This window comes from Monodon monoceros, unplaced genomic scaffold (assembly GCF_005190385.1).
Source record: "Monodon monoceros isolate NGI ecotype Baffin Bay Population unplaced genomic scaffold, NGI_Narwhal_1 Super_Scaffold_21, whole genome shotgun sequence".
Taxonomy (NCBI): Eukaryota; Metazoa; Chordata; class Mammalia; order Artiodactyla; family Monodontidae; genus Monodon; species Monodon monoceros.
The window spans coordinates 4489518-4618734 of NW_021703778.1; the positions used below are offsets into that span (position 1 = coordinate 4489518).

Below are 129217 nucleotides of genomic sequence, written 5' to 3' on the forward strand. Positions count from 1 at the left end.
GATTAACCTAGAGTTAGTTTTAAGACCCAACTCAAATACCACCGCTTTTGAAAAGCCTTCCACGAGTCCCATGGGTGGTAGAATCCCCATCAGATGCACCTTGTGATACTCTTTTCCTACTTGTCCAATGGTGTGTTAATTCACATGTTTATCTCTTGTTTATGCCTCAGCTCACCCATTAATGGGGCACGGGTCTTAATCATTTTTATATTGCTAGCATTACACACTGTATCTGATAAGTAGTAAGGACACATCAACGGAAAATAGTGGCCACAAGCAGTGAGCAGTAATACAGCCTTTTTACTCCACTAGATATAAGATTATTAGCAGTCGAAAACAAAGAGGGGAATCTACTGATCAATGTAGTATCAGAGTATGTCTATGATTGAATGGACTTCCTACTGTTATGGACACAGGGCAGGAACTGGCAGTGGAAGATGCCAGCATAGGCAAGATACGAAAGTACAGAAGTGCACTTGAGTCCTCAAGGTGGGCAAAAGTCCCACCCTTTGGAAATACACCTCAAATCAATCCAGCGAGCAATTTTCCCTACAAGGTGTTAAAATGTAAGTCATCGAGGAATGAGAACACACTGTCCGGTTAATTTGTTAAGCTTACCTATCCAATATTGAGGAAAACCATTACTTTTCCAAATGGTTTAAATTGTTCAGTCGCTAATTACTCACAAAGCTACTGAAAGTCCGAGTAGCATACATGTGTGTGAAAAATATGGCTTTTCTTTATCTTCTTATGTCAACTTCAGTCTGACTCTGAGCCTCCACGTCGACTGGCTGCAGAGAAATTCTATCCTAAGCTGGGGCAGAAGTCCCAGGTCAAACACCCGGGAAACCCTCTAATCAGTGGTACACTCTGGTAATTGTTAAGAATCTTCTCATCCCGATTCCTGTGGTCTGCTTTTGTTCACTGCCTCTCCTGTTTCCATTCTGCATCTGGGACTCAGAATCTTTGCTGAGACTGAAGCCTCTCTGTCTCAGTTTGAGGCACTCCTCTGATGTCTTGTCACCCCAAGAGAGCAAATTCTCCCTTCCTTTGCCTTTTTGTCAACAGATTGAACGATGATCCCTACCCGCATTAAGGAGGGCAACCTGCTTAACTCAGCCTACAGATTCAAATGCTGATCTCATCCAGAAACATCTTCACAGACACACCCAGAATAACGTTGAACCGATTATTTGGGTACCCTGCGGCCCCGTCGAGGCATAATATAATAGTAACTACCATTTCGACATCTGCTAGTTTATTATTGAAACCCCCCTTCCTATTACGTTAGCACTTCTGGAAACTCAGCTTCTCTTGGGGGCTATGTAGCATTTCCCATGTGAACTTCTTTATACTTTAGCGTTTAAGAGAGTGTAAATCTCAATCTATTGAGGGCCTGAATAAAACAAAAAGGCAAAGGAAGGGAGAATTTGCTCTCTCTGTGTGACAATCTCTGAGCTGGGCCATTGGTTCTTAGATATCCTGAGGCTTGGCACGGTGGAATACGCTTGGTTGAAGACAGTCCAAAAGAACACAGTGGCTTGGATTCTCTGAAGATCCGCTTCAGGAAAGGCTCCCTGATACTGTCTGGCCTCCCCAGACTTGTATTCCTCGCTCCTCTCTGCCTGCATGGAAACCCCAGAGGATCGAGATTTTGCTGCTTGTCAAGGAAGAGACGTGGCTTTGTAACATGAGCCAGGAGGAAGAGAAACGAGCCCAGTGCCTCTACACATCTTGCAGATGAGCTCCGAGGAAAACAGCAGCTTCCCAGGCTCCAGTTGGCCAAGGCCTCTCGGGGGCTGTCCCAGGTTCTCTGTGGCTTGGCAGTGGAGTCCACATCAGCTGCTCAGGCTGAGGTCCCAAACTGGGTCTGCTTCCTTCATGCTCTGCAAGCTTGGCTTGGGTGTCCTCATTGGGTGGGGAGTGGCCCTGTGGATGGCCAAAGCAGGAGTCCCAGTTCCTGCTTTGTGACACACCCACCGTAGGTGCTTGAGACCAGCACAGGTGTATCTGGCCGGGCTGCAGTCCATATGGGGCGGTGGCTCACAGCACAGGTAGGGGGCTGGCGGGGTACGTAGGATATGGAAAAAGACTCCCAACAAAAGCAGTTCTCACGTAACCCATCTCTAGTTACAGCCTACCGACACATGGCAGCAAAGGCCCAGACAGAAGCCTGGACATGCCCAGAGAAAATTGCAACTTTTTATTATAAGACCCAAGATCAATAACACAAACACAGAGAGACTGTAGAGGTTTAGCCCATCTTGCAAGCTGGAGTTTCCTGGACGGAGTCAAACCTTGCCAGGCAAAGGGAACGTCATATGCAGAGAAGTAGGTCCCTGGAGACTATCAATCCCACACCCTCCTTTCTTCTTCATTGGATACGTCAAATTCCCCTCCTGTGTCCCCAGTTCAAGAGCCAGGGCCTTTGAGTTTTGGAATTAAGCCCCAGGGTGGCACATGGCAGTGAGCAGAACACATTCCAGGACAAGCTGGAATTCATTTGATAACCTGTCTCTGTGCCTGGCATTTCATAGGTACTTAATCAGTTTCCCTATTAGAGCCTTATTATTATTATTATTATTTCCTTTAGAGCCAAGTGTTACTCTGATTTCCAGAAAACTTGGGCAAAATAAGAGACAAAATCCTCTTTGAAAGATTTATGGCAATTCTTCTCAAAGAAGCAGACGAAGTTTCTTTCGCTCTTTCACTTCTCAAGAGAACAAAGCTGGATTACAGAGTTAAGATGGTCACGAGCATGAGAAGGTTTCCATTTACTTCCTTTTATAAGCTGAGCAAACTCTGACCCAAGGAAACTGACATTTCCATGAGGTGAGAGTCTTTATGGTGATAAACAATTCTCTGTTATCGCCAACAGTGTAGAGAAATGGTTCCTTCCACAAAGATCTAGGGTTCTGCCCAGGACAACATAATGTCTGGCTTTTCCCCTCCTTGAGTTTATGTTCTAAGACTGGATAAGAGGGACAAATTGTCAACTCACACATCTTCATTCATGGTGATTGTGAAGGGAATGTATAAACACTACAGCATTGGGAGAAGGTCTTAATCCATTGGGGCTTCTATAACAAGATATATGGTGGTTTATAAACAACAGAAATTTATTTCTCACCATTCTGGAGGCTGGGAAATCCAAGATCAAGGCACCAGCAGATTCAGTGTCCGCTGACAACCTGCTTCCTGGTTCATAGATGGCCATCTTCTCTCTGTGTCCTCACATAATGGAAGGGGCAGGAAGCTCTGTGGGGTCTCTTTTATTTTATTTTTTAATATTTATTTATTTACTTATTTATTTATTTTGGCTGCTTTGGGTCTTCATTGCTGCACACAGGCTTTCTCTAGTTGAGGCGAGCAGGGGCTACTCTTCCTTGCGGTGCGCAGGCTTCTCCTTGCGGTGGCTTCTCTTGTTGCGGAGCACGGGCTCTAGGTGCACAGGCTTCAGTAGTTGCAGCACACAGGCTCAGTAGTTGTGGCACACAGGCCCTAGAGCACACGGGCTTCAGTAGTTGTGGCTCGCAGGCTTAGTTGCTCCATGGCATGTGGGATCTTCCTGCACCAGGGATCAAACCTGTGTCCCCTGCATTGGCAGGCGGATTCTTAACCACTGCACTACCAGGGAAGTCCCTGTGGGGTCTCTTTTACAAGGGCATTAATCCCATTCATGGGGGTTCCACTCTCATGACCTAATCACCTCCCAAAGACCTCACCAATACCATCACCTTGGGGGTTAGGTCTCACATATGGATTTGGGGGGACACAAACATTCAAACAATAGCAGAGGATATAAGGGAGTTCAGAAAAGAAGTGAAGAAGTGGATTTTAGCACCTACAGTTCCTGATTAAGTAACAGAAAGAATAGAAAAACTGCAGCTTTCGTTAACTCCCATGCTGTTTGGCTATAAGGCTTTGACCTCACGGATTATGTGAGATTTCTAATAGCTTTGGGGAAAATGAAACCTCAAGGTAAAGTGATTCCAGAATAGAGTGCTCATCAAAATCACAGTCTGAGGGCATCAGAATCCCTTGGGATGCTTGTTGAAATGCAGATTCCAGGATTGGACCCAGGTCTACTTAATCAGAATTGCAAGCATGGGCCCAGAGGAATTGGTATTTTGAATAAGCTCTCCATGTGACTCTTATCCCCATCAAAGTTTGAGAACCCCTGCCAAAACTCCAAATCAGGACCAAGCCCAGGCAGTCTTGAACTTTCTTGCCCTTAAAACAAATTAAGTCAACAGAAAAGAGAACATGGTAGCTTCGTAGGTTTCTTGAAAATGAGGGAACTGTATGTACATGAGCTGTAACCAGACCCACAAGGAGAAAGGTTTTCTCAACCCGCCGAGCGAGTTGAATGAGATCAGTAGTTTTTGCCAAAACCTAATCCTGCAGACCTGCCATGAATAACTTTAATATTTTAAAGCCCTCACAGCATAGCCAGGATCCCCAACCAATTCAGAAAGCCTTTCCAATGTTAGTGTCACCTTTTGCTGAAAGAAGTTGCCTGTCAGGGGTCCCTTCTAAATGAAAAACATTATTTACAGAACGCTAAAGAAATTCTAATACCAAAATATGTGCTCCTGGTATGTTGTTGAGAGGTTTGGGCAACGTTTCTAGTAGAAGAAGTCTTCTAAAACATTTTTATGATAACATTTAAAATCCAAAACAATGTTTTAAGGAAATTGTCTTATTTGATAGTTGGAGACAATAAGAAAAACCAGAAGTATGAAGAAACAAATTATAATGTTACTATTTGGGGTCATACCTTCTCTTCGGTAACAAATTAAAAAGTAATTTAAAAAAATAAAATGATATTAAGGGTAGCTTTTCTACATCAGAAAATTCACCAACTGCTCTCCCATAACTGTGAGTCATACTACTGTATTCATGTTGTCAAGATTTTTGAATAAGGAATCCTGAATAATTAACCTTCTCAACAGTACTATTTAACATCATTTCTTCATCACCAAATTCATGGGAAGTTCTTATCTGTTTGCTCTGTTCTGTTTTGCTAGTCAAGCCAATGCCTGAGTACCACACCTAGATTCTAGTTTCATGGGTCTGGGGTGAGGTTCAGGTGATTACAATGTATAATCAGTGTTGAGACACCCGTTTATAGCCAATGCAATAGGTTTTCCTTAAGTCATTAGAAGATAACTTCTCAGCAATATAGGTGCTTTACATTCCCAATAATACAAAGGTTTCTAAATTCAGATAGGACTCTCCACCTCCAATTTTGTTATGGAGACAAGGCAATAATTGTTCTATGCATCCCACAGTTATATGACCTAAGTCTCAGGGGGGAGGTGGGTCTCTGAGCCTAATTCTTACCAAGTTTACTGGAGTAACTTAAAACTCCAAATTTGAGTGTCTCGGTAAAAAAGAGTGTTATTTCTGAGGGCCTCTCTAAATGAAGCCAAGTCACACATGCAGCTTTGATTTTGTGGGTTTTAAGGCAAAGAAGTAGTTAGACATGTCATCAGGTCAAGTGGGCAGAGCCTGACATGACATCAGGATGCTGTGAAAGCAGGTCAAGCAGAGGGAGGACCAAAGAGAAGATGACTTCCTGTCAGTAGCTGAGCCAGTTCCTAAACTCCAGCCCCTGCCCACATGCATCTCACTTTCCTCCCTAATGACAATGAGCTGCTTCTCATCTCAGTGGCTTTGCTCAAGTTCTTCCTCTCTCTGGCATCCATTCCTACCTTCCCTCCTTACCCCTCGAGATACTTTCTATCATCCCATCAGACTCTGCTCAGTTTCTACTCAGATGCCACCTCTCGGCAGCTGTTCCTGACACTCAGAGTGGTTCCATAGGGAAGCGAATAAAACTTAAGCTTTGGGGCCCCTCACTCGCATGGGTCCCTTCCTAACCCCTGGGAGGGGCCCCAGAAGTGCTTTCACGTGGTCATGTTTCTTAAATAAAATCTGCAGAAGTAAGGCGTTTTAACCATAATTGTTTCAGACTCTCCACTTCAACTACCCTTCTGTCAAACTTCCTCTTGTGTTAGGTCCTGTTAGAGCGACCATGAGAAATTTTGAGAATCAGGGTAACCCCAAATTCCTACTCCATGCCTCTCCCATCTGGGGTTAGCAGATGCAAACTATTATGTATAGAATGGATAAACAACAAGGTCCTACTGTATAGCACAGGGAACTGTATTCAATATTCTGTGATAAACCATCATGGAAAAGAATATAAAAAAAGAATGTAGATATATGTATAACTGAATCACTTTGCTGTACAGTAGAAATTAACACAACATTGTAAATCAACTATATTTCAATTAAAAAATAATTTTAAAAAGAGAGAATCATGGTAAATGGACATTGAATTTGGAATACATGCAGTTTAGGTTTAGTGGAATAATATGTTTACTAATAATATAACTAGTGGTATCAGTATAAGAACGGCATGTCAGTCGGGATTCAGAGAAATAGAACCAGTAGAAAATATTAACACAGTCAGATTGATGGTATGTAATTGATAGATAGATGATAGATAGATAGATCTATCTATAGATCTATAGATAGATAGATAGATAGATAGAAAGATAGATAGATAGTTAGAGGCAGGAAGATGCATATAGAGAAACTTCAAGAAATTGCTTTATGCAATTGTGCCAGACTGGCCCAGCAAGTTCAGAGGGCAGCCCATCAGAAAGGGAAGGTCAGGAGCAAGGTGAAACCTCATGGGCCAAAGCTGTTAGCTACAGCAGTAGTCTCTCCCGCCAAAAAAAAAAAAGCTTAAGCCCAATTTTAAGACCATTTAACTGATTAAGTCAGGCCCACCCAGAATAATCTCCCTAATTTAAAGTCAGTTGATTAGGGATTTTAATTCCTTCTGCAAAATCCTTTCCCAGAGCTCCTCGATTCATGTTTGATTAACTGAATACCGTAGTTCAGCCTAGTAAAATTGACGCACCAAAAAGTCACCTCACAAATAGCTTCTAGTAATATACCTAATCCACTGTACCAAATTATCCAGCCTTGACTGAAAGGTTGAGGACCAGGGTTTACACAGCAATATAAGTGTATGGTAATGTACATGGGGCCAAAGTAAGTTGCAATTAGAGGAGAAACAATGAAATACATGAAACCAGAAGCTATAGAAATTCTTTCAATTTCCAGAGTGTAAAAATGTAAGTAGAAATTTCAGTTATCATCAATGCCTAGTCAAAATGGAAGATCTAAGTAACATAGTATATACAATGATAAAAGAACTACACTTATTTTCTTTTTTGATAGGACTGTGATATTGGAGCTCTACCAAATATACGACTTGGAATATGTAACTAGGAAAACATTTTTGGAACATTTCAATGAAACAGCAAATTCTTCCATAGATACTGGCAGTCTGCAGATTTGGATGTATAGAAAATATACTTTATTTTGTCATTTTAAAATTTATTTATTAAATAATTAGGAGAAAGTGCAAGTAAATTAAAGGTAATATGAAATAAAGCAAAAACCTAGCCACAAAACCGATAGAAATTATTCTGAGATCAGGATAGAAACAGGAACAAGAGAATTTTCGGATAACTCCAAAAGGAAAGAAGAGCTAAATTTCAAGTTGAAGTAGGGAAGAGACTCATAGGTTTTATGGCAACTTAGTTAATGAAGGGAATGAAGAAAAGTGAATCATATGAACATATTAGAAAAAGATTTCAATTTTTACTGATTTGACACAAAATACCAACCTCACCAAAACAATCAAAACAATGCCATTAGAAAAACAATATCAACAAACTGATAGTGAGTATCATCAAATTCAAAGGTATCTGAGATTACTCATCACACAAAAAAGAAAAAAAACTCAAAATGAGTGCCCTGAAATTTAGCATATGAATATTTAGAAATATTAGAATATGAATATGTATATGAATGAAATTTAATAGAAATGTTCCTATATTTGACCATAATCCTAAAAATTTATATCATGTTATCAATAGCAAGTTGTATGGTTAAAAGAACCTTTTCTAAACTATCAAAGATTTTTAAAAATTCTGATCAATTGTACTAAAGACTGCATCATCTTTCTTTTCCCTTTATAAAAAAAAATTACAAAACCATTGCCATATAAAGTGGTGTGATGGTTAATTTTATGTGTCACCTTGGCTGGGCCCTGGTGGACTTTTAGTAAAGCAGATTACCCTCCATAGTGTGGATAAGCCTCATCTAATCAGCTGAAGGCCTGAAGAGAACAGAGAGCCAGAAGAATTCTGCTACCAGACTGCCTTTGGATTCAAACTGTAACTCTTCCCTGGGTCTTCAGCCTGCTGACCTCTCCTGTATATTTGGGACTTACCAAGCTCCACAGTTGCATGAGCCAATTCTTTAAATAAATCTATAGAGTATATAGGTAAGTAGATTAAAATATGATAGATGATAGATAGATAGATAGATAGATAGATGATAGATAGATGACAGATAGACACAGATAATTGATGGATAGATGTATAGAACCCTTTGGTTCCACTTCTCTGGAGAACCCTACAAATACAAGGGACAATCAAAAAAAGCATTATAGAAGTATGTTATGGGCTGAATTGTGCCCCCCCCCCAAATTCATATGTTGAAGCCCTAACACATAGAACCTCAGAATGTGACTGTATTCAGAGATAGTGTCTTTAAAGACTCCATTACGTTAAAAATGAGGTTTCGGAAGCTCATATAACTCAACATCAAAAAAACAAACCACCTGATTAAAAAAATGGGCAAAAGGCCTGAATAGACATTTTTCCAAAGAGGAAATACAGATGGCCAACAGGCATATGAAAAGATGTTCAGTGTTGCTTATCATCAGGGAAATGCAAATCAAAACCACAATGAGCTATCACCTCACACCTGTCCGAATGGCCACCATCAAAAAGAACACAAATAACAAACGTTGGAGAGGATGTGGAGAAAAGGGAATCCTTACACACTGTTGTTGGGAATGTAAACTGGTGCAGCCAGTGTGGAAAACAGTATGGAGGTTTCTCAAAAAACTGAAATAGAACTACCATATGACCCAGCAATTCCACTCCTGGGTATATATCCCAAAAAAGAGAGAAAACACTAATTCTAAAAGATACCTGCACCCCAATGTTCAAACCAGCATTGTTTACAATTGCCAAGATACAGAAGCAACCTAAGTGCCTGTCAACAGATGAATTCATAAAGAAGATGTGGTGTATATACACAATGGAATATTATTCAGCCATAAAAAAGAATGAAATTTTGCCATCTGCAACAACACAGATGGACTTGGAGGGCATTATTCTAAGTAATAAGTCAGACAGAGAAAGAAAAACACTGTATGGTATTACTTACCAGTGGAATCTAAAATATACAACAAACTAGTGAACATAACAAAAAGGAAGCAGACTCACAGATATCAAGAACAAACTAGTGGTTACAGGCTGCGGGGCAATATAAGGGTAGGGGATTAAGAGGTACAAACATTTAGGTATAAAATAAGCTACAGGGATATACTGTACAACATTGGGAATATAGCCAACATTTTATAACTATAAATGGAGTATAATTTTTAAAAATTGTGAATCACTATATTGAACACCTGTAATTTATATAATAGTGTACATCAAGTATATATCAATAAAAATTTCCCCCAAAATGATCTTTTGTGTCTGGATGTCCACTAGACTGTGCAGTTCTTGTGGACAAGCAATACTTCTCACCCATGTTTGAATCTCCAGGACCTAGCTCAATGCCTGGCATATGTATTAGGTGCTCATGGAATACTTCATGAACTAATGGGTAAATGTACAAACAGATGGCTGAGTGAACACTGAAAATGGGTGAAGCAAGATATTACCAGTCTCTTGAGATATCATCTTTAATTTTAGAGTTCAAGTTACAGACTATTCACATTGTTTTGAGTTCACCTGGGAAAAAAATATCCTTAAGAATCTTCTGGCTGCGGAATTCTGATGAAAACAAGTGCAAAGCCACTGAGGAGAGCACTTAAACATTTAATCCCCAGAAAGAATTTCCAGTTAAAAAACAAAAACAGGGGCTTCCCTGGTGGCGCAGTGCTGAAGAATCCGCCCGCCAATGCAGGGGACACACGTTCGAGCCCTGGTCCAGGAAGACCCCACATGCTGCAAAGCAACTAAGCTCATGCGCCACAACTACTGAGCCTGCGCTCTAGAGCCCGTGAGCCACAACTACTGAGCCCATGTGCCACAACTACTGAAGCCTGCACACCTAGAGCCCGTGCTCCACAACAAGAGAAGCCACTGCAAGGAGAAGCCCGCGCACCATAATGAAAGAGTAGCCCCCGCTCGCCGCAACTGGAGAAAGCCTAGTGCAGCAATGAAGACCCAACGCAGCCAAAAATAAATAAATAAAATAAATAAATTTATTTAAACAGAAACAAAAACAAATCAACTACAACAGCCAAAACCAAAAAGAAATGCAAAAAAGCAAACAAAACAAAAACTGCTCTTCTCTGCTTTATAAAACTTCCCCCCCTCCAAAAAAATGCTTATTAATATGTTACTACTTAATTTGGGTACATATATAGATACAGATGACTTATCTATTTGATTGTATGTCTGAGTGGATAATGTGAGGGTGTGAAGCATAAAACTCAGCACCCTGCCGAATACAGTTTCTTGAAAGGATAAGACATTTAAGTCTGAGATATATGTTGTTTGAAGTCCAAAATATTTTCTGCAAAAACGCAGCTCTGAGTTATGATGAAAATGACTTGTGTACAGAATTTGTACATCATGCCCACTCATACACTCCTCTTTCACAGTTCTAATTCTCTTCTGTATCTTTCTCTTGTATCTTAAAAGAAAAAAATATGTATATATGAAGACTTTTTTCATTATAATTAACCACATGCTCCTTTGACACCATAGCCATTGTTTCCACTGGAACTTCCTCTAATGGAATATGTTGTGTTCTTACCAGGAAAATAAAAGCAATTGGTTTTCTATTGTCTGAAGCATGAGAGTTGTTTGTTCTCAGCAAGCTTTCCCACAATTGCCCACCTCTCTCATCCTGTTTCTTTCTATCTGTCACCTATCTCAGGTGGGGTATTGCAAACCTCACCTTACCTCCTACACAGTACGCTACTTCTTAGTCCTTTTTGAATTACAGACTCTCTTGAAAATCTAGCTATTTTCTTCCCAGAAAAAAAAAAAGGCATAAACACAAATAGAGACATTTTGCATACAATTTGGGGGGCCTTCATAGACCCCTTAAGGAGGGGCCATCTAAGGAGTCCTGTTTAGGGACCTCAGGTAAGGAATTTCTGCCCGTGGGCAACCTCTTGGAAAAGGCAAGAATGAGCTGGGAGCGTAGTACCCGTGCAAGACGTGACATCTCCAATGTATTTCACAATGTACATAAAGCTTTATCTAAGGCAAAACTTTTTAAGCAAAAAGGAATTGTTAAAGTGAGAAAATGATATTAAAGACCTAATTCCCAATAACAGCACCTTTGATTGTTGAATTCTGAAATAAGTCAGTGTTATAGGGGAAAGATCCAGGGAAATTGACCAAGTCATTACAGTAAAAAATTCATTTTATGCACAGTGTTTTAACAATCTTTTTTTTTTTCCAAACAGATGAAGAGTTTAAAGAATTCCTCTACTAATAATATCATTTATTTTCAGAGTACAGTGAAGTGTAAAGTAAATGGATAAATAAATCTCAGTTAAAAGAAAATTTACACTTACCAAGATCACAAAAATACAAATCCATTAAAAATAGACCTTGTTTTGTTTTTTTTTTTTTTTTTTTTTTGCGGTACCCAGGCCTCTCACTGTTGTGGCCTCTCCTGTTGTGGAGCACAGGCTCCGGACACGCAGGCTCAGCGGCCATGGCTCACAGGCCCAGCCGCTCCGCAGCATGTGGGATCTTCCCAGACCGGGGCACGAACCCGTATCCTCTGCATCGGCAGGCGGACTCTCAACCACTGCGCCACCAGGGAAGCCCTAGACCTTGTTTTTGATGTCTATTTCACATTATCTAAATACATCCAGTTATGCAAATTTATATTTTTATTTCACATCTTTGCATTCTTGATATACATAAAACAGGACAAAGAACACATTTGCAATATTCAGCCTGGAAAATCCTGCTTGGGGCAAACAAGATTCTCAGCTGCCTTATTCTTTCCGCACATGTAAAAATATACTTCTAAATCATTGGGGTAAAAATCAAGATGGGTATAAGAAAAAAAGTGACTAAATTTTTGTGTCACCCGAGGTTATTTGTACTTGGCTTTTAAAATGGTTATCTAATTACTGAATAACTATTTAATGGGTAACAGTTCTTTAGGAGCTCCTTAAACGATTTCAAGAAGCTTAGCTGGTTGTTTCTGGGGTTCTTGTAATCTGTATGCAGTTGACACTAGCTACATACCAATGCTGTATATTCACCTAAGATCTTTTTAAACATAGTAGTCAATGTTACTATCCCTTTTTTGTGAAAATATCTTGCCAGGCTAGAAAATAAACAGTTATTTTTTCCATGAGGCAAAGGAAAATGACAGACCAGTGTAATACAGCACTAATTTGAAAGGAAATAATCACATTGAATGAAAGACTTTACCATTTTAGTTATAATCTTACGAAATTCAAATATACCTAAATCACACCATGATTCTAGATGACTGCGTGTTCATTCTGTTCAATGTTGCCCATGAGATCTTTTGTATCACTAGTTCCTGGACTCGATCCACTATTAAAATAGAGAGTGTTCTCAAAAGTGTCCTCTCGAGGGAAAGGCACACGTCTTTTCTTATAAAAGAAATACGCAGCGAAGCCAGCACCCGTTATAATCAGGAGGACCACTATGACTACCACTCCTGCCACGTTGGAAGATGGTTTGGAAGGGCCCATCTTCCTTGGGTCAGCTGTAAATAAATAAACATGTTAGGAAACAAGTTAAGGGGAGGCAGAGAGTAGAATGCTATGGAAACAATACAACTTTCTTCTTAGGAAAACTAAAATTCACAAATTTTCTTTCCAGTGACATTTGCCAAACAGAATGCAGGACATGAAAACAGAAGTCCATGTGATACAGAAGATTATTTTACATGTTAAGATGATTATGCAGTTGCAAGAATATTTCATGTATCTACGTAGCCCTGAACTGGTATAATATTTTATTTTATTTATTTTTTGTGTGTGTGTTCATGTGACCCTTGTTTTATTTAATAATGGCCCCAAAGCCCAAGAGTAGTGATGCTGGCAACTCCAATATGCCTAAGAGAAGCCATAAAGTGCTTCCTTTAGTGAAAAGGTAAAAGTTCTCAACGTAATAAGGAAAGAAAAAAAGTTTGCTGAGGTTGCTGAGATCTACAGTGGGAATGAATCTTCCATCTACGAAATTGTGAAACAGCAAGAAAGCTGTGCTAGTTTTACAGTTGCGCCTCAAACTGCAAAAGTTACGACCACGGTGCAATATTTTAAATTTTTAAAATATTTACACCTGTTTCAAAATAATTCGGAGAAAAAAGAAAGTGAGTGGTGGAAATGTGAACACATGAGTATTAGTTCACAGACAGCACTTATGAAGTTAATAAGGGGGCTTTAGGCAAGCTATAAATCTCACTTTGAGTTGTTTTAGCAGCAAACAACATGAGTGAAAGAGGATCAGTTCCTTATTCAAGCTGTCCATAAAATTAAAATTTAAAACATTGCTTAAAAAAAAAGAAAAGAAAAAAATCACAGGGATTTCTAAGAAATTTCCTCGGTGGGTTCTCATAGGGCAACCCTTGGTAACAGAGCAATCAATGTCCTCAGTAAGATCTGTGATGAAAACACCCACCTGACGCCAAGGCCTGCTCTCCTAGGGCATCCTTTAAGGAAGGTCGATGTCATAATGACAAAGGCTAGTATAGCTCAAGAAATTCGACTGAGAGTGTGGGGCGGATAGGAAGGGATTATTGTGGTTTTTAAAACAAACAAATGTGATTGATATATTGCTAATATGGAAATTAAAATTTCACAATGGTCTTACCTTTTGTTGTAATTAATGTATGAGTAGGTTCAGCATCAACAACTGTTTGTAAAATAAGAAAATCATTAAATACTGTTTGTAAAATAAGAAAATAATTAAATACTTATTAAAAACCCATAATAATTGCATGTAGATAGTGAGCATTATTTGGTTTACAAATACATCAAATCATCCATGTTGGATTGATGGTGATATATGATATAGATAGACAATAAATAGATGATAGATAGGTAGATAGATAGATAGATGGATGATTGACTGGTAGATAAAATCTGCATATTTATACAGATTGATCTATCTATCCATCCTATAACAGCATCCTATAGCTGCATGATGAGTTTGAATACATTGGAAGATCTGAAAATATGATCTCCCTGGTTGCATTTGAGCCACTGATACTCACCCTCAAAATATAGCCAATCTACTCATAAATAATGTATCCTAGGCTAGCAGTTTTGAAAATGGCTCACTGAAGCATAAGGTACTACAAGGCATTTGAATGAAAAATAAAATAAGATTCCAACATTGCACCAAAGGGTGTGGTATCTTAGAACAGAGCTTTCAAAGAATGAAGAACTACGCAATTCTAAAATAAAATAAAAATCTACTGGGGATGGAGTGTTAATTTATCCAACTCATTTATTTAAATCTCTTATCTAATTTATAATTTTGTCTCTTGGGAAAGATATTACATGAAGTAGAATAGCATAAAACATTATGGAAGTCCAGAGAGTATCACAGCATGGGCATATAATATTATTAATTCCCCCAGCCCCTGTCCTGACATGGTCTGTCATTCAATCTCCGAAGGAAACTTAATTGGTGTTACATGATTTATTCCTTAATAAATTCTCATTCCTCCTCACCGTCCACTTTGGTTTGGCCAGGGTAAGTATTTCACCCCTTCTTCTCGCACGCCACAGGCCTGGCTCTCCAAACTGCTCAGAACCTCGCAAATCCATATGCATGGATATCCCATTATAAATGTATTGATATACCAAAATCATTATGTCAGTTAAGCAGAAAGAGAGTGTTTTGTGCTCACTCAAAACTGCAGACAGCAACTGATCACCACGGCAGATTGGATTTCTCACTTATAAAGAGGGAGATGGACTTCCCTGGTGGCGCAGTGGTTGAGAGTCCACCTGCCAATGCAGGGGACACGGGTTCGTGTCCCGCTCTGGGAGGATCCCACATGCTGTGGAGCGGCTGGGCCCGTGAGCCATGGCCGCTGAGCTTGCGCGTCCGGAGCCTGTGCTCCGCAACGGGAGAGGCCACAACAGTGAGAGGTCCGCGTATCACAAAAAAAAAAAAACAAAAAAACAAACCAGGGAGAGGTTTCAAGGAACCTGTAATCGCATTATATTGATAATTACACACCTGATATCAATATTTGAAAGAGATGGGAGCCTGGAAACACACATACCATAGGACAAATTCTAACTTACATTTTGGTCTTTTACAAATGTATCCTTTGTAGGAAGAACAGTGAATATTACTCCAAAATCCAGAAGATGCATATAAAGCGACACAATCATTTCTTTCACCAGAGGGATCTCCTGTCTTCCAGTTGACAAAGGAGAGTGGGTTGTTGTTTATCCATAGCCACATTCCTGATTATCAGAGAAAGCCAATAAAAATAGAAGTTAAAAATAACTTGCCTTAAAATAAATTCAACTTATTCATGTAAAATTTCTAAGCATGTTATTTTATACTGCAATCAACAGCTGTTTACAACCAAACTTCACAGGCAAGATAATAGTAACTAGTTGTTACAGGGAAACTGAGAATGTGTTTCTCATGTAGTTTTAGTTGAAAATTTATTCCTAATTAGTATAAATATGTAAACTTAACCTCCCTTAATTGTTTTTTTCCTGGCAAAAGATGGAAAATATTTTTTAAAACTTCTTTAACTTAGCTACAGTAGATATTCTTTAATTAGCAACTTTCAAGATAGCCTAATATGTGAGTCGTTTAAATTTTCACTTCTTACCTCAAATGAAAATATGAGTTTGAATTTTCAAACTCTTCACAAATTAATCATTACTTAAGGCAAGACTTTCTAGGACTGAAAACTTGTTTTACCTACAACATTTTGAAATGTTTGTGATTCAATAATCATGCTGCAAAAATTACCTTCAACATTTCTATACAATCCTATCCAAAAGTTGGCTTTGCTTTGAAGTGGCTCAACTCGATATGACAGGAAACTCGATTCAGCAGCACTTTCAATGGTAACCAGAGAGGAACCTGCAGAGTACAAAAGAATAAATATGACGGCAGTATATTTAAGTAGTTGAAAATATTTTTATAATGATAGTATTGATATTAAGAGCAATAAAAAATCATCCCACTATCTCCACTTAAGGAGAAGAATTTCAAAGAGTGGCCATTTGGCTTCTAAGAATTTGTTTCCATTCTGAAAATATTATTTTTTTAAGCATCATTTGTGTACAAGCACTTAACGACTCACTGCAGGATATACAACGATGAGTAGGACATAGAACGTTTAAGAAGGTTATGGTTCAGTGGGTAGTAATGAGTTGAGAGTATAAAGAAATGTATTAGGAGGATATTTATTTTAGGGGAAGCAACTAAAAGGGAGCATGGAGGAGACAGAATTTAAGATACTAGGGAGCATAATATTTCAAGTAGAAAGGATAGAAAATAATTCCGGGAAGAGGAAGAATAAGAGAAAAGATGAAGAGAAAGGGAAGCATAGAGCTTCTTCATGAACAGAGATAGCTCACAGATGCATGGAATTCTTCATATTTGGTTTTTAGTAACAGGATTTGAAATAGATAGGTAGGTAGGTAGGTAGATAGATAGATAGATAGACAGATAAGGCAATTATTGGGGTAAATGAATAGTGTTAATAGATAGTTCAGTTTGGCTGGATGAATCTGGTCAATGGGTGAAAAAAGACTTGGGTTCGGTCTCACTGCAGATGGTAGGAGACTGGTATTTAGGGTAATGTGGTGATTACAAAACACAGTTTTTTTCGGGCAGCAGAATGATGCAATGCTCTCTAGGAGTATTAATCCAGCTGTTATGTATAGGACTGCACAAAAAGGAGAGAGGAAACAGAAAGACTGCTTAGATGACTATGGCATTGACAACCCAGTCAAAGACTGATTCAGAGCCAGCACTGTATTTTATAGTTAAATTACAGAATTTTAAATAATAACAACTTAAAATATAATTTAAGCAGTTTATGCCAGACATTTTGCTTTGCGCTTTATAAGCATGATGTCACTAAAATTTTACAACAATCTTATTACATTAGTACTACTTTTACTCCATTTTACAGATAAGGAACCTAAAGTCCAGAGGGTAAGTAATTTACCAAGATCCTAATGATAGAGGTGGGCAAAGTCATGGCATGATCCAGGCATCTGGACCTTGAGGACCTATACTTAACCATATGCTTGCACCCCATGTTACTGGGTCCTGGATTCTTCTCTTGATGACTGTTTTCATTGCATAATTTCATAATCCATTATTAAACATATTTCATTGACAATAGCCATTTCAATATATTTGTGACATATTTTGATGAATGCAAATCATTCATTAACAGGAAAATATAGTTATCTAAAGTTGAAAACGAAGTTTCTACACATTCACTGCAAGATTTTTTAAAAAAAATACTCAGCGGCATGAAAGAAAAACATTTTTTTAATTAAGAGAAAGCAGGTTTCAAGTGACATCATAAGGACTGGCAGAGTAAGTACCCCTGAAATTCCTCTCCTCTACAAAAGCAATAAGAACACTACCAAATTTTTCAAACTCAACTTTTCCAGAACCCTGAAAGTTAACCAGCAGCTTGTAACAATCCAGGAAGTATTTATTCAAGAAAATGCTTGACTCTCAGTAAGAAAAGTAAGCTACATGGTATTTTAACTTGTCCTAATCCCATAGCTTTATCCCTAGCTCTGTGACTGCGTTAAAAACCAACGGCCTCAAGATCACAGTGAAAACCAGAAGCCAGGAAGACACTGGGAAAGTCAGAATGGGATTGGGGTTCTTTCTAAGTCACATTGTCAAAGAATTTCCATTATTTGATCTCTCTGACATTTCCCTGGAAAACCTCACTTGCCTTGATTTGACCTGACTCAGAGCTCATCCAATATAAACAGCCTTTTCCTTGGGGGTATTTGTCAAAAACTAACAGTGGCAAGTACCTAATATCACAGCTGCCTGAAGCAGTGTGGGAAACAATTTTAGGTTAACAACAAGGTAACCAAAAAACTAAAAAGAAAAACTATGGAGTAAAATGTCCATAGGGAGCTTTAAGAAGCATTGACCTATTCCTGGGAGCCTAGAAGGCCACAGACACACATTGGGGTGTGTACACGCCCAGGACTATGTGCATGCCCATGAAAGATCTGAAAAGTCCCTACACTCTCACCCCTGGCTGACCCTGAGGGTCTGCACAAGCAGGAAGTGAAGGCTAAGGCAGAGTTTTTAATTGCCTATATGAGTGTTGAAGGCATGTCTTCAGACCGAGCCCTTCAGTAAAACCTGGGGAACTTTCTGGTTCTAGGCACTAAGGAAATACGTTCCCAATCATTAGCTGACCACTAAACTAAGTAGGCAAGAGACTTCAGTAACCGCACTTGAAAAAGAATACAAAACTTTACAGAATTCATGAGGGAAAGTTACTAAACAAGCAAATAACAACAAACAGCAACAAAAACAAACCTTGTGGAGTGGAAATAAACTTATTTCCAGAGTTAAATATTCATTTTTCAACAAGAAATTATAAGAAATGCAAAGAAACACGGAAGTATGACCCATACCAGCAAAAGAAGCAGTCAATACAAACTGTTCCTGAAACAGCCACACCTCTGACTTACTGGACAAAGACTTTTAAAATCAGCTATTTTAAAGATGCTTAAAGAACTAGAGGAAAAACTGTCTAAAGAACTAAAAGAAAGTATGAGACAATTGCTCACCAAATAGAGACTATTAATAAAAAGGTAGAAATTGTTTTTTAAGAAATAAAATTCTGGAGTTAAAAAGTATAATAATTGAAAGGAAAACTTCACTGGAGAGGCCTAACAGTGAGTTTGAATAAGCGAAAGAAATAATCAACAAACTTGAGATTATCCAGTCTGAATAATGAGGGAAAAAAAGAAGAAAAATTTACAGAGTCTCAAAGATATTTGGAACATCACCAGTCAAATCAAGATACACATAATGGGAGTCCTAGGAGAGGAATGAGATAAAGAGGCAGAAAGAATACTTGAAGAAATAATGGCCAATAGCTTCCCAATGTTGATGAAAAACATTAATGTAAACATGCGGGAAGCTCAACAACATCCAAGTAAGATAATCTCAAGAAGCTCCACATCACAATCAAACTATCCAAAGATAGAGAATCTTAAAAGTAATGAGAGAGAAGTGATTCATCATGTCCAAGAGATTCTCAATATAATTAACACTGCTTTCTCATCAGAAACCCCAGAGACCAGAAGGCAGTAGGATGACATATTCAAAAGGCTGAAAGAAAATGACTGTTGACCAACAATTTTCTGTCCAGCAAAACCGTCCTTCAAAAATAAAGGAAAAGTTGACATTCTTTTTTATTTTTAACATCTTTATTGGGGTATAAATGCTTTACAATGTTGTGTTCGTTTCTGCTGTACAACAAAGTGAATCAGCCATATGTATACATATATCCCCATATCCCCTCTCTCTTGAGCTTCCCTCCCACCTTCCCTATCCCATTCCTCTAGGTCATCACAAAGCACTGAGCTGATCATCCTGTGCTATGCAGCAGCTTCCCACTAGCCTTCCATTTTACATTTGGTAGTGTATGTATGTCAATGCTACTCTCTCACTTCATTCCTGCTTCCCCTCCCCCCCATTCCCTCAAGTCCATTCTCTACGTCTGCATCTTAATTCCTGCCCTGCCACTAGGTTCATCAGCACTGCTTTTTAAAATTCCATGTATATGTGTTCGCATACGGTATTTGTTTTTCTCCTTCTGACTTACTTCACTCTGTAGGACAGATTCTAGGTCCATCCATCTCACTACAAATAACTCAATTTCGTTCCTTTTTATGGCTGAGTAATATTCCATTGTATACATGTGCCACATCTTCTTTAAAGACATTCTTAGATAAACAAAAATGGAGAGAATTTGTCACTAGCAGATCTACTCTACAAGAAATACTAAAGAAAATCCTTCAGGCCAAAATAAAAAGATAGTTGACAACAACTTAAATCCACATGAAGAAATAAAGACCACCAGTAAAGGAAACTACATAGGTAAAAACAAAAGACAGTACGAATTTATTTCTTGTTTATACTTTTGTTTAATCTTATATGATTTAAGGACAACTGCATAAAACAATAATTATAAATCTGTGCTGATGGGCATACAATGTATAAAGATGTATTTATATGATAATAATAACACAAAGGACTGTAGAGGGAAAGGGGCTATATAAGAGCAAAATTTTGTACTCTATTGAAATTAAATTTATATTGATTTGAACTAGATTGTTGCATATTAAGATGTTATTTATCATCCCCAGGGCAACCACTAAGAAAATAACTAAACAACACATAGTAAAAAATATAACAAGGAAATTAAGATGGTACACTAGAGATTATCTATTTAATGTTAAAGCGGGTAGAAATGGATAAATAGAGGAACCAAAATACATAAGACAAATATAAAATAAATTAAAGGGCAGATATAAATCCTACCTTATCAGTAATTACATTAAATGTAAATGGATTAAGTACTCCAACCAAAAGACAGAGATTGGCAAAATGAATAAAAAATAAAAATAAATTTTAAAATAATACAACTATATTTTATCTACAAAACACACATTTGAGATTCAAAAACATAAACATGTTAAAAGTAAAAGCATGGAAAAAGATATTCCATGCAAATAGTAAATAAAGAAGAGCTGGAGTGGCTATACTGATACTAGACAAAAGACTTTTAGACAAAAATTGTTACTAGAGACAAATAAGGATGTTTTATAATGATTAAAGTTTGAATTCATCAAGAAGATATGACAAATATAGACATATATGCACTGAACAATAAAGCCTCGAAATACATGAAGCAAAAACTGACAAAGTAGACTTCTCCTGACTGAGAATTTAAAGTAAAAACTCATAGGGAGTTTTTAAACTCCCTGTGGCAACATATAAGTCTCCTGAAATTCCCTTCTCCCACATACACACCAGTGAACACCTACACATAGAGCAATTCTATCAGTAAAATCCAGAAACTCAGTGACTCCTACATATAGGGCAACTGAGAAAACACAAACATCTAAATGAGTAGGAAAGGCTGAGACACACTCTCTTCATAAACCCCACCCATGGCACAGTGCCGTATAATCAGGAGGGAGCCCCTAATTGCCAGCTTCTCCCTGAATAGAGAAGGGTTTCAACCATACATCTAGCACCCCAAATTTTTAGGCTCCTGTTCCTCTATTTGAAGGAATAGGCCCCCCAAATGCCTAGCTCTGGAAGCTAATGGGGTTTGCAGCCACGAGACCCATAGGACCACAGAAAATAAAGCAGTAGTTGTTAATGGGCACCAAACACTTGCCATGGCTATTCTCCCAGGGCTCAGCTAAGAGGGAACAGATAAAAATGCCCATCCCTCAGTCTTTCCCTAGAAGGAGACTGACTGCATACTTTACAACCTGCTGCCTGGGGGGGTCCAGCTGCTAATTTGCATTCAGCAAGGGGCTAGCTGTGATCCTCCTGGGGGAGCTGGTGGGCCCTTCTGCCACCTTCTTTCTCCAACTTGCTGCAATGATAAAATCAGGTCACCAACAGGTCTCTGGAAGGAGCTTAGACACACACCTGGCTTATATACTTTCCCAGGTGCCTGAGGGTCCAGATTCTAATCAGTCTGCTTTTATGTGCTAACTGTGATCCTCTCCTTTGGGATATCATCAGGTATTGGCACACCCTCAACCACTGGGAGCCACTAAAAACAAAGACAACAGCTTGTATAACCACAAAGTTTTGAGTGACAAACAGGAACTCGGGCTGGATTGACTGATGAGGTTCATCTCCCACACAAGACCACTCTCAAGACTGGGAGAGGTGTCTCTTTTATCTAATGTGCAGAAACCAACACAGAGAGTCAAGGAAAATAAAGCAAAAGCAAAATGTTTTCCAATCAAAAGAACAAGATACATCTCCAAATTGATATTAATAAAACAGAGACAAGTAATTTACCCAATAGAGAGTTCAGAATAACAGCTATAAAGATACTCAGTGAGGTCAGGAAAGTAATGCATGAGCAAAGTAAGAATTTCAACAAAGAGAGAGAAAATATTAAAACGTACCAAAGAGAAATCACAAAGCTGAAGAACACAATAACTTAAATGAAAAGTTCAGTAGAGGTGTTCAACAGCAGACTAGAAAACTGGAAGAAAGAAACAGTAAACTCAAAGAAAGGGCAGTCAAATATATCCTGAAGCAAAAAGAAAAAAAGAATCAAAAAGAGTCAAGCTAGCTTAAAGGACTTATGAGACAACAGCAAGAGGATCAATCTACACATTACAGGAATTCAAGGAGAAGAGAGAGATGGGGGCAGAAAGCTTATTCAAAGAACTAATGGCTGATAATTTCCCTAACCTTGGGGAAAGAAACAGACATCTAGATCCAGGAAGCATACATAAGGAGTACCAAATATAATGAATATAAAGAGACAAACACTGAGACACATTATATTAAATTGTCAAAAATTAAAGACAAAGAGAGATTCTTAAAAACAGCAAAAGAAAAGCAACTTGTTACATAAAAGGGAACCCTTGTAAGACAAAACAAATTTTTCAGGAGAAACTTTGCAGGCTGGAAGGGAGTGAGAAGACATATTTAAAGTGCTTAGAGATAAAAGCTTCCAGCCAAGAATACCCTACCTAGCAAAGCTGTCATTCAGAATTAAATGAGAGATAAAGAGTTTTCAAGACAAACAAAAGCTGAAAGAGCTCATCACCAATAGACCAGACATATAAGAAATGTCAAGGGGAATTCTTCAAGCTAAAATGAAAGGACACTAATTAGTAATATGAAAATGTTTGAAAATATAAAACTCAACAGTAAAGGTAAATGTATAGGAAAATCCAGAATATTCTGATACTATAATGGTGGTAAGTAAATCACCTAAAACTGTTGTATAAAGGTTAAAAGACAAAAGTATTAAAAATAACTATAGGGCTTCCCTGGTGGCGCAGTGGTTGAGAATCTGCCTGCTAATGCAGGGGACACAGGTTCGAGCCCTGGTCTGAGAGGATCCCACATGCCGCGGAGCAACTAGGCCCGTGAGCCACAACTACTGAGCCTGCGTGTCTGGAGCCTGTGCTCCGCAACAAGAGAGGCTGCAATAGTGAGAGGCCCACGCACCACGATGAAGAGTGGCCCCCGCTCACCACAACTAGAGAAAGCCCTCGCACAGAAACAAAGACCCAACACAGCAAAAATTAATTAATTAATTAATAAACTTCTACCCCCAACATCTTAAAAAAAATAATAACTATAAAGACAATAATTTGTTAATGTATACACAATGTAAAAAGATGTAAATTGTGACATCAAAAATATAAAAGGTCAGGGGAATGTAAAACTACAGACTGTTTGCATACATTCAAAGTTAAGTTGTTATCAGCTTTAAATACACTGTTATAACTCTAAGATGTTTCGTGTAATCCTCACAATAACCACACAATAAAACCTACAGTAGATGCACAAAATAAAAGGAAAAGAATCTAAGTAATACTACTGAGAAATCATCAAATCACAAAGGAAGTGAGCAGAGAGGGAGAAAGGAACAAAAGAAGGTCAGGACAGACAGAAAACAATTAACAAAATGGCAATATTAAGTGCATACCTACCAATAATTACTATAAATATAAATGGACTAAATTCTCCAATCGAAAAACATAGAGTGGCTTAATAGATTAAAAAAAAAAGACCAAAAAAACACAAGACAACTATATGCTACAAGAAACTCATTCCACCTTTAGGACATACATAGGCTTAAAATGAAGGGATTAAAAAAAATTATTCCATGCAAATGGTGTTGAGAAAACTAGACACCCACATTCAATAGAATACAACTGGTCCACTCTCTAACACTATACAGAAAAATCAACTCAAAATGATTAAAGACTTGAATGTAAAACGTGAAATCATAAAAATCCTAAAAGAAAACACAGGCAATAAACTCCTCGACATTAATCTTTTTGTATTTGACACTAACAGCAAAGGGAAAAAAAGCAAAAATAAACAAATGGGACTACATCAACCTAAAAAGGTTCTGCATAGCAAAGGAAACCATTAGCAAAATGAAAATGCAACCTCCTGAATGGGAGAAATTTTCTGCAAACCACATGTCTTAATAGAGGTTTAATATCTAAAATATACAAGGAACTTATACAACTCAATAGCAAAAAAATAACCCAATTCAAAAAATGAGCAAAGGACCTGAACAGATTTTTTTTTTCCAAAGGAGACTTACAAATGGCTAAGAAGTACAGGAAAAGGTGCTCAACATCACTAATCATCAGGGAAATGCAAATCAAAACCGCAATGAGATATCACCTCACACTTGTTTAGGCTAGCTATTATTAAAAAGATAAGAGATAACAAATGATGCAGAGGATGAAGAGAAAAGGGAACCCTGCTAGTGTGAATGTAAATTGGTACAGTCCTTTTGGAAAACAGTGTGGAGGTTCCTTAAAAAATTAAAAATAGGACTACCATATGATCCAGCAATCCCACTTCTTGGTATATATCCAAAGGAAATGAAACCACTATCTCGAAAAGACAGCTGCACTCCATGTTCATTGCAGCATTATTTATTATAGCCAAGACATGGAAACAACCTAAGTGTCCATCAACAGATGAATGATTAAGAAAATGTAGTATGTATATACAATGGAATATTATTCAGCCTTTAAAAAGAGGGAAATTCTGCCGTTTGCAACAGCATTGATTAACCTGGAGGGCATTATTCTAAGGAAATAAGCCAGACAGAGACAGACAAGTACTACATGATATTACTTATAGGTGGAATTTAAAAGTCAAACTCACAGAAACAGAGGGTAGAATGGTGGTTGTCAGGGGGTTGGGGGGTGGGAGACATAGAGAGATGCTGGTAAAAGTGTACAAACTTTCAGTTATATGATAAATAAGGGCTTAGGAACTAATGTATAATATAGTGACTACAGTTGATAATACTGTATGGTATCACTGAAATTTGCTAAGAGATTAGAGCTTAAGTGTTCCCACCACACACACACACAAAAAGGTAAATATGTGACGTGATGGTCATGTTAACTTGACGGTTAGGAATCCTTTCCCAACAAATATGTGTATCAAATCATCATCTCTTACACTTTAAATGTATTACAATTTTATGTCAGCTATACCTCAATAAAACTGAAGAAAAAAACTAAACATAAAAGTAAAAAGAAGTGAAAACTCCAGACTGACTTTTGAATGAACCTGAAGGAAATGAGCATGTAACCCTTGCTCGCCACTGTTGAATGAAGAGCCCTGACTTAGGGCATAATCAAAATTTAGCCACAAAGTAATTCAGTAAAGTATTCAGTGGGATTTAATTAAGTAGATTTTTTAATGCACCCTGAAAAGTTCACTTTATTTGACATTTTTATTTCAGGAGGGAAATTGTTCATCTATGTCATGTCACTTGAGTTTTGTTTCGTATTTACTCACAAAGATAATCAGATCTAAATGCTTTTCTATTCATGGAAAGCAAAATGGTTCCTGGGCGCTTGTGAAGCCTGAGCCGATCAGTGATAAAAGATGAACGCAACACTCTGAACAATAATCCTAACAATTTAGAATATTAGGGCAGAAAGACTTGTTCAGCGAGTCACTGCTTTCTGCCAGAATTCTTTCACCTTTTGAGGCTACAACGTTAGAAATTATATTTGGGGGGCATGATGTTGACCTTTCTGTTACAATATAAATTATTAAGACAAAGAAACAGGTAATTTTACTTTCCTTAGGTTTTTAATATACAGTGTTACTAGTATCCTGGTACTCTAAATAGATGATTGTGGGACTTTCTGACGGTAAATGTGGCACTTACCCATTCGAAGACATTCCAGAGAAGCTTGGCCCCAGTTCCTTGTATATGAAGACTCGATATAGTAGCAGTGACCATGGAAAGGAATCCACGCTGTGTGCTCTGACTCGGGGCATCTACCAGGCAGCTGTGGAGGTTCAGTGGCAGGGATTTCTGTTAATAAAAAGACATTTCAAATAAAGTAAGACCTGAAGTTTCTTTAGTACATAGAATAATATATCAGCCATTAAGGAAATTTTCATCGTTATTTCATCATTATTTTTTTTTAAGCTCTAATGGTAATCATTTGGATATGCCATTTCTATTATTGAGTATTCTTTTTACTTTATCATTTTTTTTCATACAAAATGTATTTCCATAGAAGGTCCTATGGTATAACGGTGGTCAATCACATTCATAATTAAGCATGAGGATCTATAGATACCTACAAAGACGTTAATTAGTTCCCCTAAAAGGTCAACCATAAATAATTTGCAAAGGTAGTCTTCCTTCTAGACATTTTCCCTTTTCTACGATCCTAGCCCTTATAAAACCTTCTTAGCTATGACTGACACTGATGTTATAACTAAATGGTATAGGTAGAATTCTAGGACTTTACCGCTGTCTGACTCTATAACTGTATTCTAGGGCTGTATCACTGCAATATCACTGACTCTGATGAACCTACACATATTCTGATAAAATTATTTTGATATAGCTGTGCTGTCAACATCAAAAGTAAACATCATTTCCTGAGGACTCTGACATCATAGATTCAGAGGCCTATCCCAATAATAAAAATTCAGAAATGTATAAAGAGGAAATAAACTCTAGCAATGAAGACAAATTTCTCTCTCTGTTATTTTGATCTCTATATATTTGTTTATTGCCAGGTCAGTCTTCGGTTAGGTGAAGGAATATGTTTTATCTTATCCTTAAGCCACCCCAAAACATGTGACTGTTCAAGAATATCAACGGTGGTTTGTATTAGCTTATTGAGAAAATTTCAAATCCCTTGATTGTTTTCGTGGATTCAATTACCGTCTGATCTTTTGCAGAGAAAATAAAAACTTTCATTGCAACGTGCTGTCTTCCAATAGCCGTCAAGGTCCATATAAACACACGCTGACTTCAGTCTGGGCTCATCACTGGCCCAATTAGTGTATCTCACCCTCCATTTATCGGTCCAAACATATTCATTATTGGTCTGCAAGAACAAAAACAACTATTAACATGGAGCCTGGCTTCATTTAGAAAATACCAAAAGAACCCAGCAAGGAGTAAAAAGTATATTTAAGACTGTGATTTGACAAAGAATCTTCAACATTTGGGAATTAAAAGAACATTATAAATTTTTTCTACCAAATCAAATTCAGGAAATGCAGCCTTTTTTAAGAAAAAACTACTTCTTAAAGCTCCCCATGAAGGCATCGTTGGAAGCTATTCTGAAAAACACAGACTTAAAAACCTATGTCTTATTCTAGAAAACTCTCTTTATTTGCAGGCCCTCAGTGCAAAAGAGGGGTTTTACCTTTGGAACAAATAAAACACGTATTATGTTATCATTGAAATGATAATAAAAACTAAGTCATTTTCCTTGCACTCATGGACCCGAGAGAAACACTTTTCTAATCTTCTTACTGTTTGGCTGTTGAAACAGGGCCAACGACAAATGACTTACGCAAGGTGGCATGGCTGGATAAGAGAGGAGCCTAGGCCTCTTACCTTCCAGTTAGGTGGTCTTTCAACCAAAATGAATCTGATGGCATCTTTTAAAGATAATTGCTTTATTCAATTTGCATACTTCTTATTAAATTTATTTGGGCAAATTTATGGTCACATACAAATTAATTGACAACATCAAAAAGACTACTTATCAATAATGTTCTCTTGACAGTCTAAAAGAAATTTTACAGGTAAAACCTCACAACAGGTAACTTTAATCAGAGATAAGTGAATTTTTAAACCATTCAAACAGCTGTCCCCTTTTTAACTGCATTATTTAATTCACCAAAGCAATTACCAAAGATTTAAGGACAAAATCAAAAGCATGCATTATCTCGAGTTAGAATTTTATAGTAGTCTACCATATTTAATCAAATAATGCTGGCATAATCATTAACTCCATAGATGTAATAAATAGAACAGTATTGTTTTAGCTATAAATGTTGGGATAATGGAAAGCTATTTAATCTTTCTAACAATAAATAAAAGCCTATTTTAAACTCGTAAGAGAATTGGGACCATATTTGTGAGAAGAAAATATATGAATTATCAAGAGAATTAGTTACTAAAAATAGATTCAACATAGAAGTAAAAATGCCGTGCTTAAGTTTAAACACAGAAATCATTGTGTAACTACTTACTTTTAAATGTTTACTAACCTACTTGGGAAATACTCATTGCAAGGAGCGTAAATGTTGGTCACTGCATCATACAGTGGAAGAAGTGCTGCAAAGTCTGGCACCAGTCTACTTTCCAGCTATACCCCCTTATCTCCTTTTACTTCTTCTTGGTACTCCTCCCTTATGAGCCACCATCCTAGACCACATCTGTAAAGTTTGACTTTCTCAGAGAAGCCCTGTTGGTCCTCTCCCCTTGCACAAATGATCGCTTTTCTCTCCTCTCCCAGCACTTTGTATATACCTTTCTTTGACACTGTATTATCTCTTGATTACTTGTTGACATCTCTATTTATTGTACTAGGAAGTTTGCTGATTGACTAGTTAGATGGATGTATGGACGGATGGAGGATAGATGGATCCCCTGGCATCAGAGAAGACTCATTTTAGGAAAATTTTGGCAACTCCCACACCACTCTTAGTTCTGTGTCTCAACCCTCACTCTACACCATCTTTTGCCAACCCTCCTTCTCTGTTATGGAATACAGGGAATTGACCGCAGTGAAATCTGTCACACACGGATGGAAGCTGCACAGCTTCAGAACAGATAGCAACTCTAGAATGACTTTCCACAAAAAATAAGGAAGATCCTCATCGCCCAGGAACTATGCCCCTGATGCTTTCTTAATTCCCATGGCATAGTTGTAATCATGACACTAGAAAGAAATAAGTTAATAAATAAAACTGTTTAGGTGCAGAACTTAATTTTCATACTCAAAATATACAGTAACACTGTATATTAAAAACCTAAGGAAAGTAAAAATAATACTTATCAGTTAGGTAAGTCTTAGTTTGATTTCTGACATAACATCACTAACTTGCTAGATCCTTGCACTGGGTCCTAGAGAGACTGGGTCTTGTACATGTCAGTATCATTTCCAAAGCCCAGCAGGTTTTGACACACGACAAGTATGCGACAGAATGAACAGAAGAGAATCGTATTCAATCACAATTTATCAATCATGTCAAGTCGCACATGTTTCCAGCGTCTTACCAAGTTGCTGTTCAGGGCGATCCACACAGGTTCGTTCAGTGTTTGCATCTCCATCCACGCAAATGCATTACTGTAGGGATCTAGAATGCTGGCAATCAGGGAAGTGTGAAGCTTGCAGAACTCCTCAGCTTCGCGCCACTGCAGCTTTAATTTCATGAGCGAATAGCTACTTTCGCCATATTTAATAAAGCCATCTGCTGGAACTGTTGTTGGAGAACTAGGCAAGGAAGGGTCTGGAATAAAAAATTATTTCCATTAATATTAAACACTACCTGAGCGCCATCAGTACATGACTTCTATACCTCACACATCCTAAAAAGGATCTGAACAGCACAATTCAAACTGTCAGGTGTTAAACGTATTTTCATGAGCCATTTCACACCAGAACACAAAGTTCTATTTTTTCATCAGTATGCCTGATTGAATTAAGTCATTTCCAAATGCTATTCAGAGTATTAAGGTAAATACACGATCAAGTTTCTAAACTATAAAACCAAAAAGACTTGCAAATACTACGAGATCTAGTATCTGGATGAAAGACACGCCACAGTTTAATCTCATAAATTAAAGAACATCTATCATCCTGTCGACACGAATCTTTTTTTTTTTTCCATCTTGGTCAAATTTTAAGGTCAAGAACAGTCTTCCTCTCCTTCCCTTCCCCCACCCGACTCTGTTCCATTCCGCCCATGAATTTGCATCTATTTGTATCTGTTTGACTTCATCTGTGAATCATGTACCTTCAAGAAATTGGTTTATGGTCTGGAATGAAGCCATATAACAGTTTCCACTTCATTTAACCTTGATCTCAGGATCAAGCTTTAATCTTACGATGATTTCCCATGTGAGCCCCATATCTTATGCGAACTGAAGCCTTTGCAAGCTGGTGTCACTCTGGCTTTCTGATCTTTCCTCCTCAATCTCTCAGCATGCGTTTCTAATAACTACTCTAGACCCACCCATACTTTGGGCCACTTACTGTCAAGACCCCAAAAAATCTTGTTTCTGGGCGCCTTAGCTGATGCCTTAGGGCAGAACAGAGGTCAGCGGATGACAGCCAGAGGGTGAAATCTGGCCTGTTGTCTGTTTTTGTAGCCCATGAGTTTTTAAATGGTTGGGGAAAAAAAAACAATGAAAAATATTTTGTGACATGTAAACAATACATGAAACTCAAATTTGTGTCCGTAAAGTTTCAGTGGAACTCGGCCACGCTCATTTGTTTACATACTGTCTATGATTGTGTGCGATCACAGCAGAGTTGAGTCATTGCAACAAAAACTTCATGGTCTACAAAGCCTGCAATATTTATAATCTGTCTCTTACGGAAAAAGGTTGCCAACCCCTAGTCTAGGGTTCTAGATGTCCCTGCCTACTGATGTTGTCTTGGCCAATACTCCAACCTGTTCCACTGCATACCAACCCAACCCACCATGTGCCTTGTTCTGTCACTCCAAGAATGCCAAACTTTCTTTTGAAGAATCTGGTAAGGCAACAATTTTAATTCAGCAAGGAGGGCAGCCTCCCCTTTCTTCTGCTGTTGCTGCCACCGTGTGTTGATAGAATAGCATTAAACCAAGAGACCCAGCCCCGGATCCTTACATGTTACAGCCAGTAGGAAGTAAACAGTCTCATCGTTTCCCAGCTTGGAGAGAGCTGGGTTTGTCTTAACAACATGGGAAAAGTTTTGGACTGCTAAAAGTGCCCAATGAAGCTTGAGATAAAGCTTAAGAAGCTTCACCAAAGGCTATACGCAGCCAGGAAATTAGCTCATTTATCCAATTAGCTTGTTTATTAAAACACTCATAGAAAAAATTATAAGGAAAAAACTAAATCACTGAGAGGTTACTTTCAGGTGGTTAGATTATGGGTAATTTTTTCTCTTTATGCTTTTCTGTATTTTCTAAAATTTCATCAAGGGATTGTTCTTAAGTGTTTTATATTCATATGTATTCATTCACGTTTTTATTTAGGTATCTTTATATATTTACATGAATTCATATATATTCATTCATACATACTCATATATATGAATAAAAGCAACACTGTTTTACTTTTTATTTATTTAATTTTATTCTTTTGGCCACGCTGCACAGATGGCGGGATCTTAATTCCCCAACCAGGGACCAAACCCAGGCCCCAGCAGTGAAAGCCCTGAGTCCTAAACACTGGACCACCAGGGACTTCCTGAAAACAACACTGTTTTAAAAAAAATACTGAACACACATTCTTTGTTGAAATTTTAGAAAATATAGAAAAGCATAAAAATGAGAAAAAATTACTTAGAATCTAACCACATCAATATTTTAGTGTTTCCTCATAATTGTTATATATATAGAGAGATATAGATGTATAGACATATTATATATAATATAAATGCAAATATATATACATAGAGAGAGAGCATTAGAAAGAGACAGTTTTTGATAAATGAAGAAAACTACAATAGTACAGTGAAGGAACTAAAGGTCTTAATCCCACGATGCAAACATATCCACTATTCCTATTTTGATGCATTCCCATCGCCTTCTTGTTCTTTTTTTTTAAGTGTTTTTTTGCATCATCAGTAGTCTACAAAATTTCATATTCTGCCTTTTTCACGTTAACGCTGTCGACCTTTCCTGAAACCTACGTCATTAAAAATTGTCAAAATATCTTTTGTTGGCAGCAAACATTCTATCCCTTGTGTTTACAGGAAGAAGAAAAAGAAGATTTTAAACAAGTTTGGGAATCATCATTCCCTCCTGGAAGGGGACTCCCCTCTTTCCCCAAAGTGTGGAAGCACCGATGCATTACCAGTGGCCTAAGATTCTGGTGCTCGAAGGGCGGAGCAGAGAGAGAAAAGCGGCATGGCCTGGACCTTCTTTTGGATCAATAGGAGGTTAGAATTCCTGCAGGACTTTGCAATCATCTGAAAATATCTTCAGTGATTTTCAGTCATTGTCAGAAATTGATATCAGTTCCCTGATTCCCCAGAAAGTATAGAAAAATTTGTTAGATCCGGGAGATCAAGTAGCTTCTAATTCAAGCTCCTCTGAGAGCTCTGCTCAGGGTGACAGCAATCCACCTCAACTTCAACCCTCATCTCTAATCTTTTATTTTCTGAACCTCTTCTTATGTAGCCAAATGTTTCTATTCTAATTTCACTCAACTAAAATGCACACGACCATAATCTTGATTCTTGGTCGATATCCACATATCTGTTTTATTTTCCTTGCACCACAGTTAGGCTTCCTAAGATGAAAAAAGGACCACAAATAAGACATCTACATTTTTAGAGACACAGAATATATAACAAGTAATGAGGCATATAGGGTGTTTTGGGGCAATGGTTCTCAAATTACACAAATTGAAGTGAGGTATCCCTACTCTGACATTTTTTTCTTTTAAGGTAGAGGTAAGCAAGCATCCCAAATTTCTAACAAAACTAGAAAAAGTTTCAACCTCTAGTTTAACCTGTGCAAACTTTCTGGTAATGGATGAGGGGGCACATTCATGAATAAATTACGGAAAATATCCTTTTTGTCTGTCACAGCCATCCATGGATGAAAGTGAGAATCAAATAAACATGTTGATGGGGACTTCCCTGGTGGTCCAGTGATTAAGACTCCGTGCTTCCACTGCAGGGGGCGCAGGTTCGATCCTTCGTCGGGGAACTAATATTCCACATGCCACACGGCACGGCCAAAAAAAAAATTTTAAATATTTAATTAAAAAAAATTTTTTAAAAACAACGTGTTGATGTGCAAGGGAAGGGTCACTTTTTTAAAACAAAACTTAATCTTTTTAGAGCAGTTTAAGGAGCACAGCAAAATTGAGAAGAATGTCACTTTTTAAAAAGTATGGAAAAACCCCACCTCTTCCAGCCCAGCGTGGTCCGGTAGGACTTACCGGGAGGTGTACGGCATATATAACCTCGCTTACTGTCACAGGTGTCATCCATCCATTTTCCTGCGTCCCTTGACTTCCCTCCGATAATAAGAACACAGTCAGCCTGTATATTCATGGAGAAGAAAAAAAAAAAGCCAAATGTGGATGGATAATTATTTAAACCAATTCATTAATAAGTAAAAAAAAAAAATCCTTTATCCCTAACCTCCAACTTTAAGGATAGTCCTAATTCATCTACAGCATGTTTAATTCATCCCTACTTTCCATGCTACTGGCCAACTTCCATGCAGATCCCTCACTGAACCCTTGCTATTTTAATTGAAAATTAAGCAGAGTTGGATAAACTTTGGAGCTGGTTCTGAGAAACGCTGCTGTCAGAAATCTCATTAATTCCCTGAAAGCTACCACAGCTTTCACCAGGGCCAGAGACATCTTCTCAGCCTCCAGCCTCATTATCCCATGAGCCTCAACTATCAGGAACCCCTAACCATACATTTCAAAGATTCTCTGCTCATTCCCATCCCCCTTCTTAGCTATTCTTATCTTTCATTATCCTGGCTCAGCATCTCTGCTCTAAACCAGGAAACCTACACAGAACAAGCATGTTTCCACTACACAATGCACGTGAACATTTCTCTCCCACTTCCTTTATCAAACTATATTTAATCCTCTTCATTTTATAAGTCCTGAAATTGTAACAACACAATATATGTGTTTTGATTCCAGTTTTGTGGAATACAAACTTTATATTTTTACACACGCTAAGAAAAAAATCTAGGAATAAAACCAACAAAACAGTGTTGTTTTTTTCCTGGAAGGTGAGTTTACAGATTTTGTTTGTTTCTGTTGTTTCTCCTTTTCATTATGTTCTAAAAACAAAAAACTTGTGCAACATTGAATTTTTTTAAATGAAATTTACCACTCATCCAGGAAATCTTTCTAAGCAAACCCTATCTCACTCCAGTCTACTTTTCAGCCCTCATTTATGTAATAAGGATTGAAAGAATTTCTCCCCCGAAAGTCACTTACCACAACCAGAATATATCTACCCTACACATAGCTACCACATTAATTATCATAAAGATGCCATCTTGATGAGATTGTTTTTCTGCTCAAACCTTTTTTTTTTTTTTTTTTTGCTGCCTATCTGACAAAGTCCAAACTCTTTCTTAGGGCATCTAAATTTCTCTGAATTCTGCTTTCCACGTTCTAAAGTTGATGCCTATTTCTTTCCTGCATGACACTCCTACTATATTTAAAGCTCTTTACTTCCACCCAAACCCATCTTGTGCCTTTTTCTTAAAGACTTTATTCACCTTTCCCACTTAACACAACCTTCCCCAGCCTCTTGCCATGATTCCCTAATCATGATGTTTTAAACTTCTTGGGAAGAAGACCCACATTCTTCTTCACATGCCTTCTTTCCATCAAATGAAGAGCCCCACAGATACGTGCTGCCTGATTCGATCGCTACATTCCATGGTAAGTTTCTTTCCTCCTAACTACTATCATGCTTTATAGCTGATCTTCTCATTACACACTTTCATTTTGTTCCTCTCGTCTTTCTTGTAGAAGACTTGGGGTCTAGCTTAGGTGGAAGCTTCTTCAAGGTAGAATAAAATCTTATGTGCCTTCATGGATCCCACAATGCCTAGTGTGGTGTTTAACACTGCTTAGTCGGCTTCAATGATATAAGATTAAAAACAGTGAAATAAAGAAGCAATTGACATGTACCACAATATTCATTGAAGCTCTATTTACAACAGCCAGGACGTGGAAGCAACCTCAGTGTCCATCGACAGATGAATGGATAAAGAAGATGAGGCACATATACACAATAGAATATTACTCAGCCATAAAAAGAAACAAAATTGAGTTATTTGTAGTGAGGTGGATGGACCTACAGTCTGTCATACAGAGTGAAGTAAGTCAGAAAGAGAAAAACAAATACACTATGCTAACACATATATATGGAATCTAAAAAAAAAAATGGTCATGAAGAACCTAGGGGCAGGACAGGAATAAAGACAGACGTAGAGAATGGACTTGAGGATATTGGGAGGGGGAAGGGTAAGCTGGGACGAAGTGAGAGAATGGCACTGACATATATACACTACCAAACGTAAAACAGATAGCTAGTGGGAAGCAGCCGCATAGCACAGGGAGATCAGCTCAGTGCTTTGTGAGCACCTAGAGGGTGGGATAGGGAGGGTGGGAGGGAGATGCAAGAGGGAGGGGATATGGGGATATACGTATGCATATGGCTGATTCACTTGGTTATACAGCAGAAACTAACACAACAATGTAAAGCAATTATACTCCAATAAGGATGTTAAAAAATAAATAATTTTTAAAAATTTTTTTAATTTTTTAGAAAAAGAAGCAATTGTCTGTCTCTTAGGTTAATGCACTTAGCAGAGTGTTTGATACATAGTTAGCACTCTGCAAACAGTAGCTCAATCACGATGATGACGACGACAATGATAACTTTAGAAGCAGTGGGAGCTTGCAGAACTACACCCCAAATACTACAACAGTTTCAAGAGTTTAGGGGTAGCTGATGCAAAGAACATTGCTAACTCTGGGTTCAAGCGTACATGCTGACGACAGCCTGGGCCCATACTGGAGCTGGCTTTCCCTATTCCTCGCTACCATCACCGTCTATGTCCTCCCACCCCCAACCCAAAGATGAAGAGTTCTTAACTGAATGTATACCCCTCCCTTCAAGGCTGGCTCAATCCGAAACAGTTAAAATGTGCAAGCATGCATCGGATCCAGGAGTACTCTGGCAGAATTTTTCACAGAAGATTAACCACTAATACGTCGACCTGAAGCAAACCGACAGTGTATGGAGAGGTGACGGAAAGCGATATTTACATCTTCATAAGAAAGACTACTCCTTCTCCCACCAGGGTAACCTTTCCCCCAGTTTGTGTAATGCACTCCTCGGCCATCCGTCCAAAGGAACGTGTGCTCTGAATTGACATCATTCAGCCCAGTCCAGGTGTGAAAAGTAGAGTTTTTCATATGATACGTAAGGAATGCTGAAAGAAAGTTTCACAAGATCATTGTGAACTTTGAGGGGAAAGACTCCAATATCAAAAATACTCAGAATACATTAATTTATAAATACCGAGCATGTGATCAATGTCTTTATTATCATTTAAAAGCACTTACCATGAAAACAAACACATTCTGACCTGAGCAGCATGTTATCACGTCAACTTTGGACTTTGTTTCTCATAAGAAAAGTCTAGGTTTTATCTGGGCCACTGCAGATCCTTGTATAGGTTGTGCCCTACCCAAGGACCCTGGGGCGCTGGGGCCGGGGAGGCTGAAATCCACCCTACGCTCCACCCTCCATTTTGTACACCCAGATCTGGGTTATGGCTGCCTACCATCCTGCACGAAGAGGTGCATTTTTCTAATTCACGCACAGTCATCCTGTACTAGTTAGCACGTGTCCTGTTTCTATAAATAAGATAACCTGATTATACTGGGTTGGCCAAAAAGTTCGCTCGGGTTCTTCTAAAATGGATTAAAGACCTAAATGTAAGGCCAGACACCATCAAACTCTTAGAGGAAAACATAGGCAGAGCACTCTATGACATCAATCACAGCAAGATCCTTTTTGACCCACCTCCCAGAGAAATGGAAATAAAAACAAAAATAAACAAATGGGACCTAATGAAACTTCAAAGCTTTTGCACAGCAAAGGAAACCATAAACAAGACCAAAAGACAACCCTCAGAATGGGAGAAAATATTTGCAAATGAAGCAACTGACAAAGGATTAATCTCCAAAATTTACAAGCCGCTCATGCAGCTCAATAACAAAAAAAACAAACAACCCAATCCAAAAATGGGCAGAAGACCTAAATAGACATTTCTCCAAAGAAGACATACAGACTGCCAACAAACACATGAAAGAATGCTCAACATCATTAATCATTAGAGAAATGCAAATCAAAACTACAATGAGGTATCACCTCACACCAGTCAGAATGGCCATCATCAAAAAATCTAGAAACAATAAATGCTGGAGAGGGTGTGGAGAAAAGGGAACCCTCTTGCACTGTTGGTGGGAATGTAAATTGATACAGCCACTATGGAGAACAGTATGGAGGTCCCTTAAAAAACTAAAAATAGAACTACCATATGACCCAGCAATCCCACTACTGGGCATATACCCTGAGAAAACCGTAATTCAAAAAGAGTCATGTACCAAAATGTTCATTGAAGCTCTATTTACAACAGCCAGGACGTGGAAGCAACCTAAGTACCCATCATCGGATGAATGGATAAAGAAGATGTGGCACATATATACAATGGAATATTACTCAGCCATAAAAAGAAACAAAATTGAGATATTTGTAGTGAGGTGGATGGACCTACAGTCTGTCATACAGAGTGAAGTAAGTCAGAAAGAGAAAGACAAATACCGTATGCTAACACATATATATGGAATCTAAGAAAAAAAAAAGGTCATGAAGAACGTAGGGGTAAGACGGGAATAAAGACACAGACCTACCAGAGAATGGACTTGAGGATATGGGGAGGGGGAAGGGTGAGGTGGGACGAAGTGAGAGAGTGGCATGGACATATATACACTACCAAACGTAAAGTAGATGGCTAGTGGGAAGCAGCCGCATAGCACAGGGAGATCAGCTTCGTGCTTTGTGACCACCTAGAGGGTGGGATAGGGAGGGTGGGAGGGAGGGAGGGAGATGCAAGAGGGAAGAGATATGGGAACATATGTATAACTGATTTACTTTGTTATAAAGCAGAAACTAACACACCATTGTAAAGCAATTATACTGCAATAAAGATGTTTTTTTAAAAAAAAAGGCATGGAGATCAAAAAAAAAAAAAGGATGTTACGGAAAAACCCGAACGAACTTTTTGGCCAACATAATAATAACTAGGGGCCAAAGAGAGCTCTTAACCTTAAAAAGTGCTGAAAATAAAAACTATTTGTCAAAACGAAAAAGCATTAGGCTGTCAAATGATCACCACCTTGGACTGACAAACCAAAAGAGCTACCCAAATGGAACTCCTCCAGGACAGCCAGTTCCTAAGCGGTCAGCAGCCATCCACATCCACTGCGCATGCTTGGACCCAGGGGGCATCCTGGTGCTAAGTGCTCACATCACTGGGAGAGAAATTCAGAGAAAGCAGGACAAATATGGACTCTTGCTTCTTTATCAATTCTGTGGCAGACAGGATTGTGGCAAATATCCAGAAACTCTAAAAGGCTTAAATGTACATGTTCCCCATCCCTTCTCCAGCAGCCCATCCCCATGCCTGCCACACCATGGCAGCCGCCTTCTGAGGCCAGCAACCTCACCTGCCAGGAGCTGTGGACACCAAGGACACTAGATGGGACCGAGTGAATGAGCACGGACTCTACGGGACAATTTCCAAACTCTGCTTAAACACGACTCCTGAATGCAAATAGGAAACCAAATGACTAAGCACTTGGGTTACTAATAGAAAATGTAAAATAGAAAGAAGGCCACAGAGATTATCCGTTTATTCATGAACAAACAGTTCCACGGAAGGGTCATTGCTACATGCTTCCTCTTCGGCAGAGTAACAGACGCCACTACACTGCTCAGAGATTTGCTTATTTCTCAATTAACTCAAAGTAAAAAAAAAAAAAAGAAAAGAAATTTCTTATAATATTTTTCAGAAAGAAAAGAGCATGGGTAGATATTTACTTTGGTTTTTTTTTATTTCCTAAATAAGATCATAACTCTTGCCTTATCCCCAACTTGAAATGAAATGTGGAAAAGCTCTACCTGCCAATATTTCAACACTGACTTGTTTTCTGCCAAGAACCACAAAAAGAATTCAACAGCGTGTGCCTGTGTTGCCAGGAATAATGTTAGTTTATCTGAAAATTGTTCCCTTCTGCACATCTCTATGACCCAGGTTCTAATTTTGTTATGGCAAGAATCAGCTCTTTGTGGTTAAGAGAGGGAATCAATTATTGTGTTTCTCTGCTGGGTAGCTAAGCCCAGAATGTGGTAGACCAGTTAGAGAAATGTGAGTATTATATTCCTGAATTTTTTTTATTGTGTGCTATGGTTTGACACTTTTCTTTCAGTGTCTGGCAAGCTGCTGAACTTGTCAAAGGTTCTCAGTGAAAGCCTGGTTGATTTACTGAAGAATGTGTTCCAAGAAAGCACATGGTAGCATTTATGGAGTGAAATTAACACTTAGGAGAGCGCCACACAGCGTTCCAAGGTCTCTCTTCTTTCTTATCTTTTTTGAGGTATATCATTTTTTCCCAATAAATGATTTTGGAAGTCAAAGAACCTCAGAACCAAAAGGGAACTTAGAAATCATCCAGTCTACATCTTTCCCCAACGACATCGCCTAAATTCCTACACACAACAAATATGTATTGGGCATCTTCCATGCTACATACTAGTCAACATATGTAACTCTGCAGCACCCATTTCAGTACCTTCCAACAAAAGCATTTTCACAGCCCTTTAAAAGAACTCACGAAGCATCCCATCCAATTAGTTCTAACTGTTAGAATAACCTCCTAATTTTGAGCCTACATTTGTTTCCCTGTAACTGCCACTCATGGGCTCTAAGTCTTCCTTCTTTAGTGGGACGATCCTTCAAAGTTCACATCCTCTTTTCCAGGCTGTGAAACCTAGTGTCTTTCAAACCATCCTCACTCGCTGCTGGCTGTGGTTTCCAAACCTTCATCAGTTTAGCTGCTGTCATCTGAAAGGCCCGCAGTTGGTCAACATCATTTTTAAAGTAACTAATTTAACCTAATGTCTACTTCCAGTATGGTGGCCCCAAAAAGACCATGTGAAAGGGGTCAAGTACCTTTCTCTTGACCACAATATAATGAATTTTACAATCTGCTGTATGTAAGTGGTGTGTTTCTTCATCCTGTTCTTCAAAGCTCTGGCTTATCCTTATGTTTTATCAAATTTTTTTTTCTCAATTTGTTCAAAGTTCATATTGAAAAATTAGTTTTATTGCATTATAAATTCTATATCAAGTGACTAGAAGAGCAGTAAATGGAAAATGAGCAATTTCTAATTTTATTCCTGGAACTACTCTTCTTCTTTGACTCTTTGGTGAAAAAACTGGTTTGGCAGAAACAGATGGAATTGAAGCTGGAAGACCCAGTTTGATTCCCAGTCCTACCCCTTGCCCTGTAAGCTCCCTGATCTAAGGCTCCCTGAGCACATTTCCTCATTCACAAGGGACTAATGATTCCTGCTTCATAGACCTGTTAGGAAAATGGAAAGGCAACTTGCATGTAAAACGCTCAGCATAAGGCCTACAGCTAATAAAATAGCTCCCAACATGTGCTTGTTTTCCCTTCCTAGTCTTTACTCTGGAACACCAAAAATTCATTTACTATAAGCAACATTCTACCGTTTTAGGGGGAAAAGTTACATATTTATGTGCATCACTGACTGTAAAACGGCCCACACACCTTGCTCTTTTTCATTGTGTATGGACACCAGATTTCCTCCAAATCCTATGCAAGCTTTTCGTGCCTCTTGCCAATTTTTTCTTTCTTCTTCAACAAATCCAAAGATTTTGAAACACTCGGATGGAAGGAGAAAAAAATCATAGGGATTAGATAACAGTATTTGCTCTAAAGAAATCAAAATGATCCATGAAGATTAGAGCTAAATATACATTTGCTCACAACCAAATAGAAATGCAAAAAAATTGTTAGTTTTAGGGCTTCCGTGGTGACGCAGTGGTTGGGAGTCCGCCTGCTGATGCAGGGGAGATGGGTTCGTGCCCCGGTCCGGGAGGATCCCACATGCCGCGGAGCGGCTGGGCCCGTGAGCCATGGCCGCTGAGCCTGAGTGTCCGGAGCCTGTGCTCCACAACGGGAGAGGCCACAACAGTGAGAGGCCTGCGTACCGCAAAAAAAAAATAAAAAAAAAAAATAAAGGAAAAAAAAATTGTTAGTTTTATTACCCACCAGCTTTCTTTGCAAAGTTTTTTCTCTCTTGGGACAAAGGGCATGACTATTTGGGTAATACCGTCAAGTCTACTATCAATTCCCACAGAGAATTTAACATGGACTTTCCACATATTCTTGCCTAAAATTTTTAAAGTGATGAGGCAAGCAAACATTAACTTGCAGCTGAAAGATTTGCATTGCTATTCTCCACACTAGTCAGTGACGTGACTACAACTAAGTTTTCTTAGTACCTTGTAATTATAAAAATTCCAACCTTCCTTACAACCTCCTGGGACCGAGAGTGTGGTAGGGAGAGCCGTGGCATTGATACTACTGTTATGGCGTTGACAAATGAAGGCATTTGGAGAACCACAGTTAATGTCATTCCAGAACCCTGACAAAGAACAGAATAGTTAAATTAGATTTACATGCTTAAAAACACTGTTTTTTAAAAAAACTTTTTTAAAAACACTTTTTTTTAAAAACCACCTTTGTATTGAAGTACAGTTGATTTACAATGTTGTGTTAGTTTTGGGTGTAAAGCACAGTGATTCAGTTATATATATCAAATTCTTTTCCATTATAGGTTATTACAAGATATTGAATACAGTTTTCCGTGCCATACAGTACGACCTTGTGGTTTATCTATTTTATATATAGGAGTTAAAAACACTTTTTAAAATGTGTTTCGTTTATAATAGTCAAGACATGGAAGCAACCTAAATGTCCATCAAAAGAGGAATGGATAAAGGAGTTGTGGTACATGTATACAATGGAATATTGCTCAGCCATGAAAAAGAATAAAATAATGCCATTTGCAGCAACCTGGATGGACCTAGAGACTGTCATACTGAGTAAAATAAGTCCGGCAGAGAAAGAGAAATATCATATGATACTGCTTATATGCAGAATCTAAAAAAAAAAATGATACAAACGAACTTATTTACAAAACAGAAACAGACTCACACACTTAGAAAATGAACTTATGGTTACCGGGGGGGAAGGGGGAGGGGGATAGTTAGGGAGTTTGGTATTGACATGTATACACTACTATATTTAAAATAAATAACCAACAAGGAAAAAAAAGATAATAAAAAGCTTACCCCCCAAAAAATAAATAAATTTTAAAAATGTGTTTATATTTTATAAGGATTCTCAAAAATGGTTTATACTACAAACATCATTTTTACACAAGAGACAAGAAAGATCTATGTGATACCCTTTTGCGCTTTCACTTAAACCAATAATAGTTCAACTTTATAGAGAGTTTACTATGAGCAAAGCACATACTAGATGTTGCAGGTTATTATCTAAATAGCCAGTAATTGCTAATCATAATAATCTAATAAACTTTATATACGAAGCATTTGCTTAGTGTTTTAGATGTATTATCTCACTCTTCTCGACAACTGATACATTCTGTTATTATTCCCATTTTACAGATAAAGACATAGAGATAAAGGAGATAGATAAACATTCTGGATACTTTCCTCATTCAGAACATGAAAACATGTTTCATAAAATGAGAAGTGAGAAGATTGTGTCATTTAATTAGAGTAAACGTTAAGCATCCATTCTCTTTACAAATTGAACAGTTATGTGGCTAAAATTAGAATTCTCCTTGATTCTCTCTCTTTTTCTGGTCTGATTTAAGCACACAACTTGCTACTTTTAGCCTAAAGATGTAGCAAATGACACGTCATACCACAAGGCAGATTCAAGAAGATTGTGATCTTGTCTACCTGAATTTGAATACATGGTGACACAGTTTTCATCGTCATTTGCAAAATTGGGTTCCCCTGTGGCCCAAGCCACATAATCCACTTTGCTTCCGTCCATCCAACTGGAAAAGAAAATTCAGCCGGTTAGCAAAAATCCAATCAGAAGAGTTGGCTACAGCCTAGTGGTGGGAACAGGCAAGTCAATCAAGATGAAGACAGCACAGCATCCGAAGCAAAGAGAAGAGAGTTTTCTAGAGAGAGCAGCAGGAAACCCCCACAGGTCATGGGTGCTGCCCCGGGGAACTGAGGTCTCCTGTAGTAACTGGATGCCTGGCTCGTCTGCTTTCTTTTTCCTCCCTGGAAGAAGTACTTTTATTCTTGATGTGAGAGAAGAAATGGAGATCCCAGTTACCCTGGAAGTGCACCAGAAGTAAACATCCTCCCATAGGACTTCTTAGGCACGAGTCCCACAAAACAAAACCACCCACAGACAGACGGAGAATACAGAGTTTCTCACTGGGCCTGTTCTCTGATTTTCATGTTTACTCTGGTTTCCCCTAAGGTAGGTGAGCCAATACTCATTTTCATAAATTACGGAAATTCGGGGGCCGTTTGTTAGCTGGAAGGAGACCAGGAGATCACCGAATTCGACCCTCTCATTTGGAGGATGGTTAAAATGGATGCTTGTCCAAAGAAGCATCACACATTTCTGATCTTTAAAAATAATGAGAGTGAGTTTGGGTCTTTCTTGCCAAAAATGGCAACAGCAGTCACATGGAACATATGTGGTTAATACACCTACGCAGGAGCCAGGAAGACAAACTTGCTCTTCAAACTTAGAAGAACGTGGGTACTGATGAACAAGGAAAGAAACCCCCAAAATGTACTAATTTCCTCCCTCCTGCAGCTTCTGCTGGTCCCTGAACCTAATGAAAAACAGTATAGTCATTCCTTTGAAGGGAAAGCATTTCAGGCAGTTGAAAAAATACTTCAAAGCAGTGCTCCGAAAGCAGGAAGAGGGGCAACACGAAAGGCCCCTTTGGTTCTAGGCACCAAGGACAGTCCAAATGGGAATAAATTTTCAAATAATTTCAATATTCATATCTGTATAATACATCTTCCTAGCAGACGATTAACTAACAGTTGATGACCTCCTGAAACAAAGAGAGGTGACATTTTGCAAGATTCAATCAGAGTCTGAGTTGTTTGAGATTTATAATGTTGAAATATTTAACAGGATTTTAAAAAATTGGTTTTTGTTTTTAAGATGCTTTGTAGATTGAGAGCCCAGCAGGATTTTTTTTTTACATTCATTCAGCAGAACCAAAATCTGAAAATCACTTTTTGTTGCTCATCAGAGCACTGTCCTAAGTAAAGTTGTTTTATTTTCATTTACTTACGTAAACTTTTTATCCAAGCTGATCAATAAACCAATAAAATATGCTGGTTGTGCATCATTCCTGTTGACCTAGAACATGGAAGTTTACATACAGTTCAATCTGTACTTAGATGATAAGCAAATTCTTAAATAAAACCTACAGATTAACAAGGCAGGCTATTTGGGGACTTTTCTAAGGAGGCATTCAGACAGAAACTTTGTTGTATATTCAATGGTTTTCATAGAAGTAAAAGGAAAAGTATGCACATTATATAACAACCTGCATTTATATAGCAAATACCTTAAGACATTCTCTGTAACATCAGATGTCATTAGTAATTAGACACTATTAAAGACGTTCTTTAAAACAAAGTAGCCATTTGGGATTATGTGTCTAAGGAAAGACTTCTCCACCCACATATATACTGGTGCAATATTAGGAAATATCCTGAGAATTTCAAACCATGGTATATCTACGAAGATGGAGATAAGTCATGCTACGCTCCAATACCTTTGTGATCAAATGAATTTTTATTCTTTCGTTACTGTTGAACTTATTTTTTTCCTTCTCTCCCTCTTACCTCCTTTCTGGAAAACAATAAAGATGCCATGAAGATTTTTAAAGAGAAAGATCAAGCCAAGGACGCTTGGAAAAAAACCAATTATACCTTCACTGTTAGCTGACAATTTCCGCACAACCAAAAAAGACTTTTATATGAACAATCAAGCTGTACTATCTATTAACCAAGAATCTGGTTAAGATTAAGACATAAATTATAATCAACTTGCACTAAACACAAAGGGTCCAGGATTGATATATAACAACTAGTTAAGAATGATAATCTTTGAAAATCAAATTAGTGAACTCAAAGCCATCAAGCCTGGATTCTCCCAAAGCCCAGGCTAAACACTGTTTCTGGGTTCTCTGATTCTCCACTGAATACTCCAGCAATCAGGTCATTCACTTCTGCGATGGCTAATACCCAGCATCCCTGCCCTGACACTCACATCTTTACCCCTGACCTTAGGAGGTTCAAATTCAGCACATAACTGGAAATTGCACCATGGGGTAGCAATCGTAGACATTGTCTTTGCTTAGCGCATGTCACTGTTCCATTCTGAAATTAACCATATGCTTACATATTTCCACAGAAACTTCTTTTCGCTTTCACTTCGGATAGAAACAAGATCACCAAAATTCCTCTTGCAAAATTCTCGTGCCTTGTCCATGGTTTCCTTCTCTTTGCTAAAGTAATACTGGTAGTCTTTGTAAATAGCCCACCCATCGTCAGTGACTGGTGGATCTGAAAAATCAGTGAAGAAAAGGTGATGAATTTTATTTAGACAAATTCAAGAATCTGGTAGGTATGCCACACAAAAGTGAAAAGAGCAGAGTAGCGCTATCAGAGGTATCTGCAGCTCTGAGAGCTCAGAAGGAGAAGGAAGTTGATGCCAATACAGACTGAATCACCTAAATCCAAATATCTACTTTCCACTAACTCTGTAAAAACTAGTTACTTTTCTCCTCAGCAAAGTTCCATGGATCATTATTGGGTAAAAGAACTCCCAATGTTACATTCATCAATAGGAGCTGGAAAGATTGACATACACGCACCCATGATGTTTTAGGTTCAAAGAGTGGAAAGTGTGAGAAAGCAACTTTCATCTTGATCTAACAAAGAACTTGTAAAAGATGGACTTGGGTGCTTCGATGTGTAATTGAAGAACCAAGGAATTCAGGTACCAGGAGGGTTCCGAAGGCTCTTTCCCAACTATGGAATTCTATGGTTCTGTGCTATAGTAGGCTGAGTAAAAGCCCCAAAGATGCCCAGGTCTTAATCTCTGGAATCTGTGACTGTTATACAGGAAATCGTACTTTGTAGACATGATTAAGTTAAGAACCTTCAGATGGAGAGATTACCCTAAATTATCTGGGTGGGCCCTAAATGTAAATCATCAGTACCCTTACAGAGGGAGATGTGAGTACAGAAGAAGGTGGTGATGTGACAAACGAAGGAAGTTGCTACACTGCTGGTTTTGAAGATAAAGGGAGGGGCCATGAACCAACAAATGCAAGGAATGCCGCTCTAGCAGCTTGTGACTGGAAGTAGATTCACCCTTAGACGCTCTGGAGGGAGCATGGTCCTGCCTATCCCTTGATTTCAGCCCAGGGAAACTGAGTTCACATCCCTGACCTCCAGAACTGTAAGGGAATAAATGTGTGTAGCTTTAAGCCACCAAGCTTGTGGTAGTTTGTTACAGCAGCCATAGGAAACTAATACATGAGGGCCTTGGATTTGATTCATGAAAGCTGAGAAGTGATATTAACATGCCTTACGTTTGTGCATGGAAGTATCTGTCTGGAGGAGTAGAGCCAAACTTTCATGAGATTCTCAAAGATATTAAGAACCTCTTCTCTCCACCTTCCTAGGGTAAGGTTTTTGGTTTGTTTGTCTGTTTTGGTTTTGGTTTGTTTTTTTTTTTTTCATTGAGAAAGGAAAGAGGAAAAAAATGAATCTATTTTCTATTTCTATCAATATAGAAATCAGGAAAAAAGGAAACACCTACTGTCTTGAGGAGCTGGGGTTGGCTCAGGCTTTGGCGTTTGTCCTGGAAAACAAAAGAAAATTAGATATAAACAGTGCTTGAACTTGTGCTATTACATATCCTTCTTGTTTCACTATTTTCACGGGTCAATATAGCTAAAAACTTAACTGCTCTCTCTTTCTCTTCCTCCCTCCCAATCTTCAATTCTCCTATCAGTTGTGGGGGAGAAGAATAAAGAGAAACAGAATTAGGAGTTAAGAGTTAATCAGATCAGGTCCAACAATACCACCAGAAATTGGAAGACAGTTTTTTAGGCCCCAAAAGTAACATCATAAAAAAGAAAGAAAAGAACATGAGTTTTGGAATCAGAAAGTCTAAGTTCAAATCCCAGTTTGGGGGTTAAATGTCTTACCCTTAACTTTCTCAACTGCAAAAAGGAGTTAGTCACACACGTAAAGAGATGGGGTAAAATGTGAGTTACTTGTGTTTAGAAAGTGCTCAATAGATGTTCGTTTTGCAGTGGTGCATCTTATAACGAGCTGTGAAAGTACTTAAATTTTCATTATTTGAAACCATTAAATACGAACTATTTATTTACAAAATATAGTTTCTTCAAAAAACTTATTCTTGGGGCTTCCCTGGTAGCACAGTGATTAAGAATCCACCTGCCAATGCAGGGGACACGGGTTCGAGCCCTGGTCCGGGAAGATCCCACATGCCGCGGAGCAACTAAGCCTGTGCGCCACAACTACTGAGCCTGTGAGCCACAACTACTGAGGCCACACAACACAGCTACTGAAGCCTGTGCGCCTAGAGCCCGTGCTCCGCGGCAAGAGAAGCCACTGCAGTGAGAAGCCCGCGCACCGCAATGAAGAGTAGCCCTTGCTCGCTGCAGCTAGAGAAAGCTCGCCTGCAGCAACGAAGACCCAACGCAGCCAAAAATAAATTAAAAAGAAAAGAAAACTTATTCTTACTAAATGTTTGTTTTATGAAACATTACATAAAATATTTTTCTTTCCAAGTAGTTGCTAATACTTGGACTTTGCTGGAATCCAATAAAAGGACTCAAGTTACTTAGCTTTTGGTTTAATGAATTTAACATCTGTAAGAACAGAGTTACTAATAATACAAAAGGAAATTAGTCTTTGGTAGCTAAGAGACTTTTAAAGAAAAACTGGCCACTATTTATTCTTCCATTCTGAAAACATTGGAAACACTCCTCTAAGCCAGAGTAAAGAAAATAAGCAGACAGACAGTAGGAGAGCGACACAGTATCTTTAGCGATGGAGCTGGAACAGTAGCCAAGGATCCCCGACAGCAGGGGGCGACGTGGTTCCATTTATCTGTCCACAGAAGAGGAAGTGATACATATTTTGGTTCAAGGGTGGACCTGTTTATCTGAAAAGAATCTGACTCGGACATGTGGAACTTTCTGAGTCACAAATCATGACGGATAAGTATGCATTGATCATTTGGGGCCATCAGTAACATGGTGGGTCTTACAGCATCAGGGGCCTCAAAATGGTGCCATTTCTTTGATTGAACATTTCCTTGAGAAATCCATAAGCAGCACATTCAGACCGAGGGAGACTTTCACCTATTGGATGACTAACGTGGGTCAGAGGGTGGAAACGCCCAAACAGAAACCGCACCCTCATTACTCTGCTCACAGAGTAGACCATCTACCCACTCCCATGCCTATAGGACCTGAGCGAGAACCGCAGCTCGTGGGAATTATTTTGGAGGACGTGACTCTGGTCCAGGACTCCCGGGTGGCCTTTTGATCTTCTGTTCCTTTGGAACATTTATCTGTGCTCAGCGACTTCATTCTTATCCTGTGAAATGATGGCCCCTGCCAATTCCCTTATTTTGTTTGTTTGGTTCCACAGATAAAGGGAAGATATTGGGATCACTGGAGGTTAGTTCTCCAATCTGAGATAAAGGAGAGGACAGATCATCATACCTTTTCGTATCTGGCAAATCCAGTTGTTAAGATGTTCACAGTTAATATCGTTCCAGGACATACCAGGGTCACCTTTCAACTCACCACAGTACTCAACATTTTGATAATTATTAGGTTCTCCATAAGCCCAATTTTCATATGAAACCTATATTAGAAACATTACATTACAACCATTAGCCATTTTTATCAGCCAATGCCAATCAACCATCCAAACACAAAAGGAAAGATGTTTACATTTCTTAATCGCTTCAGTTTTTTTTCACAATAGGTTTGTTTTGCAAACAAGTTTTATGAACACAGCTGGGAAAGAAATAGCTTTCATTACATGGAAACTTCTGAAGTCAAATAGAGTATGCTATTAAGTATTATAAAATTTTCTTTCCCCCTAATTAAATAGAATGGATCCAGGGCCATGAAAGTGGGATTTGTATACAGGAAAAACCTGGCAAAAAGTTCCACTTCTCAGTATTGGGAGTTCCTCAATTTATAACTCATTCTTAAGGGATAATATTTCATTGTGATACTGGAAACTTTCTTTTTACTAGAGGGATAGGAGAGAGAAATATAATTAGTTCTCCTTACAAAAGAAAAGACTTATGAAATGTTACTAAGGAAGCTACCAAACGTTGCCAAAGTGAACAGTGGAAATAAATGGAGGGCTGGGATTAGGTCCTCTGCGGAGTTCTCAGAGTGGAATCATAGCCCACAAGGTTTTAGAATAAGCATCATGATCTATTTTCCAGAGATCTAAATATAAAATTCATGTTAACAATGGAGCCATCAAGTAATCCACCCTACCGAGAACCTTGAAAAGTTGCTGATGGGTTGGGACAGGAAGTAGAACTGAAAGTATACAAAATCACTTCCTGTGATGATGGTCAGCACGTGCCACAGCCTCTCACTTCCCCGTTCCTGAGAATGGAGAAGTCTGACAGAGCCTAATGGTTTCTAATGGAATATCAAAAGTTGTTTCCATACCTCCTAGTCTACAAGAGGTCATAAAACACTCAATTTTTAAGAAGTCTAGCTACTTCCAACCCAACTTGGCACGAGAGAATGAAGACATTATTTTATATCAATTAGGGGAATGAGCTTCCTAATTTTTTTTCATCCAGTCCACCATGTTCCACCTTGGGTGAACAGGAGAACTGTCCTGGGACAGGGGCAGAATAATGGTCCTAAAGTAGCGTTCATTTTGCATAGAAAAAGGTCTCTAGCTCTCATAATAACCCATCTTACCAAAAATTTGGAGTAAGCCAAAAGGTTAATACCAAAATAAATACATGATAAAGTAAGAAAATGATATGTTAAGCCAAATTACTCACAGGAGATCCATCACTCCAAGTAAAGCCCTCAGAAGGACTTCCATATGTCAGTCCCAACCAAAACAGTTCGTGGTAGCTTCCACTAGCTCTGCAACATACAAGATATAAAGGTAGCTTATGAACCAAGTTTGGTTACCTATGAGTCCTAATCCAATTTGAAAATGACCCCCAAAACATAAATTAGTTAGTACACAGGTAAAGGGATTCAATGACTAAATGTAAGCTTTATGCAACAGTTGTGCATTTTGGTACAACCTGTAAATATCCTGAAAACAAGCTGCTGTTTGAAAGAACTGCAAAGCATTGGAAGGTACTCATTCATTTAACAATATGTACTGAGTGTCTTATACGTTTATAGAGCAATTCATCACAGGATTTATATCTATAAAATTAAAGCATTTAGAAGTGAAACTAAATCAAAAAGTGCCCACGGATTCAGGATATGATATATGTATCCAAAGCAGCATAAGGAGCCAACAATTCTGGAAATATGAGAATTTTCTCAACATCATTAACACCCAACAGGTCAAAGAAAGGAGTATTGTATAGAAAAGCTACTTACGTTATTAATCGCCATATTGTTTGCTGTTCCTCCTTATTATTGATACTAGCTAGATCTCCACCCAGAGCTCTACAAAAATCTCGAGATTCAAACCATGTTTTCTTCTCATGTTTTCCTTTTGTAAACAGCTAAAGGTGATACAGATTCAGAATTTATTTTACACTTCATAGCTTATCAAACCAAGAGAAATAATCTACTTTTGATGAGATTTCATTTATAGAAAAGCAAGACATTACAATGGCCCCAATTTGGGGGATGATTTTGTTGAGAAAACCTTAGAAAATGAACTTATTTTATAGCACCTGGAGAAGTCAGATTAAAAGCTTTAGGCGTATGGGTTTGGCATACAGCTTTTTGTAGAAGATAGGATTAATTTGGTTAAGTGTAAAAAGTAGCATTGAGATGGAAGAGAATGAAAAGAAACTTGATATAGAGAAAGTAAACATGAATTTAAAAAATTTAAGGGTAATAACCTCCCTAAGATTGCGCCACAGTTTGTTATCCTGTTTAGCTTAAACAACGAATAACGCAGCAGCCTTCCAACACTTTGTTGTTATGTTCTTAAAACTGCCTTTTCCTTTTTCCTTATGGATGTATATTTTAACAACGATTGGAGAACGTGTCACGACTGACACTTATCGGGGAGAGGATCTAAAAAGATGGGATATAAGCTAAACTAAAGCTAAGATTTATAGAATGTAGATAATATGTCATATTATCCACAGTGATGGTATGGGAAATACCCATCAGGATGCAAACAGTAAAGGAGTTCATTGTATCCACCAACTTTTATAATTTTCATTCATTATTTCTCATGAGACGTGGTGCCCACCATTGCAGGCTCGTAGAAGAAGGGATTTGCTTCCAGTGGACTATGGTTGCCCAGTTGTCATAGAGCAACCCAAGGCAATCTTCATCTTGACCTTACTTGAGTTATCTGGACACAGGTAACTTGAGCAACTTTCCACTGCAGTAATTCTCAAGACTCCTGTGAATATCTCAAGTTGTTAGATGGTGATATAAGATTTTATTTTCTTAAATCAATTTACTAACAGCTGAATTTTATTACTAATTCTCACATCTTAATATGTACAAAGATGGTCTCTATGTTTTCAAACAAACCCTACCCCAAGCACCTCTAAAACCATAATTTCTAGGGAAGCACATATTTGGATTCGTTGAACATCCACCCGGATAACATCTGCTGGAACCCCTGGTTCACTTCCCAGCTCTGGAGAATTCTACTCCTTCTCTCAAAAATTCTGCAGCTCATCTCCATAGCCTGCCACCCTCAGGCGAATGGCTGTGCATAGGCCGAACCTGGCCTTTGTGCAATAACTCAAAAGTTTCCAGAGGCAGCAATCAAATACCTGATTGGCTTTGCATTAGTCCTCAATCCATTTGTAAAATCCTCTCCTGTCTTGGCTCAATATGTTCCCTTCTATGTAAATTATGCTTTTAGCTTTGACTGGCTAATCTGGATTGAACAGCTAATGAGTCTCTGTTGCTGCTAAGTAGAAGTTACAAGCTCAACTAGCCCTTGAGTTAGAGGAGACTAAACAACCTCATTCTGACACATGTTAGTAACTCAGGTTCTTCATCAGCTTTGCCTAACTGTCTTACAAAACATGCCAGGGCCATATGCCTCAAAGGACTGAACAAAAGAAGTCCAGAGAACTGGCCTTTAGAGAATAATGTCATTAAGTGGTAGATAAATACATTGCTGTATTTGGCTAAACCCAACCTTCTCTAGAGAGAATATGATTTACAAGAGAGAAAAAAACCTCAAATGCTTAATTCATTGGGGTATGGGGTATGTTTTTTGTTTGGGTGAACTTGATTGCATAAGGAGAAAATGGATGGTCCAGCCTAGGAATGTATTGGTTGATAGCAGGATATCAAACTGTCATTTATAGGTCACTGAACGGCCATGTGCCCCTACGGGAAGTCTTTCATCTCTCATCAGGCATAATAATCCGGGGTTAAATCAGAACAAGGGAGTATTCTCTCTAGAATCCCAGTGTGACATGATTGCAGATTCGTTTATCAGTTCACTTAGCCTAAAGCTTGGGCTCCAAGAACAGAGCCAAAATGGGATGCAACAGGCTAGCATGAGGGGGAGCAGAAATTTTCACTAAGATAAAAAGAACTGTGAGCTCATACTAGGGCAAGCAAGCATGGGAGAGAGGAAAGACGCCAAGAGTGGGAGGTGAGGAAGGCAAAGCAGGTGAAGAAAGGCTGTTGCGAGTTGTGTTTGTGGTATGGGTTGTGTTTGCTGGTCTAAAAGCAACTGGTCCTTAGCAATCCACCCAAGGAGAGCTCTTTAAAAACAGTGGATGCCCCAGCCCCCTGCCAGATCAATAAAATCAGAATTTCTACAGGTGGAGCCTGGGCATTGGTTTTGTTTCAATTCCTTAGGTGATTCTTTAGGCTGAAGCATATCCCAAATTCTTTAAGAGCTTAGCAATTGAGACCTACCTTGAAACACAAGCTTGTTTTACTGGAGGTGCCCCAATCCTCTGGACATTTGGGTTCCGGGGTGGTTGTAGGCTCTGGTGGGCGAGTTACTCCTTCTGCCCAGTGTTTGCACACAAATTTTGCCTTTTCTTCACATCTCAAGACATCCCACAAGCCCCCTGCAACCCCAGTTCTCATGGCAACACACCCGGCTTTCCGTCCTGCAGGTAACAAAGCAGAATTCACTCAACAAGTGATTGTGAAAGCCAGCTATGTTCACGGAAGACCGTTCAAACCTGAGCCTCAAGCTGTGGGATCGAATCTACATGTGACGAGAAAATGTAGAGGAGAGATCCTGCAGCATTTGGCAACTGATTTGTGCTATTTTTGAACCATTATTTACCTTTTATTTGTGTGGCCTGTATCCCCAACTGAATTATAATCTCAAATTTCAGGGTTTTGGTAACATTTTGTATTTCTAATATCTGGCAGGGTGCCCCCCTCAACACAGACATTTAACAGTACAATAGTTTTAGTATGATAAAATTTACCATAATGACAAAAATAATGTTTTGGGTTTCTTTTCCCAAAGAAGTTGGTTTTTTTGAATTTATTTTTTATTTTATATCGCTGTCTAGTTGATTTACAATGTTGTGTTAGTTTCAGGTGTACAGCAAAGTGATTCAGTTATACACGTACATATACCCAAAAATAATGGGGTTTTGATGTTTCTTTCTTTTTTAAAAAAAAATTATTTAAGATCTGTTATTTTTCCCCCTGGGGTCCATGTAGATATCTGAGAACAGAAGTTCTTTGGACTTCAAAATGAGACACACCTGAGCTAGAGATGTTAGATCAATTACTCAACTACTATGAACCCATTTCCTCATCTTAAAATGCAAATACTGCTACCTACCTTACAGAGTTGTGATGCACGCCAGCTTTAATGGATAAAAAAGTACATAAAAGACAGTGTGGACTACACTAAGTTTCATGGTTTGAAGCTTTCTGTTTTACCATCATCATTATTTCGAAATAGTAATTAAGATAGAGCTTTGGAAACATTAGGATTCCTTGCTGCTAAGATGAGATGGTCTTTGATTGCTGTCCTTTTAAAGGCAGTAAATGTTTAGAAGTAACTCTCAAAGTTCTGGGGAGGTATATTTTTCCCAAAGTATTTTCTGTAAGATTGCTAATTCCCTATGACTCGGGTTTGATCCATTTTTATTCCCTAAGGATGTTACAGGATTAATCTCTCAGAATCCTACTGCTAAATGATCAACACCAGTGAAATGAAGGAGTTTTGCCTGGAGAGTAAGAATCACCACCCTTCAAAAAAACAAAAACGTGCACACAGCTCTTAATATACTGCCCTGTTCTTTCAAAATAAACTGAAGTCTTACTATTTTTCAGAATGTTCAATAATTAAACAAAAATCACACTATCCAAATTACTGATCTCTTTTCCTTATTGACAGCTGAGGATACAAATTTTTAAAACTTCTGAAGATTAGGACTTATTAGGCCAAGGAGTTAATTTGTGCCCTTAAGCTATATTATTCCTTCTTTAGCTTTTTATCCAGGCACAATGAAACACTTGCTATAAGGACGCTGAATTTCTTAAGTGCAGTCATACTGAATTATGTCATAGGCTAGACACCAGTGCATAAAGAAAGCAAAGAACCTTTCAGAGTCTACTTCAGAAACTTCTTATTAAAGAAGGCAAATCGGGCTTCCCTGGTGGCGCAGTGGTTGAGAGTCCGCCTGCCGATGCAGGGGACGTGGGTTCGTGCCCCGGTCCGGGAAGATCCCACGTGCCGTGGAGCGGCTAAGCCCGTGAGCCATGGCCACTGAGCCTGCGTGTCCGGAGCCTGTGCTCCGCAACGGGAGAGGCCACAACAGCGAGAGGCCCGCGTACCGCAAAAAAAAAAAAAAAAAAAAAGAAGGCAAATCAAAATTTATGGGGGGGGGGTGATCTTAGTGCAAACAGCCTGGATTTGGAAATTACAAAGATTAGTCTAAATCCGTGCTTATAAATTTTTCAAGTTCCAGTTTCCACCTCTTTACAATGAGGATACTTAAACTTACCTTGTAGGTTTCCTATAAGGATAAAATTAAATCCAAGGCATATCAAGGGCTAAACGGGGTAGCCCATTCAAGATATTGAAATAATGAGTTCCACATAAGCACTACATCTTGTTCCAGATTTAGCGCAGTCATAATTCCATTCATAGTTGTATTGAAAAGCTTTATACCCTTTGAGGACAGTTTTAAGTTCTCAGAAGTAAGTTAACCATTTGGAATCTTTATGACCATTTAGGATTTCATCACTGTTTCATAAATACTTCAAATAGAGCGGTACTGGATAACCTAGCAGTTTTCTCTTCCTTTTTTTTTTTTTTTAAGACCACTGCAAACTAATGGGAACATTTTTAAAAGGAAAAGCAAAAAGAGAATGAAATATGAGATAATAAAATCTAAAAAGCACAATTAATTTACATAAGTCTGTTTGGAAAGGTGCTGTGAAGGAATTACAGGCTTGGCCCGATGGACGTGTAGGGTAAATGGAAACTCAAGACCAAAGTGCTGGGACTTCCCTGGTGGTCCAGTGGTTAAGAATCCACGCTTCCACTGCAGAGGGCAGGGGTTCCATCCCTGCTCGGGGAACTAAGATCCCTCAGGCCACATGGTGCGGCCAAAAAAGAACACAGATTCTTGGTCCGCTCTGCAGACCACCTGAAACAAGACCAAAGCTCTGAACATACCTGGCATATCTGAATTCCAGTGGGTGAACTGAACCCCTTCCGCGATGGTCCACTGAAAAGTTCCTTTGTTTTGTACATCTGAAAGTCCTATCCAAAAATATCTTTCAGGCCTCAATCCAACCAAACTAGTCAGAAAGGCTTGTTCATATCTTAAAAAAAAAAAAAAAGAACTAAATTTTAGAAAAATGTGAATTTTTCTAATTATCCACATGAAAAGTATCTCAATTGTATGCCTGAGCTATGCTTCAGTTGGCAAATCAAACCTATTGTGTTCTATTTACATGTCATTTAAATAATGCAAATTTTCACTAAGGAAATGTGATCTTATGAAGGAAAAATATCATACAGCTGATTGAATAAAATCATTCAAATGTACCCAAACTATTTTTCTCTGTTGCTCACCAGTCCCTCTGCTCCTCCTCAAAGTGAAAGAGAACTCAAAATGCAAAGGGGAAAACTATCGCCTTTTAAAATACATTGTTTGAAAATCAGTCCACTTTTCAAATATTTCAAATGCTCTACACAATTCTTGGTGAAGTAAGTGGAGAGGTTGTAACATTATCGAGGACAATACAATTAGAAAATCTGTGTGGATTTTCCACTCAATTTCATTCTCATTTTTCAGCTCTGAAACAAAAGAGAAAATTATCAAGAAATACAGAGAGCTAGAGATTCAATCTCTAGAAAGAACTGGGAGCAGAATCACAAATTCCAGCGTTCGCTCTCCTCTGGATCCCATCCTTATATTTGGCGTAATCTGGTAATAATACAATGTAGTTGGTAAGGCAAACAAAATTTGTCTTAATTGATAAAGAGACAATGACGCAGCAACATATGCAAAAAAATATCTCTTTGGAGCAAAAGAAAAGTGATGTCCAGAGTTTCCAGGAACAAAGGGAGCTGTAGATGGCTCCAGCGAGAATAGAGAGGGAAATGGAGAGAAAGCCACAATAACAAAACATTTGTTTGACCCTAGTCTGAATAATTTCATTCCCTAAACTGAACAAACCAAAAAAATTAAAAAGTAACAACTCAATTTTTCTTAAAGCCCCAAAACCAAATTGAACCACAGAGTTAGTGAGTTCCTGAACACAAGTATCACAGAAAACACATAAGGAAAAGCAAACTTAAAATAGAAAATCTAGGGAAATCTCTATTCCAGTAGACCAAAGACCAACAGTACAGATCAGAACATGCTCCCACAGTACTTAAAAATGTATAGCTCACTTCCAGGTCATAAGACAAAAATTATCTATGATCTTATTTTCAGAGGTTAGCATTGTATCAGGGTATTACAATGTATCAGACATTTAATTATACATGAAAAAAGAATGTTGAAAAACAAGTTCTTTTATAAAGACTATATAAATTCTATGACATCTTTCACTTTATCAAAGAATTTTTAATATCAATAGCATCCTCTACATTTTATTGGGTCTGCGTTGAAAGGTCAATAAATATAACTTACTGTATTAAAACTCAATGATTTTTACCTATTTAGTTCCAATCAAATGGACATTTTTAAAAATTTCTTTTAAGTTTTTTCTGTGCCTGATCCAGTACTTTGCAAAAAGCAGGAGAAAAATAAATACTAAAACCTAAAGAAAGATGGGACTCTAGATGTTAAAAGTTACATAAAGGGCTTCCCTGGTGGCGCAGTGGTTGAGAGTCCGCCTGCCAATGCAGGGGACACGGGTTCGTGCCCCGGTCTGGGAAGATCCCACATGCCGCGGAGCGGCTGGGCCCGTGAGCCATGGCCGCTGAGCCTGCGCGTCCGGAGCCTGTGCTCCGCAACGGGAGAGGCCACAGCAGTGAGAGGCCCGTGTACCGCAAAAAAAAAAAAAAAAAAAGTTACATAAAATTCTCTGTGTCCACATCATTTTCTGGACCTAATAATCTAGTAAACCTAGCAAAGCAAAGCAAAACAAAGAATGGAAGGCTGGAAAGAATGAATAAAATATTCAGTAAGTCTCTCTGCCTTCTTTTTTGTTGGAGGTGGTAGTAAAGATAGAAAGTATGATTTTTGACATGACAAATTTTACTTACTTTTTTTGCTTTAAAAAATTTGAGATCTGCTACATTTTTAAAAAGTTAGATCTCTCATGGAGCTCAATATCAAAAAAACAAACAACCCAATTAAAAAATGGGAAGAAGACCTAAATAGACATTGCACCAAAGAAGACATACAGATGGCCAAGAAGCACATGAAAGGATGCTCAACATCACTAATTATTAGAGAAATGCATATGAAAACTACAATGAGGTATCATCTCACACCAGTCAGAATGGCCATCATCAAAAAATCTACAAACAGTAAATGCTGGAGAGGGTGTGGAGAAAAGGGAACCCTTTTGCACTGTTGGTGGGAATGTAAATTGATACAGCTACTATGGAGAACAGTATGGAGATTCCTTATAAAACTAAACATAGAACTATCAAATGACCCAGCAATCCCACTACTGGGCATACACCCTGAGAAAATGATAATTCGAAAAGAGACATGTACCACAATGTTCATTGCAGGACTGTTTACAATAGCCAGGACGTGGAAGCACCCTAAACGTCCATCGACAGATGAATGGATAAAGAAGATGTGGCACATATATACAATGGAATATTATTCAGCCATAAAAAGGAACAAAATTTGGTCATTTGTAGAGACGTGGATGGTCCTAGAGTCTGTCATACAGAGTGAAGTAAGCCAGAAAGAGAAAAACAAATATCGTATATTAACGCATATATGTGGAATCTAGAAAAATGGTACAGATGAACCTATTTGTAGGGAAGGAATAGAGATGTAGAGGTAGAGAACGGACATGTGGACACGGCGGGGGGGAAGGGGAGGGTGGGACAAATTGGGAGATTAGGTTTGACATAAATACACTACCATGTGTAAAATAGCTAGCTGGTGGGAACCTGCTATATAGCATGGGGAGCTCAGCTTGGTGCTCTGTGACGACCTAGATGGGTGGGATGGGGGGTGGGTGGGAGAGAGGTCCAAGAGGGAGGGGATATAGGTATACATATAGCTGATTCACTTCCTTGTACAGCAGAAACTAACACAACATTGTAAAGCAATTATACTCCAATAAGTAAATAAAGTTAGATCTATAAACAACATTTACCAGAGCATTAGCAAACTGTTCTGAACATTGTTTTATGCTACTAAAAGTAGCAAAATATTTTATTGTGCTTTCAATGAAGAATCCAAATAAAAACATGAGTTTTAATGCTCCTATATTTACAAACCACACTTCAAGATTCAATATAATTTACTCAGAAATTTAGAGCACATTGATATGCTTTTTTGGAAATGGTTCATTATTTGATACATTTTTTTAAAAAACATGAAAATAGTTGCATACCTGTCTTCTATAGTTGTTAGGTAAGCCTTCTCATTCACACAGGTTTGGTTTGCTTCTGTAAATGTTGAAAGTGTGTGTCCAATCAAATAGCAGTAGAAGCCATGTCTTTTCCAGCCCTGTTGATGTTATGAAGCAGATTATCATGCATATTTATTATATAATATTATTTTAATAATTCCTCTATGATGAAACATAAATTGATAAACAATAGACGTGTGTAAAGAACACAAATAAGAATAATTTGTCATGCAATGAAAACAATTTATGTGAATAAGGAAAACAGGAGTGCATTGTTCCTCAAATGGCAATTATGATACAAAATGGGGTGAGGGAAGTCATTCTCTCCACTTCTGATGCAACTTCCCACAAAAATGATTTGTGACATGTTTACCCAAGAAACTGAACAAAATGGCTAAGATCTCAGTTTTAGAATAGGTAACCACAGGAAATAATTTGCAGAGTAACAAGCCTAGTCACCTATTGAAGCCAGTAGTAGATGGTGAGTATAAAGCTGTACCATCTGGTCACAGGATAGTACTTATCAAACTTTCGGCAACATGATTTGATGTGCTTCCTCTCCCACACTTCAAACGCACAGGAATAAAAGCATGCTAAATAAAAACATAACAATAAACAGAAAATCCATACTAGAGTTGGGGAGAAAGAAGGGGAAATCTCCAGGTATCAAAAATAAATACTAGAAAACTAAAGAGGTGGAATGGAAAATGCACAAGCTGAGACTGTAGTTGCCTGGTTATGTATCAGACCAAGATTAAGGTCCTAGAGTCTAGGGGCTGGGGTATTAATGTCCATACAGATTAGGATATTTGGCCATCAGCCCACCTGAGGCAGGGAGATAGAACTGAAGTCCTTGTGTAAAGATGATACCCACTAAGGGTAGCCCCTCTTTGAAAGGAGAATGAGAAAACTCCACCCACAGAAGGAGGAAATGACAGAGATTCTTGTCACCTGCCTGGGGTTCTGGGTGAAGGAAGAAAAAAAATTCTTCTGTTTGAAAATAAACACCAAGTCTGTGCCATAGATGGGTGCCAGTCCCAACTTTACACTCTCCACATTGTATGAGAATCTACAGCCCAAAAAATAAAATATAAAATGTAGTCTACAGAAGGAGGATCTTGCAGGCACTTTGAGAAGTAAAGTGTAAAACCACATGACAGAAATACTTCCACAATCCAGGTCATGTAAGACTACGACATTTGAGGGTCAGGGTGGGGATAGGATGGGGACGAATTCACAATCAAAAATTATAAACCATGTGAGAAAAATGCCTCATTTTAAGGGAGAGTCAACAGTTTAACATAATAAAACAATCTGGAAAAAATATAAAAAGAAGCATGTTGAGATGATTTAAGTGACAAAAGAAGAAACAGAATCAATGATGAAAGATCAAAATACTATTAACAAAGAACGAGAGGATTCAAACACACACAAAAAAGAATTTCTAGAAAAGAAAAATATGAAGTTAAAAACTCCATGGCCAGATTAAATATAGAAAATATGGTTTCAGAAAGATTAGCAAATTGACTGAATGTAGGAGAGATGAGAATATAAAAAGATGTTTTAAAAATAATATTGATAGAAAATATAAATGATAGAATGAGAAGGTTGAAAATCAACCTGAGAGAAGTTTCAGAAGCACTGAATAAAATTAATGACTGGTAATTTTCAAGAATGGAAAGATACAAATCCTCAAAATGAAGAGGCACACTCAATACCAAATGGAACCAATAAAATAAATCCAAAACTGAACACAGTGTACTTACAGACAGAGAAAATGAGATCTTAAAATCAATCAGAGAGAAAATACAGAGTATCCACTTTTTAAAAAAAGATTTAGTCTAGTAGGAATTCCAATGGCAAAAATAAAGGCCAGGAGAAAATGAAATAATATGTAAAGTGCTGTCAGAAAACAGCTATCAATCTAGAATTCTAAAATGACCTACATAAGTTACTATGCAGGGTGAAGATGAATTCAAGAGATTTCCAAACAAAGACAGAGAGTTTTCCACTCCCAAATCCCAGGCAAAGAACTTCTAAAAGATTTACTTTGGCAAGAAAGGAAAGACAAGAGGAGCAAGTGGGCTAAAAGTCTACACTGAGCAAAGAAGTCAATAAATGTTAGTGAATCCAGGTCTAACTGCCTGGACAAATAGCAAAGATACCTAATTGGTGGTGGGAAGTTAAAGAATGGAATAGTAATAAGATCTGTAGTTTAGTCAATAATATTGTATCCATGCCAACTACCTGTAGTGATCATGTACTCTGGTTAGAGAAAATGCTGTCATTGGCTGAAGTGGAGTGGAGGATACAGGGGAATTCTCGGTACTCTTTTTTTCAACTTCTTGTGAGTCTAACATTACTTCAAAATTTGAAAAATTCTGAATGTTTGAGTGGAATAATTAACATTCATTTTGTTCATGAGGCAGAGAGAGATATTGGTTAACTTCAAGTCAGGAATGCATGTTAAAAATATAAGGGGGGGCTTCCCTGGTGGTGCAGTGGTTGAGAGTCCGCCTGCTGATGCAGGGGACATGGGTTCGTGCCCCGGGCCGGGAGGATCCCACATGCCGCGGAGCGGCTGGGCCCGTGAGCCATGGCTGCTGAGCCGGCGCGTCCAGAGCCTGTGCTCCGCAATGGGAGAGGCCACAGCAGTGAGAGGCCCGCGTACCGCAAAAAAAAAAAAAAAAAAAAAAAAAAGCAAGCAGCTGGAGAAAGAGCTTCCAGGGAAATACCATGCAAAAGATAGTTTCTGTGGCAATATTAATATTATTTAAAATTGACTTTATGATAAAAAAGCATTACTATGAATGAAGAAAATAATTACATAGTTGAAGGACTGATTCACCAAGAAGATATAATACAGATCAAAGTACATAAATCGAAACTTGATACAATTACAAGGAGAATATTTTGTCAAGCAGACAAAATATTAGAAATATAGAATATCTGGATAATATAATTGCTAAGTTTTATCTAGTCACCATATATAGACCCCTTAACCCCCAGATCAAAGATCATTCTGTTCAAGCACAGATGGAATATTTATAAAAACTGACTATGAACTAGATAATGAAGAAAATCTCAACAAATAACAACAAAAACTTTATATGAGCACAATGCAGTGAAATTTAAATCAACAGTAGCTCCCAATTATTTAGGAACTAAAACACAAACAAATCCCCATCACTACCAGCAAATTCTACCACTATGAAAACACACACACACACATTTCTAAATAATTCATGGGTCAAAAAAATCTTAATGGAAATAAAAAATATTTACAATTTAATCATATGAAAACACCACATAACAAAACTTGGTGGCTGGTCCATCGTTTCAATTCCACCTTTTATTTCTGTGAGCATTTTAATACACATTCACTTTAATGTCATCTCCATTAATTCCACCATCTAAGCTCCTGGTGGTATGTTTTATAATTGTGGATTTCACACTCATCTGTGGGATTCCCAATCAGCCTGGGAAGGAGGACTTCTGCATAAAGAGGATTTACATTTGCGTCTGTCAGACATCCAGGAATATTAGCAACTTGAGACCACTTCATGTTAATTTCTTAGATCAAGGTTTCCCATACAGGTAGCAATGAATTGAAAACTGAATCCCAGATCTTTATGACAGAAGGCCTGTAGTTTTGAATTCTCAGAAATACGCCTACACCACCAAGTACCCAGGCCCAGACAAAAAAACTATTATCTTCCTTTGTTGACAAGTGGATTTGTTTTCCAGACTTTCCAGTAATTTGAGGAAATCAGTGCCTAGAGCATGTGTTTTTAAACCAGCTAAATGAATATCTCCGAGTTCTTGTATCTTCTCCTGTTTAGTTAGAAACATGATGTTTATCTTTTAAGATCACTGAAAGCATAATAACCACACTCAACAAACAGTTGGCCAATATTTTCTTCTTCTTCTTCTTTAACCTAATGATGAAATTGGATTTTATCATTATAGACATGACAGTTCACAGAAAAAATATACACAAAATTTTGATTGTGTAGAAGTAATAAGATTTGAGGATTGGTTTATTACTTATAGGAAGTTACAATAATAGACAATCTCCCGTACCCGCACGTGATTAGGTAAAGAATATGTAAGTGTACTGGTAGTGAAACCAGCAGTGAAAGTGTACTTGGCAGGAAACTTGGGTTCTAGCCTTACCTCTGTGTGACTCATACAAAGTTATCACTTCTCTGGGCTGAAATTTCCAGAACACAAAAATTAAAAGGGGGTTTTCAAGCATCACTAAGATCCTTTCGATCTCTCACTGTATGATTTTCTGTGTTTGCTCTATTTTTCTTTATGGTTTAATTGGTCAGTACTCAAGTATGTTTCATGAATGCTGGTGTTTGTTATGATTTGATCACAACTTGACACTCTTGGACAGAAAATCAGTTTCTACTTTATTTTTATCCAAGAGAAGTGAGAAAGGAAAAAAAGAGGAAGATGGGCAACTCAGCGATCAAACAGGAACATGACAACCATACGTCCCGTATTTTGCTTTTAGAAACAGCTCCACAGAAATCGCTTACTTTAACCTCAAAGAAAGATAAGACCTGCGGGGAGGTATTACTAACTGTGGTGCAGGTGAGAATAAAGCACGATAGGACTGCATGGTTTGACTTGGTTTAACTGAGTTACTACCTGGTACTACCAACTAGAGTCTAGACCTCCTGCCTCCCAGACCCCAGGGATCTACTGAGAAGACTCCCCACCAGAAACAGGCTCACCACAAATATTATAAATGGAAAAAATGACTAAGGATTGTTTGCTATCTGCAAATTAAGGTTATCCACTGGAAATGTCCTCGATGACCCATAGTGTCATAGACGACCACCACCTGTAAGGTGAAGCAGTTGGCCCCTATTATTAAGTACCTTCACAGGCAAAAATAAAGCTATCACATCATATCTGCTGATCTGAAACCACTGCATGCTTTCTGTACTCACTTTCCGGCAGCCTGTTTCCACTTCCACTATTCCTGGAGTTTGGGCTTGTGATTTCATCTTACAGATGTAGCCAAGAGACTGTTCACAGGCCCGATCCGCCCAGTACCCATCCTGCAGAAAGCAAAGGAAAAAAAAAACCCAAAACTCAATGATCATCAGTTGTTTGGTGCTATGTCCTCATAACTGCACCTCTGAAAAGGGAAATAAAGATTCGAGGTTATTAAGAGAAAAAGGCATCTATGAAAAGGAAAGGTAAATGGACATTTTACCAGGAAACTGCCAATTTGACTTTGGCTACAAAGATATAAAGAGATTGTAGCCCCAGTATGTTTTTCATATCTTCGCTGTCAAGCCACTCTGGAGGGGGATCTAGAGAGAAACGAAAAATGCTCATAAGCCCTTAAGAGATGGTCCCAACAGAAGGTTTACCTCCTCTTCCATCCCTATGGGCAGTTGTTTTCAAGTTAACTGAGTACGTTTAAAGCCACCCAGAAAGAAGGCCCAACCTGAAAACACACCTGAAACCAGTTTTCTGCCCTCCATTCTTCCCATTTCTATTGATGAGGGTCCCCCCGGAGCTAAGGTACCATATTTCACTCTACTTCAAATTCCACCCTTTCTGCCTTCCTTAGAGATTTCACGTTAAAAGACTTCTCTTCTCCTTCCCTTAACTGCTAAACACCTTGAAAAATGTTTTCCGTACCCACTACAACTCTTCAGCCGGTGTAATATTTGCAAATTGCAGATTAGGTTTGGCTACTCCCAGGCTAATGCATGTTTTCTCGTGGCCAGTATTTTCCCTACACACCCCTCTACCCCTCACTCCATGCTTTCAGCATACTGTCTTTTGAGTTCCCTACAAGTAGGATGCTCTCTGGTTTCCCCTTCCTAGGACACACTTCTGCCTATTCTTTCAATAATTAACACATACTCTTTTCTTAAGCTTTCAATTTATCACCATGGTAACAACCACAATGATAAAAACAGTAGCTAATACTTACTGAGCAGGAAGTTTGGGCCAGGCACTGTGCACGTTATACACCTTAACCCATTTAATCCTTATACCCACCATATGAGCTGGGTATGATTATTATTATTATTTTACAAATGAGGAAATAAGCCATGCATCAAAACCAAGCCTCTTAACCACCAGCTTCATTCTCTATTAACAAAAGATCACTTGATGATATACTTCAGTCGCTAGAGTGATATTTAAGACATGGAAGCCATTTTTTCATATTTGGCACCTCTTTGTAACCTAAAAAAAAATCTGTAGCTCTCCAAGCACAGACTCTAGGCTGTTGGACCCAGAGTAGATCTAGCTAGGACTCCATCCACTCAGAGAAACCAGCTAAAAGTAGGACCAAAGCTCTGAATTGATTAATCAAGCCATATAAAAACCTGTGGAGAAAAGGGAACCCTCCTACACCATCGGTGGGAATGTACATTGGTGCAGCCACTATGGAGAACAGTATGGAGGTTCCTCCAAAAAACAAAAATAAAACTACCATATGACCCAGCAATCCCACTCCTAGGCATATACCCAGAGAAAACTATAATTTGATATATGCACCCCAATGTTCATTGCAGCACTATTTACAATGGCCAGGACATGGAACCAACCTAAATGTCCATCGACAGAGGAATGGATAAAAAAGATGTGGCACATATATACAACAGCATATTAGCCATGAAAAAGAACAAAATAATGCCAATTGCAGCAACATGGATGGACCTAGAGATTGTCATACTGAGTGAAGTAAGTCAGACACAGAAAGACAAATATATATCACTTATACGTGGAATCTAACAAACGTGTACAAAAAAACTTATTTACAAAACAGAAGCAGAGTCACAGATGTAGAAAACGTATGGTTATTGGGGGAAAAGGGGGAAGAGATAAATTGGGAGATTGGGATTGACATATACACACTACTATAAATAAAACAGATAACTAATAAGGACCTGCTGTATAGCACAGGGAACTCTACTCAATACTCTGCAATGACCTATATGGGAATAGAATCTAAAAAAGAGCGGATATGTGTGTATGCATAACTGATTCACTTTGCTGTACAGTAGACACTAACACAACACTGAAAATCAACTATACTGCAATAAAAATTAAAAAAAAACAAACTTAGAACCAAGCATAGGAATGATATGAGCGTTCGTTATTAGTTAATTTCATCTTTGAAATGAAAGTTTCTGTCTGTTGCTTTTCTAGTCCTCTTGAGAACTTGGGTGTGCCAGACAATTGAGAGAGGCTCAAAAAACTGAATCTGAATTCGCGTTCAACCTTGATCTATGTCAATTCAGTAGAATAGAAACAATGGAAACAATCGTACGTAATAAGCGGGACAGCAGGAAAATTTCCCTGTGGCTTTTGCTAGATATCAGTAACTAAAGTTGCCTTACTTTGCCTTTCATCACCGCACAGTCTTCCTGCCTATTGTTTTCATGACTTGGTTCTCCACGAAGCCATTTGGTAAACGTTACAGGGGCTCCATCACTCCATTCAAAGTACATTTGAATCTTGATGTCATTTAAGCCAATCCATAACTCATCACTTGGCTCTAAACAGGAAGAAAAACACAGAAGTCATTTACCCAAAGTTTTCTTTCTAAACATCAGAAGGTTATCAGGAAAAGAAGACCCGTTCTTTATCAACAACTCCCTTGATATTATCACTAGCATGAAAGACCATCCTCTTGAGCTTTAAACGGATCTACCTCTGTAGACTGAGATGTCAACTACATTTTATGTTGTCGATTTTTTTTTTTGCGGTACGCAGGCCTCTCACTGTTGTGGCCTCTCCCGTTGTGGAGCACAGACTCCGGACGCGCAGGCTCAGCGGCCATGGCTCACGGGCCCAGCCGCTCCGCGGCATGCGGGATCTTCCCAGACCGGGGCACGAACCCACGTCCGCTGCATCGGCAGGCGGACTCCCAACCACTGCGCCACCAGGGAAGCCCCTATGTTGTCAATTTTAGTTTAAAATGTGTAATGTATTCTTCACATTGTGGATATGACTGTATTCTTTTGTTGTGCTACTGCAAATTCTATCTCCTGGGAGTTGTTAAACAGAAACTGAAGTGGGTCTATCACGATCCTCTATCTTGTGAAGCTGCTTTTTTGTTATAAATAATTTACCATATACCAGCCACACTCATGGTGCTGGAAATATGGCAGCTTCTTTATACATAAATCTATTTGACTACTATTAAGTCTTATTGAATGTTTTAAAATAATAAAAATTAAAAACCACTCCTATTTTACTGACGATGTTATCAAGAACATTCTAGGTGTTTCTGTTAAAGTTTAATCACTGTAATAGGAGTGAAAATGATCCATACAGTGAGAAGATATATAAACTGAAGGGTTGGGCTGTCTTCTGGCATTTAGCACTTATTTATTAGTCTATGTATATGAATGAGTCTGCCACCATTTTCACTATGAAACACCAGAAAAACCCAAATAACAAACAAAAGTTAAAATAAAAACAACCAGGTATAGATATAAAAGAGGATCATTCTGTTTTGAAAATTCTATGAAGAGCATTATTGATTTTATCAGTAGTTTTAATTCTAAGAATTCTAAATATCGTGTAAAAACGGGACCAAATAGAAGGCCTGAGGTCTCGTGACTAAAATCATACACATTTTTCCATATTTTAAAAATTGAAGGAATACACAATTCAATATCTATTTAAGTTTCATATGTTCTTTAAACAGTTAAATAAAATTACTTGCCAAAAGTTTGTAAAGATGATGTTGTAGTAGAAAATGAGAAATATGCCGCATTGTATAGGAATTTCCCTAAATGGTTTAGTCTCTTCCTCCTAAAATTGTCACTCAACTTTGCTTTTGGAGAAGTCCCTGACTGGCCTGGTGCCAGTCCCAGCAGATGTTTCCAGCACCATGAAACATGAATGGCATTGCCAGGATGATCCCTTTTCCTTTCACTTAATCTGGCAGATCATGTTCTTTGGGCGGAAAATATAGGCTCCAAAATGACCTCATGTACCCCTCAAGGTTTTTAGGTTCAAGACCAATGAAAACCTAAACTCCCAAGTCCCACGATTATAATGAAGTATTAAGAGTTTCTGATAAACATTTTTCTCACTAAACTGTTCTCCCCCTGTAGCTTCTGTACGCACAAGCTTGATCCTACAAAAATATATAAGATGTGAGCATAAAGTTGTTAGACGGACTTATCAATCTGTTAGGGAAGCTGTCTTTGTTGATGGAGTCATAACTTATATGTGTAGGTCCCAACTTATCCACTGTATTTCCATGATTAACATGAAAGATATCAACTCAACTAGCTACAAAAAGGTTTTCTAGGCTTCTGACTTAGAAACAAGCATTCTAATTTTATAACTTTCCTTTACCTTTATCAATATGATTTGTATTGTTTTAAATAAATAAATCTTTATCAATAATAAAAAAGAGAAGGTTTCCATAGTGAAAGTTTACTAATTCTCCAGCTGAGTCTAAAAGCAACCTTCGTCATCCAAACTCCTAAAATAACTATAGCAATAAATATATAAGGTTCTCCTATTGCTAGACCCATATTATATAAAGTAGAGCAAAATTTGCACGTTAGCCCTACAGCCTCTTAACTAATGTGTTTTCCACCGATTCACTCGCAAACCTTATTCCCTACTGTAAGTATCATGCCATCTCTGTCACGATATTATTCAGATACACTGGTTTTGATTACATTAGTATCGTGTAGTCCAGATGCTCCAGGACAGGTAAATGTAGAATAATCAAGAAATTATTTATGGGCTCTAGCAGAATATCATCATCACCCTACCGAAGTCAGTGAGGCGAGCAAAGGAGAAAGGACTCCGTTCAGCACTGGCGCTGACAGCAGCAGTGTTGGGGATGTTCTACATCTTTTTCTGAGACTACTTTATTCTTCTCATCTATTTGTTCATTGTTTTTCTCTTCTCCCCTACCCCCGCTCCTATCCATTTTCAGGCAGTAAGTGTCAGGAAGCAGTCCCCACCATCGCCACCATCCATTCCTCTTGTTTTGCTCTCTGGAAACGAAAAGGTCCAGCTATTCTGCAGTAGCGTAAGTGGAAGCAGAAAACGATCATCGTTGAATCAGCAAGTACGGCTGAGTGCCCGTCCTCATTACTTCCTTCCTCAGCCTCCTCCTCTTCAGGATAAGCATATTCCCAACTCGCTTTACTCACTTTTTAAATGTTTTTGATAGGGCCAATCTTTTAAAACTTTACAATATTGAGTTACTACATTTTCTCTTCGTCTCTTAGAGTCCTAAAATGGAGATGCAAATGTCTTTAAAAGGTTTAGGCCACCATCTAACCACTCCAATCAAATAAATTCTTTCTTTCCCTGCTCATCATTCTAGTAGCCTTAGCTAGATTAATAAAGAAAATAAAATTCAGAGGATGAGATGGTTCATTTAGAGACCTTTCCTGTGAGACAAAACATGGGCCTTAAAAGAGAAAATACATCCGTACACACAACTAATTCCAACTAGTGAAATATTGTTCACAAATTTAAGGTAGACTGCTCTGAATCCAGATTATATATAGAAACACAGTATTTTTTTTTGAAACACAGTATTTTTAAATCTATGCATAAGTTGATTCCATATTAAAAAAACTCAAATGTTCTCTTAGTGGTAAAAATTCTTTAAATTACTATATAATTTTAATATTTTAGGCATGATTGATATTTGTTACTAAATTGTTCATTGAATTGTTAACTTGAATTTATTAGATTTAACATTTATGATTAAATTTTCCAAAGATGGGTGGTAAGTCAGGAAGATGAGAATCAAGTGTATTACAGATGAAGTTCTTACCATAGCCCAGCTGGGAGATAATGAAGTCAAATTCCTCGATGCTGTGTATACTTGCTAGGTCACCACCTTCCTTCCTACATGCAATCAAGGCATCTCTTTGGATTTTCTTCTCTTCTCTGTAAATCTTGTAACAGTGACCTGCATACGGCCACCACTGACTTGGACAGTTGGTAGGCACATCACTTTCTAGAAAAAAAAAAAAAAAGAGTTTGGAAAACATTTAAAAGGAGTTTTTTTTTTATTGTTTTAAAAATTTTTTAATTTAACAATATTTTCTATCATTCTCTATAGGAAACAGTTCATAGTCATAGGCAAATATAGCTAATATTTATTTTTCCATTTTTTGGCACAGGTATTCACAAAAGATAGACGACATTGTGTTTGCTTTTAGACTAAAGATGATATGGAAGTCATCTTTCATTTTAAAATAAAGCCAAATGAGAAATCTGTTCTTATTTTCAACTGTACCTACAACAAGGCCACAGTAAGATACAATAGATTGTCTCATTTCGTCTGCATTTTATCATCGGCAGACCTGTCCTAAGCATGTTCTATAAATACTGGAAGCACAAGAGTTTTGTCATATAACGTATTCATTCCTCAAAAGATTTCAAGTTACCTCTATTCTACGGACATTAGGAAGCCATCCATTCCTCAGAGGATGGGCACGACTCACAAGGCAGGCAGGAGAAAGACGTGCTGACACAGGGCCTAGAATGGGTGGGGGGCGGGGGGGCACCAAGGAGCTTCTGAAACCATGGCAGTGTGAGCCGGCCACCTGTGCCTTTGAACTAACCCACTGCTGTGCACTTGCTCCCAAAAGATGACACATAACTGCAGAAATCACAGGGACTTCGATTCCAAAGTCTTTCAGGCAAAATCTGAATCTGCCACAAGCTGTGTGATGTTGGGTCAGTCACATCACATGAACCAAACTATCCATGTATGTAAAATATTGTAAATAATATGAATACTAGTACTAATATTAAATTACCCATCCTCACCGTGTTCTGCACTTGAGATAATATGACTATGAATTACAAATACGACAACAATGTTTAATCAAACCAGTAACAGTGACCAAGGTCCTAATTATTGCTACTAGTAGTCAGGGTCAAATTTCATGACCTTGATTTTACATTACAAACATGACAGTAATGAGCTAGGGAAAGTGACAGTAACAATGTTCGAAGGCAAGAGACTTGCTTCATTCATCCTCATATAGGCCCTGAAATGGCACAGGGCCTGGCACAGAATAAGTGTCATGAATTGTTGGTCAAGAAAAAGAATTGAAGTTACATTTACTATACAACAGCTTATTATGACCATTTTATGGATACTGTTTCAAACAGCAATTGAGCAATATATCTTGCGTAAAGAGGGACTATATTGCCAAATGAATGTCAATTTCTGTATTTAAGTTTGATACTAAATGTTCTCAAATGTGCTGCCTTAGTGAAGGTTCAGTGCAGGGCACCTCTGTTATCCGTTTCATGTATCAGTTCCATAGTCTCTCAAAGTCTGGGAATGTCTGCATCACCTTTGTATAAGCTCAAGATTCTGTGCACAGTCATTCAAGTAAACAGGCAGTCCTGAGATCCAAACACTGTATTATTATAACAGAAAAGTGCATATTTTTAGAAAATCTATTCCTTCTATACAGTTCCAGTGGTGACCAAAAAAAAAAAAAAAAAAAAAAAGTTAGTATCACTCTGGAGCCCTCTTGTGGGATATTTTAATTTTGCTGCTCAAGAAGTTGAAAATGATGCCAGCACATGCTGAGGGCTTCAAAAACTAAACAGGTGCACTTAAAAAATATTTCAAAACATGGAAACGACCAATGTAGAGGCGTCCCCTGGGGCAGCCACAAAAAATGGCTTATTCCCGTACAGCAACACTGTCTGACTGAAATATAACATAATCCACAAATGGGAGCCACGTATGGAATTATAAATGGGAGCCACGTATGGAATTATACATTTGCCAGTTAAATACAAGTCTCAAGAGAGACAGGTAACTTTCATTATAATAATACATCATACTTAACCCAATAGATCCAAAATATTATCATATCAATATGTAATCAATTAAAAAATAATGAGATCGTTCACTTTTGTTTTTCATGCTATGTCTTGTGAGTCCAGCGTGTATTTTACACTCACAGCAAATCTCTGTTGGAACTAGCCGCATTTCCTGTGCTCAGTGGTCACGCGGTTAGTGGCTACTGAACTGGACAGCGCAGCTCTATCAACCTAGGGATCATGGACGAACAGGGTGGCACTGCAAAGACAAACAGGGGACGAGGTGGAACCCTTGCCCAAAAAAGTCACCAATAATGTATGCTTCATAATCCTAACTCTGATATGCTTTTCCAAGCTCTGGTTTATTCGAGTTTATACATAAGGCAGAATGATTAATCCAGGAAGTATAGAGAAATTCAAAAACCAATGGGAAGTGAAAGTTAGCAAGTGAAGCAAGTAAGGCATGTAACCGAGCAGGACCCTAGGGGGCCTTCCTGGGACAGACCCCTCCCCCACATCCTCTGCTGGAGCTCCGCTCTGAAGTACCCGGATAACAGTACCTGATGCACGCTTCCTGAGTTGTTTCACAGATGCTAAAACCACCACCAAATGGAAGAAATTAACTACTTGATGATCAGGAGCGTGTTGGCACCTAAGGACTGATAACATCAACCCCTGGGACACTGCCATGTTCCCTCACCATCAACCAATCACAGAATTTTGCACAAGCTGATCACATACCCTGCAACCCACCTCCCTCGCCTGGACTTTACAAATGCTTTCCTGAAACCCATAGGGGAGTTCAGTGTTTTGAGTACTAGCTGCCCTGGACTCCTTGCTTGGCACCTGCAATAAACCCTGCAATTTCCTTCACCACAACCCGGTGTCAGTAGATCTGGCTTTACTGCACGCAGACCAGCAGACCCAAGTTTGGTTCCGGTAACAGGCATAGCAGAGAAATAAGAATAATGGACTGAGTGCTTGACAATATGAACAAACATTCACAGGAAGAACAAGTGTTAGTATTTCCACTTCATAGATAGGAAACTAAAACTGGGGGGTTAAGGAACAAGGCCAAGTTACAGAATTCTACCTCCTCACCTCAGACATGATAAAACCACCATTCTCCTCACCCCCTAAGTGGTAATTCCAAACCTTCTGAAGGGGAATTATATGAGCTCTTCCAAGAGGGAAGGATTATATCAGTACCACTTCTCGTATGGGAGGAATAGAGGAGATGAAATACAAAAATGACTGAGGTCTCCCTGAGGCGTGCCCACAGCCATAAGGGTGACCCTGTAAAGTCTAATCAAACCCAATAATGGGACCCTCATCTATATCCATTGGAGAGCTCCACCATATTTGTATCCATTAAAATGGCAAACACACCCACTCTTTGATCTGGCAATTCCACTTCTAGGAATAATCACACACATCAAATGACAGATGTATAAAGTTACTCACTGCGGGATTGTTTGTAATAATGAAAACTTGGAAGTAAACTAAAGTTCCATTAACAGGGGACTGGTTAAAAAAAAATATGGTCTCTCCCTGCAATGGCTAACGTACAGCCATAAAAATGAACACAGAAGCTACCTATGTACTGTATGGAATGATGCCCCAAATTGTTATTAAGTGAAAAAAGTAGAGCAAAATGTATCATATGCTGTCATTTGTATAAAACAGACAAAAAGAATTACAAACATATTTATTCATATATTCATAGAATAACTAGGTAAGGCTATACACCCAGACACAGTTATTCAGAGAGGAACTGCAAATCTGAAGTAAGAATTGGAAGAAATTATTATTCTTTATCATGTTGTACCATAGACTTTCTAGCCATGTCAATCATATTTTAAAATAAATGAAATTGCTTTTAAAAGTCAAGGAGCAGAAAAAGTGAAGAATGCCACGCTGTCAGATTTCCCAAGAAGAATATATATATATACACACACATAAATGACCATGAAGTATTAAGTGTCTCTCCAAAAACAGGTGATGGTGAAAAAAATGTATCAATAGTTAGTTTGCTTTTTGTCAATTTGAAGAAAAAAATGCATTCTGGGCTTAGTAGCTTAATTCTTCTATACAATTATAAAAGAGAGCATAATTGCATTTTTTTCCCGCTGGTCTAGCCTATATATAAAATTCAGTGACTACTTCTGGGATGTTTTATTCCATTTTGGTGAAGACTTCAGTGTACATGTTAAACTAAATAACACTGGCGCCCAGATACGCCATTAAATAGTGAGGACGTAATAAAAACATTCCTTTCAGATACTGATTTCCTAGCTTGGATTCCAGTTTTGTCACATGTGCGAGTTTTTTATATCCTCTGAATATCTTTTTCCTCATGTAAAATGTGTGAATAATAATACCTACCTCACAGGGCAGCTGTGAAGATAAAATTTTTATTAATGCTGTGTCAAAGGCTTTGCTCATGCCCAAACACTCCAGCACACTCAGGAAAGGTTAGCAACCACCAAAAAGATATTCTGTAGGAATATCATTAAGTTGATACCATAAATGATCAACAAAACCTGTCATTGCCTACAGTTAGGACTAGACTGTAATTTGATCTTTAAATTATAATATTTTATACACTTCAGATCAAATAGATCACTTACCTGAGGGGATAACAAAAGAATTCAAAGTTGTGTTGCCCTTCTTACAAATATAGCCTAGCTTCTGAACACATTGCAGATTTTCCCATTTAGCACTTTTCCCGGGATTTAGTGACACACAGCTTTTTCCTGGTTCCGCTGATGGACTTCCTTTGGGGAAAAGAAAAAATAAAAGTGGGACTATTATAGGAATTACAAGTAAATAGACCCCCCCCAGAGCCTCGTGCGTTTATCCTTGGCATTTAATGGATCCCCACCCTTTCTGCTACACATTCACGAATAAATATTTAGTGCCTGCAGAGCAAAAGACATGTTGGGTGTCTATTCGTTTTCTCAATGTTGGATCATTCCAATACCTGAAATGTTGATTATATAAGTTTACTTCTTTGAAATAAATTTTTCCCCACAATATCAAACAATAAAGCTAAACCTTAAACCCTGAACAATCTTCACACTGGGTTATTTTACGTATGATAGGGGGGTAAATAACAAAAGAACACACGATGTTCCAAATCAGCCACATTCAACATTGTCGATACCTCCCCAGAAGCCTAAGTCAAGCTAACTGTGGACCAGCCAGAGAATTTCTGGACATGGGAAAACCTTCTCCAGTTAGAAAGAAGAGGCAGGAAAGAAGGCAATGCGAGGAGAAAGAGAAGGAAAGAGATGCTAGAAACAGCAATGTGCCGTAGTAAATGCTGATAAAGTACTCCCAGAGCTCAGACTCTCTCTCAAGATTTTCAACTCAGCCTATTGAAGAATACTTTTAGCAGCTAACCTCTCATCTCACTGCTTACTGGAAACGGATTAAAGAACCAGGTCAGGTCAACGTTCTTAATGCAATCGATACATGCATAGATGCCCACATTTCTCATGCTTTTCCACCACTTTAATAAATGATTTTGAAACCAGTGCTCTAAAACCTTCCTCCATCTCACAAGAGAAGACAGGGTGATGAGTCACATTTTGTCAATGATTCTTCTTTGTGACCTCTGACATGTTTAAACCTGGACCTGGACCACATTTTCCCTTCCCGAAAGATGGGAATCACATCACCTGCTCCATAAAGGCTTTGTCAAAAACTTTTGGAAGTTGCTTGAACAGCACACAAAGAAAAAATTGTTAGTGATAAGGATAAAGATGTTTTTTAAATGTGTTGATAGTATGACCAAAATTCCCGTATAACTGAACTAACAGATAAGGTACCAGCACTAGAAAGAAACTTTCGGAAGCAATAATGCATTTTACAGCTAACGGTTATTATCTAATATATGAGCTGGTAAATCATAGTAAGACAGTTATTTATCAATAGAACACAAGACCTACTTTAATAAATCAACTCTTTGTCTTTAAACGGTTACTATAGTTATATATTTGAGTTCACACTTCTATACCTTTTGTGTAAACTATTCTCACTTCAAATGTAGATGTATTTTAATAGATGCTTTACTTGTTAAGTACTCAGTTGAAGGCTGATTGAACAACTTATACAATAACAACTTCTAATGTTCCACAAGGTTTCTAATTTTCATTTGAAGAAACTCTCATATTATTTCAGAAGGTGGTTTAATTTTGCGCCTACTCCTCAGGAATTGGTTTAATAAGGAAGGATATTTCTTTTCCTTTCTCATTAATATTCCAATTTTATTCCTCACTTTCACAGAATCTAGACCCCTCAATTTTCTCACTGAACTCTCAGAATGCAAGTGGTTAAATATTACAATAATCATCACTTAAAACTGAGTAATAAATAAAATGATCTGCCTACAATAATTAAGCAGCAAAGAATAAACTCTAATCCCCCAACAAGTGATTATTATTGTCTAATGATCTGACTAAGCCAACTGGCATTCTCCAATTTAGTGTGACTGAGTCAGTAAGTAGACATATCCAATTCTCACTCATAAATAGCACCTCTTATATTCCCTTGCAGCAGTGTTTACTTACCATATTCCAGAGGAAAGCAGAGCTGACAGCCCTGTAAACATCATGCACTGAAGGAGTCCATTGAAAGTCAAATTTCATAGTAAAATCTAATCAGTTTAAACCGACGTATATGCTCTAAAAATTCCCTCTCATGTTTTAGCATATTCCGAATATTATCTATTTATTTCAAAGTTTTTAATACCATAAGTCGGTAACATGGAAAATGTGGAGAGTTTAATTTTCTAAGCCAAATGCAAAAACCGTTTGATGGCTTTAAAAAAAGAAGTCTGATCATATGAAGAAAAACCACACCAGTATTTTCCATAGCAGAACTGGTAAATGAAAATGTGACCCGTCCTTTCCCACACCTACGGGAGACATCACTAATCCTTACTTGCACACTTTCCTAATAAATCAAGATTAGTACAGGATGGGGCCTGGGTTGGGAGTGGAGAATCATACTCAGAAGAGTGCCTTAAGCAGCCACTAACAATGGTTGGTACTGGTGAATAAGATGAAGACGTTTTGTCATCATTGGTCCTTTTGTTTTCTCAGAATAATTTCTGTATATGTAAAACATCTTTATCATCTAGTCTCCTTTTATGTTCTGTTACCTCTATGTTACAACAATATAGAAATAATTAGCTCAGAGTATTTTCTGTCCTCCAAAAAATGGGAAAGCCGTTGAAGGCTTGATCATCCCCTGTGTTTTTCTACAATTAAACTACAAACTGTCAACAAAACTGCTCATGAATGATTATGCTAGTATGGAATATTACAATCTGTGGCTGGTACTATTTTTAATCCAACTCTAGTCGATTAAAAATAGGAGAAAATGGCTTCAACACAGACCTTCAGATCATTATAACGATGACAGAAATACTGCAAATATCTCATGGCTCAAGATAATGAGAAATTCTCCAGCCTGAAACAATTTAAATTTCTTAAATTCATAGTGTGTGTGAAGATATAAATAAATATGTACAAAATCTTTGAATATACTATGTAGCATTATATATTATATATATATATCATAAATATAAAATCAAATTTTTGAATATAATGCCTAGCAAATCAAGGATGCTCTGCGAATATATACTTTAACAGAGTCCTCTATTGACCTGTGTGATTATCCTTCCAGACAAGACAGGTCCTTATCCCAGAAAGCTGGAATAACCTTATGGTGTTAGAGTATTCAAATCTAGTTGGCAGGTTTCAGAGCAAGGTGAGAAATAAACTGTACCTGATGAAATCTCCCAGTTCTTCTCTTTGAGATCTACATGTGAGCTGATGAAGGTCTCCAGGGTACCTAGCTAAATTAAAGGCAATTGAATTCAACCAGCTTAACGCCACCAAGTTAATCAGATGAGCTTAACCCTACCTGGTAACCAGTTCAAGTATCGGAACGGACTGCCCCCACTCCACTGCCATCCACTGTTGAAACTCAGACTGTTCAGTCCAATCCAGAGTCCGGAAGTCAAGGAACTGGTTAACCCTTTATGACAAAAGCAAAACAAAAACAAAACTGACATTCGGAAAAGATGGTGAAATCAAACTCAGAATTAGGTACTTGAACCAAAATGTACTAGAGAGAAGTAACGAAGATCATGCCGAGCATGTCTCCTTTGATCCTCTCATCAGCGGGAAGCAAGTACAACCATTACCTCCATGGGCATGTAAAGAAACAGAGGTGAGAACACAGATAAGCCAGCAACGGTCTCGCTAAGGGTCTAACCCAGATGTGACCTGGCTTCAGCCCCCGGCATCTTGATGACTTCTATAGGATCGTGTGAATGTGCTTCTAATTTGGAGAAGACTTTCTTTGACTATCGTCAAACAAAAACATGTTTACTTCATTTTAGAGTAAAACTAAGGTTTCTTTTGTACCAAGGTCACCGTTTTCTATCGTGAAAAAGTTTACCACACACTTCAATCTATTTCACTCTCATAAGTTATTACCCGACCTCATATTTTAGAACTTACGCTCAGAATTTTACTCGATGACATTTTAAAACATCCATTTTTTTCCTCATTAAGATGATGATTAAAAACTAAACACTAAGCGCTTGTGCTACTATGAATAACACTTAGGCAGCTCATAAATCATAATTACAATGTTTCAAAGTCTGTGCTAGGCCTGAGATGCAATAAAAAACAAAACAGAAGCAACATGGACCTCAGTCCGCCCAGGTTGAACAACTCTAATGTGTTATTACCTGTAACTTTTTAAAAACCATGGATTTGCTGTTCTCTCTATATTCTTTTTAGTTGATTTAAAAGAATTAATGGAAAGGAAAACTATCCTTTGTCTTAAATAAAATACCAACCTGAAGTGTCTATATACATAAAGGGCAATCATAAACGGACCACTTTATATTTACTGTTCTCTAGAGGATATATTCCCCAGTTACATTTTTCAATGGTGAGAATAACCACTTACTATATTCAGGGCACTGTTTTCGCTTGTTTTCAATCCTCACAAACTCTTATTAGGTACTGCCATCTCCATTGTACAGGTTAGGAATTTGACACCCAAAGAGTTTAGATGTCATGTGCAGAGTTGAAATTTAAACCTAGGTTCTTTTTGGGATTTAATTCCCTGACCAGGGACCAAATCCACGCCCCTGCATTGGAAGCACGGACTCTTAACCACTGGACCGCCAGTGAAGTCCCTAAACCTGGGTTCTTATGACATCAAATCCCAGACCCTTTAGTTCTGATGCAACCAACTAAGCTATCCAAATTCACCGACATTTTCCCCAAATTTTCATTAGCTTATATATACACACATTCATGTCACAAAATCAGATGAAAGGGGATTACAGTGACTCGATGCCCCAGAATCATATCTCACATTTTTTGCTCCCCAATCCCATAAAAGCACAGATCACGTGCTTGGAGAAACGTGACCGGAATGCTGTCAGCTTATCCAGCATCTGGCAGAAAGGCACTGACAAAGGGAGCAGCCGCTTGAGGATACTGACTGGGTTGATACTGATTAGGTAGGTTAATGCTTAATGAACTGAACTGAATCCAATACTGGAGTTATTTACTGAAAAGTAAACCCTATTGTGTAATTTCTTTAAAGTAATAAAAATGGGATGAAATTAACTACTAGCACGTAAAAAGTCAGTGAAAATTAATTCAGATTCACTTATCTTTATCAAGTGTTGTAGGAAAAAAAAGTCTGAGTTAGTACAGCTCTTGCCCTTAGGTACTTTATACGCTTTGAGAGGTATCTCGTCCAGGGCCTTCATTTTACAGATGAAGAAACTGAGGACAGAGAGGTTAAGAAACTTGTGGAGAGTGAAACAGAGGATGAGTAAATTAGGACTTGCACCCAGGGTTCACTTTGGTGTTTCCAGTGAATTCAACCCTTGCTTAAATTAAATTTGCCTGTGAGTTACTATTATTGATATAATCATACATTTTCCAGATAAGTTTAGATGTTAGAGCACCTTTAAATAAAGAACCATGAACTAAAAAGATATTTCTGATAAATGTCATCCCTCCCCAGACAACAGTTCATGGCAGAACTCACTCTGGTTTACCTGTGAAGACACAGCATTTGGTTCTCCAAAGTTGGAATTTTACCAAAAAATAAAATACTTATTACAAGCTATGTCAAGGAAATGACATCATCAAAAGGGAAAATCTTAATATTTCTCTAGTCTTAAATCTCTGCAATGAGCATCATCGACTATGACTGTATTCATTACAAAGAAAATACTGATAATGAAGTGATAGAAATTCATTCATAGTAAATCAATTTTATAGTTATTCATCTCATTGATGGTTTCCCTTTAGTTCATTAATTATTTTACATAGTTATTAAAACTCTTTTGAGTACTAAACTATTACTTATGTCTCTTTAGGGTAAATTAAAGAAACCAACAAAAACGGCCATCTCACCTCATTCATGTAAATAGATAACTTATAAGGTGTCAGGAGGAGATGCCTGTCTACTAGTCTGTACCTTAGAAATGTCATTCTAGGATCAGTGTCATGTTGATACTATATTTTATGTTAATAATTATTTTATTAAATACCACTGAACATTGATTTTTTCATAAATTATTTTTCTTATTGACATATAGTTGACATACAATATTACATTAGTTTCAGGTATACTACATAGCGATCTGACATTGCATACATTACGAAATGGTCACCGCAATAAGTCTAGTAACCATCTGTGCCCATACAAAGTTATTACAATATAATTGACCATATTCCTTATGCTGTGTATTACATCCCCATGACGTTGTTATATAACTGGAAGGTTGTACCTCTTAATCCTCTAACTATTTCACCTACTCCCCACCTGCCCTCCCTTATGGCAGCCACCCATTTGTTCTCTGTATCTATGCATCTGTTTTCATTTTGTTTTGTTTTCTAGATTCCATACATAAGTGAGATCAAGAGGTATTCATCTGTCTCTGACTTACTTCACTTAGCATAATACCTTCTAGATTCACCCATGTTGTCACAAATGGCAAAATTTCATTTTTTATGGTTGGGTAATATCCCATTGTATGTATGTATATATACCACATCTTCCTTATCCATTTGTCTATCAATGGACACTTAACATTGTATCCACATCTTGGCTATTGTAAATAACACTGCAGTGAACACTGGAATGCATATGTCTTTTTGAATTCGTGTTTTTGGTTTTTTTCCAGGTAAATAATCAGAAGTAAAATCGCTGGACCCCATGGTAGTTCTATTTTTAGTTTTTTGAGGCCCCTCCATACGGTTCCCCACAGTGGCTGCACCAGTTCACATCCCCACTGACAGCACATGAGGGTTCCCTTTTCTCCACATCTTTGCCGACACTTGCCTTTCGTTGTCTTTTTGATAATAGCCACTCTAACTGGTGTGAAGTGGTATCTCACGATGGCTGTGATTTGCATTTCCCTGATGATTAACGATGTTGAGCATCTTTTCATGTGTATGTTTTCTTTGAGAAAATGTCTCTTCAAGTTGTTTTGGTTTTTCTCGGGTTTTGGGGGTCTATTTTTGATGTTGGGTTGTATGAGTTCCTTGTATATGTTGGATATAGCTATTCCCCAAAATATTCTGGTATGTTTTAAAACTTATAATAAAATACGCATATCTAAATTTTCAAAACTATAAATTTTTGAACAGAACTGTAGGAATAAATAAATTAGATTTTGCCTGAGATTGCTTAATTAAATTACTATGTTTGGCATGATGAGAAAAGATGATCACTCTTTAAGGAAATTATCCTTTGAGACTCTCCTTATCTACTCTAGGTACTCCTAGGCTTGTTTTGAAGAATTAAATTAAGTAATACTTCTTAAAACAGGGCCTAGTACACAGTATATGCCCAATAAATGTAAGCTATTGCTATTATTAATATTATTATTATTGTTATTACTCCATGTTGAATTCGGGTTGGCAAAAAGTGTGATTTACAAACAAATTTCAAGCTTTGTGTTAAATATATCACTTAAAGCTGATGAGTGTCATCCACAACTTTTTCTCTAAAGTGTTTTTAATTTTATAAAGAAGATGACCAAATTTTCATTTCTTTTTTTTTTTTTTTTTTTTTTTTTGCGGTACGCGGGCCTCTCACTGTTGCGGCCTCTCCCGTTGCGGAGCACAGGCTCCGGACGTGCAGGCTCAACGGCCATGGCTCACGGGCCCAGCCGCTCCGTGGCATGTGGGATCCTCCCGGACCGGGGCACGAACCCGGGTCCCCGGCATCGGCAGGTGGACTCTCAACCACTGCGCCACCAGGGAAGCCCCCAGATTTTTTTTAGTATTATTACACAAAGCATCAATTCCACATGCTAAACTTTTTAAGGTTTAATTTTCCTGTATGTATCGTCTGAAACAGTTTATACCTACTTTTGAACTTAGCTGTAATAGAAGACGTATTACTGTCCAATAGTACGCTGTATTGTTCTTTTCTATACTGTGGTCCAACTTGTTCTCCACCCAGCACCATACGGAAACTGGCAAAAACAATCGAAGTAACTAGCCAATTTCACTTCCTATATCTTATTTCAGTTCTATAAATCCGAATCCTATGCAGACATAGTTATAAATCTGATTCAGGAACTGAGGATTCAATAGGGTGTCCCAACATTTTTGAGGGTAGAAGAGATGATGAAATGACCCTGGGTGATATAAGAATTGGCCGCTGGGCAGAAGCCGTTAACCCAGCAGATAATGTGAAATCAGATTGCCAGTTTAGAATAAATTTACTGGAGCAAGGAGCCGCTGACATCTAAATTAAAGGTTCCCTTTAGTGCTTTGGGGGGCCACCAGATCCTTGCTTATTTTTAAGTGAGACCCTGTCAGAGCGTAATGGAAAGACAGTGCTGAATTCCAATTCAGTTATTTTCTGAACGGGCGGCATTACGCAAAATTCCTACCTTCTCCCTCCTAATCTGTTATCTATAAAGTGGGGACAATATTACTCATTTACAAGGTTGGTGTCGGCTTTAGAAATAAAGCTCAGTGTCTGACACACAACAGCTGTTTAATAAATAACAGCTAATTTGATCTCAGAGTCATAAGAGGCTTATACCTTTTAGAAAAATGAAATTTACTACTCAAAATTCTCACATAAAAGAAATCATATTTTAAAAGCGTAACTATGTGTGGTTTTTAAAAAATGTTAGCGCACTATTTTCCAGAATGGAGTAGAGGTCAATCCCTCACTCACCCCAGGATTTTCTAGTCTTCCCCAATATATGCCGATAAACCCCAAATGTCATGAATATCTTCCCTCTAGAAAACAAAAGTCTGGTTTATTTTTTAAATTCCCCATCAGACTTTTTTTGTCCCCTAATGCATGGCATTTTTGACTTAAAGAAAAGCAGGAAATATTACAAATCTCATTCGAGAAGTCATTCCTACCCGGATTTCAGTTAAAATTTGCTGACTGAAATTCCGGAGGCTTGGAAGATTCAAATAAGTATCTGAGGTGAACTCAGCCTCCCAATCTCTTAGGGCTTGTTTGCGCTCCTGGGGACACAGTAATAGTCCTTGCTGATTAGAGAAGCATTTCCTGCAGCCAGAAGGCTGACAGCGGGGCCAGGAATGAGGAAGTGAGTGGCCCAGAGATGCTGTCCTGCTCATAGAGCCTCTTTCCCCTAGCAACTGGGGAAGAGTTCAAAAGTAACCTGTGCTCTGTCCCTTGGCTTCCAAAAAGCCAGAACACAAGCAAAACTCAGAAGAGTCAAGATAACACAACCCGCAAACGGATTCCTTAAAAAAAAAAAAAAGCCAAGTGAAACCATTTCAACTCTGAGGTTTCTCTAACCCGTGCAAGCCAGCACAAATCACACCAGGATTGTCTCAACTCATTCTCTCTCTTCCTTAATCACCTACATAAATTTTGTCTTATCTCTGTCTCTGTTTTCCTCTTTTTCTCCTTATTTTTACACATGGTTGCAAATATTGGTCCCTCTTTGCTTTGCCCCAATACTTTGCCCCAATACTGCATACAAAGACCCCAAGGACCAACACAAAACAGAATCACTGAGCAGACAGAGGCGTAATCCCATCTCTGAGCTCACGAATGCCCATAGTGAGGTCGCATTGCTTTTCTATTGTCAATCTCTTTAATGATGGCCGAAAGAAAATGGTGGCTTGCAGCCTATACTGAAAGCAGAAAATTTTTAAATGTTATACTTGGTACAAGAAACATTTCATTACAGTGGAGCTAGTACTCATGATTTAGTCCTCGGACATGGACTAGAAAAGTCTTTCTTACCCAATAATGCTTTATGTATTTCACAAGGTGGTGCTAAAAAAATTCATGTTACATTTTTTCCTGCCCAAAATAGAATGCAATCAACATCTTCAAATTCAATTAAAAAATAATAACTTATAGGAGAAGTGTGTTCCAATTGATGGAGAGGATCACCCGCAAAGAGCTGGAGAAAGGGAATCCTAGGTGATGAGACAAGGCTGGGGACAGCTCTGTCCCTTGTAACAGTTCACACACACTCTCCCACTGCAGCACAGCAGCCTCAGGTAATCGCCCCCAAGGTCCCCCAGCTTCACAGAGCCGGGGCCCAGGCGGTCAGGCTCCTGAGTCTATGCTCCTTACTCCTGAGCTCTGCTGCCTGCTATCCAGGCAGAGGCAATCTGTAGGCTTTGCTGATACAGCAGGTACTGTACCCAGTGCTTTGCCAAGTGGGGTCCCCATCCACTTGCCCTAGAATCACCTGGAAATTTGATAACATGCAGATTCCAGGACCGCACATCATACCTACTGATCTACAGTCTCTGGGGTTTGCACCCAGGCAGCTTCACTTTAACAAAGTTCCCTGGTGACTGATAAGCAACTTCACACTTAAGAACTACTGTCTTCTCACCATAAACTGACCACTGGTCCAAACGTGAGGCTGAAGTTCTAAATAATGTTTTTTCTTGTGCTGCATCCTCACTTGTCAGTCAGCAAACATCCCTTGAGACTGTCTTCCCGGAAGGTTCCGTGTGAATCTCTTTAGGGTTCGGGAGGACATACATATTCACAAGACATTCCTCACGTTCAGCCATCTGCCTCTCAAATCCATTCTCTACACAGCCTTCAATTTGCTTATAATTTGTATTTATTTGCTTGTTTTCTTGTCTATGTGTTTTCCCCATTGGACTTTAAGCTCCACGTGGACAGGACACGGCAGGCTTTGGTCACTGCTGTGTCCCCAGGAGCTAGCATAATGCCTCACACAGAGAAATCACCCATCTTGTAGAATGAATGAATGAATAAAATCGAATGTATTTATAGTCCTGTAGGGGAAGTGGGACATATGTAAGTAACCACTGTAAAAGTGGTAAACAAATAAGAGAAAGGCAGATGGAAATAGAGAAGACTGCATTTCCACTGTATAAAATGTGGGGAATTCCAGGTACAAGAAATGCCATGGGGACAGATGTGGAGGTGAGAAAGTATGAGACATAGACGAGGAACCCAAAAGTTTTCTCTTGTCAAGACTGCGAAATGCACAAGGGGAACAGCAGTCAGTGGACAGGTGACAGCCCCTGAATGTCAGGCAAAGGTGTGTTGTTAATTATTTGATAGGAAATGAGAAGCCACTAAGAGTTTTCGAACATGGTGGTCACTGGATCCGAGATACTTTCAGCTAGTAAGCAGGGTCAGGGTGAACGGGAGGGAGGGGATTAGAGCAGGGAGTCAAGGATGCTCTATCTCCCACACTCGTTTCTGGTCCTGACCTCTCCGCTCCTCAAGTGTGGATTGCAGAAGCTAAAACAGACCCTCTCATCTCAAGCAAACATTGGCCCTTTTCATCTTCACAACCTCATAAGAACAAATGCTAAAAGAACAAACATTGTAGAAAGAGTATCCATAAGACCTGAGAACCATTAGAGTCTGGGAATTTGAAAGACAGGAGGCAAAAGGACGGCTCTTCACTTGTCCCTGTTTGTGGTGGCAGCTCTTCAGTTTATCATGTTAAATTCTCCCACGCTAATGGAAAACCAATGGCTTCAAGCTAGACCTAGAATATTTGACCAGTATGGCACCCGTGTCTTGTGTCCAAGAACGGCATCGCTAACTGATTGTAGCATCTTCTACTCTGAGCCCAAATAAATCCTCCAAATCGTTCTCAGCACAAGTTCTAGACACTGACACAACGGACAGAAGAAAGTTGGCTCATGAGTTGAAACCTATTCGCCATCCCAGGTGTCTTTTTCAGGGTGCACATTTTCAAACCCTCTGCACCATCTGCTTAGGACTGACTCTATCATGATGTCTAGAATTATTCGTGTTGCATGCTTTTAAGTTAAACTATACGGAAATAAAATAATCATGATTTCACAACTTTGTTTTCTTTTCACATCTTTACCTGTCAGGTATGTCTGCTCATGTATCTCTGTGATGCTCAAGAGTTCGGCATTCTGTTGCTGGCAGCTCTTCCTCGCCTGGTGCCAAGTTAAAGCCGATTTGGAATTTATCTGGTAGGAAATGCTGGTCAACGGATCTTTATTCCATAAGCTTTCACTGCCCTCGACTGTAAAAGAAGTCAAAAGGAATTGACTACATTATGCATGGAAAGAATTTTCAGTGAACAATATCTTTCAAACAATCTTGGTAGCATTATTGCCTAAAGCATTATCTTTTCCTTTTTTTCTTTCTTTTAATCAGTTTTAAAGTGACTATGAGATTTTCTTTACTCCTGAAATGAAGAGGGGGAGTTTTCAAAGATCGACCGCATTCCATCTCCTTCATGTGCCTCCAGAAAGACAGGGACTCACCATCTCTATTTTTCCATTAGGACATTTGAGATCAGATGAGTTGGGAAGTGAGACAAATACACAGACTAAGAATAGAGATGCCAGCCCAACTTCCTTAATCTAGAAAAACAATAATAAAGGGAGAAGAGAAAATAAATATGTCTTCTCTCAGCAATGGATATTTCACCTGTACATTCTAGTTTGGTCTTTTTAGACCAAAGACACAGGCATTAGAGGGGAAGGTCATAGATTCCACAGACAGACTGACCAGGACCTGCCTCCAGACTCTGTCACTCACTGGTGAGTCGACCTTAGTAAATTGTTAACCACCTCTGGAGTCTCATGTTCTTATCTCTAGCACGTATTAAACACACACGTATTAAACATGGCAATAGCTGATTGTTAGCTTTTCTTCGCTCAGAGTAAAACACTTTTTAATTCAAAATTTTTTTTTAAATTTAAAAAATTTTTCCCTTATTTTTTCCTTTGCTATTTTATGATTCCCAATATACTCTATAAATGTGGCTACAGTCTATGAAAGGCCAATAATATAGATGGATAAATATTATCGATTGCATTTTACACATAAGATGTTTGAGAAATGAGTCAACAGATGAAATATTTTTGTGTGCTTCATGATATAAAAACTTCTCTTTTGTCTTTTTAATAACGTAAAATTCTACTTACAAGTCATGTGAAGTCATAATCCTTTCATTTATTTATAAGGAAAAGATTACGTAAACTCTCAAATTTTCTGAGGAGTATTCAACTTGCTAACAAATTGGACAGTTGTCCGTGTGTATAGAGCCTACACCATATATATGCATACAGCCAACATTACACATACACATATAGCCCACACTTTATATATGCATGTAATTGTGATTCTTTGTATCTGACAAGGAAGTGACCTTTTTCATATACTTACCACACACTATGATATGAAATTTGTGGTTCATGAAACACCAAAGAGGAAGAAAAATATATCAACATTTCATTTGGGCAACAGCATAGACATTTCTAAGATGTTTTAACTATAAAATTATTATATATTCACCTAAAAATATATTTGAATTAGTAATGTTAAATTTAAATTGCCACAGTCTGAGGTCTTACTAGTTTAATGTGCAAATGGATTCTTCGTCCTGTAAGTGAGATCACTCAGATGAGACTGGTTTGAGGTTTACTTGAAGTCGGAGCTATTTTAAACAAATATTTTTAGAAATTTGGAGGTTTTGCTTGTAGTGTGGTAGAAAGTGTGAGATATAAAAGAAGGAAGGGATGATTTTCTCATCCAGAAATGAAGGAAAGGGCTACAAAGGACCAAAGAAAGAAATGCAATTTGATGCTTCTCTTCATTTAAAGAAAGGGTATTTTGCATTTTCAATCAAGGGATTAAGACCTATTTCTCAATGCATGCATAGGTTTGCTGACTCTGTATCTCCCCAGATGGTTCAAATTCCCACAGTAAACCAGCATAACTGACTCTGAAAGCTAAAATTGCAAGCTATGGGGAATTGAGAGAAAGGAGTCTTTTCCTTTTCCTGTTCTCCTGATACTTGAAAATAAACATCTAAATAGAAGGAAAACATTACAATAAACACTACAGAGGGCAATGAAGAGCATGTACTGAGTGTCAATAGGTCAACAGCTGGGACCTCGTCTTCCTGTATTGAATCTGCTAGTTTAAGGCTAACATAAAATAAAATGTTCTTTTGAAAAAAACACACAAAGCAAAGACAATGAAAGAGTTTGGGAAAATGCAAAGCCCTTCAAGAAAGGCATGGACTGTATAAAATGTGCTTTAAAATTGTAATGCATGTTGAAATCAAAAGTGTTTTAAATTTCCAGTTATTTTACCTTTACAATTAACTAGGCCAAATATATAATTTGCTTTGGAAGACATAAATTGGAACCAATGAGACTAAAAGCTTATTCTAGAGCCTACCCAGTTTATCTCTAAAACACATGTCTAGCCAAGGTGTTGTTTTTTTTTTTATGATTAGTGGCTGGCCATTTGTCCTCCATTTAATGATTCATTAAATCATACATGCAGCCAACAACGTCCCTGTCAACACCATGTAAGTGCAGGATGTTATAGCTGGACCCGTGAGATCTGTAGCCCCAAGACACTCCATGATAACGGATTTAGAAAATACCATTCCTACAAAGTCCAGAGGAAGATGTTTCTCAATCACTGAAAAACAAGTCTCGCTTTATCTTATGAGGAAAATGTTCAGTTTTGTTTTCAGACAAAAAGCCTTCTAATATAGAGATCAGACATCAGTCAACCTTTCATGGGAATCAAACCTTTAAAAGTTGTTATAAAACAGAAATGCATTTACCTCACCCAAGAATGGGAGAGCGGTTCCACCATGAACACAGGAAGACTGAGTTTTTGTGAGTATTCACCCAGAACTGAGGGACTGGACCCAGAGGGGAATTACAATAATCTATGGGGCTGAGAAATCAAATTAATTTTTAGTAAGATGTTTAGGGATTAAAAATCAAAAGAGATAAATAAGCACAATTCTTGGAATTCTGTCTTTAACTTGACAAACTAAGATATGTTTGTAAATTGGACTGTTTTTTACAATAACGCTTGGAATGCCGCGATGGTATGTGGATGTGTGATCCTGAAAGTTTAGTGGGGTACGCGGCACTATTGCAACGCAGGTGACCTCACAATCAGCCCAGGCTGTATCTGAGGCTCTGACCCAGCGCCCGCCCCTTGGCAGGACAGCAGGAAACAGGAGCTCTGATCCACAGAGTCTGAAGTAGCAAGAGGTTGGGGGTAAGAAGTTCAGGGGGAAGGAAAGGAAGGCCGATGCTGGCAGCAGGAGGAGGGTGTGGGTGATGGAGAGAGGGAAGCCAAGAACACTTCCTCCTCTGTCTTCTTCAGCCCCATCCCTGCCTTCCAACACGAATGCCCTCATCCACCCCACCCAAAACCTGCTGCCCTGCTTCTTTATAAATTCTAGAGCATGGAAAGGACACCAAGAATTTTTATGGCCCCCTCACTTCAATACGATGCAATGCCACTTATTCTGCATCATTGCAATAAGACTTACATTTTCATTTTAAAACCCCTCCAAGCATAGACATAACTGACTTCCACTGAAGCTATGTTAAATTAAATAATAGTCTTCTTAAACTTAATTTAAGAAGAGTAGCATTACTATCATTTTCTCAGTGAGGAACCCCTTTTCATTACATTGACACAAAATTCAGGAGCCACTCACATCTCTCTCTCTCTCTCTCTCTCTCTCTCTCTCTCTCTCTCTCTGTCCATCAAAACCAAGGCTGTGGCATTGCTTAAATTCTGTTTTTGATGTATAGTTTAATAAAGGTAAATCATTGGGGGGGGTTGGAAAATGGGATGCCCACCTGTGGCATTAAGTATATATTGCATCATATACAGTATAATTTGCCCTGAAGTCTTAGAAAATAACTGACAGTAACGGTGGAATTTGAGGAGAAGTAGTAGTTAGTGAAAATAAAGGGGTCATTTGAGGCAGCCTAGGGCTGAGAGTCAGAAGATCTGTGCTCTTGTCTTTAGCCAATATGGATCACTCCCTCCATTATAAAATGGGACAATGACATCTGTAGAGGGTTGTGGTGGGGTATGATGAGAGAGGAAATGAGAAGTCACTTGGAGGAAGAAATGTTCTCAGTAAACACAAAGTCTGATCACTAGGTTGCATACTAAACGTGGCAAAATTGTCTTGATGATAAAGTTACTTACATTTCAATGGACAATATCCAAATAGCCTATCCACGTCATAATCTGTTGTGGTTCCACACCAGAGCCATCCATCTGATCGCCCAGCAGTTGTGCAATCCGCATACCACTTGTTTTCAAACTTGAATGGAAATGCACAGGTTGCCCCATTGGCATTGCCCAGGAGTGTGTACATGGCTAGAAGAGACACATTGACTTGTACTTAGAATGGATGTGAATCTCCTGAACGATTACTTTCCAATCACAAGGTTACTGCAAGGATCGGTCTTACGCTTCTGATCACAGCTCTTACACTAACACAGGGAATTCCTTTGTATTTCCCTTCTCTTGCAACTCCTGTCTTTTGCTGGATACGTGTGTCCTCGGGAAAAACTCTAGCACCACTTCTATGCTGCTGTCTTTTGCAATAAGATTTTCCTCTTTGCTCTCTTGAGCCAAAAACAGTCAGCTCTACTGACAACAACTTTGACTTCTGCATTTCCTCCAAACAGGGAAAAGGCCATCCTTCCCCTCGGTTGGAATCAGAGAATTACTGAATCTCTAGATTGAAAAATGACCTTATAGTTGTGTAACCCAAACACACAGTCAAAACTTCAATCCCCTCCAACCACTCCTGTCCAGCCAGGCTCCGCTTGAGTCCCTCAACAACGGCTACGAGAAAGGGTAGGAACTTTAGCATAAATCTCCAATTCACATCATGGAAAGAAATCACTTAAAACCCAAACCCGTCACTGCACTCAACTGACTCTTCCTCTTGAGGGCCACACTTGCAGACAATCCTCAGATCCGTCCAAGTCTACAAAGTCTGAGTCGATCACTCAAAATTAAATCCTTGGCCTCAGACAGTTTTCTTCCCCAAGTTTTCTTCAGAGAGACAAAGACTCTGCATACATCCTCTCTGCATTGTCTTTACTTCTAATGCATATTCCAATGAATCGATTGCAAGATCACTCTGAAGGGCTAGATCTTCTAGCAGGAATATCTTTTAAGTATTGGGAGAGACTTAGGGAGTATGCAAAGTGTGGTCAATGGACCATCTGCATCCAGCCACACAGTATTGATAAAAATAATTCAATAGATTCCTAGGCCCTTCCCCCAATATGCTAATTTAGAATCTAGGTGGGGGGGGGACCTTGGGATCTGTATTTTTAACAAGCTCTCCAGATGGCTATTAAGCATCTTAAAGTTTGAGAACCACTATCCTAAATCCTATGCATATTTTTCTCAAAGCAAACAGAAGACCAGAAAGTAGGGGCAGGGGGTGGAGAGAGGACTACAGAACTTCAGCGATATCTTTTAAAATAAAATGAGAATTCTGATCTCTTAACACCAAACTTTCTTGTGTTGGATTCCTCAATTAGAACTATTGTCCCACCTGTGGAATTTGACTCAGTCAAGTTTGGTTCACCCTTGTCCTGCCCTATCATTTTCTGACAAGTTTCTCCTGAAATGCTGTGCTACTTAGGTTGCCTCTTAGGTAATTTCTAAACCTACATTATGTTCAGTAAAAGCCTTGGGATAACTTCTTTCTGAGCCCTCCTTCGCATTCTTCTTCAGTTCCTACTCTCTTCCTCTCTTTATAGAACATAGAAGGAAAATGGAAAGCTGTCAAATCATCACCTTGCAAAGGGCTGAACTCCGGTGATCTGCGTACCTGCCGTAAGCTAAGTTCAACCAACCTTTGCAGCCTCAGTAACATAGTAATTTTGCAAACAGCTTAATCTCTTGCCCCAAGAGGCAGGCTCTTTCTCTGACCTTGAGGTCGTTCTAGATCACACTTCACAGAAATCAAGTGTCCAAACCTGGAAAGTGGTTACAACATCATGTGACTCAAGAAGCCTTTGTAAAGGGCTTCAAGTTCTTTTTTGTTTTATCTTTTTTCTGTGCAGCCACTAGAGAACGAAATTTGGCCAAGATGAGAGAAGACTAGATACTCTGATTTTATTTAACCTTCAAGAGTTGAAGGAACCAACTACATATACAATTATTTCCTGCCCCACGGGTGCTACCACTTTCTAAAACAGCAGACTAAAGACGCCGAAGGTTAGTTTACAAGCGAATTCCTTAGCTTTTCTGATTTGCTGATTACATAATGTCTCTAAATACCCATAAGGTAACAAATAAATTAGAAACATTTAGAAACCAAAATTATCAAGATTTCATTTTACACAGTCTGAATTGGTAAAGAATGTTGTTCCACGGATCATTTGTTCAGAGGTAATGTAAACCAAAGGAAAAGAAACATTTCGTTAAACTCTTATCACGACAATCATACAGTGTAAAATGGAAGACACTGGGTCAAAGATTACAGTGAAAAGTAATTTTTAAAAACGGTAACCCACTATTAAAAAAAAATCTTAGCAAAAGTTACAAGAAATGTCTTCTCATTAATCACAAATAGCTAAAGTATCATTTAGGGCTTTGTACCACATTTACTCATTCACAGAACACAGAATAGCTCCAAACACAAAAGTAATCAATTAATACTCTTCTAGTACAGACTAAACAAGAATATGCTTATTTCCTTGAATTCGTTTCCAACTAAGAGGATGAGAAAGACTTGACAGAAAGGAAAAAAAAAAAAAAATTCCAAGCTTCTTACCTTCATAACCTCTAGAGCATAAATCATCTGTGGTTCCATAAACTTTCCATCTGCTCCATAAACCTGATCCCCTGTAAAGCATAATGTTCTTTTCTTGTCTATTGCCATAGTTAAAAAATAAATCTTCTCCCTTGATTCCCAAAAGCGTGTCATTTTTGCATTCCCATCTCTGAAATTCACTCTTGGAGTCACAGGCATACAGAGTGATGGCAACCCAGTCAGTTTTTGATGGCACCCCTAAGCATAACTTAAAGGCAACACTCATGATCTGTGATTCAGACACCCATCGGAATTTCTGCGCTTCGCTGTCTTGGTTGCAAACTGCAGTTTGAACTGCACTGGGAGTTAATGCTTCCACGCAGCGCCTGTGATCTTCATTGTATATTAAAAATTGCCTAGTGTCTGTTAAAAAAAGAAAGAAAGAAAGGAAGGATGCTTAAGTGGATACATAGGACAAAGACAATATTTTAGGTCAAAAGTTCTCAATGTTTCCATTTCCCGAAAGACCTGTGATCCCAGGAAAAGGGTTGAAATTGACTCAGCCTGGGCCAGCTCTGCTCCCTCCGTGGGTCCCTGAAGCTGGAGAGAGACAGGGTTGAGGGGCCTCTTGGGAGCATGTGGCTGGAAATCTTCAAGATGTCCTAGTTCAGACAAGGAACCTTATGAAAAGACTTAAATGCCTTAAATGCACACAAACTATAGTGGAGTAAACACAAAAGGTAGGTAACGGAGGAAGAAATAATACTCATCTGAGAAAAGCAAATTTGGGGATGAATATAATAATTTATAAAATTAAACACTTGTGTATCCTGGAATAGAATTCTGAAGTCCTACTATCCCTACCCTTTTTGAGATAGATGAAACCTATACCCAGTGATTCTAACTATAACATTAGTAAGGTTTTTCGTATTTAAAAAAACAATTTTGGACTTCCCTGGTGGCGCAGTGGTTGAGAGTCCGCCTGCCGATGCAGGGGACACGGGTTCATGCCCCGGTCCGGGAAGATCCCACATGCCGCGGAGCGGCTGGGCCCGTGGGCCATGGCCGCTGGGCCTGCGTGTCCGGAGCCTGTGCTCCGCAACGGGAGGGGCCGCAACAGTGAGGGGCCCGCTTACCGCAAAAAATAATAATAATAATGTCCAGCAAATTTGTGAGCTAAGTGTCTTCTGGGAAGCCCAGAGGTCTGGGCAACGAGAGAAGTTTTTTTGTTTTCTTTCCCATCCAACAATAGGTAACTTGGACACCTAGTGTCTTTCATTTCATTGGCACATTCAACCTAACCTCTGCATAACAAAAAGATACAAAAATGCGTTTGACAGTGTTATAATTTGTGAAGTTTGCAGTAAAGGTTGAATAAACGTAGGTTTTATATCATTTAAGGTAGTATTTATGAGAGTAACTTTATAAATAACAGTTTTTTTATACTTGTAATTTGGGGCTGGTACTTTAAATAAGTATGTATAGATAATTTATGCTTACAGTACATAGCTGCTAGCTGGCAAAACTCAACTTCCTCTTGACAAAAGGAAAAAAAAGATCTGGTAAGCATATTTTTGTCCTTTAACTCAAAATTGATTTCATGTTTCATCATGTAAAGTTTTTTTCTTTTTTGTCTATTTTTTTAATAGACAAATGAGAGGAACTGACTACTTTTGTGGCACAAATATAAATTAAACACTTTTTGTGAAGTTTAACTAAATTCTTTCTACTTAAGAGGTTCTTTCAAAATGAGCTGGGACAGTATTACAGATGTTTGAGTGTCTGGCTGAGTGAGCTTGGTATTTTTTTTACACTTGATTTCAACTTCAATTTATTTTTTTTAATTGATTTTATGGAAGTATAAATTGATTTACAATGTTGTGCTACCTTCTGCTGTACAGCAAAGTGACTCCGTTATACATATATATACATTCTTTTTCATATTCTTTTCCATTATGGTTTATCCCAGGATATTGAATATAGTTCCCTGTGCTATCCAGTAGGACCTTGCTGTTTATCCATCCTATATACAATAGTTTGCATCTGCTAATCACGATTTCAATCAGGTCATCCCAGTGAAATTATCAAAGTAATCACAGTGCCACTAAGAGAGGCCTTTGCTTCCACAAGCCAAATTCTATCCACTGTCCTCAGCACTCCGTGGGGTTGGCTCCACTTACACTCGGAGATCAGTCTTGGACTATCAACTTCAAGGTCATAATGGATCTTTGCCTGAAAAGATTATGTTCTCTGTCTGCATCTGCTCTTGTCCACACTTGTTAGAGACCTCTTGCCTCTGTCTTGCCTGGGTTCCTAATTCAGTGCTACTTTGAACCTCTGCCTAGATTCGTTGGCTGGGTTCCTCATGTCTGCTGGTTTGATTTCTTGGAATCGGGACTCGCTAGAGCCTGAATTCAGAAGATCTGCTTCTGCTGGCATCTTTGGGATTGACGCCTGTCAACAGAACATGCGGTGTCGACCAAGCTCCTCCCATCTAACTGAAGGCCTTCCCAAGCTTGATCTTTGTGAGGCAAAATGAGTAACTCTGTGTGTTGGTAATAAAATTAAAATGTTAATAATATTTTGTTTTGTTCACAGTAAAACCCAGGAAATAAGAAGATAAAATGTTCTTTAGAAACAGTTATAGGATAAATTACCATACACAAATGTAAATCTGCTAATCTAAAAAGGTACTGAACTCTGCAAATGTTACCATAGATATGTGTAGACTCAGCTATATTGCCCTTTACATTTCATTTGTGTTGGCTATTCCACCTGTTATTTTCCTATCTAGACTTACCTTCCACATTTCACAGTTATTCTCAGTACCATCCCAACAATAAATCTCTCTTCCACCTCCTACTTCAGCCATTTGATTTTACTGTTGAGTGGCCAACACTTAGTAACTGTCTAAATTCAGTCAACCAGCCAGTTGATAACCAACCATTTAAGGTAAGGTGCTTGGAAGTCATATTGCATGAATAGTGTTCCTCTTTCAGAATTTTTATACTTACCTGACTTTTATTTCATGTACTTAATTTTTGTCTGTAGTTCCATCTTCATTTCACTCTAAATATGATGGCATTTAATGAGCAAACATCCAATATTCTCTTTTTCATTAATGACACCATCATCCACCTAGATCCATAAGCCAAAAACCTAGGAGTCATCTAGATTTCCAGCTTTCCTTCACTTTCTAGGACAACAGTAGAATCTGTTGGCTCTACCCCAACACATACCATGATGGTTCCTTTTATGTGTCAAATTGGCTAAGACATGGAATGCAAATATTTGGTCAAATACCAGTCTGGATATTGCTGTGAAGGTTGTTTTGGGAGGTTTTCTGTTTTGTGTTCTGGTTCTAGATAAGGTTCACATTTAAAGCAGGACTTTTAGTAAAGCAGATTACAGCCCATACTGTAGGTGGGCCTCATCCAATCAGCTGAAGGCCTTCAGAGAAAACACACTGAGGTCCCCTCCAGAAGAGGAAATTCTATCTCTAGATTGTCTTTGGACCTGAACCGCAGTATCAACTCTTTCTTGAGTTACCAGCCTGCCAGCCTCCACCACTGCACAAGGCAATTCCTTAAAATAAATCTCTCCAAAAAGATATTGACAGATAGATGACAGATAGATAGACAGATAGATAATAGACAGATAGATGACAGATAGATAGATAGATAATAGGTAGATAGATGATGGGTAGAGAGAGACACACACAGAGATACACACACACACACACACACACTCACACACACACCCTACTGGTTCTGTTTCTCTGGAGAAACTTGACTAATACAAATACCCTAATCCATTCTTTTCTCTTCACCTCCACTGCCACACCCCAGACTAAGCCACCATGTTCTTCCTCTGATCTTCCTCACTTTGAAACTGGAATCATCAGAGATAATGCCTGATCTCCCAGTTTCCTGGTTGAGATGGGCTTAACATGTCACCTGACTCCAAATTGTAAACCCTACCTAATGTCATGGAATGTTTCTACTTAGCCATATAAAAGAGTCAGATTTCTCTCTGTTTTGCAATCTCTTTAGCAGATTGACGGTGCATATCACAGTCGGCTTGAATAGTTATTCAATAATAAAATTATTTTCTTTTTCTTCTACTTTCAGGGAGAGGTTTTCTAGGTTAGAAGAGATTTTGCTTTTTACCATATCTCTTCCCACATTTAAACCCTTCAAGAGGACCACTGCACACATGGGAAAAAAACCCTCCAGTCTCCATGTCACAGCTTACTAGATGGGGCTCGATCCAGCCCTGCTGACCCTCTGCTCTCACCTCCTCCCACCCTTGTTCTCACTCACCACCTGCCAGCCACAAAGCCTTTCTGCTCCTCAAGAACTTTAAGCTCATTTTCACTGTAGAGACTTTGTATTTCAAGTTCCCTCTTCTTGAAATACTCATTAAGGTTCCAACTCAAGTGCCAAATCCTTAGTGAGCTAACAATCCAAATTTTACTAGTTTATTCTCTATATACTATTCATAACCATCTTAAAATATATATTTTTAAAATTTTGTTTACTTGTGTTTTGTCTGTGCCCCTACTAGAATGTAAATTCGCTGAGTAGAAAGACTTATCGTTCCAATCCAGTACTGTATTCTCTCTTTTTGGAGCATAATAGTCCCTCAACAAATATTAGTTGAATGAATAAAAGAAGAGTCATTAAATCTGAAGCATCTCCTGACTGTAAACCCAGTTACATTCTTTTATTTAATAGTTGATTAATGATGATGGTTCTATTTCATAAGACTTTTTCCCTTGAAATTTTATTTTTACCAAAGAGTGATTTATAAATGTTTATACTTATAAAAGGAGTACTTGGGGACTTCCCTGGTGCCGCAACTAAGGAGCTGGAGAGGCACAACTAAGGAGCCCGCAAGCCGCAACTAAGGAGCCCGACGCAACGAAATAAATAAAAAAATTAATTTTTTTTTTTAAAAAGGAGTACTTGGAAATGAAAAGCTTCTATTTCAATACAAACTTATCTCTTCTTGCTTCCTTTATTTACCTTTGACATTAGGAAGCAGTGCAAGTTTGATATTGCCTTTGCTAGACAATACAAGGAAATGTAAAATCATCGCTTCATGATCCTGCATTCATACGTTATTCTTCTCCTCAACTAGTCAACATGTAAGTTTCGCTTTTATCACTGTCTCTGTGCAATGTCTCTGAGTTAAAATGTCATACTTCTTCCTCTGAAAGTGATTCAAGACCTTGACCAAAAGACAGCTTGCGGCATTTTTGTCACTATTAACCAGACCAATGTTTCATTTGGATAAGCATTCAATTTTTGTTTTCTATACTAATTATGTTTTTGTAACAGAAATATTGCAAAGCTGAACAAATGATAACAGATGATACTTACACATCAGAAATGTATTTACAGGATTGAAGAGACCCGTCATCCATCTTAACTCAATCTTACTAACCTCACATTTATTTTTCAACAAAGAGGTGCTGGGCACCATGCTAGCGACAAAGCAAAGACAAACCAGACACAAATTCCCTGCCACAAGGAGCCCACGCTTCAAGGGGAGAAATATCAAAGGTCAAAATACATTTAGGAAAGAAGCAAGAAGTTTCCACACCGTGCCTCAGGTTAAAAATGGCTGAAACCTAGATATCCAATATCACAGGATTTTCTTTTAAGCACATTTTAACCATTTTAAAATGATAACATTGAGCAAGTCATTAAATTTCCAAACTTACTGGCAAAGAAAGTTACGTCACTAAAGGTGACAAGTTAGAGATAAAACTATTATTTGCTGTACTTCCTTATATATGTTTAGGCTTTCCCCACCATCAATACATAAAACGCTGACATGAAAGCATAAAAGCTAATAACTTCTGGAAGACGGAGAAGCTGGATAAGAGGAAAATAAGTGGGTATTCTGTAGCAGATGCTACCAGAACCATTTCTTCCTGCCTTTTGCCATTTCAGTGAGCGCCAGCCCCGGGCCCCAGTGGCATCACCACATCTCTGGGCCGGGGGGCATTTTCTGGCCATCAGAGAACGCTTCACACACTGCGAAGACCAGCAGGGTCAGAGAACGAACTCCTCCTCCTAGGAGTAGCCCTTTGCCAGTGACCAATGGCTACAGACGAATAAACAGCCCCAATCTTTGCACTGTGGGTAGGATGATTCTGAGGCGCACATCCTACATTGTCACCCAGGGCACCTAGCAAGGCTGAGCTACAGCTGTCCACAGGGGCCATGGCTCCTGGACCCACCATGGACCAGCGGCCTTTATTCTGGTCTCATGTCCGCACCCTTCAGCTAGTCTTTCCCAGGACTGGCTCCCAAATAAACTACTTCACTCAAATCATTGTCAGAGGTCACCACCTTGAGCCACCCAAACTAAGAATCTATTAACCCCTATAAGTGAATGTACACCCACAGATGTGTCTCCAAAGAACTGAAAGTAAGTTAATAAATAAATATTTATTTTTATAAACTTATAATGTTTATAAGTTAAAAATAAATATTTATTATGAACCTAGTATATGCAAAAAAAAAAAACTACAACAAGTGCTGGGGGCAGGGGAAAAAACTAAGGATCACACTATTAGGTTTAGCGATGTTGAACAAAAGGATAAAGGAAAAATTGAGAATGATTTTATTTACCACTTCAATCCTTCATTCATTCATCAAATCTCCAGAGAACCTACTAATTTAAGTCCCTGCATTTGGCTATCCGGGGAGGTCCAAGTATGAATCCAATATGGGTTGTGACCTCAAGGAAAGAATAGAGGCTGGGAAAAGGAACTCTGCCAACTTCCTGCCTCCCCTCCTAAAGACAGGAATATCTACACCCTCCCTGGGTTCGTTCACTCCCATCTCAGTAGCTCTCCCTCAGCCTGCTGATCCCTTTACCTGTGTCCTGGATTCCATCCCCTCCTGAGGCTCTACTCACTATCCTTCCCTTTCTCCCCTATATCCTCAACCTCAAAATGCCAGCCTCTCCCCCAATTTCAAGACAAACAAACAAAACCTGTAGGTAAGACGTTGACTCTACACAGCTTTTTCTTCTTCCACTCAACCACACTAATTAATCTTTATGTATCACGTTCACCTGATTGTGACATAATCAGAGCTGTACTGCTCACTGGCTGTGTGACCTTGGTCAAGTCCCCCCCCCCCCCCCAAGAATGAGGAGGAAAGCACAGGACCTGCTAGTTGTTGTGAGAATTAAATGAGATCATCTAAATAAAGCACTGACAACAGTTCCTGACACAGAAACTGCTTGATACATGTAAGTGTATTCTTATCACTAACTTGGGAAAATCAGTCTTAAAGGCAATGTGAAATGATCCAGAACAGGATGAAACCGGAGAAACAGAGAACCTTTGCAGCAGCCCAAAGAGAAGGACAGAAGGACAGAGACAATGGAGACCCCCAGAGTTTCCAGGTGATGTGGTGGAGAGTGGTATATTCTTCCGGGTCAGCAAACTTGCAGGCAAATGCTCGTTCCACGGTTCACTAGCTGTGTTGCCTTAATCATTCTAGTCTCAACTCCAGATCTGTAAAATGAGTATAATAATGCTCTCTGATAGAGTTGCTTTGAATTTTCTAAATGAGATCATTTAAGCAAAGCACCCAGCGTACCATTTTGCAGAGAGTAAACCTTCAAATGTTAGTGTCCTCTTTCCCATCTCCAAGTGAAAAGTCTAAGCAATTGATACAAAGAGAGGGACTAAGTAAGTCCTTCTTTGACAGACTGTTGTTTTGAAGCACCTTTACGTCTTTCCTGATGGACACACTCCAGCTGGTAAATTACAGCTACTTCTTAGCCTCAGAGCCAAAAGACCATGGTCAAGAATTAGCTCTGGTCCTTAATGGCTAGCTGACTTCCAAGCCTCAGTTTCCCCGTGTAGTAAAATGTGGACTGTAACACCCACCCAGCCCATCTCACTGGGGTCTGATTAAGGAACTGAAAGCAATTACTTAAAGTGATTAAAGATCTGAAAGGGCTCTGTGACCTTATCGTGGTCTGTAATTAGAAGAACCTGTCCAACAGTGCTTACTTCTCTGTCAGTTTCAATTCCTTTTGAAAGAGCACTTGCCTTCCTATTTCCTTTCACTTTCACTTTTATTCTACCTGATTTCCACTAGTTCCCTCTAGGGACCAATGTAACCATATGGTATTTCCACTCAATGATGCTTGATGGTTGCCAAGAGGCAAGAGGACACTGCGGGGCTTCCCTGGTGGCGCAGTGGTTGAGGGTCTGCCTGCCGATGCAGGGGACGCAGGTTCGTGCCCCGGTCCGGGAAGATCCCACATGCCGTGGAGCGGCTGGGTCCGTGAGCCATGGCCGCTGAGCCTGCACGTCCGGAGCCTGTGCTCCGCAACGGGAGAGGCCACAACAGTGAGAGGCCCGCGTACCGCAAAAAAAAATAAAAAAAATAAAAGAGGACCCTGCCGTTCTCACGTCGACATCAGTTTCCCTGTCTCTGCCATGCAGATAACAAACCACTTCAGAAGCTACTTTCCTGTGCACCTCCCCTTGTGGTCTGTGGTCTCCTGGTTCTCCGTTAGCTGCTCAAGATTCAGTCTGAGACGGGCTTTCAGGATCAGTGTCTTCACTGTGCTCTCCAGGCCCCTGAAGACAGGGGTCTTTGTCCTAACTGAGGTTGAGTGTATTTGATTCTTTTCTTTTTTGACGGGTTACCTTCTGTATTTTCTTTTTTTAAAACTTACTGAAGTCTAGTTGATTTACAATGTTGTGCTAATTTCTGCTGTACAGCAAAGTGACCCAGTTATACATATGTATATATTCCTTTTCATGTTCTTTTCCATGATGGTTTATCACAGGATATTGAATACAGTTCCCTGTGCTGTACAGTAGGACCTTGCTGTTTATCCATCCTATACATAATAGTTTGCATCTGCTCATCCCAAACTCCCACTCCATCCCTCCCCCACCCCCCTCCCCCTTGGCCACCACAAGTCTGTTCTCTGTGTCTGTGAGTCTGTTTCTGTTTCATAGGTAAGTTCATTTGTGTATATTTTAGATTCCACATTTAAGTGATATCATATGGTATTTGTCTTTCTCTTTCTGGCTTCTTTCAAGTGTATTTGATTCTTTAAAGCTCACATTTAACCAGGGGTGACTCTTCCTACCTAGAAATTAGGTCCAACACCCTCAGAAGGCACTGAAATGTCACTCAACAGAGCAACTGTCTTCTTGCCTATATCTGGAATATCCTACATCCACAGATCTTCATCTCTTAATTATAGAAAAATCAGAGGTTATTTGGGACAACAACATGAAAAATAGACAACTATAAGAGCAACTGAAAAAAGAAAGATGACAAAAATTTGGTTTTGGTCAACAGTGTCTGAAAGTATGTCTTAAATCTAGTATCCAAAACAAGTCATACGTATGAAGGAAGAAATGAGAGACTAGAAATGAAGAAAAGTTAGAAAGAAAGAAAGGAAGAAAGGAAGGAAGAAAGAAAGAAAGGAAGAAAGGAAGAAAGGAAGAAAGAAAGAAAGAAAGAAAGAAAGAAAGAAAGAAAGAAAGAAAGAAAGAAAGAAGGAAAGAAAGAAGGAAGAAAGAAGGAAAGAAAGAAAGGAAGGAAGGAAGAAAGAAAGAAAGAGAGAGAGAAAGAAAGAAGAAAGAGACAGAAAGAAAGAAAGGAAGGAAGGAAGAAAGAAAGAAAGAAGGAAAGAAAGAAAGAAGAGAGAGAAAGAAGAGAGAGACAGAAAGAAAAAGAAAGGAAAGAAAGGAGAGAAAGAAAGAAGAAAGAGAGATAGAGACAGAAAGAAAGAAAAAGAAAGGAAGGAAGGAAGGAAGGGAGAAAGACAAGAAGAAAAGTAGAAATATTATAAGGAAAATTTTATGAAAAATGAAAACTAGTAAGGGAATAGGCAGTGGGCAACTGTTCCCTGAAGATGTCCAAGATTGGTATGAAACCAGTCATCTGTGGAGCGAAAACGCATTGCTCCTGTTTGATAGAAAGAACGCTGCCCTGGGAGTCAGCAGGCCTGAGCATTCAGCAGGTTGTGCCACTAACCAGTGAGACCCTGGAAAGATCACTTAACCTGCCAGGACCTCAGCCTTCTTACCAATAAACGAGGAGGTTGGATGCAGCACAGCAGTGGGCTAGAGGTCACATTCACTCTGTTAGTTTTTGGTTTTTTTCACCCTCATGGGCCAGTGAGAGCCTCTTACTGACACCTCTTCCCAACTCTGCTTCCAGTGGCCTCACGTTGGTAGTTTGAAATCAACCATGGTGGGAGTCTCACACCGTGGAAATCACTCCATGCCACAAATCAGTGCTTTTTCTCTTCTGAGAGCCAACTGTTAAGTTTACCACCACTGCACTGCCTGTGAGCCAAACCGTCCCAATTTCAAGCTAAACCTCTGTGCCTGAGCAACTCTCACTGTATCTCTACCAGGATTCTATCCCCCACTGAGGTCTAGACGTTGGCACAAGAACTGAATGCAGTTCTTCCTGCTAAAGAGATCACTCTCCCTCTGCTATGCTTGGCCACCCGGCCCCGTCCAGGTACAACAAGGGGTCTCGTGACGTTGATGATGCGGGATGTTCTCAGGGAAGTGGGAGAAAGAAACCACAGGAAGCAGGGAGATCTTTTTTGGGGGGTTGTATAAATGGGAAGGGAGTCCAGGGGAGGGGGTACGGAGAGTCTGTATATTCTTTATTCTACCGCTAAGCAGGTGCTCTGCTTTTATCCAGAAACCTCCGTTCATGTGCCACTTGGGCCAAGAAAAGGTCAAATAAGAATTAAAGGCTCTCAAGTTAATAACAAATTTTCTGGAAAGAGCTCCCTTATACATGTTTTTGTTTTTGTTTTGCTTTTATTCTTTAAGTAAAGATCCTTCAGCACTCTCCTGCTTCTCCCCTAGTTGTGTCTATGAAGAGGAAGACATTCATCAGAGCAAAAGGCATCCTGCTGTCTCCAGGAGGGAAAACTGCCTAAGCAAAGTGAGAAAGATGTTTTGCCCCCAAAACATTAAGAGCAAATTTAAAGAAACTTAGGGAATTCCCTGGCGGTCCAGTGGTTAGGACTCTGCACTCTCACTGCCGAAGACCCTGGTTCAATCCCTGGTCTGGGAACTAAGATCCCACAAGCGACGCAGTGTGGCTAAAAAAAAAAAAAGAAGAAGAAGAAAAAAAAAAGAAATTTAGGGGCTCTATCTGTGGTATCTGTGCTGCCCAGTATGGTAGCTATTAGCCCCAAGGGTCTATTGTACACTTGAAATGAAGCCAGTCTGAATTGAGATGCCCTGTAAGTATAAGATGCACATTGGATGTTGACATTTTAATTTAAAAAAAATGAATGTAAAAATATCCCAGTAAATTTTATATTGATGAATGTTGACTAATAATATTTTAGATACATTGGGTTAAATAAAACATATTCATAAAATCAATGTTTCTTTTTACTTTTTTAAAGGCGGCTGCATAATGTGGCTGACGATGTACCTATTGGACGGTGCTGGGTTAGGGTCCAGGTCTCATCCAGTGTCTGTCTGAAGACCTTTAGTGACAGAGAACTTACCCCTAAGCAGAACATTCTATTTGAGACAGCGCAACCGTTAGAAGATTTTCACTGCTCTTAGTTTTCACCTTTGGGGTCACAAAGAATATATTAATCCTCCTGCACAAGACTGTTTTTCAAGATGAAGACAGGGGTGATGTGGAGCTCACCTGCCCTGCTGTCACACTCCTCACTGTCTGAGGGATGCCCTCTGCAGCCAGGACTCAGGTAAAATGTGTCCTCAGGCTCCAGGACTCTTTCCTCGGCATTGTTTTTTTGGGAAACTTCTCCTTTAAATGCTAACTCTACTGCTTGTATTGAACAATTGATTGCTATCATGGGAATAAAAAGAAGTCACTACTATTGACAGCTGACACTTAGGACGCAACTACTCTGGGTCATATTATGCTCTAAATATTTTACACAGTTCAACTCATTGAATCATTGCCACAACTGATGAAGCAAGTAATACAATGCTCCTTACTTGACACACACAAAAATTAAAGCGCAAAGAAATTAAGCAGCTTGCCGGCAGGGGCCAGGTGCAAACCATACTGCCTTTGCTTGTGTTTCTATAATCCCCACTACTTCGGGCTCATGGTGAGTTAACGCTTTCTGTGATGGGACACTCTCCCTGGGAGGCTTCCTGGTGGTGGGGAGTTTCTGTCTCCTCCGTGGCCCCTACTCACACCCGCGTCCAACTCAACAGGGCATGGAGCGCCCTTTCGCACAGGCTGGGCGCAGACGGCGTTTGCTGATTTGAGAGGAACGAAGGGGGATCGGGGAGCCAGCATTTCAAAGTTGAAATCCCGTTTATCCCATGTAAAAAGAGACCTGGAAATAAAAATTCCTACAGGCACTCTCATTCCAAGGGTAAAGCAGGTTGAGACTGAAATAGAAGAGAGAGTATTTCTTTTATTTCTCCATAAAAGAAATAGAAGAGAGAGACTCCATAATGTCTTTGGGCTTCTGAAACGCTCTGAATCTATGCCTCACGAGTATTCATCAGTCTCCAGGAAAAAAAAAAAAAAAGGGTGAGGGTGGACAGGAATAAATCAGTTTGAACAACTTAGAACAGAGATAAGGATCAACGTGGAACATAGATAAGGATGAACTCTCTGGCAGTAAAAGCTAGATCTAACGGTTCGTCCACTACTGAGTGAAGTAAGTCAGAGAAAGACAAATATCAAATGACATCGCTTATATATGGAATCTAAAAACAGAGTACAAATGAACTTATCTACAAAACAGAAATAGAGTTACAGATGTAGAAAACAAAAGTATGGTTACCAGGGCGTAAAGGGGGGGAGGGATAAATTGGGAGACTGGGGCTGACATAAGCACACTGCTGTATATAGCACAGATAACTAATAAGGACCTACTGTACAGCACAGGGAACTCTACATAATTCTCTGTAATGGCCTGTATGGGAAAAGAATCTAAAAAAGAGTGGATACATGGAGATGTAAAACTGATTCACTTTGCTGTACACCTGAAACTAACACACCATTGTAAATCAACTATAATCCAATTAAGAAAAAATGTAAGGGCTCATTCACAGAAAAAAAGGTGAGTTCTAAAACTCCCATGGAATCTTCGGGCGGGGGGACGATCTGCGATCCATCCTTAGACCTACCATGAAGAGAGACACCAGTGCCGCCTTCCTTTTGGCCAAAAACACTCAGAAGTTGTTGGTGGGGGGTTAGATAGAAACTGAAAACTAGAATCGGCCAACCACAGAGGAAATCGCTCTAAGAATAAAGCGGGGAAGAGGCAACGGCAGATGAGAGAAGAGGTAAGAGGAAGATGGGGCTCTGTGGCGCTCAGGTCAGGCGGCCCCTCTGCCCTGCCAAGTTGCCGCCTCCTCCGGGTGCCCCGCTTCCAGGCCTGGGGACCAGGCGGAGGTTTGCCGCAGAGCTGGTGGTGCGCAAGCCCTGTTTTCTCTTCCCCCCAGGTGTGGAAGAAATCCCTCAACCCTGACCCAGAGGGGAGGGGGTACTCCAGGCCCCAAGTCAGAAAGCTTCCAGGTCAGAGCCCACTTACCCAGGAGCTGCACGGCAACCGGAAGGAGAGAAAGGAAAGCCAGGAACGCGGACAGCTTCATGGCCCAGGGTTGATCCTCTTCTTGCAGGGATGGAGAGGAGAGAGCCGGGAGAACCAAGACAGTGAGGGCGCCGGCTCGCCCTGCCCCTCCCCCCCTCTCTGCACAACCAGCTGAAAAGACGCTTGGAGGCAGGGCCCACTTTTAAAGGGCTTCTGAAATTAGGGAAAACCTCCAATAAGGAGATATCCTGTCACATGAGGGCGGTTGGAAAAACAGGAATTCAAAGTTACAACTTTGCTTTGTAAGCTAACTTCTGAGAAGAGCAGACGCAGGGGAAAGGGAGAGAGGGACACGTGGGGGGAGAGCAATGAGGAAGATGGGGGAGGCGAGAGGGGGCCGGTGAGAAATGAGCAGCCGGGCCGGCCTGCAGGGGCGGTGGGAAGTGAAACTGCTCTGGACCTCCTGGTCCTGCTCGGAGGATGGGGCCATGGGGAGGGCAAGCTGGAGGCCACTACCTGGCCTGGAAATGTCAGGTTTCCTCTGGGAAGCCACTGAATCAGGGGACCCTCGGCAGACAAATCCCACCGGAACATGGTAGAGAGGGTGGGCACTAAGAAAAAGGACAGTTTTCTGGGGGAAACATACTCTTAAGAGCTGAAACGGACCCACCTCGTTCTCCATATTCAGTGCTTAGAGCCTCCTTTTTCCTTAGAAATCTTCAAAAGAAACTTCACGTGGAGCTTCTTTGTTCCTTTTGGCTAGAAGAAAAGTGAAATAGAGACTAAGCCTAGGAAAGAATCTCAGTCATAACAGGAGGGAGAAACTTCTAGAAGTCTTTTTCTAGAAATTTCTCTAGAGAGCCAGAGAAAACAGTGACAGGATTTGCAGTAAAGCCTCGCTGCCCATCCTCGACCATAGTGATCTTCTTCAGGTTCACTAGGGTCCTCTTGCTGGCAGAAAACCTGCTCATTTGGTCAAAAAGATGTATATTCATTACAAGATACGCAGAATACTTTCTTTTAAAAAAATGGAAACAGGTATTTCATTAAGCACCATATTAACCCTAAACATCTATTTTGTTATTTTTTCAGAAGTGAAATATGAATTAAGAACATTTTGAAGCAGGTATTAGTAATTAGACAGCCAACCCACAACTGGCGTGTGGGGAATGTTAGCCAGTCAAAAAGAAGCTACTGGAAACATTGTATTCTTTGAAATTTTAAATGAATAGTTTGTCTTCAAGTGGAAAGCTCACACAAAGATTCACACCTCTGTGATAATGTTATAAACTTTGCTTCCTAATAAAAAATGTGACATTGTTCTCTTCCTGAACTTTTTTTTTAGCATTCTAAATTTAAGATTATTCTGACAGGATGAAAAAGATGGTAAAAATGTAGGACACAAGAAAAATGTTTCATTTTTGTTAAGCTAACTCTTCACTGACATAAAAAAGTTGGTTACAAAACAGAGCAGATGAAACAAAATGTTGTTTTCTAAAACAGTGCTTCACTGATTTATCATAAGAAAAAACATATTTTAAATGAGGCATTCATGGTTTTTAAATGTAAATCAATTCTATGAATTAAAAAAGTTTGGCCTAATTTGGATTTCTATTAATTTCAGAAGCAAATAAAACTTAACTGATTTCTCCCTACACTCACATTCAGGGTTTTTAAATTACACAAGTGTGTCATATGGCCAACCAGGATCAGTGGTAGAATCTGTGACTTTGAAACAAAAGGAGGCCAATTGTCCCACAAAGAATTTACCCCATAACACTGACCTTACTGAAACAAAGATTTAACAGGCTAAAAGAAAAAGAAATCCAACTCTTGGGGGACTGAAGGTGGAACTGGAAGCTATAGAAATCCATCATTCTACCTCAACAGCTACTGAATTGGCAGAAAGTGTCTGGAAGAACTATTTTGGAACTCTAGACTCTAGTGGAAACCTGGGAGCATCTGGTGGAGAGCTTGGTGGAGAGGCTGCTAAACATCAGTGAGTTTCAACCTCTCCCCTGTGGTAGTGGCTACCATCCTCCACTCCCCCATCTTTGTGGCAGGTAACAGTGAGGGTGGCAGACTGTTTGGTGCAGCTTGCCAGAACCAGGACAGACCATCAGGAACTTGTCCTCCAAATATCAGAGTTGTGTGTTCTGAAGGCTGACTGCGCTCTTCATTGCTTTCACCACTTCTGTTCAACATAGTACTGAAAGTTCCAGCCAGAGCAATTAAGCAAGAAAAAATAAAAGCATCCAAGAAGATGTGGCACATATATACAATGGAATATTACTCAGCCACAAAAAGGAATGGAATTGAGTTATTTGTAGTGAGGTGGATGGACCTAGAGTCTGTCATACAGAGTGAAGTAAGTCAGAAAGAGAAAAACAAATACCGTATGCTAACACATATATATGGAGTCTAAAAAAGAAAATGGTTCTAAAGAACCTAGGCGCAGGACAGGAATAAAGATGCAGATGTAGGGAATGGACTTAAGGATGCAGGGAGGGGGAAGGGTAAGCTGAGACGAAGTGAGAAAGTGGCATGGACATATATATACTACCAAATGTAAAATAGATAGCTCATGGGAAGCAGCCACATAGCACAGGGAGATCAGCTTGGTGCTTTGTGACCACCTAGAGTAGTGGGATAGGGTGGGTGGAAGGGAAAGCAAGAGAGAGGGGATATGGGGATATGCGTATGCATATAACTGATTCACATTGTTATACAGCAGAAACTAACACACCATTGTAGAGCAATTATACTCCAATAAAGATGTTAAAAATAAAACAATAAAAATAAAAGCATCCAAATTGGAAAGAAAGGAGAAAAAGTATCGCTCTTCACAGATGGCATTATTTTATATGTGGAAAACCCTAAAGCTTCTACAAAAGACAAAAAGAATGCTAAAGCTAATAACCAAATACAACAAAGTTGAAGAATATAAAATCAAAACACAAAAATCAGTTATGTTTCTATACACTATTAATGAAAAATCTGAAAAGGAAATTAAGAAAACAATTCTATTTACAATAGCATCAAAAAGAATAAAGTACTCAGGAATAAATTTCACCAAGGAGACAAAAGACTTATACAATGAAAACTACAAAACATTGCTGAAAGAAATTAAAGAAGACCTAAATAAATGGAAAGCTATCCCATGTTCATAGAATGGTAAACAAAGCACTGTTAAGATGACAATACCACCCTATCTCTTAGAATACTATCTCTTAGAATACTATCTCTTAGAATACTACCCTAAGAGATCTACAGGTTCAATGCAATCCCTATCAAAATCCCAATGATTTTTTTTGCAGAAATAGAAAAACCCATCTTAAAATTCATAAGAAATCCCATTTAGCCAAAACAGTTTTGAGAAAGAACAAAATTGGAGATTTCACACTTCCTGATTTCAAAACTTACTACAAAGCTACAGTAATCAAATAGTGTGGTACTGGCATAAATGAGTCATAATGACTAATAGAATAGAACAGAGAGGCCAGAAATAAACCCTCTTATTTGCATTCAATTGATTTTTTTACAAAGGTACCAAGGCCATTCAATGCAGAAAGGATTCAAAATGGATCAAAACCTAAAGTTAAGAGCTAAACTATACAATTTTTATAAGAAAACATTAGGAAAAAAACTTCATGACATTAGATTTGGCAAATGATTTTTTCTTTTTGGACATGACACCAAAAGCAGAGCAACAAAAGAAAAAAGTAGATAAATTAGGTTTCATCAAAATTAAAAACTTGTGTATCAAAGGATACTATCAAAAGAGTGAAAAGCCGACTCACAGAATGAGAGAAAATATTTGCAAATCATACACCTAATAAGGGATTAAGATCCAGAATATATAAAGAAATACAACTCAACAGCAACAGCAAAGCAACTTATTCTTAAAATGGGCAATGGACTTCAATAGACATTCCTCCAAAGAAAATATACAAGTAGCCAATAAGCATGTGAACAGATGCTCAATATCATTAGTCATCAGAAAAGTGCAAACAAAACCACAATGGTATAACGTTTCACATCCATTAGGATAGCTATTATCAAAAAACAAAAAGAGAAAATAACAAGCATTGATGAAGATGTGGAGAAATTGGAACCCTTGTGTATTGCTGGTGGGAATGTAAAATGGTATAGCCACTGTGGAAAACAGTTTGGCAGGTCCTTAAAAAGTTAAATGCGGAATTGCCCTATGATCCAGCAATTCCACTTCTAGGTATATACACAAAACAATTAAAACCACAAACAAATATTTGTACACCAATGTTTATTGCAGCATTATTCATAGTAGCCAAAAGGTAAAAGCAATACAAGTGGCTATCAGTAGATGAATGAATAAACAAATGTGGTATGTATATACAATGGAATATTATTCAGCCATAAAAAGGAATTCTGATATGTGCTATATAGCATGTACAATCTTGAAGTAATACAGAAACAAGAGGACAAATATTGCATGATTCCACTTCTATGATGAACGTAGAATAGGCAAATTCATAGAGACAGGAAAAATAGAGGTTACTGGGGACTGGTGTGGGAGGGGAGAATGAGTGCTATTGTTTAATGGGTTCAGAGGTTCTCTTTGGGATGATGAAAATTTCTGAAAATAGTGGTGATAGTTGCATAACATTGTGAATATACTTGCAACCACTGAATTGTACATGAAAAATGATAAATTTTATGTTATGTGTATTTTACCACATTAAAATGAAATCCAACTCTTAGCGTCCACTTTATACCCTTCTACTAAGTTTTGGTTCTGGTTTTTGGTTTGCTATTGATGACAGTGGTTGTTTTCAACTAGTACTTCCTTCAAGCTAAAGAAGGATTTCTATAAAATAAAGGAAATCCTCATTTTTTCTAATTGGTAAGACAATTGCTGAACTATTTCATTTCCTCTTAGACTTTCTCTTCACACCCACTCAATTCCATATAAGATGAACTTAGTGACTCCTCTCTTCTGAAACAATTTCAAGAAAATTAGCTCCACAAATTATTTGGTAACCTGTTCTACCATTTCTCCTGGCTAAAACTGGTGACTGAGGCAGAAGTTTGTTTTGTTTAACCATCTCTATCTTTTAATGGGCAAATGTGCTCAAATGATAACAAGATAATTTCAACTCAGAAGGAAAAAAGAAGATACAATGACGCAGTTAAGTAAAAACTTTAAAAATGTAAAGACAGAAAACTGGTTTTTTATGTTCTTATTCCTCGATTTTCCAATCCTATCAAAATACATCAAAACACCAATAATGCATTTGCAATTTAATAGAAAATAATTACCTATAGCAATCAAAAAATCTTTGTATTGGATTATTTATCTAAAATTTGACTTTAATTTGTAATTCTCTTCAGATGGTATATTTAGATTCACTGTAATCTACAGTGTATGCAGACTATTTGAAGAGCCTGTGAGTTTTATAGTTTTGCAATCAGTGTGTTGTTTTGTTTTGTTTGGCATGGCATACATCTTTATTATATATTGGGTGGGCCAAAAAGCCTTCAGTTTTTTAAGTAAAAATAAAAGACACATTTTTCATTTTCACCATGAACTTTATGGAACAACGTATTCACCCTTTTGTTCCACTACTTTCTGCCATTTTTCAGGCAACTTCATAATTCCATCTTCCCAAAACTTTTTGAGCAAAGAACTTTTCCAGGTGCCTTTTACAGTCTTCCAGGGAATTGAAATTTTTTCCACTAAGAGAATTTTGTAAAGACTGAAATAAGTGGAAATCTGAAGACGCGATGTGTGGTGAATACAGAAGATGAATAATAACTTCCCAGCCAAAGTGTAATAGTTTTTGCCTGGTCATCAAAGACACATGCAGTCTTGCGTTATCCTGATGGAAGATTATGCGTTTTCTCTTGACTAATTCTGGATGCTTTTTGTCGAGTGCCATTTTCAGTTGGTCTAATTGGGAGCCGTACTTGTTGGAATTAATGTTTGGTTTTCTGGAAGGAGCTCATAATAGATAACTCCCTTCCAATCCCACCATATACACAACATCACCTTCATTGGATGAAGACTGGCCTTTGGTGTGGTTGGTGGTGATTCATTTCGCTTGCCCCACGATCTCCTCTGTTCCACATTGTTGTACAGTATCCACTTTTCATTGCCCATCACAATTTGTTTTAAAAACAGAACATTTTCATTACATTTAAGTAGAGAATCGCATGTGGAAATATGGTCAAGAAGGTATTTTTCACTTAACTTCTGTGGAATCCAAACATCAAATCAATTCACGGAACCAAGCTGGTGCAAATGACCTTCAACGCTTGATTTGGATATTTTGAATATGTCAGCTATCTCCCACGTGGTATAACGTTGACCGTTCTCAATTATTCTTTCAATTGATCGCTATCAACTTCAACTGGTCAACCCGATAGTGGAGCATCATCCAGCGAGAAGTCTCCAGCACAAAACTTCACAAACCACTTTTGACATGTTCTATCAGTCACAGCACCTTCTCCATACACTGCACAAATATTTTTGTGCGTTTCATTTGCGTTTTTACCTTTCTTGAAATAATAAAGCATAATATTCCAAAAACGTTGCTTCTTTTCTTCCATCTTCAATATTAAAATGGCTACACAAAAATTTACCAATTTTGATGTCTTCTTTTTTTAATTGGAGAATAATTGCTTTACAATGGTGTGTTACTTTCTGCTTTATAACAAAGTGAATCAGTTATACATATACATATGTTCCCATATGTTCCCTCTTGTATCTCCCTCCCTCCCACCCTCCCTATCCTACCCCTCCAGGCGAGCACAAAGCACCGAGCTGAACTCCCTGTGCTATGCGGCTGCTTCCCACTAGCTATCTACCCTACCTTTGGTAGTGTATATATGTCCATGCCTCTCTCTCGCTTTGTCACAGCTCACCCTTCCCCCTCCCCATATCCGCAAGTCCATTCTCTAGTAGGTCTGGGTCTCTATTCCTGTCTTACCCCTAGGTTCTTCGTGACATGTTTTTTTCTTAAATTCCAGATATATGTGTTAGCATACGGTATTTGTCTTTCTCTTTCTGACTTACTTCACTCTGTAGGACAGACTCTAGGTCTATCCACATCATTACAAATAGCTCAATTTCGGTTCTTTTTATGGCTGAGTAATATTCCATTGTATATATGTGCCACATCTTCTTTATCCATTCATCCGATGATGGACACTTAGGTTGCTTCCATCTCCGGGCTGTTGTAAATAGAGCTGCAATGAACATTTTGGTACATGAATCTTTTTGAATTATGGTTTTCTCAGGGTATATGCCCAGGAGTGGGATTGCTGGGTCATATGGTAGTTCTATTTGTAGTTTTTTAAGGAACCTCCATACTGTTCTCCACAGTGGCTGTATCAATTCACATTCCCACCAACAGTGCAAGAGGGTTATCTTTTCTCCACACCCTATCCAGCATTTATTGTTTCTAGACTTTTTGATGATGGCCATTCCGACCGGTGTGAGATGATATCTCATTGTAGTTTTGATTTGCATTTCTCTAATGATTAATGATGTTGAGCATTCTTTCATGTGTTTATTGGCAATCTGTATATCTTCTTTGGAGAAATGTCTATTTAGGTCTTCTGCCCATTTTTGGATTGGGTTGTTTGTATTTTTGTTATTAAGCTGCATGAGCTGCTTATAAATTTTGGAGAGTAAACCTTTGTCAGTTGGTTCATTTGCAAATATTTTCTCCCATTCTGAGGGTTGTCTTTTGGCCTTCTTTATGGTTTCCTTTGCTGTGCAAAAGCTTTGAAGTTTCATTCAGTCCCATTTGTTTATTTTTGTTTTTATTTCCATTTCTCTAGGAGGTGGGTCAAAAAGGATCTTGCTGTGATTGATGTCATAGAGTGTCCTGCCTATGTTTTCCTCTAAGAGTTTGATAGTTTCTGGCTTTACATTTAGGTCTTTAATCCATTTTGAGCTTATTTTTGTGTATGGTGTTAGGCAGTGATCTAATCTCATACTTTTACATGTACCTGTCCAGTTTTCCCAGCACCACTTATTGAAGAGGCTGTCCTTTCTCCACTGTACACTCCTGCCTCCTTTATCAAATATAAGGTGACCATATGTGCATGGGTTTATCTCTGGGCTTTCTATCCTGTTCCACTGATCTATATTTCTGTTTTTGTGCCAGTACCATACTGTCTTGATTACTGTAGCTTTGTAGTATAGTCTGAAGTCAGGGAGCCTGATTCCTCCAGCTCCGTTTTTCGTTCTCAAGATTGCTTTGGATATTCGGGGTCTTTTGTGTTTCCATACAAATTGTGACATTTTTTGTTCTACTTCTGTGAAAAATGCCAGTGGTAGTTTGATAGGGATTGCATTGAATCTATAGATTGCTTTGGGTAGTAGAGTCATTTTCACAATGTTGATTCTCCAATCCAAGAACATGGTATATCTCTCCATCTATTTGTATCATCTTTAATTTCTTTCATCAGTGTCTTATAATTTTCTGCATACAGGTCTTTTGTCTCCTTAGCTGGGTTTATTCCTAGATATTTTATTTTTTTTGTTGCAACGGTAAATGGGAGTGTTTTCTTGATTTCACTTTCAGATTTTTCATCATCAGTGTATAGGAATGCCAGAGATTTCTGTGCATTAATTTTGTATCCTGCTACTTTACCAAATTCATTGATTAGCCCTAGTAGTTTTCTGGTAGCATCTTTAGGATTCTGTATGTATAGTATCATGACATCTGCAAACAGTGACAGCTTTACTTCTTCTTTTCTGATTTGGATTCCTTTTATTTCCTTTTCTTCTCTGATTGCTGTGGCTAAAACTTCCAAAACTATGTTGAATAAGACTGGTGAGAGCGGGCAACTTTGTCTTGTTCCTGATCTTAGTGGAAATGCTTTCAGTTTTTCACCATTGAGGACGATGTTGGCTGTGGGTTTGTCATATATGGCCTTTATTACGTTGAGGAAAGTTCCCTCTATGCCTACTTTCCGCGGGGTTTTTATCATAAATGGGTGTTGAATTTTGTCGAAAGCTTTCTCTGCATCTATTGAGATGATCATATGGTTTTTCTCCTTCAGTTTGTTAATATGGTGTATCACGTTGATTGATTTACATATATTGAAGAATCCTTGCATTCCTGGAATAAACCCCACTTGATCATGGTGTATGATCCGTTTAATGTGCTGTTGGATTCTGTTTGCTAGTATTTGTTGAGGATTTTTGCATCTATGTTCATCAATGATATTGGCCTGTAGTTTTCTTTCTTTGTGACATCCTTGTCTGGTTTTGGTATCAGGGTGATGGTGGCCTCGTACAATGAGTTTTGGAGTGTTCCTCCCTCTGCTATATTTTGGAAGAGTCTGAGAGGGATAGGTGTTAGCTCTTCTCTAAATGTTTGATAGAATTTGCCTGTGAAGCCATCTGGTCCTGGGCTTTAGTTTGTTGGAAGATTTTTAATCACAGTTTCAATTTCAGTGCTTGTGATTGGTCTGTTCATATTTTCTATTTCTTCCTGATTCAGTCTTGGCAGGTTGTGCATTTCTAAGAATTTGTCCATTTCTTCCAGGTTGTCCATTTTATTGGCATAGAGTTGCTTGTAGTAATCTCTCATGATCTTTTGTATTTCTGCAGTGTCAGTTGTTACTCCTTTTTCATTTCTAATTCTATGATTTGAGTCTTCTCCCTTTTTTTCTTGATCAGTCTGGCTAATGGTTTATCAATTTTGTTTATCTTCTCAAAGAACCAGCTTTTAGTTTTATTGATCTTTGCTATTGTTTCCTTCATTTCTTTTTCATTTATTTCTGATTTTTATGATTTCTTTCCTACTGCTAAATTTAGGGTTTTTTTGTTCTTCCTTCTCTAATTGCTTTAGGTGCAAGGTTAGGTTGTTTATTCGAGATGTTTCCTGCTTCTTAACGTGGGCTTGTATTGCTATAAACTTCCGTCTTAGAATTGCTTTTGCTGCATCCCATAGGTTTTGGGTCGTTGTGTCTCCATTGTCATTTATTTCTTGGTATGTTTTTATTTCCTCTTTGATTTCTTCAGTGATCACTTCGTTATTAAGTAGTGTATTGTTTAGCCTCCATGTGTTTGTATTTTTTACACATCTTTTCCTGTAATTGATATCTAGTCTCATAGCGTTGTGGTCAGAAAAGATACTTGATACAATTTCAATTTTCTTAATTTTACCAAGGCTTGATTTGTGACCCAAGGTATGATCTATCATGGAGAATGTTCCATGAGCACTTGAGAAGAAAGTGTATTTTGTTGTTTTTGGATGGAATGTCCTATAAATATCAATTAAGTCCATCTTGTTTAATGTATCATTTAAAGCTTGTGTTTCCTTATTTATTTTTATTTTGGATGATCTGTCCATTGGTGAAAGTGGGGTGTTAAAGTCCCCTACTATGAATGTGTTACTGTCAATTTCCCCTTTTATGCCTGTTAGTATTTGCCTTAGGTATTGAGGTGCTCCTATGTTGGGTGCATAAATATTTACAATTGTTATATCTTCTTCTTGGATCGATCCCTTGATCATTATGTAGTGTCCTTCTTTGTCTCTTCTAGTAGTCTTTATTTTAAAGTCTATTTTGTCTGATATGAGAATTGCTACTCCAGCTTTCTTTTGGTTTCCATTTGCATGGAATATCTTTTTCCATCCCCTTACTGTCAGTCTGTATGTGTCTCAAGGTCTGAAGTGGGTCTCTTGTAGACAGCAAAGATATGGGTCTTGTTTTTGTATCCATTTTGCTAATCTGTGTCTTTTGGTGGGAGCATTTAGTCCATTTACATTTAAGGTAATTATCGATATGTATGTTCCTATTCCCATTTTCTTAATTGTTTTGGGTTTGTTATGATAGGTCTTTTCCTTCTCTTGTGTTTCTTGCCTAGAAAAGTTCCTTTAACATTTGTTGTAAAGCTGGTTTGGTGGTGCTGAACTCTCTCAGGTTTTGCTTGTCTGTAAAGGTTCTAATCTCTCCATCAAATCTGAATGAGATCCTTGCTCGGTAGAGTAATCTTGGTTGCAGGTTTTTCTCCTTCATCACTTTCAGTATGTCCTGCCACTCCCTTCTGGCTTGCAGAGTTTCTGCTGAGAGATCAGCAGTTAACCTTATGGGGATTCCCTTGTGTGTTATTTGTTGTTTTTCCCTTGCTGCTTTTAATATGCTTTCTTTGTATTTAATTTTTGACAGTTTGATTAATATGTGTCTTGGTGTATTTCTCCTAAGATTTATCCTTTATGGGACTCTCTGTGCTTCCTGGACTTGATTAACTATTTCCTTTCCCATATTAGGGAAGTTTTCAACTATAATCTCTTCAAATATTTTCTCAGTCCCTTTCTTTTTCTCTTCTTCTTCTGGAACCCCGATAATTCGAATGTTGGTGCATTTAATGTTGTCCCAGAGGTCTCTGATACTGTCTTCAGTTCTTTTCATTCTTTTTTCTTTATTCTGCTCTGCAGTAGTTATTTCCACTATTTTATCTTCCAGGTCACTTATCCGTTCTTCTGCCTCAGTTATTATGCTGTTGATCCCATCTAGAGTATTTTTAATTTCATTTATTGTGTTGTTCATCATTGCTTGTTTCATCTTTAGTTGTTCTAGGTTCTTGTTAAATGTTTCTTGCATTTTGTCTAGTCTATTTCCAAGATTTTGGATCATCTTTACAATCATTATTCTGAATTCTTTTTCAGGTAGACTGCCTATTTCCTCTTCATTTGTTAGGTCTGGCGGGTTTTTATCTTGCTCCTTCATCTGCGGTGTGTTTTTCTGTCTTCTCATTTTGTTTATCTTACTGTTTGGGGTCTCCTTTTTGCAGGCTGCAGGTTCGTAGTTCCTGTTGTTTTTGGTGTCTGTCCCCAGTGGCTAAGGTTGGTTCAGTGAGTTGTGTAGGCTTCCTGGTGGAGGGGACTAGTGCCTGTGTTCTGGTGGATGAGGCTGGATCTTGTCTTTCTGGTGGGCAGGTCCACGTCTGGTGGTGTGTTTTGGGGTGTCTGTGGACTTATCATGATTTTAGGCAGCCTCTCTGCTAATGGATGGGGTTGTGTTCCTGTCTTGCTAGTTGTTTAGCATAGGGTGTCCAGCACTCTAGCTTGCTGGTCGTTGAGTGAAGCCGGGTGCTGGTGTTGAGATGGAGATCTCTGGGAGATTTTCGCCGTTTGATATTATGTGGAGCTGGGAGGTGTCTTGTGGACCAGTGTCCTGAAGTTGGCTCTCCCATCTCAGAGGCACAGCACTGACTCCTGGCTGCTGCACCAAGAGCCTTTCATCCACACAGCTCCTTAATTTAGGATGATTCATTGTCTATTCATGTATTCCACAGATGCAGGTACATCAAGTTGATTGTGGAGATTTAATCCGCTGCTCCTGAGGCTGCTGGGGGAGATTTCCCTTTCTCTTCTTTGTTCTCACAGCTCCCAGGGGCTCAGCTTTGGATTTGGCCCCGCCTCTACATGTAGGATTGCTGGAGAGCGTCTGTTCTTGGCTCAGACAGGACGGGGTTAAAGGAGCCGCTGATTCGGGGGCTCTGGCTCACTCAGCCCGGGGGGAGGGAGGGGCACGGAGTGCGGGGCGGGCCTGCGGCGTCAGAGGCCGGCGTGACGTTGCACCAGCCTGAGGCGCGCCGTGCATTCTCCCGGGGGAGTTGTCCCTGGATCCCCAGACCCAGCAGTGGCGGGCTGCACAGGCTCCCCGGAAGCGGGTGTGAGGAGTGACCTGTGCATGCACACAGGCTTCTTGGTGGCAGCAGCAGCAGCCTTAGCGTCTCATGCCCGTCTCTGGGGTCCGCGCTTTTAGCCGTGGTTCCCGCCCGTCTCTGGAGCTCCTTTAAGCAGAGCTCTTAATCCCCTCTCCTCGCGCACCAGGAAACAAAGAGGGAAGAAAAAGTCTCTTGCCTCTTCGTCATGTCCAGACTTTTCCCCGCACTCCCTCCGGGCTAGCCGTGGTGCACTAACCCCCTGCAGGCTGTATTCGCGCCGCCAACCCCAGTCCCGTCCCTGCGCTCCGACCGAAGCCCGAGCCTCAGCTCGCAGCCCCGCCCGCCGCGGCGGGTGAGCAGACGAGCCTCTCGGGCTGGTGAGTGCCGGTCGGCACCGATCCTCTGTGCGGGAATCTCCCCGCTTTGCCCTCCGCACCCCTGTGGCTGCGCTCTCCTCCGCGGCCCCGAAGCTCCCCCCTCTGCCACCCGCAGTCTCCGCCCGCGAAGGGGCTTCCTAGCGTGTGGACACTTTTCCTCCTTCACAGCTCCCTCCCACCGGTGCAGGGCCCGTCCCTATCCTTTTGTCTCTGTTTATTCTTTTTTCTTTTGCCCTACCCAGGTATGTGGGGGGTTTCTTGCCTTTTGGGAGGTCTGAGGTCTTCTGCCAGCGTTCAGCAGGTGTTCTGTAGGAGTTGTTCCACGTGTAGATGTATTTCTGGTGTATCTGTGAGGAGGAAGGTGATCTCCGCGTCTTACTCTTCCGCCATCTTCCCGGAAGCCCATAAGTCTTTTTTAAAATGCACGCTAAGAATATTGTTTCCAATGAAGTTAAAGACAACTAAGTGCTACCAGAGCCATCCTACAGAAAAAACAGAACAAACATTTTGGTCCACGCAATACTTATTTAACATTACAAAAAAATTTAAGTGCAAGATTATGTGACCCATTTAACATTTGAAAAACATTTAAGAATAAGACAAAAAATGTACTTTTATGATCTAAAAATGACCCAAATTTTATAGATGGAAATCAAGACCAATAATCATAGGCATCTTCTTCATAATTACACCAAATATGTAACACTACCTATAATTTTAGCTATTTAGAAGGTAATATTTTTTGTTTATTCATTAAAATAGTCTGGAAAATCTATTCCCTCAGGTATCTACATCTTTAAAAGGAAAAATAAAGAAATGCAGTGTAGAGAAAGAAGGCTTTTCTGAAAATCCATTAATATTCCAATTTCAATGCAAGGAAAATTATGCAAGGATCATTCTGACAAATTAAGATTTGTAAATGTGTAAGTGCAAATTTTCACAGCAAATAGTACTTGAGTAATTATACCTAAAACATATAAAATCATTTTTTATATATTTACGAGTACACTACTTTTTTTAAACATCTTTATTGAAGTATAATTGCTTTACATTGTTGTGTTAGTTTCTGCTGTATAACAAAGTGACTCAGCTACACGTATACATATATCCCCATATCTCCTCCCTCTTGCATCTCCCTCCCACCCTCCCTATCCCACCCCTCTAGGTGGTCACGAAGCACCGAGCTGATCTCCCTGTGCTATGCGGCTGCTTCCCACTAGCTATCTAGTTTACATTTGACTACTTTTTAAAAAAAGACTATTTTTTTAGAGCAGTTTTAGGTTTACAATAAAATTGAGATGAAGTTACAAGACTTCCCATCTCCTCCCCTGCTCCCACACATGATAGCCTCCCTCATTTTCAACATCCTCTGTACTCTTCCTGTTCATCTCTTTTCCCTCCCCACCCCACCCCAACTACTGATTCTTTTTATTGTCTCTACAGTTTCACCTTTTCCAGAATGTCACATAGTTTTGAACCATATAGTAGGTAGCCTTCTCCAATTGGCTTCTTTCACTTACTAGTATACAGTTAAACTTCCTCCATGTTTTTTCAAGGCCTTATAGCTGATTCTTTTCTAGAACTGAATGGTATTTCATTGTCTGGTTGATTTATCTATTCCCCTACCAAAGGACATCTTGGTTGTTTCTAAGTTTGGGGAATTAAGAATAAAGCAGCTAAAAACATCCAGGTTCAGGTTTTTGCATGGACATAAGCTCCCAACTCCTTTGGGTAAATGTTTAAGGAGCATGACTGCTGGATCAGATGGTAACAGTATGTTTAGTTTTGTAAGAAACCATCAAATTGTCTTCCAAAGTAGCTGCACCATTTTGCATTCCCACCAACAATGAATGAAAGTTCCTGTTGCTCCACATCCTTACTGGCATTTGGTGTTGTCAGTACTTTGATTTTGGCCATTCTAATTGGTATGTAGTGGCATCTCATTGTTGGTTTAATTTGCATTTCCCTGATGACATATGATTTGGAACATCTTTTCATATGCTAATTTCCCATCTGTATATCTTCTTTGATGAGGTGTCTGTTCAGGTCTTTTTTCCATTTTTAAATTGGATTGCTTGTTTTCTTATTGTTGAAATTCAAGTGTTATTTGTATATTTTGGATAACAGTCTTTATTGATTTGTCTTCTGTAAATATTTTCTCCCACTGTGTGGTTTGTTTTCTACTTCTTTTGATATTGTTTTTCACTGAGAAGATGGTTTTTAATATTAATGAAGTCCAGCTTATCGATTATGCCTTTCATGGATCATATCTTTGGTGTTATATTTTAAAAGGCATCACTACACCCAAGGTTACTAAGTTTTCTCCTATGTTTTCTTCTAGAAGTTCTATAGTTTTGTGTTTTCCATTTAGATCTGTGATCCATCTTGACTTAATTTTGTGAAGAGTATATCGTCTGTGTGTAGATTCATGTTTCTGCATGTGGATGTCCAGTAATTCCAACACCATTTGTTGAAAACACTATCTTTTCTCCATTTTATTAATTTTCCTCCTTTCTCAAACTGGTTGACAGATTTATGTGGGTCTATGTCTGGCTTCTCTGTTCTGTTCTTTTGCCAATAAAATTCTGTCTTGACAACTGCAGCTTTATAATAAGACTTGAAGTCAGGTAGTGTCAGTTCTCCAACTTTGTTCTTCTCCTCGATATTGTGTTGACTATTCTGGATCTTTTGTCTCTCCATATAAACTTTAGAATTAGTCTGTCAATATCCACAAGGTAACTTGCTGGGATTTTTATTGGGGTTGCATTGAATCTATAGATCAAGTTGATAGATATAGACCAGTTGATACAATTGCTATAGAGATACAGTTGATCAACTCTGGATCAGCTCAAGTGAAGAACTGACATCTTGACAATATTGAGCCTTCCTATCCATGTACATGGAATATCTCTCCATTTATTTAGTTCTCCTTTGAAATCTTTCATTTTATAGTTTTATAGTTTTGCTCATATAGGTCTTATACATATTTTGTTAAATTTTCACCTAAGTATTGCATTTGGGGAGGTGCTAATGTAAATATTAATGTGTTTCTAATTTTTAATTTTACTTGTTCATCCCCTGATATACAGAAAAGCAGCTGACTTTTGTATATAAACCTTGTATCCTGCAATCTTGGTATAATCACTTTTTAGTTCCAGAAGTTTTTTTGGCCAATTTTTATGAATTTTCTACGTAGATGATCATGTCATCTGTGAATAAAGGAAGTGTTATGTCTTCCTTCCTAGTCTGTATACATTTTATTTCCTTTACTTGCCTTATTAAATTAGTAAGGACTTCCAATATGAGGTTGAAAAGTAGTGGTGAGAGGGGACATCCTTGCCTCTTACCTCACCTTAATGGGAAAGCTTCAAATTTATTACCATTAAGTATGATGTTAGCTGTAGGCTTTTTGTAGATAGTCATTATGCAGTTGAGAAAGTTCCACTCTATTCCTAGTTTATTGAGATTTTTTAAAAATCATAGATATTGGATTTTTTCAAACACTTTTTCTGCATCAATTGATAAGATCATGTGATTCTTTCCTATTTAGTCTGCTGATATGATGGACTGCATTACTTGATTTTCAAATGGTGAACCAGCCTTGCACACCTGGGATAAATCCCACTAAATTATGGTGTGTAATTCTTTTTATAGCTTTTTTTTATTGGAGTATAATTGCTTTAAAATGTTGTGTTAGTTTCTGCCGTACAATGAAGTGAATCAGCTATATGTATAACTATATCCCCTCCCTCTTGGACCTCTCTCTCACCCACCCCTATCCCACCAATCTAGGTCATCACCGAGCACTGAGCTGAGCTCCCCATGCTATACAGCATGTTCCCACTAGCTATCTATTTCACACATGGTAGTGAATTTATGTCAAACTTAATCTCCCAGTTGGTCTCACCCTCCCCTTCCCCACTGTGTCCACATGTCCATTCTCTACATCTCCGTCTCTATTCCTGTCCTGCAAATAGGTTCGTCTGTACCATTTATCAAGATTCCACATATGTGCATTAATATACGATATTAGTTTTACTCTTTCTGGCTTACTTCACTCTGTATGACAGATGCTAGGTCCATCCATATCTCTACAAATTACCCAATTTCATTCCTTTTATGGCTGAGTAATATTCCATTGTATATATGTATCACATCTTCTGTATCCATTCATCTGTAGTTGGATATTTAGGTTTTTTCCATATCCTGGCTATTGTAAATAGTGGTGCAATGAACATTGGGGTACATGTGTCCTTTTGAATTATGGTTTTCTCAGGGTATATGCCCAGTAGTGGGATTGCTGGGTCATATAGTAGTTCTATTTTTAGTTTTTTAAGGAACCTCCATACTGTTCTCCATAGTGGCTGTTTCAATTTACATTCCCACCAACAGTGCAAAAGGGTTCCCTTTTCTCCACACCCTCTCCAACATTTACTGTTTGTAGATTTTTTGATGATGGCAATTCTGACCGGTTTGAGGTGATACCTCACTGTAGCTTTGATTTGCATTTCTCTAATAATTAGTGATGTTGAGTATATTTTCATGTGCCTCTTGGCCATCTGTATGTCTTCTTTGGTGAAATGTCTTTTTAGGTCTTCCGCCCATTTTTGGATTGGGTTGTTTTTTTGATAATGAACTCCATGAGCTGTTTGTATATTTTGGAGATTAACCCTTTGTCCGTTGCTTCATTTGCAAATATTTTCTCCTATTCTGAGGGTTGTCCTTTTGTCTTGTTTATGGTTTCCTTTGCTGTGCAAAAGCTTTTAAGTTTCATTATGTCCCATTTCTTTATTTTTCTTTGTATTTCCATTACTGCAGGAGGTGGGTCAAGAAAGATCTTGCTGTGGTTTATGTCAAAGAGTGTTTGTCCAATGTTTTCCTCTAAGAGTTTTATAGTGTCCAGTCTTACATTTAGGTCTTTAATCCATTTTGAGTTTATTTTTGTGTATGGTGTTAGCGAGTGTTCTAATTTCATTCTTTTACATGTAGCTGTCCAGTTTTCCCAGCACCAATTATGGAAGAGGCTGTCTTTTCTCCATTGTATATTCTTGCCTCCTTTATCAAAAATAAGGTGACCATATGTGCGTGGGTTTATCTCTGGGCTTTCTATCCTGTTCCATTGATCTATCTTTATGTTTTTGTGCCAGTACCATACTGTCTTGATTACTGTAGCTTTGTAGTATAGTTTGAAGTTGGGGAGCTTGACTCCTCCAGCTCCGTTTTTCATTCTCAAGATTTCTTTGACTATTCATGGTCTTTTGTGTTTCCATACGAATTGTAAAATTTTTTGTTCTAATTCTGTGAAGAATGCCATTGGTAGTTTGATAGGGATTGCATTGAATCTGTAGATTGCTTTGGGTAGTACAGTGATTTTCACAATATTTATTCTTGCAATCCAAGAACATGGTATATTTCTCCATCTGTTTATGTCATCTTTGATTTCTTTCATCAGTGTTTTATAGTTTCCTGAGTACAAGTCTTCTGTCTCCTTAGGTAGGTTTATTCCTAGGTATTTTACTCTTTTTGTTGCAATGGTAAATAGTATTGTTTACTTAATTTCTCTTTCTGATTTTTTGTTGTTAGTGTATAGGAATGCAAGAGATTTCTGTGCACTAGTTTTGTATCCTGCAACCTTACCAATTTCATTGATTAGTTCTAGTAGTTTTCTGGTGGCATCTTTAGGATTTTCTATGTATAGTATCATGTCATCTGCAAACAGTGACAGTTTTACTTCTTCTTTTCCAATTTGTATTCCTTTTATTTCTTTTTCTTCTCTGATTGCCAGTCTAGGACTTCCAAAACTATGTTGAATAAGAGTGGTGAGAGTGGACGTCCTTGTCTTGTTCCTGATCTGAGTTGATATGCTTTCAGTTTTTCACCATTGAGATTAATGTTTGCTGTGGGTTTGTCATATATGGCCTTTACTATGTTGAGGTAGGTTACCTCTATGACCTTTTTCTGGAAAGTTTTTATCATAAATACGTGTTGAATTTTGTCAAAAGATATTTCTGCATCTATTGAGATGAACATATGTTTTTTCTTCCTTAATTTGTTAATATGGTTTATCACATTGATTGATTTGCATATATTGAAGAATTCTTGCATTCCTACCCCCCTTGATCATGGTGTATGATCCTTCTGTGTTGTTGGATTCTGTTTGATAGTATTTTGTTTAGGATTTTTGCATCTATGTTCATCAGTGATACTAGCCTATAATTTTCTTTTTTTGTGATATCTTTGTCTGGTTTTGGTATCATAGTGATGGTAGCCTCATATAACAAATTTGGGAGTGTTCCTCCCTCTGGAATTTTTTGGAAGAGTTTGAGAAGGATGGGTGTTAGCTCTTCTCTAAATGTTTGATAGAATTCTCCTGTGAAGCCATCTGTTCGTTGACATTTGTTTCTTGGAAGAATTTTAATTACAGTTTCAATTTCATTACTTATGATAGGTCAGTTTATATTTTCTAATTCTTCCTGGTTTAGTCTTGGAAAATTGTACTTTTCCAAGAATTTGTCCATTTCTTCCCAGTTATCCATTTTATTGGCATATAGTTTTCTGTAATAGTCTCTTAAAATCCTTTCTATTTCTGCTATGTCAGTTGTGATTTCTCCTTTTTCATTTCTAATTTTATTAATTGAGTCCTCTCCCTTTTTTCCTTGATTTATCTGGCTAAAGGTTTATCAATCAATTTTGGTTTTCTTCTCAAAGAACCAACTTTTAGTTTTATTGATCTTTGCTATTGTTTTCTTCGTTTCTATTTCATTATTTCTGCTCTGATCTTTATGATTTCTTTCCTTCTACTGACTGTGTTTTCTTTGTTCTTCTTCCTCTAGTTGCTTTAGGTGTAAGGATAGATTGTTTATTTGAGATTTTTCTTGTTTCTTGAGGTAGGATTGAATTGCTATAAACTTCCCTCTTAGAACTGCTTTTGCTGTGTCCCATAGGTTTTGGGTCATTGTGTTTTCATTGCCATTTGTTTCTATGTATTTTTTAATTTCTTCTTTGACTTCTTCAGTGATCTCTTGGGTATTTAGTAGTGCACTGTTCAGCCTCCATATATTTGTGTTTTTACAGTTTTCTTCCTGTAATCGATTTCTAATCTCATAGTGTTGTGGTCAGAAAAGATGCTTGATACGATTTTAATTTTCTTAAATTTTCTGATGCTTGATTTTTGGCCCAAGATGTGATCTATCATGGAGAATGTTTCATGTGCACTTGAGAAGAAAGTGTATTCTGCCACTTTTGGGTGGAATGTTCTATAAACATCAATTAAATCTATCTGGTCTATTGTGTCATTTAAAGCTTGTGTTTTCTTATTTATTTTCTGTTTGGATGATCTGTCCTTTGGTGTAAGTGGGGTGTTAAAGTCCCCTACTATTATTGTGTTACTGTCAATTTCCCCTTTCATGGTTGTTAGCATTTGCCTTATGTATTGAGGTGCTCCTGTGTTGGGTGCATAAATATTTACAATTGTTATATCTTCTTCTTGGATTGATCCTTTGATTATGTAGTGTCCTTCTTTGTCTCTTGTAATAGTCTTTATTTTAATGTCTGTTTTGTCTGATATGACAATTGCTACTCCAGCCTTCTTTTGATTTCCATTTGCATAGAATATGTTTTTCCATCCCCTCACTTTCAGTCTGTATGTGTCCCTAGGTCTGAAGTGGGTCTCTTGTAGACAGCATATATACAGGTCTTGTTTATGTATCCATTCGGCCAGTCTGTGTCTTTTGGTTGGAGCATTTAATCCATTTACATTCAAGGTTATTATTGATATGTATGTTCCTATTACCATTTTCTTAACTGTTTTGCCTTTGTTTTTGTGGGTCTTTCTCTTCTCTTGTGTTTCTCACCTAGAGAAGTTCCTTTAGCATTTGTTGTAAAGCTGGTTTGGTGGTGCTCCATTCTCTTAGCTTTTGCTTGTCTGTAAAGCTTTTGATTTCTCCATCGAATCTGAAAGAGATCCTTGCTGGGTAGAGTAATCTTGGTTGTAGGTTTTTCTTTTTCATCACTTTAAGTATATCCTGCCACTCTCTTCTGGCCTGCAGAGTTTCTGCTGAAAAATCAGCAGATAAACTTACAGGGATTCCATTGTATGTTATTTTTTGCTTTTCCCTTGCTACTTTTAATATTTTTTCTTTGAATTTAATGTTTGTTAGTTTGATTATGTGTCTTGGTATGTTCCTCCTAGTATTTATCCTGTATGGGACTCTCTGTGCTTCCTGGACTTGGGTGACTATTTCCTTTCCCATATTATGGAAGTTTTCTACTATAATCTCTTAGAAAATTTTCTCAGACCCTTTCTTTTCCTCTTCTTCTTCTGGGATGGGACCTGTATAATAATGTTGGTACGTTTAGTGTTGTCCCAGAGGTCTCTGAGATTGTCTTCAATTTTTTTCATTCTTTTTTCTTTTTCTGCTCCTCAGCAGTTATTTCCACCTTTCTGTCTTCCAGTTCACTTATTCGTTCTTTTGCCTCAGGTGTTTTGTTGTTGATTCCTTCTAGTGTATTTTTCATTTCAGTTATTGTGTTGTTCATCTCTGTTTGTTTGTTCTTTAGTTCTTCTAGACCTTTTTAAAACATTTTTTATACTTTCTCGAGCTGTGCCTACATTCTGTTTCCGAGATCCTGGATCATCTTTACTGTCATTACTCTAAATTCTTTTTCAGGTAGGTTGCTTATTTCCTCTTCATTTATTTGGTCTTATAGGTTTTTACCTTGTTCCTTCATCTGTGTCCCTTTTTTTTTTTTTTTTGATGGGTCAGTTTGTGTTCCTGTCTTACTGGTTGTTTGGCCTGAGGCTTCCAGCACTGGAGTTTGTAGGCTGTTGGGTAGAGCTCGGTCTTGGTGCCGAGATGAGGACCTCCAGGAGACCTCACTCCAATGAATATTCCCTGGGGTCTGAGGTTCTCTGCTAGTCCAGTGGTCCTGACTCGGAGCTCGACCAGAGGAGCTCAGTCCCGCCCCCTTGCTTGTGAACCAAGATCCTGCAAATCGTACAGGGCAGCAAAAAAAAAAAAAAAAAAAAAAAGGAGCAAAACAATAACAAAGGGAAAAAAATAAAATTAGAAAACTGATATGTTAGAAAAAATAAAAATATAGATTAAACAACAACCAGAAGGTAAAACAGAATCACAATAGGAAAAAAAGAGGGAAAAAGAAAAAAAAGCTGAATAAGGCCTTGGCTGTGGGGGGTGGGGCTTAGGCAGGGGTGGGGTTTAGGCAGTGGG

General features: G+C 38.6%; 1 protein-coding gene across 1 annotated transcript; it reads right to left on the bottom strand.

The window, feature by feature from the left end:
• Nucleotides 1-11966: 11966 nt before the first annotated feature.
• Nucleotides 11967-107095, bottom strand: MRC1 (mannose receptor C-type 1). The gene is made up of 30 exons (XM_029238675.1): nt 106938-107095; nt 93390-93791; nt 90791-90964; nt 86658-86822; nt 78188-78301; nt 74884-75030; nt 70233-70418; nt 66808-66965; nt 64390-64500; nt 59408-59523; nt 56043-56191; nt 53300-53499; nt 50822-50949; nt 50260-50347; nt 48935-49079; nt 46993-47034; nt 45565-45728; nt 44447-44514; nt 43068-43168; nt 41577-41719; nt 40840-40954; nt 36244-36410; nt 33367-33469; nt 29479-29711; nt 27124-27289; nt 26107-26256; nt 16134-16247; nt 15446-15610; nt 13998-14039; nt 11967-12888 (listed from the first exon to the last, which is right to left on the bottom strand). Exons 1-30 carry the CDS (start codon nt 106996-106998, stop codon nt 12638-12640), a joined length of 4368 nt encoding a protein of 1455 aa, XP_029094508.1. The 5' UTR covers nt 106999-107095; the 3' UTR covers nt 11967-12637.
• Between the last annotated feature and the right edge of the window lie 22122 nt (nt 107096-129217).

What these genes read in the sequence shown, in the direction of transcription:
- MRC1 (XM_029238675.1), bottom strand. Translation starts at nt 106,998, where the DNA reads ATGAAGCTGTCCGCGTTCCTGGCTTTCCTTTCTCTCCTTCCGGTTGCC. An exon ending in GGTTGCCGTGCAGCTCCTGG is followed by an intron (nt 93,792 to 106,937) that starts GTAAGTGGGCTC and finishes TTTTTTTAACAG; the next exon opens with ACACTAGGCAATTTTTAATA. An exon ending in CTAACAACTATAGAAGACAG is followed by an intron (nt 56,192 to 59,407) that starts GTATGCAACTAT and finishes TTTTTTTTTAAG; the next exon opens with ATATGAACAAGCCTTTCTGA.